The following is a 144,179-nucleotide window of genomic DNA, read 5'->3' as shown; positions in this document are numbered from 1 at the left end:
AGATGTAAATCTGAGCTGCACATTTGTTCAAGAGCATTTTATATCTTGATGTGTGTAAACAGGATACACTTGCATGCCAAGCCATCATATTTGTTTGTCATGGTGCAGGTCATTGGCACAAAGTTGCACTCGCCATACATTTAATATGCTTCCCCCTAAATAGATCCACATCAGTTTGGCAAAGAGTTTGTTTTGCTGTAAGGTTTCTCGTCACATCTCAGGAAGTACAGAGAATGGGCGAGTGGGTGTGCCAGGATGGGGCGGTGGGGGAGGAGGCGGCGATTTACGATGTGCTTTCCACTTATTATGTCTACTTAAGATACTTGAATGAGGTGTCCCTACACCAGCATCAAAGAGCCATATTTTATTTTAAAACATTTCTACACGATTCCATGTAGGATATCATTGTACTCTTTGTCCTGGAGTAGAGGCATGGGTCAGGAATATGCAGTTTGTCCAATATAAGAGGAAAACAAGTACATATACTTTTAAAAATTTCTCATGCAACCATAAATTGGCAGCAGCTGGCAACAAACCCAGTCTGGGGAGGATCCATAGCTTGGTGGTAGAGCACACACTTTGCACATTAAGGTTCCAGGTTCAGTCCTTGACATCTCTAGAAAAACAGCAAAGCTTGGAACAGTTCCTGCGTATCCTGGAGCACTGCTGCCAGTAAATGTAGGCAGCACTTGGCTAGATCAATCAGCCCTGGAGAAAGTGCCTCCATACTTCTGACATCTACAGTCTGCTGCCTATGTCTACTACTAGTTCATAACACTGTGCAACACAAAAGCTGTTTATGTAGAATTTTTAATGTTTCTTATACAATTCAGAGGCGCTGATTCCAATGGTAATCTTAGTGTTTTTTTTTGTATCATCAAAACTTTTCTTAATTTATCCTAAATTTTGTGTTTTTATTAATTCTATAATCATGCATTATAATACACGTATCCAGGGTGACCAGATGTACTCTTTTTCCAGGACATGTTCTCTTTTTTAGCCTCGTGTCCTAGGAAAGAACTTTTCTCCTTTTTTCTCCTTTTTCTCGTGTCCTGTTCTCCTTTTGCCTGTGAGTGGGCCCCTCATGGCAGCACTTCTTGTAATTAATAAATTATAAGCAATAAATTATATGTAATATAGTTTTAAATTCAATAGGAAATATAGTGTTTAAATTAACCATATTAAATCAATATACCAGTGTTTTTAAGCTTTTATTTTGTCATGTCCATCCCATTTTTCTGGGATGTCTTACATTTTGGAGTACCTTGTCCTCTTTTGTGGTTATGACATCTGGTCACCTGCATGTATCTTACAACTGCATAGATTTTGGAGAAGCGTAACTGTTGATGCCGTGCCAAAGATAGTGGCATTTTTTAAATCCTCACACCAAGATTAATAAAGAAACATTGAAATAGTCAATTGTTCAAATTTTGTTACACAGTGTAATAATTAAGCCAGAATTTTCCCCCTGGTTCTAATGGGAATGAAAGATTAATGAGACTAATACAAACACTATATATTTTTTAAAAAAATATATATTACTTTCTGGTTTATATTCTGTTCAACTGATTAGCTATAGATCTGCTTTAATTGTCACTTGAGCATATTCCCTAAAGAAGAGTCCTGGCTTGATTAGCATCGACACAAACCAGCTGCTATTATCACATAAGCATAGAGAGAGTTGCTTATATCACAAGTGGGTGAATCCTGACGGGCTGCCCAATCCTGAGATCCGACTGAGGTTCGCAGACTGAGGTCTGCGCGGGGCTGTGCCGCGGACCTCAGGATTGGGCTCTAACACCACTGAAACAAATGGGGCAAATTACTTGCTGTGACTAATTTAAATACCATTTATTTCAGTGTTGCCTGTTTGGAATTCATGTTCATTCAAGACATTCACACTTTAATGGCTTGCCAAATTTTGTTTGTTTGCTTATGAGTTGGTGCCATCCCTTTTGTAAAGGGACCTCTGGGCAGGAGGTCTGGTCTAGAGGGTTGAGCCTCCATTTGTCTGAAGATAACATCCGCAGGTCGCCAGTTCGAGGCCACCGGCACCGTGCGACCTTGAAGCAGCTGACAAGCTGAGCCGAGCTATTCCATCTGCTCTGAGCGTGGGAGGATGGAGGCCAGAATGTTTGACCAGATCAAGAAAGAAACATCTGAATGTTGTGGTTTCTTGAAAGCTAGAAACCTTCTTTCAAATTGTAAAAATCCCTACGGGGATTTAAATTGCTTACCTATGTAAACCGCCTTGAATAAAGTCTAAGGAGAAATCTGAGGACCAAGAAAGGCGGTATAGAAATACCTGTACTACTGTACTATTAAAGTGGCCAGGGCTGAAGACAGTGGTGGATTAGTTGAATCTATGTGTGATACAGCAAAACGGTTCTTGCATTCTTCATTCTTAGAAGGATTTAAGGTCTGCTTTCTAAAAACTCTTGACACAGTCTAGGTTCAGCTAACCAAGGGGCGACTGCATTACATAATGAACGAGCAGGTAGAGATGTGTTTACACGGTATTCTCCAAGAACGTTATTCTGTTAATGCCGCTACCTGTGACTGACCCCATTTTTGATTTGGCGGCAGCTTAAAGGCAGTGCAGTTCAGTACTCAAGTTCTAGAACCCTTACTTAACAAGCTTGGGAATCAGGTTCCACCTGAACTGGCACCTTAAATGATGTTTTGTGTGGAAACATCATTTGTTTTTGAAACCGTTAAAGAAGATGCAAAACCAAAGACCCAGACCCATTGCAACAAATCTTGCTCCATAAACAGCCATAGCCCTTTCCAAACAGTCCGCAAGCAGAGCAAATCATGCAATTGTCCTTCGTGAATCAAGAGTGACCATTTTGTCTCAGAGGAATGACATCCAAGCTTCTAGCAAAAATTTCACAAATCCTAAAAAATAAGCAACCATCGAATTACCTGTACATGGATCAGGTAAGCATTCTGCTCATATGACCTTTGACATGAAAGATGTGCATTCTTCTTTGCTGACAGCTGACCCTTTAAGTCCACAAGCCAGAAACTCAAGCTCTTTAAATAAACTTGTGAATGTGTTGCTATGCAACTTGTTGATGCAATCTGCAGTGTTTGCAGAGGGGTAGCCTTATCCACAATTTATGCAAGGGGTGGAATTGGCTACATTCCTCCAAAACATTAGAGTCATATGAAAAATGAGAAGGAGGGGCCAAGGAAGACCACCCTACATGTGGGCACCACACAGAATATTCCATGTGGTTCATTCCTCTCCTCCAGAAATAGGCAGAGTTACTATTTTTCACACAGACAATGCTAAAACTCATGCCATGGCTGAACTGATTAGGGAGGTCTAGGATTCTGCATGGAAAAGGAAATCCCAATCTTGCATTTGATAACACTTCAGTGATGATTGTCGTGGAGAGTGTGGACAGGGAGCAAGTTTTCTCTCTCTTGGGTAATATGACATCTCAGGGTCACCAAATTGGTTGGCAATAGCCACGATTGTTCCAGCTTTGGCTGTAGGCAGGGAGTGGGGATTCTTTTGGGATCTGAGGAAGAAGCAAGTCTAGTCCAAAGTTCTCATAAAAGAACTTTATGTGTCTAAAATTTAAGAGCATCAGCTTACAGGAGCACCTCCAGGCATCCAGAGGCATCTCCAAGCATAAATGTACATTTCCAAGCATAAAACTTACACGGGCATCTCCAGGCATAGGAGAGTGTTTCAGGTGACACAGCCTATTAGTGTCCATCAGCAATGCCTGGGTACAAGGGGCTAAGCTAATCACAAGATTATATAGGCTAGCTGTTTACTTCAGCTGATTTCTTAGAAAACCAGTGCTAATTAGTGAGAAATAGACTAATTGACAGCACTGTGAATATAAACGATTGCATGGGTTCTCATCACCTACAAGCATCTTATCAAACAGGTGCAGCAGATAATTGGCTGGGCTGATACAAGCAAGAGATCATTAGGAACTGTGAGTTTCTGGTGAAGGTACAACGTCAAAGTTGTTAACTGTGGTGGAGGTCATTTGATTTTAGCTCAACTTCTTAGGAAAATCAGCCTGTGAGAGAGCTGACAGTTCCCTAAAGATGGGGAGACACACAAAGATGGTTGCTGGCCATTGCAATGAAAATAGAAAATGCTTCTTTATACAATGCATAACTAAACTGATGGAATTCACGATTGCAACTTGTGGTGATGACCACCAACAAGTCTCTTGCACCGGCCCAAGAAGGTCGCAAACATGCCTCTAGAGGTGGGCAAGTCTGAAGAGACCCTTGAGGCTGCTGTGGCTTACCTGGGAGTAAGGAGAAGAGTTTCCCCTTACCTCTGGCTGAGCCACTTTGGGCCCCTATCTTGCACTGGATACTGTTCTAGTGCAAGACAGGATTGCGCTGTTAGTCCCTAATGGAAGACTGAGTGTTTCAGATAAAACCTTTTGGGTTTCCTGATTGCGTGAAGTTGAATTCATGCAAGACACCTACACCTAAAAGGAGGCGTGACTATACTTATCTTTCTATACAGTGCCACATGTCCCCATGCCTCTTTGCCTTTTCTTTTTGCTGGAAACAGAAATGTCCCAGTGAACCCTTAATTTAACAGACCTTGATTTAATAAACTCGAGAAACAATTGACATTTTCTGCTTCATTAAAAGTTTTGTGCATGCATGTCTCCGCTGACTTTAATGCATTCAGATTTAGTTTTTGGACTTAAGGGAGTTAAGCTTTTGAACTTAACTAAGACTTTTGGACTTAACAGGACCCTTTCACCTCATTGGTCTATTAAATTGACCAATGTTTATCTAATCACTGTATATCTAATACCTGGAGCTCTTGAAGGAGAGCCTTTGTCTAGAACAACTGTTCTTGACACAGCATAGATAGGAAGCTTGATATGCCATTCATTGAAATCAACATACAGAGACAACCATCCATCAACAGAGCAAGTAGTTATGCATCTATGACTTGTTGCTCGACAAGCTAGAAATATGGCTTCTCTGCCCTTCTGAGTGCTAACTGTTTTTGTCACACTGATTTTGAAGCAATTCTTTTTTACTTCAGTGGGACGAAGTCCCAGGGAAGGGTTGTGAGGATTCCTGGGAAAATAGCAACATTGCTGTATCTTGGGGAACCTCCAAGAATGACATGCTGGGAAGGTTTGCCTGGAATATTTGGGTTTTTGTTGTGTGTAAGGCTGAAGGAATTGTTCTTGTGTATGTGGGGGAGTGGAATTTGAATTTCTTATGTGCTATGGGAGCCGTCCGACCTCCATTGTGTGCGTGTTCCAATTATCCAGATTAGACTAACGACAGAGGTAGAGTGTGGGAAAAGATGAATTTGACCTATGCTGTTATGTGATTTATGGGTAAATCACATAACAGACAAAAAGCTTTTTTGTCTCTCGGTATGAATTAAGACAAATGAAGTCTGTGTTCAGCCTTGAGAAGACAATAGGGGAATGAAATTTAAACATGCTGGTGCCCCGGCCTCTAAATCGCTTCAGAAAGCCCTCAATACTTGAGCACCAGCAGCTTGGCTATCTCAGCCTTTTTGCTTCACACTTCTGTAGTTTTATGTAACAGCCTTCTTTGGGGCTGATACTTGAGTGAAATGAATGCAACATCCTTTTCTCCTAGTGCCCTGGAAGCTAGAAAGCACCCAAGCATTTGGTACTTCGACCCTGCAGGAGCAATTTAAAAAATTCACATGTTTGCATTGAGTGTGGAGATGTAGAAGTTGATTGAACCATATCAGGGGTGTCCAAACTTTTTAGCAGGAGGGCCACATCATCTCTCTGACACCGTGTCGTGGCCAAATTCATTTACATTTCAAATTTGAATAAATTTACATAAATGAATATATTAGAGATGGAACTTGTATGAATGAATGAAGGTCTTGCAATAGCTCAAGGCCTATAAAAGTCCTTGCACAAGGCAAGACTAGCCTTTCCTTCACTGCCACTGCTGCATCACAGACGTGAAACAGCAAGCAGTGGAGGGAACCCTTGTCCCACAGCTCATGCGAGAGGTCAAACAGTCATCTTCACACTGAGAGTAGTTGCGTCAGGCCAGCATGGGCTCCAGCAAGTCTCCGGAGGGCCAGATGCTCATTGGAGACTGGGGGCTCCCTGCGGGCCGGATTGTGAGTCCCTGAGGGCCGCAAGTGGCCCCCGGGCCGGGTTTTGGGCACCTCTGAACCATATTATTAAGCGATTTTAGAATACAGTCCATATACAGTATTCATTTTCATGGTCTAATGCCTTTTTTACAGAACACTCTGAGTGGCAAATTATTTGCTTTGGGCCTTATGCTCAGCCTTCTTTTGTTGCTGTTTTTATGCCTAAGGTTGATTTAATATTATTATTATTATTATTAGCCCAATTAGCAGTCTTTTTTTGTTTTAAGTATTTATAATACTCCCACTTTTCTTTTCAATTTAACATTATTTTTAATCTTGATTTCTGTGCATTCATTTTTTCTTTCTTTTCAAAGTGATGCATCTTAGATTGCATACCTGAACGCTCTGAGCCTGGTCTCTTCCAGCTATTTAGAGTGTGGAGTTATCTCAGCACTTAATAAATAATAAATATTGTGATGCTATTCATAGCATCTTTCTCGTTCAAATTTCAAAAATCCATATTTCTGGAGAAAGGAAGGTATTTTTCTGAGCCTCATACTTCAATCTCTGTGCACTCGTTACTGAATAATACATCTGACTCCATCTCAGCTTGTGTTCAGACAGCAGCTTCTCCCTGTCAACTAGAGGAAAAGGTATCAACTGGTTTTAGGGTTTCATTAGCATTATGGTTGCTGATCTGAAAGTGAGCACACACTTGGGTCCTATTGTTGGATCCCAGGCTGCTCTTTGGGCAAGCAGTGGTGACCACAAGCACCCATGAGGCTGACAGCAGGCATCAGGTAAGTTGGAGACTCTTGAAGCATCTTTTGATTCTTTGCTCTTATAAGAAGAGACCTGCTGAATTGATCCAATGGTCCAGCTACTCCAGCATTCTCTTTGCAACTGTGGTCAGAGAGTTGGCCTCTAGGAAGCTCCCCTCCCTGCCTGAAGGCAGCATCCTTCCCCCCTAACTGTATCTGTTATTCAAGGGCAAACTGCCTCTGAACATGAAGGTTTGGTTTACCTTTCATGGCAAATAGTGTAGATCATGAAATTCTCCATTAATTTGTCTGATCTTTAAAAACAAAACCCAAGCTAATTGCCATCCCCAAATCTTAAGGCAGTAAATTCCATTATTCTCTTCAACAACACTTCCAATATACTTCCTCTTGCCTTGAACAAAGCATTCATTTCCTCCAAAAGGTTATTTCTTCATTTTCCCTGCAGTGTTTTTTTGGTTCTCTCCAGGTATTTGCTCCCAATTTATCTTCTTTCTTTCACTAGACTAGCCAGAGGTCACTGACTTAACAGAGACTTAACAGACTCTATGGGTCACATAGATTTTCAAGGTGGAAACAGACCCGGCCAAGAAGCAGTCACCTCAGTCAAAGAACTGGAGAGGGGTGTCCATCACTGTCCACCTAGTTGCCTTCATGGCTCCTCCATTTTCTTTCAACATCTGGATTTGAAAGAGAAGGGGGGACAGAGAGGAAAAGGAAATGTAGAGAGGAGGAGAGTCCTGAGCTAGAACATTGGAGAGTGGGAGGAACAGAGGCTGGTTCATCATCGGGAAAGAGGGCAGCATCTTACATGCCATTTTAGGTATAAGGAAGACTCTGTGAAAAGCATGGTACCAATCGGATGAAAAGTGGAAAGCATCTACCGGCAAAGCAGTGCTTTGCAAACAGAATTTCTTCCTAGGCTTTACTATGCTAAGACAAAATTTCTTCCACACAGCAATAGTTTGATCACAAGACACAGAGGTGTCAATGAACAACTATCACGAAGCTTTCTGGAAAAGCACAAGCAGAAATGAGCAAGATAATGAAGGGGGAATGCCGTGATGCCTATATAACCATGCCTGTATGTTCACACATATCTCAAATATCAAGGTACTAAATCAGACAGGTTTCAAAGTCAGATTGCATAGCACAGAAATCAAATTGTGTGGCTTTTAGTGAATTCAGAGAAGTAGAATTTCTTATAATGCATGGATGGAAGGCACAGCTGGTGTCATCTATCGTTGCTGAAAGGGTAACAAGATACCAATTTAATAGGATAATGATTTTCCCAGAGCAAAACAAACAGGAACTCAGATTGTATTTTTACAAACAGAGGTCCACATGAGACTTTGCAAACAAGCCTACATTGGCAAGATGACCGTAATTACATTGCATTGTCATTTTGGATAGAACGCGTTCAGCAAAGCTGTCAAAATGCAAAAGAACCGCCTTTAGTGCAAAGATGGGATTAAACTAAAGTTCATTTTCTGATGCCAGAGAAAGCAAGTATAAAACACTCTAGAGAGGCAATCTTGAATTATGTCCAAAAGTCTCCTAGGTGAAGTAGGCATATTGAGACCAGCTCTATTAAAATCATTGTTTTGCCTTTGACATAATTCCTGGCAAAGTGGATGGTGCTCACTGTTTGTGTTCCAAACACTCAGATTGCAAGGAGGGACTCTGACTCATAGGTATTGATGAAGCCTTCCTTTGTCCAAATCTCTTGGCAGCATCTGTCACACGCTTAGTGCAAGTGGGAAGGTCACTTACAGGCCCAGCAGTTCGGGCAGGTTCACACGTACACATTCATCAGTGCAACATCATGGGGGGGGGGGAATGAAAACATACACACCTGAAGGAGACATCATGGTTCTAACATTACAGATAGAATTTGCATATAATGTCAAACATACAACTTTTCCATTGAGCCCATTCACCCATGTATTCCTCTGCTGCTCCACTGTCAAGGGATGGGGTCACCAAGCAATGTACACACATGTAAATGAGCGCACAGTGTTCAACATTCTTTTTCTTGACATAGAAAATGAAAGACACACAGATTGTCTACCTCCCATACAGGTAGATTTTTAAAAAAGCAATATAAAATATATGTTGAAATTGCACATGATCACTTAGTATATATATTCTGCAGCTGGAAAAGTCAAAGCTTGACTTCTGCTATGAGACACGAGATGCTGTTCTGCTCCTTTTTTGTTCGTGGTTAACCCAGGGATGTGCCAATCCACTGCGGTGAGACTCAGGTCTAGCCCTGCCCCACCCTCTTTGACTCAATTCATGCACAAGTCTTAATGGGCACCCTTTGGGACTTTGTGGGAGGCTTTCTGGGACTTCACCCACATTTGAGTCAGGGTCTTTTTGGTTAACGAGTCAGGTGCAGCTTCGCAGAATAAACAGAGCTGCTGGCAGTGTGTGTGTATGTATGTGCACACGAGAGAGAGAGAGAGAGAGAGAGAGAGAGAGAGTTTTCATTTAACACGCCCCTGATGTACTTGTCGTAAGAGGCAACTAAACAGCCACCAGGTGGATGGGACTCGTCAGCCTGGGAAGGCAGCTCATCTGAGACAAGGAAAACTGATCCCAAACCTCCACTTCCTTGTGGCTACATCCAATTATGGAAAAGGCTTCAGGAGTCAACCTTGAGGCAAAATCTGGAGCCGGAGTTCCTGAGGCAGTTCATGGCTGAACACAGTCACGTTCTGGCAACTCCTGCGACGCCGCTGGAACCAACCGTATTGGCCTCTGCCTTTCCATTGGACCATTTCAGCGACGTGGAGAGGGGGGATTTGCTGCATGGGTAACAGCCTATCCTCCATACCTACTTTACCCAGGCTTCACGCACTGGAGAGGACACTGTTCCAGAACCACCATTCAGAGCGTGACACCATAGTCTTCCGAGACTGAAGGATGCCAACAAGATGTCCTCATCCCATCTGTAAACAAAAGCTCTGCTGTTTGAGTGAGTGCAGCAGTGCAGAAAGTACCAATCAATTTCTTTTGAACCCCAGCAACAAGCCCAACCACCCCTTTCACATCACAACTCCTGATTCTGCCCTCAGAAGGGGTACCGAGCAGAGTATCGCACATGGACCAACAGGGAGGGAGGAAGCGTCCCAGCATGGCAAGGTGGGAGGGGGACACGTATCATAAGCGAGGGGACAGAAGCAGCGGGTGGGTAGGACTGTTGCCTGCAGCAGCCAGGAGCAAACAACACAGAGACACCAAGCAGAGTTTCCGAGTCTCCACTTGTTCCGGAGAAAAACTCCCAAGCCTCAACTCCCGGTTTCAAAACATATGTGACATGAGTTCAGGAAAACGCATGTTTTGAGACCGAAGTTAGAGTCTTTCCAATTGAATAGCCCATCCCTAGTTATCCCCCATCCTTTTAGCAAAGACTTTCTCTTCCCTGTGCTCTGGTGACTTGAGAGTCACTCAGGTCTTCCAAGCTGCACAGAGCTGAAGACAGACAGCCTCCCACAAGCACCTCCCACAACCTGCAAGAAGCAAGGGAGGCCTTTCCTGCAGTGGGAGCATCCAGGTAATTATGCCACTCCAGCTCTGTAATTATTGTTACTCTTTCACTAGACCAGCATAACTAAACTGATGCCTAATTGAGCCTTGCCTCAGAAGCAGGTTGAGCAGTGCAGAAGTTCCACTTCTGTGATATGAAGAGGTTGCCTGTTTCATCCTTTCACAGTTCAACAGGTCACAATGGCTGATTTTCATTTCATATCATTCCACTTCCATAGAATTTTGCATTACAGACACCCCATTCCCACAAGGTCTCATACGTTTGACATTTTCTGACTCTTTTTGCTAAACACTGTGGACTATGAATTCTCATGTCTTAGGGTCAAACTACACGGTCCATTAAGTGCCTGCTATTTAGCGCCATGCTTATTTTTTCTGTGCAAAATAACAGACATGGTGGGATTAGTGATCTGTCTTGAGCCTGCAGTGAACGGAAGGGGCTTAAGCCCTCTGCCTTGCCATTATCCCATTGTCCCAATTCCCCCCCCCCCAGCTTTTGACCTGGGAGAAAAAGCAAAGGTCAATTCAAACCACCAATTATCATGTCACAATGTGACAAATATAGCCCCTTGAATGGGGGGCAAAAGCTTTATCCACTCTGAGCCCAGAATCATAGGTGAGCCAGTAATAAACCTGACATGAGAAACCATTTCAGGTGACCACTTCACCATGCATTCAGAAAGCACAGAGATCAAATAGGGATCTACCATCTTGGTGATGTGTGTTGCTGTTTCTGCCTTTCATTCAGCTGCAATGAAATACCGAGCAAGAAAGAACCTAACTTTCCAACCGCCTTTCTGCTTTTATTTTCAGTGTGCTGTGACCCCAGTACTCCTGGTCCAGAGACACTGCTTGCTCAGCACTGGAATGATTGCGCTAAGATTATATTATGCTGGCCATGCTATATACCCAGCATGTGCACTTGGGAATCCTTTGGCCAGTATTCAAGTAACAGGGTTTTCTCTTGTGCCATCAATCATTGAGTTGGTTTCAGATGAAAAGGCAAGTACACTGGATTTTATTGCACTGCAAGAGTCTCAGTCCATTGCTTAGGAGAGGTGTAGAGAAGGAAATGTGAATTTTGCAATAATTAATGCTCCTTAAAAGCTTCAGGTGCCCTTTTTGGTGAAGGTGTGACCTCAATCACTCCTGCTCAGCTACAGGTATCCAGAAAGCAGGCTGTGTGCCCTGCTGTGAGCAATGACATTTTAGGCTAGAGACAGACCATGGTTTTAAGAGAGGCAACAGTCCAGCTGCCATGTGTGGTTCTGGTGGAAGAGAAAAGAGGGGTGATGGACAGGCGAGGGTGCCCAATCAGCTGGCACATGCCAGACCCAGCAGGAGGATTGGCTGGGATCTCCCTAAATCCATCTGCATGACAACTACCTCCCACCCCAACCAGGGGAACTGACACCAGACAAATGCAAGTCTCCTTTCAGGCTGCTACCCCCAGCTACAGCAATGGCAGTGAAGGAAGACTTTCACGTGACTACTGCCTCTTTCTTAGTTGGCTTTTCTAGCTACACTGGCATCATCAGTGGTGCCCATTCAGGAAAGCTACCCAGGCAGTGGACAGACACTCCTTCATTGCCACCTTTTATATTTAAAAGGTACACAGACCATGAGTTATTATGTCTGCTGTTGCTTCCTGCTCCTCACGGTTTCCTTGTAAACAGTGGGCCTTTGTTGGGCCTTTGTTACTGAGTGATGGTAGGAAGCAGCTGATGGTAAAGCTGATGTAAATGCAGTGGCGTCACTAGGGCTGGCGTCACCCAGTGGGGGATGCCTGCGCATCACCCCCCCATGCAGTGGGTGGGGCAACACCCCAGGTGATGGGCGTGGTGATGTACCATCACTCCGCCCCCACTGGTTTTTTGGTTGTACCTTTTGATAGAACAAAGATAGAACACATGCTACATGAAATTATGCATTGATTGATATATAACATGATGGTATTATTCTTCCAAAGTGTGATTTTAGTCACGAGTGGTGTCACACACACCCCAGGGTGTCAACCTACTAACACCTTATTGCAGCAGTTCTCAAACTTTTGGCACTGGGACCCACTTTTTAGAATGACAATCTGTCAAAGACCCACCAGAAGTGATGTCATGTTGGAAGTGACATCATCAGGCAAATTAAAATAAATCAGTATAAATAATTAAAATAAAACAAATAATTAAATAAGCAGAAGCCAGCCCTGTTCCACCAAGTGAATTTCCTCTGTAGCCTGCCTGCAATAAGGTTTTCAGTCCCAGCCAGTGCCCAGTTCAATGGAAGAACTTCTGTTTCAACCAGATCACTGTCAGGATCCACCTGGCTTTGCAAGTCTCAATAAAGTTCACCTTATCAGTTGAAGCCTCTGTTTCGATCCTTTTTAGTGGAGGGGGGAGAGGCTGCCTTCTGGAGCATTTGTTGAGCTCCAGTTCCATCGGATCAGGACCATTCTGGTGGCTTCACATTCCCCTTTGCCTGGCCTGACCATCAGCCAAGGCACGTTTGCTTACTCACGAGTAAACGCAACAGTGAGGCTTAGTTTTGCTTTCCATAGGGCTCAATACATTCGTCTGCTTGGAGAGAGGGACTTCCTTCTCAGGTATTTTTGGGGGCTACATTCATTGGATAAGGACCATTCTGGAGTCGTTGGATTCCTCTCAGCCTGCCCTTTCCGATGGACTAAGGCACGTTCACCTACTTGTGAGTAAACACGCGACATGGCTCAGTTTCACTTTCCATAGGTCTCCATGCATTTTTTGTTCTCCGGTTTTTTGGCCATAACTTTTGATAGAAAGGAGATATTTCACTCTAGATTTTTGCATTTTGCTGGAAATTCTACATCCAACAGTACATAACATGACAGTATTACTCCTAACCACCACGATTTTAGCGTGTCACACACCCCACCCCACACATCACCCAGTGCGGCCACTGGGTAAATGTCCCCACAGGCCCTGGCATATTTGCTAATGTTAGGGTGCAGTAGACCCTTTCTGCCTTAGGGCCAGGTGTGACCAGGTATAGGTGTGAGCTCTTGTGGGGACCCAGCTCATGCTCCACTGTGCCCACCTGTGGAGTTATCTGGATAATGGGATGAGTATACACACTACTCTATAGTGGTACTGTTGCAAGGTTGAAGAAAGCAACTCAAGAAATCTTGGTACTCAGGAGTGAAGGTTTGCAGGCTTTTATTTCATTGCAAGCAATGGGCATCTCACGGGACTAGTGTCCAAAGCATGAGAGCAATTTCCCAATGTTAACTGGATCCTTTATACCATTCTGGGTTCTTTGTTTGAAATCTAGACTTCTCATTCGCTGAAGGTTTGACATCATAGACGGGGATAACTCTTAATAGGCTAAAGATAACCTTAGAGACACCTCATAGGTGAGTTTCAAGTTACAGGTTTCCAAAAAAGGTGAAATTAAGCAATTAAACATATTGAATTACAAAGTTTTCAAGAACCAGCAGGGGGTGCTATAATATCGTTTTATCCAGTATTGACCCAGTGCTGACCCTTACTCACATCCATCAATCCAATTAGGACTTCCTTGACAGGTCTCCCTACCATCCTCATTAAAAGGATGACACAATGTACTTTGACTGGTACCATTATCTTTATCTGCATACCTTTCTCTTATGCTAATGCTTTTGACTGTTCTTAATACCTTCCTAAAATCAAGCAAACTTTTGGTTCCTTAAGACTACTTCTATGGCTAATTCTATATAACTGTTGTGACCCTTTTACCTTGGGTACAGTTTGGCATCAAGGGATCACTTGGTTTCCATATGTATATAAAGCTATAAGTGAGCACTAGCAGGTAGGCATAGTGAGGTCCTTAGCAAGACGTGTACTTCTGCCAAGTAGAGGCTTATCTCTTTGTTGCTGAGCTTCTTTATCTCTCTACATTCCAGAGTGTTTACAGGCTTTAGTAGCTTCTGTGAGACTAACAATTTTGCTTTAAATGAAATCAAACAGCTTTTTACTATTCTGTGTGTTGCTATGCTTTAGCAGTGTGGCTTTTAAAATGATTCTTTCTTTGCTTATACTTATACTGGGCTATCCAGTGACTTTACAGTCTAGGGTCAAGGGTCACCGTGCCTCAGTACCTGGCTGCAGGAGACCTTGGGACACAACGCTGCATTGGGCCTCCATCAGACATTAGGTCCCTGTACCTCTTCATCTTACCAGAGAGAGGTGATGGAGTGATGGCTGCTCTTCCCACCCTCCCCTCTGGCCAATGAAAGCAACCTCTAGAGCAGAGGTGCCCAAACTCTGGCCCTGGGGCCACTTGCGGCCCTCAAGGACAACCAATCTGGCCCACTGGGAGCCCCCAGTCTCCAATGAGCTCTGGCCCTCTGGAGACTTGCTGGAGCCCATGCTGGCCCGACACAACGGCTCTCAGTGTAATGGCCAATTGTTCGGCCTCTTGCGTGAGCTGTGGGACGAGGGCTCCCTCCACTGCTTGCTGTTTCATGTGTGTGATGCAGCAGTGGCAGCAAAGAAAAGGCCGGCCCTGCTTTGTGCAAGGCCTTTAATAGGCTATGAGCTATTGCAAGACCTTCATTCATTCCTATAAGTTCCATCTATAATGTATTCATTTATGTAAATTAATTCAAATTTGAAATGTAAATTAACTTTTTTTCCTGGTCCCCAACACAGTGTCAGAGAGATGATGTGGCCCTCCTGCCAAAAAGTTTGGACACCTCTGCTCTAGAGACTCTCAGATGAAATGAAGAGACACTCCCATTGACAGATGGGATGCTGAGCTCCACAGTGGTACAGGTCTCTTAGGGCGCAGTCCTAACTTGCGCTGGAAACAGGCAGGCCAGCGGGCCTGTGCTGCATCCAGCGCAAGTTTGGGGCCAAAACAGCACAGCCTGAGGCAAGGGGAAACTTTTCCTCTTACCCCATTTCACACTGCAGTGGCCTCAATGGGTCTACTCAGATCTGTGCCACCTGACAAGGTGATGCAGTTCCAAGCAGGCCAGGGGCCACTCCGCACTGCCCGGGTACAGGGCTAGGATCCTGCCCTCCCCTCGCCCTGAAACACCTCCCTCCCACCACCTCCCCATGCCCCCCCAGACCCAAGTTGGCCAAGCGCAGCTGACACAATTCACCTTCTCCCCGGGGGCCCACATTAGCATGGAGATGCTGACGCATCTCCATGCGCCAGCCTATCTCCCCTCAGAGTGGTGCAAAAGTGCTTTACAGCACTTTTGTAGGCTGATGCAAGGGACTTGCATCATCCCAAGTGCCTCTCCTAACTAACTTTCCAGCACCAAAGAAAGGCAACAAACATTCCCTTACCTTGAAGAGGCCTTGGTGACTGCCCCCCCAACTGCAGGATGCAGCACATGCCCCTTTGGCACAGCTAAGCCAGTGCTAGAAAGTTGGTTAGGATTTGGGCCTTAGTTGACTTGTGATAATGCTGCCCTCAATATTGTGGGGTTCTGATTCAATCTAGCCAGGTGGGCCTTGGCCAGTGCCCAAACTGGATGAGCCCTGATGTGACTATCAAAAGGACCACTTTCCTGTTATTGACCATGTTTGACTCTCTGAAAAAACTGTCTTCAGACTAGTCACTTTGCAAATTACATTAAATATAGGATGGCCCTTGCAAACATTAGGGAAGTCAAAGACAACCTTTAGCTGACCTGTTTCAGTGCTTACCATTGTTTTATATATGTGAATGCAATATCCTCAGACAATGCTGCAATTTGCCCCGAACCCAGCAGAAACATGAAGGAACCACCTGAGGCAAAAGAAGCCTGCCATTTTAAAGATTTCTCCAACCCAACCATTGGCTAAGCTGCAGGCATCTCATGGAATGTTCATTAACATTCTGGTGGCTAAAATGACTGCAAAAATGGTTAGCAACAGTGTGCATTTGTGGGAAGAGGTGAAACAAGATGCATTATTATTATTATTATTATTATTATATCCCACCTTTCTCCCCACAGGGACCCAAGGCGGCTTACAACAATGGTTAAAAACATTAATTAAAAACACAATTTAAAAACAAGATAAAAACATATTGGGAAACACATCTTAAAAACAGCAGTCAGATAAAAGTTTAAAAGAGCACAGAGCAGCAGGACTCTCTAGGGCTGAGAATATCTATTATCTAGGGCTGAGAATAGGTATGTGCACATGAATGCTGTGTGTGTGAGTGGTTCATGTCTATGAACACACGTGTGTGATTGGTGAGTGTTTGAGATGGGCACAAGATGTGCACATAAAGATGGAAGAGGGGAGAAGGAAAGGAAAGATTTACAAAAAGGCTCTTACAATACATCTCTAAGTTTTCATGCATCTCTTTGTGGAAAATATAACAATGCACAAAACGGCCTATAAATTTTTGCAAAGCACAAGCTTATATGAACAGATCTATTGTTTAAAATTCTAATGCAGCCCTTCTCAAGACCTTGGGGCAGGTAAGAATGCTAACTCCTCAATAAATAAATCTATACGATACCCATTAAAATTTTAAATATTAAAGTACTATATTGCATTCAAATTACTCTTATATTTGCTTAACTCAAGGCATAAATGCCAGCAGTTTAACAAAAGTCATACAGTGCTTCCAAAAGATTTAGTGTTTGTCAAATCCTCAGGAGAAGGGGGTGTTCAACAGGCAAGGGACGGTGAGTATCTTTCGTGCCTTCATATTACAAAATTAGATTTTCTTTAACCACAAGGGAGGGTTTTTTGAAATTGTTGTAAAAATAGGAAACATAAGGGGACAAGCAACCTCAGAGTTATGTAAGGCCTAAGCCAATTCTAGAATTTAAAAGCAAGCCTTCAGAGCTATGGCACTTCTGTGAATCTTAGGGCATAATCCTAACCAGGTCTACTCAGAAGTAAGTCTTATTGTGTTCAGTGGTACTTAATCCCAGGAAAGTGAGGTTAGGATTGCAGCCTTAGGCTCATGCATGAAAAAGCATGGATACTGTAAATTAGGGCAGATTATTAAGGCCAACAGTGCCAAGACAAAATGTGATTGAATAGAGATTATGTTGTAAAAGTATGCAATAAGTGATACTGGTAGAATATGTGTACTGCTTATATGGTGTAGAATGGTGATTCTCCAACTTTTAGTACTGGGACCCACTTTTCAGAATGAGAATCTGTCAGGATCCACCAGAAGTGATTGCATGACCAGAAGTGACAACTTCAAGCAGGAAAATTTTTTAACAATCCTAGACTGCAATCCTACCCACACTTACTCAGGAGTAACTCCCACTTACTATCATTGTTAAAAGCATATACATAGTAGCCTGTTAAAAGTACAGATGTGTAACATTTCCCCAAATGCACTCACATACCAGGGTAGCATCAAGTCTAATATATTAAAAAGAAACTACTGAAATGAATGGGGGCCACCTGAAATTGGCTCGCAGCCCATCTAGTGGGTTCTGACCCACAGTTTGAGAAACACTGGTAGAAGTTAAGGTGGGCACCTTAACAATTTCCTTGCTTTTTTGTGCAAGAGTGAGACTGAAAGTGCCTTAACTCTTCTCTTAAGTTCTTTAGATTCTAGAATGTTCTTGTTCTTTAAAAAGGACATTCACTGAATTTCATGAGCCCCCTCGGCGGTAGTAGACAGCAAAACTGAACTTCACTTTGGTCCTATAATAGCATTTGAACTGTGCAAATCAGGTATTGAAAGCACTTCATATATATTACAAAACTTTGTCCACCTCATAGTAGGCCTTTCTAAAATTGTTATCCCCATATTTTCTCTGTTCTAATTGTCTTACAGTTTCCCAGTCAGGGCTGGCATCAAGGGTTGCCTGGTTGGGTGCTGACTACCTGGCTGGGTTGACCCTGAACCCTCAGTACCAATAGCAACGGAAGCACCCAGTACACCATCGAGCTGGATCATCTATTTGGCCAATGTAAGCAGTTGGCTCAGGGAGGCAGCATTGGGCATGCCACTTCAGGTATCAAGCAGTCTTGGGCCAGCCCACATAGGGGGTGGGAGGGCACCATGAAAGGGCCCAGTGCAGGGCTTTGCCTCATGACTCCCAGCAACCTGGCACCAATATTGTCTTCAATGGTTCCAGACATGTCGTAGACATGCAGCAGAGCCCATTATTGCCAGATGTATATTGCCTCCAAAGGGAGGCGCTTAAACTGAGACGGAGTGGTGTGCAACAACCCTGGAACATAGTCCGCTGTTTTCAAAATGAAATTATGAGTCATCAGCAATTCAGGTGTCAGAGAGTTTAAAACAGTAAGAATATAAAAAAAACAACAACACCCTCTTGGACTTGATAGGAATTCCTTGCCAGATATTCCATGACCTCTGATCAGAGGCCTGAACTCTTGAGCAAGAGGGAAATCTGATGCTAGTGGAATTCTTGCCTGCTCTCTAGTTGCAACTGAAACACATATACACAATTCCTCTGCCTGGGTGAAGGTGCAGAGCGAGATTCTGCTGGAGCAAGAACTGTGCATGGCAGAGAGGGACAGTGATTCCTCCCCCCCCCCAAGACTGCACTCGAGGGACAGAGTGGATGAGATGGCTGCGAAAAAAATCAGGACACACTCAGTAGTCAGGGGCTGGAGTAGCTGGAAACAAAGACAAGGGGTTGGGGGAGGGGCCAACAAAGCTTTATTTTTGAAAACCTGATCTGCTTAGCAATATTTTAATAAGGGTCCCCAAAACAGTCTTCACAGGTGTGGTTAATGTGGTCCACATCAGCAACAGCTGTGTACACATAACGCACAAGTGGAAGACCTTCCATTCCAAAACCTTTATTGGCATAAGCAAAAATTAAATAAAACATTAAAATACAGTACAGGAAAATAATCAAGACAATGGCTGTGCTACCAAGAAAAGATCACAACGAAACAGAGATACATCAGGTTAAAGGTTTTAACTTAGCAACTGCAGTGGAAGACCTATTGGCAGACATCAGTGGCGTCAGTGAACACAACATTGAGCAATGTGCACCAGGATCCATGCACTTTGGCCTGGATCCGGACGCTTCTGCTAGTAGAATGGCAGATCGCAGGTGGAGCACTTGGAATAGGATTGGGCTATAAGTCCAGTTAAAATGAATGTGATTTTAGTAATTCATGACTAAATCCCATTCCTTTGTCATGACTCACTTTCTTTGGATACAATCCATTAAGCATCCAAAGGCTGGGTCCAGTTCAAATAGACACACACACCTTTCAGCATTTCCAACCCTGCCCCCTCTCCCAGTGCTCAGGCATGGACTTTGTTATGTAGAGAATCCTTTAGTTGCTGGATCTGAATCTAAACGTTAAGAGTTGCTTCTTCATTCCTAGATGGAGTTTGCACAAATTAGTATAGCCCTTGCTGACACCACCAGTACAAAGAGAAAGCATAATCCAAATTCCTTGGGCAACAGAAAGTGTATGTTTTGAATAGACACCCTAGTTGTGCAAGACACAGAATTTTTGCAGAGTGAATCTGCGGCACAGAGGGGAATGCGTTCTTCGAAATGCAAGTGATTTTGTTAAGGGGTCCAGTGAGAGATGTTGAGAAGACCTGCAGCCACCGCTGGGTTAATTGACTGGAATAGTGTGCAAATGGGACCATAGGACATCATAAAGAACCATCCAATAGCCCAGCAAAGAGGCAAAAGGCACATTCCATGGCCTGCTTGGCTCTCAATATCTGCTCTGCCAACTTTGGCTAAGTGACCCCTTGGAGGGACATTGCCACAAATTACTAAATGAGCACAAAGTTCAGGCAGTACAAAAGCCTCTTTTCCATTGCCAGAAAGGGTTATACAATAACAGTGTTCTTACAGCAGCAAGTCTGGCCAGTTCTGGGATTCTGAGAAGCCAACAAAATCCCTGGAAAAGAGCAAACTGGAGATGTTTTATAAAGTTGCCCCAACAAGGCTGTTTTTCTAGATTCTCCCTATGGAGACAGATGCAGGCCATTGCCCCTTGAAATGTCACATTTGCCTTTATTCCGTGGTGTTGCTAGGTGGGTGCGGGGGGGCGCGGGCCGTACCGGATGACGTGCCCTGGGGGGTGACATGCCCTGGGGGGTGATGTGCTAAAATTGTGCCTTTACGAGCTACCGCGTCATGCCATACAATGTTGGATGCAGAATGACTAGTGGAACACAATGCAAATAAACCCCGTCGAGATAGCTCCTTTCCTTCAAAAGTTATGGCCAAAAACTGGAAGGAAAAAATGCATGGAGCCCTGTGGAAAGTGAAAGTGAGCCGTTCTCGCATTTACTCATGAGTAGGTGCACTTGCCATAGTACATCGGGAAGGGCAGGCTGAGAGGACTCCAACAACACCTGAATGGTCCTGATCCAAAGAATGCAGCCCCCTATTCAGGAGGCCTTCTGGTCCCTATTCAGCCCTGTGGAAAGCAAGCGAAACCACGTGGGTGTGTTTATTCGTGAGTAGGCACACTTGCCTTACTCCGTGCAGGGCAGGCTGAGAGGACTCCAACAACATCAGAATGGTCCTGATCCAATGAATGCAGCCCCAAAAACACCTGAGGAGGAGGTCCCTCCCCCCCCAGCTGTGAGTTTATGGAGCCCTATGGGAAGCAAAGCAGCCTCACATAGTGTTTACTCGCAAGTAGGAAGACATGCCTTGGCTGGTGGTCAGGCCAGGCAAAGAATGTGAGGACACCAGAAGGGTCCCGATCCGATGGGACTGGAGTGCAACAAAAGCCCCAGAAGGCAGCCTCCCCCCCCCCACTAGAAAGGACCAACAAAGAGGCTTGAACTGGTAAGGGGAAAGTTTTCTATTTTGCACTTGCAAAGTTTCCCTCACAGCCCAATCCTACCCACACTTTCCTGGGAGTAAGCCCAACTGACTCTAATGGGACTTACTTCTGAGTAGACATGCATAGGCTTGGGCTCTGAGGCTGGACTCCTATCCCCACTTTCCTGGGAGTAAGCTCCATTGACTTTAGTGGGACTTACTTCTGAGTAGACAGGCATAGGATTGGGCTCTCAGACTTGTAAAACCTGGTGGGTCTTTGTACTGATGTGCTTGAAATAGAAGGACTTTCAATTGGGCACTGGGAGGGCTGAAGATCTCACTGATTCTTTGGGGGGGGGTTATTGCAGGCAGACTACAAAGGAAACTCACTTGGTGGAACTGGACTGGCTCCCGCTTATTTAATTATTTCTTTTATTTTAATTTGCTTGATGATGTCACTTCTGGCCATGACATCACTTCCAATGGGTCCTGGACAGACTGTCATTCTAAAAAGTGGGTCCCAGTGCTAAAAGTATGAGAACTGCTGCAATAAGGTGTTAGTAAGTTGACACGGGTGTGTGTGTGTGACTCCACAAGTTTTCAAAATCACTAAAGTCAGAATTTGGAGAAATAATACCATCATGTTATAATCAATGCTTAATTTCATACAGAATGCAATGAAACAAACCACATTGAAATATCTGTGTTCTATCAAAAGGTACTGCCAAGAAACCAGTGGGGGTGGGGCAATGGTACATCACCATGCCCACCACCTGGGATGTTGCCCCACCCACTGCATGGGGTGACGTGAATCCTAGTGACGCCACTGCCTGTATTGAACCCTCCAGTGAATTCCACAAGTGATGGGAAAGCTCTGCTTCAGCTTCCAGGTGGATTGAAGTCAATGCACCTATGTGAGGCTGGCAAAGGGATGTCATGTTTATCTTATTTTTCACCATCTGAACCAAGGTCACATCTGAGGTCATTTCTAGATGCTGCTTTCTCCTGTTTACAGCAGCCAACCAGTTTCAAATTGGATGCGAGGGCAAAAATACTTATTCAAAGAGGTCGTGGTTAGCATGGCTGGAGGTGGGGCCATATTGACTTCTTGAATGTTAGGGTTTTTGCTCCTTCCTGCCCCCTGCCCATCCACTAGTGGCCAGCAGTTCCCATTGCTCAGAATGTGCTGATTCAGAGTAATGATGATTTCTGTTGTATACTTACATCTTGCTGAACTTCTGTTAGTGGCGGACCAGGGTCTCTGTGGCCAATCAGTACAGTATTGGCAACCTTCAGTCTCGAAAGACTATGGTATCGCGCTCTGAAAGGTGGTTCTGGCACAGCGTCTATTGTGGCTGAAAAGGCCAATCCGGGAGTGACAATCCCTTCCACACCGGGAGCAAGTGCAGTCTGTCCCTGGTCTGTCTTGCTTCCAAAACACTGCAGCTGATATATTTTGAAAACTGTTTGGGCTAGCCCTGTATAGTCTTGTGCTAGCCCTGTATAGTCTTAGACTTTACTGGGCAGCACACTGCTTCTCCCTGACACTCTGTTATTGTTGCAAATGGCTTTGGAACTTCCCTCAGTTTCTGTGTAACTGAACTAAACATGTGAGAAGTTTTACCTGTGGATGACAGTAAAAATTTAATGCATCCTCTCCAACATCTCTGTATAAATACCAGCAGGTGAAGCAAAGTTACTTCCATTCCACTGGAGAAAAACAATAAATAAACCATTTTGGAGGGCAAAGTGCCCCAATTTAGATACTGATCTGATTAGCTCAGAGTTGCACCAAGTGCCTCAGCACTGCTTGCTGGATGTGCTGCCTTTGGCTTAAGTTGTAACACTCTTAGTCGAAGTCAACAGGAAAAGTAGGGGGCTAATTTATCCGGAACAGGGCTATGGCCATGTCTAAAATTAAACGGGAAGGTTGCTGTTTCCTCACATCTTAATCCTTCCTGTTATAAGACTGATTTGTACCCAGCAAAGAACTCTCTTAAACTGTTTCCAGGAGTAGCAGCATTCCATGAGAATAGGTGGAGACATACTCTTACATAACAATGTTTGGGTTTCAAGTTCTCCTGTTTCTCAGTTGTCTCTTCCTAAGCAAAGTCAGCTGTACCTTTCTTATCCTTGGGTGAGCCATTGCTTTGCCACCTTAGCTGGGGCGATTGACAATCCAATAGATCAGTTTGACAATTATGTATTAAAAATATTTATAGACTGTCTTTTTTAAAGAGGTACTCATTGTGGCTAGCAATGATTAAAACAGAAGAAAGATCTCATTAAAAACACACCACAACAGCAATAAACCCTGCAAATGCCCAAATTTAGCAAAGTTGCAATTGGAGAAAATAGGGGAAAGCAGAGTGGAATAGCCGAGTCTTCAGGCACCCCTGCAGAGAAGGGGCCAATTGCAATTCAAGGGGAGAGAATGGGAAAGTCACAAGTGAACAGACTCTGGTGATCCCTGAGCAGTGCAGAAGAAGCAGCAGCAACCCCCAAACATGAACGTTTGTGAGGTGTTTGAAGTATGGTGGAGTCTCAGCAGAGGTTTTCTGCAGACTTGAATCAGCCTCTGAAAGGCAGGAGATGGTTTCGATGCACACACAGGGCTGCTTAGAGAAAGAGGACAAAAAAGGGCTGAAATGCAGTCTGGAAATTCAAAATCTAGAAAGAAACTTAGTCAAGTCTGCAGTGCTAGCTTGAAAGTCACAAAATTCTTCCAAGGCAGAGATTCAGGGGGGAAAACAAAACAAAATACAGAGCCACAAAGTGAACTTGATATTCCCAGAGCAGGAGATAAATTTAGAGTGATGCAGTAGCTCAGGGCAACTGGAGCCACATTTGACTGTTACTGCCTATAGAAGGGCATTTAACCCCTCATAAGTAAACCCTGTCATCTGGGGATAAATAAACATCCTTCTCTGTTCAGAGGTCTCTCTCTTTTGCAGCCAACTAGAGCATTCTCCACTTCCTTGGAGACGAGTGTCATTTCCCATTCACCTGGCTCAGCTGAGATTTTTGGATGGCTTTTTAGTCAATGGCAAATCACCTCTTTGGCACCTATCCATGTCGTATCAGGGCATCGGACCAAAAAGTCACTCCACGTGCCTTTACATCAACATCTGTGTCTGAAATAAAGGGGAAAAATGTAAGTATTGTAGTTGGGAAAGGCAAAAAGTTTTGTGCCTCTTACAGAAAAGGGCTTTCCCCCCCTTCACTTTCCCAATAGTCACAAGTGAACTGACCAGGAATCATATCAAGTGTCTCAAAAAATGTGCACACATTTTAATGAGCTTTAATGCATACATACTTTATTGTAGAAAACCTGCAACATCTAAGGGAAGCAGTTGAAGAGATGTATGGAACCATCCCAGCACATCCATTGGTGGATGTCTTCAAATCCCTGAGTCAATAGAGTCAGTAGTATATAGATGTCACTGGGGAACATTTTGATCCCTTGATGGAATTCAGTGGTTTTCAACCTTTTTTGTGTCATGACCCCAAAAAACAAATAAATAAAATATGAGACTGAGGACCTGCCACCAATCCTGCCTCCTCCCAACTCTCACCAGCATCGTGGCTGCGCAGAGGCCTTTAGCTTCGTGATGATATCATTGCCTGGCATCAGTTCAGGAAAAGCCACTGTCAGTGTTTGATCAAGGGAGAAAGGAGAGGTGGGAAGATTTAAGGTCGGAAAAGACAGGACGGGGAGAGAGAGGCAGGAGAAAGGGGGTGAGAGAGGAGGAAGAAAAGCAGAGTAAAGGAGCAGAGAGGAGAAAGACACAACTTGAAGTGATGGGGTGGAAGGAGGGAGGAGCAGCCCCAAGAGGGGAAAGGAGATGAAGAAAGGCCATAGAAGAAGTGGAGCACTGAAGAAGCTCTGGGGGAAGAGGGAGGGGCTTGGACCCAAAGAGTCTCCAGAATAGTCATTTTCAGTATTTTTCATCTCAAGGCACACTGACAAGCCGTAAAAATTGTCAAGGCACACCATGTTGCTGGCACAGGGATCACATCCCCCAATGGCCCTATTAGAAAATGACATTCCCCTCTCCCCTTTCACCTACCAGCCAACCATAATACTCCCAACTCTAAGAGGCTCTGAATGGATGAATAACCAATGCTAGAAGAAGGTATCTGCAGGTTCACAACTGCCCTTTTACTGGAGGACTGATATATGAACTTTCCCCCACCTCGCAAGCCACACCCAGGTGTGGCTATGATTGTTATCAAGCCACTTTGAGGAGCATCCGCCAGATCTGTCCATAGTTTGCTACTCTACTAGGGTGGGAACCTCTTGCTCACTGAAGAAATGCTTATGCTAATCCCCTTTAATATTGACCTGCCCCCATGGGATGTCCTCAAGGGTACAGGTACCACTATGTGGATCTTCCTACAAACCAGGTTGAGTCCCCTTTGCTTTTACCATATTTACTTTTCACCTTTTCCCATATTAGGATCTTCAGGAATCTTTGGCCTCTTTCTGATAGTAATCCTAAAATTGAGGAAGGGAAGTGTCAGTTGTGAAATTTTGTAATGAGAAAAACAAACAAACAAAAATGCTGTCTTGAAGCACTGGTCACCCTCCATGCATGTTTAACAGCCTTCTGGATGTCTTTGGTCATGCCTCTCCTCTGTCAAAAAAAAAAAAAAAAAAGGTGACAGAATAATAAAGACATGACAAAGCATGTACACAGTGCCTCTCCTCCACTACAGAGCAACTTAAGCCAACACTTAGAGTGAATGGCATGACTGAGGCTTGGCATCTCCCTTTTAAGAAATTAAATGCTACCCTCTTCTTCCCTGGCAACATTTTGAGCTTGCAATCCAAACATGTGTGTTGAAACTTTCAGATGACATCAGAAGGACTATTTGCTTCAATGTGAACCTGCCTGGCTTTTACACTCAGGTTCAAAAGCCCTAGAGCGCCCCTGCAATTAGAGGTTGAATGGGTGATGACCAGGGCCAGGACCTTTTTTGTGCCCCACTTGTGGAACACCATCCCCTGGGGTGCTAAAACAAGATGAACCATACTTTGAGCATCAGGTTAAAGCAACTGTATTTGCTCATGCTTTTCATGATTATTAATCTTTATTATAGGCACTCTGTTATACATATTGCTTTCTATAGCATATACACACATACATATTACACACACACGCGCGCGCACACGTCTTGATATATCAAGATCTGGAAATGGAAGAACCTCAGTGTAAGAGACTGAGCTGTGCGTTTCCCAGTCTGAATTCTTGCCTCCTCTGTGAACTCACCAGGTTACCTTGGGCAAGCCACTCCTCGGCCTCCGCTTCCCAGCTACACTACTACTTTTACAGGCTAATGCAGGAACTCCATGAAGCTCATATGCATGGGATGGTTTGAGCATTCCAAACATTCTATACATGTGCTTAATATGTGATATGGTAGGTTTTACTGCATAGCTCAAAGGCTCTGGCTTGCTTTGGACATATGCAGTCAGTCTCTCACCACCAGGGCCTTTTCACAGCATTCCGGCAAGGAAAAAAATGCAGCTCTGTAAAATGGTTTTGACAACAGTGCTATGGAAATAAGAAATTAAATGGACTTTTGGTCATGAAGTAATCAAATTGTCCCTATCTGCCAGTGTTTCTCCTTCCTCTAATACTGTTGCAACGATTCTGTGTTTTTTTTCTCCCTCCCCTCCCTCGCTACATAAGAAACACTGGCACTGGCTGTCATAGATGCTGCCAACCTGGCTAGAACAGTAACATTGGTAGTGACACCAACTTGGTGCCAAATAGGCCAAGTCTCATGGGAGGCATTGTCCTTTCAATCCTGTGGGTCCTCTTAAGGGGTTTCTGGGAGGAATCCAAGGTTAGGGGACTGAACTAAATAAGCCGGAAGAATTCAGGGTAGCAGAGATACTACAGGAAGAATCCAACATCCTTTATTCTCAGCTGAAGGAAAGGAGGCAAATACATTTTTGAAGCAAAATAATATTTTATTTTCTCCGTAAACTGTTTTGTGAACTTTTGTTGAAAAGCAGTACATAATAATAAATGCTAGCTAAGGTTTGCTATGTCATCTTTGGTAATAGCACTTAGGTTCTGCAGTTAGTGTCAAGTCTGCAGAGACAAAAAGGCTTTGCAGTATACATTTCAGATGTGTAGGTAGATATACCCGTTATCTTGGGCGAGATTACTGTGCTCTGTGCATGTTCTGAACAGCTTTCCACACTGGACCTCTGACACATCAAGTCTCAGGATCTGAAGTGCAGCATAGCCTCATGCAAGTGCTTCCATTAGCATGGTGGAGAGTTTTTTCCCCCCTTTGAACAAGCTAACATACACTCTTTTAGAAGCTCTCAATTTCTACAGCAGTTAACCACTGAGCTTGAGATTGAACAGGCTGAAAACTCCCAGGCTTCCAGAATTTGTTGCAAGCTTCTTTGGACCATGTCTGTTTCAGATTCCTTGGTTCTATTTAAGACCCACATTAGTTTTATCATCTTCTGTCTCTTGATGTCTCAACTCATGCGCGCATCTGTGCCTGTAAAGAAAATGTTCATCATGCATCTTGCATGCACAAGGTACAAAATGCAGTTTACCTCTAAAGCATTTTGTTCATGTCAGGGAAAATAGTGTCTTCCTGCATATTACCACAGATCCTTGCCAGAAAAACCTACTCTGTGCAATGCCCTGGCATTTGAGGTATAAAAGAAAAAGGGAAGAGAGCTGCAAGGAATTGGCAGCTCACAGCTAGGCACAGCTCAGACATCGGTAGGCTACAAAAGCTGCTTTTCTGAAGCTGTCTATTGTTTCCCAAAAGAGCTAGAGATTCATTGACTGACAAATTTATTCCAAGGGCAGAAAGACTGAATGAAGGCAGCTTTGCTCATACAAATGTTTTCTCTTTTCTCCCACCTCATCTGCAGGCTTAAACACCAGTTTAAAGCATTTAAATGAGTTTGTTTTTTGCTGCAGGTTTCAGACACAGCTCAATACATTTGGGGGCACTTTTGCAGATGCCTAAAAGTACAGATGATTTATACAGATTTTTCTCAACTGAAAGTGTATTTGCAAATGATAAAGCTGTACTCTCAACTCAGAAACACTACAAGATAATGCTGCCATCTGGTGTTCATGTTGCAGTACTACTTCAGCTTGCCATGTTTCCTACCCATTTCATTGAATGGCATATTAGGGATGCCACAGTAGTTGGCAACCTTCAGTCTTGAAAGACTATGGTATCGGGCCCCGAATGGTGGTTCTGGAACAGCGTCTAGTGTGGCTGAAAAGGCCGATTCGGGAGTGACAATCCCTTTCACACTGGGAGCAAGTGCAGTCTGTCCCTGGTCTGTCTCCCTGGCTATGGGCCTTCCTTCTTTGCCTCTTTGCCTCAGTCTGTTGGCCAAGTGTCTCTCCAAACTGGAAGAGGCCATGCTGCACAGCCAAGCGGGCTGCTCAGAGGCCAGGGTTTCCCACCTGTTGAGGTCCATTCCTAAGGCCTTCAGATCCCTCTTGCAGATGTCCTTGTATCGCAGCTGTGGTCTACCTGTAGGGCGCTTTCCATAGAGGAGATCCTTTGGAATCCGGCCATCATCCATTCTCACGACATGACCGAGCCAATGCAGGCGTCTGTTTCAGCAATGCATACATGCTAAGGATTCCAGCTCGTTCCAGGACTCTGTTGTTTGGAACTTTGTCCTGCCAGGTGATGTAGAGGATGCATTGGAGGCAGCGCATGTGGAAAGCGTTCTGTTTCCTCTCCTGTTGTGAGTGAAGAGTCCATGACTCGCTGCAGTACAGAAGTGTACTCAGGACACAAGCTCTGTAAACCTGGATCTTGGTATGTTCCGTCAGCTTCTTGTTGGACCAGACTCTCTTTGTGGTCTGGAAAATGTGGTAGCTGCTTTACCGATGCGTTTGTTTAGCTCAGTATCGAGAGAAAGAGTGTTGGAGATTGTTGAGCCAAGGTGCACAAAGTCATGGATAACCTCCAGTTCATGGGCAGAGATTGTAATGCAGGGAGGTGAGTCCATATCCTGAACCATGACCTGTGTTTTCTTAAGGCTGATCGTCAGTCCAAAATCTTGGCAGGCCTTGCTAAAACGAATCATGAGCTGCTGGAGATCTTTGGAAGCATGGGTAGTGACAGCTGCATAGTCGGAAAAGAGGAAGTCAGGCAGACATTTCAGCTGGGATGCCACAAATTCCCTTTGAAAAACTATATAGAGTTTATGTCTGCACAGTAGAATTTCTGAATCCAAGTCACTGTATTTAAGCTAATGGCACAGTTAACTTTAATGACTGTACCTGACTGAAGCCAACATCTAACCAGATGCTGCTGGTGTGATTGAAGAGACCATGAACATAAGAACCACCCCGCTGGATCAGGCCATAGGCCTATCTAGTCCAGCTTCCTGTATCTCACAGTGGCCTACCAAATGCCCCAAAGGAGCACACAAGACAGCAAGAGACCAGTATCCTGGTGCCCATGAAGAACCACCATGAGTAATTCTGGAATACAGCTTAAGATCTATGGTTTGTAGGAGCCCTGGCTGCTGAAATATAGTTTTATATAAAAGATTAAAGAGCCATTGGCTCATTTTATTTCAGTTTCCAATACAGAAGTGTTCTTTAGAACAGTGCTACTCAAAGCCTGAAGTTCATATTTTAAAGATAATTTATATGCCATTCAATCTAAGATTATCACCATGCAAGCAGTGATTCCCCACATCACACCCTCTGCAAATTTAAAAAGCACCACCTCAGAAAGAAAGGGTCTTGACCAATTCATTCTCTACTGTGCTCATTTTCTACTTGCAGGGAGTTGGGTTTTGTTTTGCTTTTTCAAATGCAGGAGAACATTCAAAAATGCAATTTCCCTTCTTGCAGCAAGAAGTGATAGTTTGTTCTCCCTCTTCAAGAGTGGTATTCAAACTGGGGCGTTGTGACGCCCCAGCCTGTGGGACCTGGCCTCTGCCCCCTTAAGGGGCGGGGGCAGTCAGGAGACAGGGGGAAGACAGCAGTGCAATCCACAGGATCGCATTGCTCAGGGGTGCTGCAGCGGCTTCTGCAGGGCTCCCCAGGTCAGGAAAAGTGAAAGCGGAGCGATTGCGCCCTGCTCCACAAAACCGGAAGCAGAGCACAATCGCTCCGCTTTCCCTTCTGACAGGGCTGCAGGGACTGGGGTGCACCCTCCAGTCCCTGCAGCAGCCGTCCCTGTGTGCCGGGAGCCCTGGGCTAGCACCTGCAGGGCTCCCCAGGTCAGGGAAAGGGAGAGTGGGAAGATCACGCTCCGCTTCCGCTTTTGCGGAGGCAGAGCAGATTGCTCTATATTCTGCGAGATTACCACTATATTCTGTACCATACCTATGGCAGCAATCCTCTGCTCTCTCCCTCTTTTCATCAGATTCAAGCAAGTCACTAAGAGATGCTGAATTGGGAGTCTGGGATCCGCAGCCAGGAGAAGGATGGACAATAAATGGAATCTCAATCTGGTGAGGATGGAACTGTTAATAGATGGGTCGAGTGAGGTGGTATTACTCACAATATCTTAGGTACATGGTTGCTCTCCCCTAAACTATCTGGTTCAGAGTCTGGGCATACTGCCAGATCCAATATTGGGCCCCCAGTGACATGCAACAACCATGTCAGTTAAGTCTGGTGCACCAGCTGCAATGCCATATGGACAGAGACAATAGCGGTCCATGCTCATTGGACTTATTTCTGAAGTGCCTACTTAATGGTAATAGTTTTATCAATTACTCAGCATAAGCAGGAAAAAGCAATCTCTAGATTATGGATAAAACATACTGCAAAAATACCAATATTAAAAAATGTTTTTTTACTATGACGTTTCCTATCATAAGTTTCCTATTATTAAGAATGCAATTTTCAAGCTAACCCTTATTAAAATCCTCCACAGATAAGAGGAAGGCCTCAATTCTGTGGTTGTTCCCTGAACCTTTGGAGTTGTTGGTTCTGTACAGTTCAGCTTTGCCCTGAGTTTCACTCAGTAAGTTTAAGAACACATAGTTTCCTTGCCTACAATATCTACATTTTGTTTCACTCATGGCAACATACTGTGGTGGATGTCATCATAGCACACTGAAAAATGTAATAAACTTCAACGTGGCATGATCACCCCTGCTTCTTCCCTCAGTTGCCTAGTGGTTTGCAAGCCAACTATCTTGCTCCCGTTACCAAAGTGAGAAGCTGAATGCAAAGTCACACTATCAAAATGGTGCACATAAGTCAAGCTTGCTGTTAGACACATACACTAAACAGGTGTTTATACAGCCAAGTTAACTTTTATAATTGTATAGTTTAAGTTTGAAGCTAAAAGCAATGAACATAAAGGTAAAATCGCAAATGATTTTATCTATGGATAAGTGAATCTAGGCTTCAATATGTTACATCACAACATTGTTTATTATGTGACTTTTTACAATACAAACAAAAAATACAGAAATGCAGTATATGAATACAGCTAAATGCAAAATGGTGACTTTTCTCAAGAGGCCATGATTCTCATTTCTAGTAGAAGACAGACTGCACACAGGTAGAAACGGGCTGGTAGTTAACTCCACATTTTTTTCCTAGAAATGACCTATAAACGCAATTTCCTTCTACTTACCATAAAATGTAAAAAGGAAGTTAAAGGAAAAGTCTTATTCACTGGTTTCTACTGTATGAAAGAAACTACATTCTATTTAGCAGGGCCAATATATGGAAAAATATCTAAATTATATGTTATTACAAAAATGAAGCAGTAATGAAATTCTTCTGGCTAAAGTAGTTACTAAAATGAGGATAGCATACATTTAAGAATCCAAAACAAAAAAAGAATTGTTATAAAAAGCTTTTAGGTGCACCATAAGCCTATAAATTTGTCTTTCCATGTGTATCTTTAAAACAATGGAAGTGTCAAAAATAGGGTCAACTGTGTTAGACTAATTACATTATTATATATGCTGCACTGAATGGAATTTTTATAATAGAAGCATAGTTCATATTATGTTATGGCAATGTATCCTTATGGAAAATCTTCCCGAGTCCTTGTATATTAGAATATCCTGTAAACAAATCAAACCACCAGAACATGATTGTACAACAGTAAAATGTTATTTTGCATTAAAATGACTTCTGTTTTTAAAAAGGGTACTTGGAGCTGCTTTGTTTTCCTAAGTATACAACACCCTAGACAATTCAAGGCATCTCAAGTGCCATCAAAATTAACAAAAAAAAATTGTCATGCTGTTAAATCCATAGATATGGATACAACTGGTGCAAGATTGGTCAAACTGATCCAACACACACTGATGTCCAGGCTGAAACATTGGCAACTAATATATAACTGGTGGTCGGTAAGTATATTTAAAATATCTTCCCTTTCTTCTTGTTCTTTTCCAAGGTTCTGTAAAATAAGAAAATAAATGAATCAGAAGCTTATTAGCTTGCAGTGTAGGCACAGTACAATAATTTTAATCTAGCTCACTTCTGTCAAAGTGAGAGACTGTCTTTTTTGGTAGTGAGAAAGATCAATTAAGAGATGTTTTGGCTCTCAGCTCACAAATCCAAATGTGAGCAATATAGCTGTGAACCAAAGGTGCAATGGCCATATTTCAGGATAATGGTTCATAGAACTAACAACTGTTTGCTATAATATATTTTGCTGTGGGAAAGCATATAGATTTTAACTTGGGAAACTTGAGGAGTTCACTACTATCATTACCATCACCTGCTGGTGAACATTTACATTGTACAAATACTCTGCTGCAGTACAGAAATAAGTCATCTGGACATTGCCCTGCAGCATGTAACTGTCTGCAAACACTAGGCAGACAGGAATGAGGAAAATAAAAGGAAAGAAAAATGGGGATCAAGGCAGCAGTGGAGAAAGTCTGCTGGTAGAGGTGGTCTGACAAATACTGCATTAGGAATGTCAGTCTTGTGAACAGGGAGTGGACTCTGTTTCTGGTGCATGGGACAGAGGGCAAGTGGAATGGGCGGCTCTTTTTGTTGAAATAAACACCATCACCGCCAAGCAATATCTACCTCAAACCACATACAGATTTTCAGTAAGTCATAGCATCATTTGAAAAAACTACAGCAAGACCCCTCCCCCCCAATTACCTGGAAGAATTCTGTTGTTCCAAAATACGCTGCTGAGCTTCCCAGTTTGCCTTTTCATCCTCAAACTGGCGGCGTTTTTCCTCCAATTCTTTGTGCTGTGCCTCCAAATTCTTCTTCATTTGCTCATGACGCCGCTGGAGCTAAGGAATAAGAAAGCAGATTATTATTATATGGCCAGCCACATTTCACCTGTGTTGAGGACACACTATGTTGTCAAGAGATGTTCAAAAGTAATTGTGTGTTTCTGCACTATTTCCTTTAGTTGCTCTACCAATGTTCATGTAGTACAAGAGAAACTTGATTACCCTGTTTTGTAGATTATCTTCTGAATTTCTTACAAAAAGCAGATACTTGTATCTGACAAATACATTAGAACATCATCTCAAGTACACTTAACAGTGTTAAGCACAACTCAGACCTTGGATTTGGTACTCCTTCATTCTAACTGTTCCCTCTTCTTGGCCAAGTCTGACCTCGAAACCGGTTTTTCTAGTTTCACTACTCTAGCCAATCTGTGTAGAATGCTTCTCTAGAGCAGGGAATCTGTTACATAAAAAGCAAGATGCTGAACTAGTCAGAAAAGTTTGCAGTCATTTTGTTTTATGCACAGTTGTTCCATGCGTTCCAAGTCCCTGGAAAAGGGTAAACTAATTTATAATCAAGCCAATAAATAACTGTTAATGAATTCTGTCTAATTTGATTACTCCAACCAAATATCAAGTTCCTCAGAGTATAAACCTAGGTGGATAGTTTCTCAAAGATCAAGGCACTGCTTATATAAGCAGCACAAAAACAAATCCAAAGAGTGTCAATATGACTGATCTACACAAGAAGCATTAGACAGAAGAATGTGAAACTATACACATTTATTTTGGGGCAAAAATAGTTGCAAATCCCTGTCCTTTAAGTTAACCAACCAATTCATGAAACTAAAACTAGTACAAATGTTATTTTTTAAAATACTGCTAAAGGTTCCACCTCTTACAAGTCACTGTTCAATGCAAAGCCCTCTTATAACAGTCCTATACAGATACATTCAGAGACCTATTGAGTTTAATGGGACTTCCAGCCAAGTGTGCACAGGATTAAAGCCTAAAAATACCAAAAGAAACTGAATTTTCCCAATAAGGAAGCCTTTAAGAAACATTAAAATGTCTGGTATGAAAATGAAAGTCAGTATTTGAATGAGAGATGCATGTTACAAAGTCAAGCTTGACCCCGCCTATCAAGAGAGAATGATGCAACTAATTCTACATGCATCAAGGAGCTTTGGACTTGTGCTCCACAAAAACAGCAGTCTATTAGACCGAATGGCAAGCCCTTCTTGATTGCAAACACAATTGCTCATATGGCATAGGGTCTGCTATTTATTCAATTCAAACTATTTTCAAAAAACCCAAAGCGGTTTGTAAAAAATAAATCTAAATCAAAACAAAGATTTTTTGCATTAATTATAAACATTAAAACACACAAATTGCAAAATCAGGAAGATCTTACATTTTAAGCTTCTTCCTAAAAACCAAGAGACACACAAGTCTAAGATACTACTAGAAATGCTAAGGAAGTGGTCTTTGCATGTACAAACATTAAACTTTGAATTCGAAGTCCTTCAGTGTCTCTCTCATCAACCTAACATAACTAAAGCTTAGCATGGTGATCCATTCAAAATCAGTATTGTCAAATTATGGATGAACTCAGATCAACCACACAATCCATGGGCTCTTGTTTTTCAAGGTGGTACTAAGTGAATTTTAACTTATGGTAGATCATGTTTTACCTCCTGATCTAGATAGTGCATTTCTGAAAGTTACGAACTCATCTTGGTTTCATAGATAATCATAATTTGACCCATACATTAGGACACATAATACCTTGCATAGTCAAGATACTAACCCACAGTCAAGATATGAACCCAATTTAAAAAACCTGTTGTAAAGTTAAAACTATGACCAAGGAATCCCCACAACCTAAAAGGTTACTGGAAAAGAAGCTTACAGTTGATCAGCACAACAGGCACACAGGAATGGGGACATTGATTTATTCACATGTACTGAATTCACTACTAATTCTGTAGTGAGTAAGGGGTGGACAAACATTCAACTTTAAGGATCCTGGACCTTTAACAATTGTGTAAGAGAATTTCAGCAGGTGCAACTTGTCATCTCTGAGATGACAAACTGCACCTGCTGATATTCCCTCTTCTATACAATTGTTAAAGGTCCAGATTCCCTAAAGTTAAAAGTCTGCCCACCCCAGTTTAGATAACTAATTGAATACTGTTTTGCAGTACAGATATTTGCAATATTTGCTTTGTCCAAATAGCAAAGGACATGTCCCTTATCAGTTTTCTGCCACAACTATACTTACTTCAGCTTCAGAGTCCTTCAGTTTCTGAACTTTTTCTTTGACCTTCATTTCAAATACTTGCTCCATTTCCATCTCCATTTTCTTCATCTTTGCCACATGCTCTCTTCGTTCTTCTTCCATTTGTGCCAGAGGACTCCTGCCACAAATCAGAATAGATGGTGGGTTATTCAGTGGAAAAACTCTTTTGAATGGTCAGGAAAGAGACAAAAATCAAGAGACACTGAAAGGAAGCAAGCAACATTGGACAGTGAGGTACAGTTAAGTGGTGCCTGACAAATAAGTGATGAGGGATCAAATGCTTTCCCACCATATTAATGTCCTTTTGAAGCTAATGTGAACATCTGGTTTACATGATAAAACCATGTTGCATGGAATGTGTGTCTGTTCTAGCTGCAACGGTGCAATTTCTAGGAAAAGGCACATAGTGAAAGAAAAACCACACAAAGGTAGTGAGCTTTTAATGTCACAGGTGCACATGTAATGGACAATCTTGGATGACATTATGAATTAACCTGTTAAAGTTTTAGATATGTAACATCCTTTTTCAGTGAGGGATATGTGATCTAATAGTCCTGATTTATATTATTACAATTCTATTTTATTAGGATTCACTATTTTCCCCCCTTTGGTATCTGTATTATATTGTGATGTTGAATACTGCCATGTTGGCTGAGTTGATGCTATGGCTCAGAGAGGTTAGCTGCTCAAAGGACAGAAGGTTAACACTCCAACTTCAGTGAGAGAAATTTTGTCATTTTGTCTAGGATTAAAATCTCATATAGAGGTAGGCTGAAAACTGGGAAAGACTCCTGGAACATAAGGAAGCTAATGGATAGAAAGCTGAAGAAGTGCAGAGTAGGTAATAGAGAAAGGACCATCTACAGTAAGAGTTAGTAACCATTATCAGGAGCTAACCTAAAGATTGGCAATTATGCACTACTGGTAGGAAGGAAGTGGTCACACAAGGAAGGGCTGGGAAATGTGGGCCAGGAAACCAAATGGGCACAGCATTGCTAGGTCTAAAGCAGCCATTTTCAACCACTGTACCATGGCACACTAGTGTGCCTTGAGTGGTCCACAGGTGTGCCACAGGAATTTGGGGGAAGATCATTTATTAGTAGGGCCAATGGGGATGTGAGCCCCCCACTGGCAGTATGGTGTGCCTTGTCAGTTGCCAAAAACCTGATGTCAGTGTGTCACAAGATGAAAAAGGTTGAAAATCACTGGTCTAAAGCCTAGAATCCTGGTAAGGGCATCCTGCCCATTGTGGCTTCTACTGTTACTGCAGCACTGTGATCTACCAATCCTAAGGGGACAAGAAGCAAGAGTGGAAAGTGGTAATGGAGGTTCACTGATTTAAACTTACTAGCTATTCTTGAATCTCAGGCTCTTAGCAGAATAAATTATACTACAAAGAATACTTAGAAAAATTTAGTTACATTCGCGTATCTTCAAGGCAGCCTTTATTAGGCTCAAGGGATAGCTGTTGTTAGTGGGGGGGGGGGGAAATTGGCAAACTCCCAGTGGGTATGGAAGTGTAAGTGCCAATAGCTCCAACTATATGCTACCAATTCATAACTCTGTACTGATTTGTAGTATCCGATGAATTAAATTCAGCCACAAGTCACATCATTTTGTTCTTCTAGTTAATGAATTCACACTACACACCAACACTAAACACTTGAAGCTAACTTACAGATCAGAACATGCTACAATCCAGTCACTTCTAAATTATTTAAGGAAAAACACAAGGTTGTGCCCAACAATACAAGTGCACTGTAGATATGTTTAATCCTACTTGCCTGGATATTCATGCAACACAAAAAGAAGGGAAGAAATGGTCAGTGAACAAATGGCACCTAACTTTTGCTTTACCACCTAGAAACATGCTAAACTGCCATCACAATAATTTTGCTAAAAGTTGTTATTACTGTAGAACCTCAGGAAGTATGACCCTGTTTTCAAAATGGTGCCAACATGAAGGAAATGTCTCCCTATCATTAGTGCTCTTTCACAAGCAGTAGCCAGGAAAGTGCTTGTGCCGCTTCCACAATCATATTGAGACAGTAAGCAGCAGTGACTGTGCTGCTAGGAAGCACCAGAGTTTTGCAGCAATTCCATATATCAGCTTGAACACCAGCAATTCCCCACCCCGACATGTTTGTGGAGACATCCTCTGGAAGAGGCAGCACCATTTTGTAATGGCTCACAGAAAAGCTACTCCATTGGGAAAGGCTCCAAGTAATGTTATTCATCTGGTCAGTATGGATCACTGAACAAGAGATCCATTTCATCAAGAGAGAAAGAAGAAATATGTTATGTCAAAAGTCTCAATGAAATGGCAGACTGAGTTTAGACAGTTAGAAGACAGTAGAACTGGGTGAGAAAATGGGTAAGAAAGGAAAAAAGAACTTTCAAGAGCATAATCATTTCAAGGAAGCTGTTGCCAGTTCATAGGTCTGAGGTTCTGCTGTAATAGTAGTTAAGGCAAACCCATGCTTAGTTGAGAGATTTTTTTGCCTCTAGTAAGCAAACACACTAACGAGAGATGGCCTTACTGAAAAGATTTTTTACATGGGAAAAAATGTACAGGGAAGATATGCAACCTTTACTATGACTATCTGCAAGGATATTTTAAGAAAATTGAGGAGAGCATCCCCTTCATAGACCATTGGTCTATTTGCTATTATCAGAACCCAGCAAGTGTTTCAACCAACTGAATTTTTTGTATGCATGTATATTTCTCGTGTTTAACACGTGTACATACACACGCACACTAAATCTAGACCATTTCCACTGTATGCAAATACACAGAATCCCACCAATGAGACCAGCAATGTTAGTCTTTCTTCAACACTGTTATTTCTCCCGTGGAAAAAACAAAATACAAGTACATACTACAGAACTTAAAAACTATTCTAGTGTTATGTTTCAGAGAGAACTGTTGACCTGGATCTGGTAAAGAGATTCTGACTCTTATATTGTGGAACAAAAGCACAAAGGCATGGACTGTACTCTGCTTGAGCACTTCATCTCCCAGAGCATAGTACTGGTGCCCAGAAAGAATGGTGTTTAACCTGGTGGTCAAAGACACCACATGCAGTACCTCAATTCAATCATTCCCCGCCCCGCCCCCCCACACAAGGGGGAGAGGATGCATGTATGCAGCCAACACTCATACCAGAGCTGACAGTTCTCTCTGGAATGCAACATCTGAGTAAATAAGCCTCCACAAGTCATGTATGTGATTGTGCAACTTCGTATCTATATTTTTGCATTCTTTACCAGCACTATAACTTGGCGATTCTAGTGCTTTCAAATGCTCTAATAACCATCTGCAACTTTAGAGGCAAGGAAAAAGAAGTCACCAAGTTCTTGAGGAGCATTTCATACGTAATCAGCTTGTAATTACTGTACTGAAAGCCAGCAACTGATCGAATTTTGCATTCGAGAACAGCTAAAATGACCTCCTACACTCATTGTGCATGAACGTACGCTGTGTGTCACTAAAAATATTTAATGTTAGAGAAGTTTTAGAATAAAAAGCATTAAAGCAAAGCAAATGTAAGAGCTGAAAATAAAATTTTAAAAATTACACTCAACATGGAAAGCCTTATTTGGTTTAAGCCTTTTGTCTTAAGTCTTTCGAAAAATTTAAATGACCACTTACATGCCTTCAACTGTGTCAAATCTAAAAAACAAAAAATACAGATGCTTAGCATGCTAAAACAAAACCACAAAAATAAAAAACAATAATCAAAAAAGCAAATCATTGTGGATTTGAAGCTATTTAAGGCTTGTGTGCTCCCTGGAAGCAAAATTTCCACTGTAAAATGACAAGTTGTTAGTTAAAGCTAGTTAAGTTTTGTTTTCAGTATTTAGTCAGTCAAGTGCTCTATACACTTAATGAAGATCTTATGCGCAAAAAAGCATTCCAGAATAATTTACCTGTATTGGTATGCAAGGAATAACGCATGCTTTCTAAACCAAATTTAAATATTTTAGTGACATTCACTTAACTATTTCTCCAAACAAGTATCAATCAGTTCATGGCCGTAATGAGGCTAAAAGCAAGTATATTCAAAATGAAATAAATGATTCACAGAACCACCATTAAAATGATCAGCAGAGGTCTCAAGAGGCTTTTCTGGAAAATACTATATTTAAGCTCACATGATCACATGGCAACTATTAGGTTCGCTCTCTATTTCATAGATTCATTCAACTTTAAAACCAGTCAACCTACAATTATTCTTTCAAAATTCTTGAACAAAAGAAGTGATTCTGGATCTCCACAAGAATGAGTGTAACAAAAACAAGTTGGAAGCCACCTAAACTAGATCACCATAAAAATACTTACAATTGGTTACCTTGTGTTCCTTTATCAGGATTTAGTTTTCTACCACAAATCAGTTTCAACAGATGCCACCTAGTGCACACAAGCTGAATCACTGAAATAGTGTCTGGGAAGTTATACTACTCTGCTCAAAGCTGTATGAGCAGGGTAGAATTTCAGGGAGATGCCCTTACACTGATGCGACACAGGTAGCTACATCACTGCCCTGTGATAAGAGGAATGATGAGAGTATGGAAGAGCAGAGCTCAGCTATGAATCTTGAGTAAGGATCAGGACTATCTCTTGTACTAGCACACATGCTTAGCACAGAAAGCATAAAAGTGTATTTTTAGCTTATGTCCCATCAGCTCAGGACTACTTACAACATTGTAAACAGCTCTGGACTGCTTAAAACATTTTACAACTCGTGGCTCTCTAGAACTCAAGAACAGTAGAAGGGTTCAAGTCTGATAAAGAACTGTGGGGGGGGGGGAGTGTTCCTCTCTCCCATTTGCTTCATCAAAAGCTAGCTTCCATTTACATATCAGAAAAGACTCTCCAGCCTGATAACAGACACAAAGTTTGCCAGCACCACTGGTATTGAAAATTTAATATCAAGCAGCAGACACACATCTGAGGCTCTAGTAACAGGCCATACAAATGGGAGCCCAAGAATCCTGTCCTGTGCTTCCTATACAGTTGCTAGAGGAGTTATCTGAAAGATGACCTGCGCAGTTGCTATGTTCCATTTTAATTTCATATTAGTTATGCCGAGTTCCCAATTGAGGCAAACATAGCCAATATGCTATGCTTACTGCATGTGGAAACACAGCACTGGTCTTCTTACTGGTACCATAGAATTGATCAGTTTAACATTCTTAATACCTGAAGACCACCTTTTGAAGTGTGTTTATTGGGTGATGCTGCAAACACACTGAAACACACACACCCCAGGAGATGTGGGAGGCCAGAACTGTGTTCATATCCTTTTCCCATATTTCGTCTCAGATGTCTGAACTCACCTGGCTTTCTCAAGTCTGATCTAAAGTCAAACTAGACATTTGCAGTTTGGTCCTCAAAAAGGTTTTATAGCATGCCAAATCAAGATTTTGACCAGTATATATTGTCTGAGAAATCAAAGTTTACTTTAGAGGAGGTTACTGTTAGCTACAAAGACTATTCTAACTGTGACTGCAGTAGCCACTACTTAAAACAACCAAAAGCTCTCTATAGCTCATGTTCTGATCGGAGGTATATTTGGGAAAAGACGACGTGAAATAGAATGCTCCTCTTAACGCAAGTATTTCAGCTAGTTAAAGAGCAGAGGACTCTACCACTGTGTCCAGAAGTTAGCGAGAAGATGCAGGTCAGCAGAAGCATTGTTCAGGCTTCTTGCTCCAAAATATGAAGTGGTTTCCTGAATTCTGCAAGAAAGGGTCTGCTAAAGGAGACTCTGCTAAATGATAGCTGAGCAGAGCTTGCTCCATATACTAATTTCCTTTCTGTAAGCTCATGAATGTGATTTTAATATACAACCTATATGATGACTCATGTGCTGAAGATAAATGGAGCTCATCCTAGACAAATGGAAAACTGTGCACTGTCTCCTATATAATGTTACCCCCTGAATAAGTCGATCATGCTTTAATTATCATCATCTTAACATCAGTCTGCCTGCATGCACAATGGAACACCAAGCCAAAACTGCCTAGGTTCCCATCATTTGCTAAAATCCTAACAATTAATATTAATTTGGATTACTTTTCCTATCAAGAGTCAACGGTTGGCCACTGTTCAGAGACACTTTGTAGTTCTAAAAACAAAGTAACCACCAATTTCACAAAAAAATTCACGTAAATAAATACCTGCTTTTGGAGTCAACGTTAATTATGCTATAAGGATACTTTGTGGAATATGTAAAATACAAAGGGATAAAGGATGTTATTTTACTACGGAACTGTGACAAATTTGTAAAAAGCCTAAAATCAAGGATAAATTACATTCTAGTTACCAGCTAGATTCTCAATTACTTTTCCCAAAGCAATTGACATAAAGGCAACCTTCTAAATAGCTACCATTGTAGTGCTTCTTCTGCCCCTGCCCCCCGCTCACATCTTCAAATAAAGTGTGTATCAATGCAAGACGGTTGCAAACAATTCAGCTGTATGCCTTCTCCCCATTAGGTGTCGCAGCTTCCAGCTCCTCAGCAATAACGTTTTATGGAGCTCTGTTTGTACCCTGCATTGCTCTACATTTCCCATGGAGCAATCTGAACCAGCCACAGTCAGAGAACACACATTGAACTGTTGTGTGGTATTTCCTCCTGTTGTCTGCCAAATAGTAAGATGGAATGCCATGCAATTTTGTGGTAGACAATGAAGGAGACACTCCAGAACATGGAACAGACTCCAAAGGAAAGTAAATGATGAAAATTAAATGGACCTCTTTTGTAGGCTTGCCCCTTTTGAAATCCCCTTTTGAAATCCGTGCTTTTAAGAGGCTGAAACTGGGAAGCCATTTTGAATCATACAGGAGTAATTGCAACTGAAGCCAAAATGAATATACAGAACATGCACAAGATAGTAATCCTAAATTAGCAAAGACTATATAAAACTACAATGCAAAGTAAAAGCAAAGTAATTTCCTATACCATAGACCAGGGGTGTCCAAACTTTTTGGCAGGAGGGCCACATCATCTCTCTGACACTGTGTTGGGGGCCGGGGAAAAAAGAATTAATTTACATTTCAAATGTGAATAAATTTACATAAATTAATATATTAGAGATGGAACTTATATGAATGAATGAAGGTCTTGCAATAGCTCAAGGCCTATAAAAGGCCTTGCACAAAGCAAGGCTGGTCTTTCCTTTGCTACCACTGCTGCATCACAAATGTGAAACAGCAAGTAGTGGACGGAGCCCTCATCCCACAGCTCATGTACATAAGAACATAAGAACAGCCCCACTGGATCAGGCCATAGGCCCATCTAGTCCAGCTTCCTGTATCTCACGGCGGCCCACCAAATGCCCCAAGGAGCACACCAGATAACAAGAGACCTCATCCTGGTGCCCTCCCCTGCATCTGGCATAACCCATTTCTAAAATCAGGAGGTTGCGCATACACATCATGGCTTGTACCCCATAATGGATTTTTCCTCCAGAAACTTGTCCAATCCCCTTTTAAAGGCGTCCAGGCCAGACGCCATCACCACATCCTGTGGCAAGGAGTTCCACAGACCAACCACACGCTGAGTAAAGAAATATTTTCTTTTGTCTGTTCTAACTCTCCCAACACTCCATTTTAGTGGATGTCCCCTGGTTCTGGTGTTATGTGAGAGTGTAAAGAGCATGTGAGAGGTTGAACAGTCACCTTCATGCTGTAAGCACTCGCGTTGGGCAAGCATGGGCTCCAGCAAGTCTCTGGAGGGCCAGAGTCTCACTGGAGACTGGGGGCTCCCCGCAGGCCACATTGCGAGTCCCCGAGGGCCGCAAGTGGCCCCCGGGCAAGGGTTTGGGCACCCCTGCCATAGACTAATGGTTCTCAAACATTTTAGCACTGGGCTCACTTTTTAAAATGACTCCTTTAAATTGGGACCCACCTTGCTTTATGAGACTTAAATAAAAATATTGCCTTTTAAGATCACCTTTATTTATTGATTTGCCCCCCTCCCAAAAAATCCCTCAATACATTTATCATAATAAAGCAGCCCTAATGAATAGCCTCAAGTCTGGAGGAGCTTAAATACGTGACCCAGCCTTCACCTGTATCCCACTACCAGTCACTGACTAACTTGGGCCAGTGGCAGACCTAGCGCTGGGTGAACAGGACAAATGCCCAAGAGACTGAGCCCTTGAGACGCTAAGACCGTGCGAGAAGCCTTACTGAGGCTCCCTACATGATCAGGAGCTGCACTTCTAGTTTCCGAAAACAGTTTAAGACCACAGGGAAGCCTCAGAACGCTTCCCCGGTTGATCTTAGCATTGTGCAAGGCACTATCACACTTGGTGAGTGTGGGGGGGGGGCAGCATTGTGTTATTTTCCAGTGCTAAGACACCCTGTCATTGCCACTGATGTTAGTATGCTATTGATGCTGTTTGGGAGCACAGAACACTATTCTTAATGATGATCAATATTCAAATTATAGGTTTCCAGTACAATCTTGTAGGTAATGGTATACCCAATACTACTATAAAGTTAACTCCTAAAACTGAACCTAGGACGAAAGCAGTGGTTTCCAAACTGTGAGCCATGGCTCACCGGTGAGTGGCAGAAACCAGTCAGGGGAGCCATGGAATCCTTGAAAAAAACCTGCCACACTATACAATGTATAAGATTGTAACCCTAATAGGGAGCTGTGGGAGACCCAGTAGGTCAAGGGAGCTACTGGTCAAAAAAATTTGGGAACCACTGGACTGTGGTAAGATTCAGGAACCAAGACTCACTGAACACTTCAGAGGAATAGGAAAGAACAGAAGTGATAAAGTTCATTCAGTAGTAAAGTTAGTGATATTTGTGGAGGTTGGACAGGCTCATTTTGTTTGCTAGTGTTCTACTTCTTATCTTGATCCACCTTGTTTGCAGGTGCAAAGCCTCTACTGTTGTAAGAAGTCCAGACTATACTACCCCAAATAACCAAAGATTATTTAACTTTTATGTTGACCTGAAAGTTGGGGGGGGGGGGACAGGACGGGACACGAGTTGTAAAGAGGATTACAGATTGCAGTTATTTTTTCGTATCTCCTCTTCAGTCTGCACATGCATGGTAGTCAGATATTGCTGGAGAGAACACATGTTTTTCTGAACCTCAAATAGTGACTTTGGTATGGTTATCTTTCGAGTAAGATACTAGAGTACTAGAAAGGAATTATCCTTCAAGTCTAGTTACTTTCAAGTCTAGGCTGCAGTGACCAGCCATGTCACACTGAAATGTCATACTTTTGCCAAATTAACCCAATGAAACGCAGCTGACATGTCTAACTCATAGAAATTATAGTCTATAAACCCAACTGAATCACCTCTATATATTATACTGAATCATTCCCTGCCAAAACAAAATTTATTAATGTCTTCTGTGCACTTTAATCTTGATAACAAGATGGGAAGAATTTATATATAATGGTTCATTAGGCAGATGAACTGTTACGTGAAAATCCTCTTTTTCCTTTTAAGTTGTGATTTTTTATATCTGGTTATGTTTCAAAAACATCATGCAGGCCGCATCTCCCCCAGCACATGTTTCCAAAGGCCCTGGTCAAGCCACAAGCACATGAATTACACAACCCCCATTTCCTTGCAGGTCAATGTATACATTGCATTGTTTCTATGCAAAGTGTCTCCTAATCCAGTCAAACCTCAACACACAGGACAATCAAGTCAAGTCAAGTTCATGGTAATCACATCCCCATCCCCCAGTCAAGGAATCTGGAAGAGTAAATTGTTTTCTCAATCACTGTAAATCGTTGCTTATTGTTGTCTATTGTGTAAGTTCTCCTAGCTAGCAAGCCATTAAGCTACATCCTGACTCCAAAGTCCAGTGGCAACAGGAAGCAAGCTACCCCCCTCCTCCAGGGTCAGCATGGCTGATAGCTGACTTCCGATCATCCTTTTCTGGCATGCTCCATGTGTCCCAGTGTGTGCAGTGAGCATGCGCATCCAGGAGGCCACATCCGGGTCATTTCAGGTCAGCAAAAACCCTTAAAAGAGAAAGGCTGCCATGTGCGCTCTCTCTCTCTGGCTGCCCCCCAAGGCACAGGTCCTCCATAGGACTCTTCCACCCCCCCCAACTGCTTCCCAGGACAGGTAACTATATCTTGCGCCTGGAATCTTTTCCCTTCTCCCCCACCTATTTCTCCCATTCTCTCCCCATCTTAGTTAGCAACTGGGTTATGCAGACCAGGGACCCCTAAAATCCTTCCCTACAACCTAACCTTTTCTGATTCCTTCTCGGATGCACCAAATACACAGCACATGCAACCACCATAAAGCTAGGTACACTAGACACAAGTACTAGAAACCTATACTTATCAATTCTCCATGTGCATTATGTTTACCTATATGTTTTATAATAAAAATATAATCGTTGATTGAAAGTTATCTTTCTCCCAGTCTCCTCTTTAAGCTAAACAATGGATTTTCTCTGCATTACGCTGTTTTGTTATCCAGCCTGAGACCCTTAAAACATAACAGCCCTTTTTGGTAACAGAACAGAATGAAATCTTCAATGAAAAATTAGTTCATTCAACAGAGATCACTAAAACCTATTGAACAGGATTGTTTTACAGCATTTTATTTAAAAATGAAGATGATACTGTACTCAAGGCCAAGTGTTCTACAACAAAGGAGACACCAAAGCCTTTCTCCATTTACTACTCAATCTTTCTTTTCTAGTAGAAGGTATCTGGAGTAAGACCACTAAGACAAATATGTTATGGGAAATGGTGGTCCTGGGATAAGTTAGTTCCAGGATGTTTAGGGCTTTACAGGTCCAGAATCTTAAATTGGACATAGAAGTAAACAGGAAGCCAATAAAATTACAATTAAAAGTTGTGTATTATTATTATTAACAGTATTTATATACCGCTTTTCAACTCAAAGTTCACAAAGCGGTTTACAGAGAAAAATCAAATAACTAAATGGCTCCCTGTCCCAAAAGGGCTCACAATCTAAAAAGATGCAAAAGAACACCAGCAGACAGCCACTAGAACAGACAGTGCTGGGGTGAGGTGGGCCAGTTACTCTCCCCCTGCTAAAAAAAGGAGCACCCACTTGAAAAAGTGCCTCTTACTCAGTTAGCAGGGGTACATTTCCAGCGTGCTATGCCTATTAGACCGACAACTGCATTCTGGGCCAGCTTTCAAACACTCTCCAAGGGTGGCTTCAACACATACAAGCTAGACAATAATTAGATCTGCAATAATAACTGAGGCTCAGCTGTAGTTGATAGAGTACTCTTGGTCATTATAGATATATTCAGGCAGAAGAACCTTGGGTTACAAACTAGGTCAAAATCACTATAACAATGTAAAGGTTAAGATTATACAGGAAGCAACATCATCTTCCATTGTGCTGGATTCAGCCTCAGACAATTCATACTCATTTAGTACAATGGTTTTGCTCTCTTGACACTGGGTTAAAACCAAGACAGATGTTGGTTCAGATAAAAAATAGCAAAAAAATAGTAAAGCAACAATTTGGGCAAACACAACACATTTACAGACGGTTCTTAGAGATAGAATAAAAGAGACAAGACACTGTAATGCACCACAGAATAGGCCAAGTGCTGAAGAAAAGCTGGAAAATCAATTAATGCCAGTATAATACATTGTCCAATTAATGCGAGTATCATACTTTCCATACATTCCCTGCCCAGTTCTGTAGATGCACAATGATATCAGAAGCCATCGCGGACTAATATGATCAATAGGTCAACATTCTTCCATTATTATTTGCTAGGTGAATAAAACTGTCTCAGTCCCAAAACCAGGGGAGAAGCTAGACTGGAAAATGTTCAAGAACTCACGTGTGCTTAAGACAGTACAGTGCCTTTACTATAAAGAAACATTGATACCTAAAAACTACCAAAAGAGGGTGAACAGGAGCACCTTTTGCTGAAGGAAAGTGTACCCCAACCCACTGTTGTAAGTGATTTAGTTCATGTGACTTTTGGATGTTGGAGAGTAGACAGGCACTCCTCATGACAAAGAACAACTGACCTGAGGTATCAGATATGGCCTGCTGACAAATACCATCTGGCCCTTGTGTTGGTAGGACAGATAGAGGAGCAAGTATGATGTAATATTCTGCAAACCCTGCCCGGCAGATTCAAAGTTCTTCTCAGGTATACAAGCCAGATGCGAAAAACTTAACCTGCACAATTGTCAAAATAACTTGATGTCAAACGCCATATCCCTCTAGTAAGTTTGTATATGAAATTCTGTATACAGATGTAACTATTTTGTATATAGTATTTTGTAAAAACAGGTTTAAGCTGGAATGTTGCATGCCTGGCCTACCTTCCAGACTGACAAGAAGGTGGAATGGCAGTTTGATTCTTTGGCAGACTTATACTCTTCCTACTGGACTTTGGAATCTAACACCCACAAAACAATTACATTTCAGATGCAGTTTTAAGAGTCCACAATTTAAATCTTACATAGGCATATGGGTAATGTGAAGTACATCAAATTTCAACATATTCAAATAACTATTTGCTGCTTGGTTGTATGCAACTTTTTAAGAAGAACATGATAGTAATGCAACTAACAAAATAAATTTAACACACATCTATGCTGATCAATCCTTTAAACAGTTAATTGTAGGATATATAATCCAACACTGTTCCATAAACCTGTGGAGAGAAAAAAAACTGTAGCACTCATGCTACCACTTACTTTGTTAACTGCCCTTTGTTTTTATTGTTGTCAACTCCATTGTATGTAACAGCAGCCAATTTTCTGCTTCGATAGTTCTCATAATGGACATTATTAGTGACGTCCTTCAGGTCTTGCATATGAGTTCTATTTAAAAAGAGGGGTTGTCAGCATCATTTTCCTCTTTGAACAATTAAATGTCAATCAAAAACAGTTTTAATAAGCAAGATGCCCAACATACAGCTTTAAATGTTTCAACTCTTGCATATGTGACTTTACTATTTACTGTAGTAAATAGCTAGTAAATTGTAGTACTATTTACCGTATTTATATGAAGATTCCAAAAATATTTGAAGGTTCTGAAATATCCTTATATCCAATGAGCTGGATAGCTTTATTTTGCAGAGGCGCCAAGATCTGTAGCTCTGCTGTCTCTTTTCAAGTTAATTATGCATACAGTTTGTGTCTTGGAATATGAAGGTATTCTATTCCCAGAACTCAAGGGATGCTGAAAACCCTGTTAAATGAAGTCAACTGAAAAACCAATGTACCTTTATGCGTTTTAAAAATTGCTTTGCCTACCCATGTAATGCTGAAGAGCAGCAGCAGATAGGCAATCAACAGCTTAGTTTAAGTTCACTCCAAGGTGAACTCCCTTCCTCCCCCCCCAGCACATGAAAGAATACAAAGTGGAGGTGATAATCATATCCGATTTGCATTCTTTTACACAAGTTGGAGGGGAAGGGAGGGGTCACTTGTCTTCCAGTAAACTGAAACAAAGCTGTTCTAAGCCCCTGAAGAGAGTTTGATTGCCTGTCTGCCACCACTCTCCTTCATTACACAGGTAAGCAAGGCTGAGTAAAGTTTTTCCTTTAATTTAAAGGGCCCTTCTCATCATACTGAGATAAAACTATGGGTGAAAAAATCTGTGGATTATTAGGTTATACCTGTATTTCCCAGATTTTCAGTTTGATCCTAAGCACATTTAATAGAAGACCACAATGTTTTCTTTCACAGAAAGTTTCCTTCATGCATCAAGGTAATTATATTTAGAAGGAGAATTGAAAACTATGATTTATTATTTGGAGTATAACATGTCTCAGGTCTTCAAATCAAAGTTCTGAAAATCCAATTTTTCTGGCCACCAATGGCCATACCAATTTCAAAACATCCAAAAGTTTTGAATAGCAACTTCCACAAATTACCAGAAGTAGCCTCCTACAATTATACAGAGCTTTGTTCTAGTAAAGTTTAATCATTCCACTACAATAGACTGGTTTCTATTCTACTAAATTTCAAGAAAGGAATGAGATGAGAGCTGGTGTAGCACAGCAGCTAAGAACACAAGCTTCCATGATTCAAATCTTGTCTTTCACCAAATCACTGGATGGTCTTGGACAAGTCAACCCCTTCCTAGGTATGATAAGGGGATGATAGTTACCTTATGGGATTGCTGTAAGAATACAAAAAGTATGTGTGAAGCACCCTCTCAGAAAGAGCAACATGAATGCTAAGTATTATGAGTAGATAATTAGCCATATTCATATTGATGGCCTAGTAGGTGGCTAAGTAGTATTCCAACATGCTCTTGCAGTTTTAAAGATGCTCATCATGTCATTGCAGAAGACTGGTTACAACAGCTACAATAACTATTTCTACTTTCATGGTAAAACAAACAGTATGCCATGAAACCAATTCTATAAATATTTTAATGTCACCTAATCATAAAGAAGGAAAGACCTCCAATATCTGGAACTAGAGTGTAACATTCTTTCCACTTAACTGCAAAGCTTTCTCCTTCCTATTTAACAAAAAAAAATCACTTTAAAAAAATCAATGTTGCACACTATTTGCTTACCTTATCAACATGTTCCTTAGAATTGTGAAGTCGCAATGTTCACCATTTTCAACTGTAGGAGGAAAAATGTAACATTTTTAGAAAGGCAAGAGATACCAATCAGAACATGGGGTGAGGAAGACATGTAAGCCAGCCTTCCATTTGTCATCAGTGCTACTAGCCTTGATAAAAGGAAGGAAAGGGTTGGAGACATAGCATGATAGCATTGTGAATTTTTTATTTTAACACACACATCTTTATCACTGTAAAAATGACTATCTATCTGAGTGACTATTGGCTGTCTTGAGCATGCAAAAGAAAAAGAAAATATAGCAGATATGTTCACCAAGAAGTCCACAGCACATTATAAAACTAGGGTAAATTCACACACCCATTTTTGTGGTCTCTAAATAATTTATCTTCAGTAACTTTGTGGTGACTTGCAAATTCCAACAAAGTGGCATGAATAGTTCAGCACAGATCTCCATGCTAACAATGCTCAATGAAAGCTTGGACAAAGTAATTCTAAAGTTTAGAAGAACATAATTTCTTGACAAATTTATAATTGAAGCAGAGGGCCCTAATAGTCCACTAGATCCCAGGCAAGTTATTTCTCCAGTGTACCAACTCTACATTTAAGGAATGCAACTGCTTGAAATTATTATATAAAGTATAAGAGTGTGGGCTTTATCTCCAAGATAAAGTTCTATTTTATTTCCACAAATGATCTGGTGAGGTTCTGATCGCAGCATTGACCATAACCATAACAATAACAACAACAACAACAATAACATTAACAGGTATTTAGATACTGCCTTTCTTGGTCGTCAGATTTCTCCTCAGACTTTAATTCAAGGTGGTTTACATAGGCAGGCTGTTCTAAATCCCCGTAAGGATTTTTACAATTGAAGAAAGGTTCTATCTTTCAAGAACCACAACATGGTTCTTTCAGATGGATCTTTCTGATCCGGTATCACATTCTGGCCTCCAGCTTCCTCCCACACAAGCTGACAAGCAGCTCCTTCATCTCTCATATGGAGGGCAGCCAAGACGCTTCTTCGCTCATGCCAAAGAGCAGGTGGAATAACTCAGCTCGGCTTGTCAGCTGCTTCAAGGTCTCACCATTCACGGTGCTGGTGGCCTTGAACTGGCGACCTTCGGATGTTATCTTCAGGCAAACAGAGGCTCTACCCTCTAGACCAGACCTCCTGCCCAGGAGGAGTAGTGCTGAACTTTAGAATACCACTACTGCTCTTCATACTACCTCAGATGATGCTTTGTAGGATAGGAGGGTCAAAACCCTTGCACCTATGTTGAAGTCTGCTTCCGCACCCACTGTCCTTTCATTCCATAGAATCTAAAATAGCTTCTCTGTTTAGGTAGGGAAGTCAGTACTGTAAGAACTTTAATAGTAAGAGGCTTGATATGTTACACAAAATTTGGAGTGTTTATTTTTCATAAGTTATGATAGAAGATCATTTTTTGAAAGGATCATAACGACCCAAAAATTGATTGATCAAGTTAAATGGTTCAAAAAAGTTAAATTTAAATGGTGATCAGAGCAATGAGAATTTCACTGAAATCTTCCAAACTGCCTCTCTAGGAAAATCCCATCATGCACATACCACATAAAATCCATTCACATTTTCATTATGTTGGGGGTGGAGTAATGGTTTGTAAGCTGGTCTTAAGAACTGGAAGATCCAGGTTGAAATCCTTACTCAGCCATGAAGCTTCCTGGGTGATCGGGGCCAGTCATACTCTCTCATCCTCACCTATCTCACAGGGTTGTTGTGAGGAAACAAGGAGGGAAAGGACCCTGAGCTTCTTGAATGAAGGGCACTATAAAAATGTGAAAAATTAGACTGTTCTATGGGGTTGTAACTATTCAGTTATATATGTCTGTCTACTCAAGTTGTGGTGTTTGAATACTGTATATAACATTAATCTTGCATTAGTAGATGATGCTCAGGCATGTATTAGAACAAAATTTTGATTGACATTAGCAATACAAGAAGACTATTTCCTGACCGATAACAGAGGAAGCAGTTTGGTTAACCAAAGTTATTCTTTTTCAACGGTAATTAACTGGAAACTATTTTCCAACTTGAGTGAGGCATGAGAAGCTGCTTAAACTAGTTTTTAAAACAGGCTATTGTAACAACCTAGATTATTCATTCATCAGAATGACAAGAATTCTGAAAAGATAAGAATTTATAATTGCATTTACTCTGTGCATTTTTGAACTAAACTAAACTGAATTACTGAAATTAAGAGCCTAGCAAACTGACAGTCTGTATAATGCAACTGTCTTAATACTTTTCCTATGTTATTGAAACATTTTGAAGAGAGGCATTTGGCCTGTTATTGATGTAGCAAATTTAGCTAGAACAGGGTGAACAGATTTTAAAGAATCTGAATAGCCAATAGAAAAGAATTAAGATTTGGTGTGCACTTTTCAGGCTACAATGGAAGTTGAACATGGAAACGCTTGTGTGTTTTGTTCTCAGATATCCAACTATAGTATCTTCTCTACTATACCTTAATGTGCAACATGAACACATCAGTAATCTTCGTCAACAGATGGAGTGCACTCCTTTTACATAAATTTTTATATTGTTTTCTGAAGTTTGCTTGTGACTTTCATTGCACTGTACCAGCTACAAGTCTAACATATGACAGATGGAAATTCTAGCCCATTCCTTAACTCTAAGCAACAACGCTGAGAAGCTAAACTAATCTCACCCTTCCTGGTCTGTCTGCTACAATAGCCTTGGTGACAAAATGGTAATGAGATGGCACAAAGACTGGGTCTTTCACCCATCCACTGTCCATTACTGAGACCACTGCAGTGGGTAGGGCAAGAAGCATTTCCCAAAACTTTGTCCTACAAACTTTACAGCCTTTAGCTCCTAGAAAAGGTAATGATGTTCCCTTGCTTCTCCAGCCACCAGTACATTAGGGATGAAGGAGTGGAGGGAGAAGAGGGGAAATGCTCTGCATTACCTCCTTTCTTGAATCTGGATCCTCACCACCAATTTTGAAACCACTAGTTAGAATGCATTTACAGGGGGAAAAAAAAAACTGCTCCAGATGATGCATTTCAAAACATGATAATACTCTGGTACTTTTAAGCTCAATTATGCACTTGTTAAATACACATTCAGTGCACTTACCTTCTGCAACGCCCCAAGGGTACTGCCTTCCTCTAACTCTCTTGCCATTGACTTCAATGATAGTATTGCTACCGACTACAGCAAGAGGCAAACGATCCTATAAGACAGGAGAGTACACCTTTTTTGTATAAGCTACTAACTGAAGTTTCTGAAAAATTTATTAGTCCAATGATACTTGATGAATTTTTGAAGATCACTTCTCTTCAGATACTTGTCCCTTAGGCTCCTGTCCCAAAGCTCCCTTAGCTTTGAAAAGAGTGCACCTTAACTTCCCAATTTCTAGGGACACATTTGACTCTCACTACAGGGATTCTGACAAAGGGAGATCAATTCAGCAACCAGAGTGTAGTAATCATTCTCTCTCCAAGTACTTCTGTATGGGCTACGGCCATATACAGTAGACATCTAGCTTCATATTGGAGCAGGGGTGCCGAAACCCTGGCCCGGGGGGGCACTTGTGGCCCTCAGAGGCTCCCAATCTGGCCCATGGGGAGCCCCCAGTCTCCAATGAGCCTCTGGCCCTCCGGAGACTTGCTGGAGCCCATGCTGGCCTGACACAACTGCTCTCAGTGTGAGGACAACTGTTTGACCTCTCGCCTGAGCTGTGGGATTTTGGCTTCCTCCACTACTTGCTGTTTCACGTCTGTGATGCAGCAATGGCAGCAAAGGAAAGGCTGGCCTTGCTTCGTGCCTTGAGCTACTGCAAGACCTTCATTCATTCATATAAGTTCTATCTCTAATATATTCAATTATGTAAATTTATTCAAATTTAAATGTAAATTCTTTTTTCCTGGCCCCCGTCACAGTGTCAGAGAGATGATGTGGCCCTCTTGCCAAAATGTTTGGACACCCCTGTATTGGAGCAATGACCACTTAGTTCTGATATTTGGTTTAAGTTCTTTGTACAATGATATCTGTCCCTGACATTTCCTCCTTTACCTAGGTGTGGCCTGAGCCCAAGGGCCACTTGAGAAAGGGTGCAAATGCTGCTCTACCTGCTGCTAGTCCACACTGCCTAGTTTGATATACCATCATTCAAATTCAGCATATCAGCCACAAGGGGGTGCCTTAGCCTCTCATCAGTACTTAAAATTAAAGAGCTTAAGTACTCAAAAACATTCATACATAGAAAAGGAATTGCAAAGGATTTAGTACTTTAAATATATTATACCTCATTAAGTTATGCGGCAATGTTTTAGACTAAATTCATACACAAGTTAGCACTTGATACCAGAAATCAAGTATGACAAATGTTTTCATATTCAGATTTAACTGATGTTTCATGTGTTGTATCATCATGCCTATGCCTTATGTCCCTTTATTTTCCACAACAACAACTACACAGCCACATAAATTTGTTGCAGAAATTGTGGCGACTTTAAAAAGGGATCAGACAAATTCATGGAGAACAGGTGCAAAAATGGATACTAGTCATGACTATGTGCTTCCTTGAAATCCAGCAGCAATCTCTCTCTGAATCAGTTGGGGGGAGCAACGGTGGGAGAAAAGTATGCCTTTCTCTCCTGCTTGTTGGCTTCCTAGAGGCAGCTGGTGGGCCACTGTGGGATGTTGGAATAGATGGGCCTCTGGCCTGATCCAGTTGGGCTTTTGTGTTCACAGCACAACTGCCATGGTTTCACGTTTGTAGTTGTACTGTTAGTGGGCTATACTGAAGTCTGACCTAACAGTCCCATCACTCCCAATCATACATGGAGAACTGGTGATAGATGTGTTACCCCAGTGTGTGTTACTAGTGATAGATGATGTACTTTGATCACTGCTTTTAAAATATTCAGATATAAAAAAATGTAAACCACCATTTCATAGTAGAAAACTAATTCTCCATTCAAAGTTATATTTTTCTATGCACTGCTTTTACATTTAAGGAACAATACAAAAGGAATTGAAAATGTCATTAAAATCTACATTCATCATTGCAGCCCTTGCTTAAAAACTTTCCTTGTCTACCTATTCCAAAATTTATTAGCAGTGAAGTTCTCGTCCCTATTGTAACAGTGCCTGATTCAAAGACAATACTTTTCCTTCAGAGAAGACTGCTGCTTAATGCAGCAGTTTCTGTAAGTGCTTTATTGTGCATGTGAATTTTCAAAGACTTCTCCAGTGGCTTTAATGGAGTATAGTGTTCTACTCAGGCATCCCTTTGTGCAGGAGTTCTCTCCAAAGTGAATGAGAAAGCACTGCCTGGAGTTCTATGTGCACAAAGTGTCAACAGCACTCTATTTGACAGGCAACTTACTGAACAATATATTTTGTACCTTTATCTTTTTGACCAGCTTATTTTCTTCTTCATCGTCTGTTTCTGGGAATTCATATATTTTAATTTTGTGCTCTTGGATTTCTTTCATTATCTGAAAATTAAGATATTGTTAACAGAACCCAACAGTGATTGAACATAATTTCAAAGCAGGTTGTTTCCTTCCTGCTTTCACCATACACAGACTATCAGTTGATGCTTGGAAGCAGAGAACCACAATGCTACATAAGATTAAGAACGTAATTTCTCCATTTCTCCATTCCAGATTTACCAAGAAAAGTAAAAGTAGATTTACTTTTGAAATCTACATAATAGAGTCCTAAATCATTTCCAGGAAAAATTGCACTTTTCAATATTGTTTCCTCACTAAAACAATCTTCAGAATTCAGCAAACCTCTTCCTCTGCCCTCTTGAGCTGTCAGCTTAGCAACAGTTGCTGTCACAGTATCTTAGAAACACTGGACTTGTTTCAACTCAAGTACAAAACTATTCGAGAAGTTACTTAAAAGCAGCAACTCCTTTTATGCAATACTATTTTCATGTTTTCAATATTAACATGGGAAGCATGTGTTTAAAATTACCAGTATTTTCAATACCTTACCTTCTGCTTTGACATGTTAGTTTGGTTTCATAGCAGGCACTATTACTGCCACTCTTTAGGTCTGGAATTAAAAGTGCAAACTGCATTTTGGGATGTGGAAGGAGGGGAGCGTGCAGTTCCATTTTGTGTCCATGAAGGGCATTTGACTAATGCTGACACTCTAAATACTCTCTAGTATGTTCCACTTAACAGACTACTCTAGGTAAATATGCTAAGGATTATGCTGTGAATTATCCTTTAGGTTTCCAACCTTTACTACAACCTTACCTCTGGAAACCACCACAAATCAAGTGCAAATAATTTTTCAACCACAATTACATTCCAAGTATACCACTCACTGAAAAGTAAACATTAAACCAGTGATTAAATATTACTATTGGCAAAAAACAGAAGTCTGACAATCTTAAACTTTAATGGCACCTCTCAAAATCTGGCAATCTTTCAAAACATGTTTTAGATTGATAATGTGACATTTTTCTAGTTGGTAATTAAGAGCACTCATTTTTAACTTACATGAAGAGAAGTAACATTCTCATTGTCAAGATAAGATCAGAGAACACATTTCCCTTGTCAGGAGTTGTATTACACCTCTTGTACTTTTTGTCCTCAGGGAAGACGAGAGCTCACCACCACCAAAAACATATGTTCCTGAAGAGCTATAAATTATTTCTCTTGCTTAAAACTACAACTCCAGGATTTAATCCTCAAAGTTCAGTAGCATGCAGAAATACACACACAACTTTCCATTCACCTGTTTTTTAAACTGTTGGCATTCTTCAGGTGTAAGCGTGTCTGCTTTGGCAATAAGAGGGATGATATTCACTTTTTCATGCAGGCGCTTCATAAACTCAATATCCAAAGGTTTAAGTCTAAAATGTAAAAGTATTGTGATTCAAATATTTCTTCCAAATAAAACTGCTAACAAAAATGCATTTAGAATTTCATGTTGTACCAGAAGGCACATGTGCACCAAACACATGTCACTGCGATGGTCCTTGTAAGAGCTAAGACAGTTTAAAAAACCAATCAGCAGTAACTGACCAGAAAGCAAGAGGGAACAACACTTAACTATCTGAAAGCAGTCTGCAATGTCGTGGCAAGTTATGTATGAGATATGTGCAAAAACTCCCAAACATGCTCAAAATGCCTTTGGGATCTCAATTGCAGGTGCAACAATATTGATGACAAAACCAAGCCTTTTTTGTGTGGCATTATGCTGTAAATCGTAACAGTGTTATTGTAACCTTACAGTGTTACAATAACACTGTAAGGCTGCAATCTTATCCTTACTTTCATGGGAGTAAGCCCCATTGACTATTATAGGACTTTGAGTAGACATGCATAGGAATGGGCTCCAAGACAAATATGTTTCATGGTCTTACTTGGGTTCAATGTCTGGACATTTTTGGACCAATTAACTTAAGGAAAAAGGGCTTCTCTTGCATGCAAATCAATTAGTTTTAGAAAACAGAAACAACCAAGTACCAGAAAGGCATATGAAACCCACCATTGCGCTGGCACAGCTTTTAATCAGAGTCTATTTACAGAGTACAGGCAAACCATCTCTTGCATACATGTAAAATCTTAGTACAACTTAAATATTAGCATCTCCGGAAGCATATTTTCCAGTTCTACTGTGTTCCAAAAGAACGTTGCACTAACTGGAAATAGCAGCTACTATTTCCAAGGGACATTTAAAACTACAGCATTGGCTGTACATTGGCTACAGCTAAAGTACAAATCCTAGAGTGGTTTGGGGATGGACTTCTAAAGGGCTTCCCTTTCTCACTGTATAATAATGCAGCTGCTGTAAGTTATACAAGTATGTATCAGAACCATGTCCCAAGCTAAAGGGACAGTAAAAGTTAAAAATTTAATTTTTAAGAGACCCAAATCAGAAATCCTAAGACAATCTGTATGCTCACGTCAAAAGGCATTCCACATGTTCTGTTTACTTCCAAATAGAGCATCCAAAGCCCTGCTCAAATCCTCAAGATATGCAACTGAGTTTCATCATTTGCTTTTGGACAACACTGGATGGAGGCCATCTGTCCACTAACTATTTATGCAGGGTCAGAAGCTTTTGTTAATAGGCTGCTGGTGGACAAAAGAGAAGCTAATTCATGTTAAAAAAAATTTTAAACATGTACATGCAACAGAAAACATCAGCGAGTAATTAGCACTTTGGGGTACAGTTTTAATGCAAGTTCTGCATATATGAGTTACAGATCTACATGAAGTAGCCTTCAACCTGCTCATTTATTGTGAAAGAAAAAGTCCAGAAAGCAGCTCATTTCCCTTCTTCATACTTCCTCTAATGCTCTTGAAGGAACAGGCGATTCTCTACTGAGAGAGCTCCCAGCAGCTCACTTGAAACAGGAAACTAGGATAAGGAAAACTCTTCTAAGTACTCCCCTTTTCCCTCCACTACAGTGTCTTGGGGATCCTTTCCATTTCCATGCTTAAGCCAGCATTTTTGAAGAGGCTTCATATCTCACCTTGACCAAATAAACCCTTATATAGGACTGGAGACACAGCTGAAAGTATGTTCAGGACTTTTGATTCTGCCTCCAACCAAGCATTTGAAAAAATTAGAATTCTGAGCCCAATTCAAACAGGCACCCAGAATTACAACTGCAGTCCTACGAAAATGCAGTCCCCATCTGGACTGCAGCTTTTTGTTCTTTGTACAGCTCCTTTTCTTGGTAGACCTGGGCACCAGGATGCTCTGGGAAGTCACATCTGTTATTCAGCATCCCAAAAGGCTTAGTGACAGGATGGTCAGGCAGATATGACTGCCTGGAGCATCCTGGTGCCCAGGTCTACCAAGAACAGGAGCTGCGTGGAGGCGGAACAAAATGATCCACACAGCGGGCAGACAGATCCGCCTGAACCCCAGATCCAGCCCAAGGGCCAGGTTTCAAGCAGCCCTGGTCTAATACACTTGTGTGTTCAAAAGGGCAAGTCCTCACTTTAAAATAAGATAAATATAAAAAACAAGACAAAGGGAAATTAAATGGCCTATAAAAATGTCAAGCATGTCAGGAAATTTTCTATATTAAATCTAAACCATTGCCATATTAAACTTGAGGTTAAGAAAAATAGAAAAGTCTTATTTAACAAAGTATAAATATTCATAATCTGTATGTGATTAAGCTATAATCTACTACAAGCTATAATCTACTACTGTTCTTTTTAAAAAGGGACAACTTCCAGTTAACCATTTGCCTGTATAGTCCTGGATTCACCAAGCATTGGCCTTCTTCAAACTCTGATCCTGATTCAGACCCTGGTTTAATTCAGACCCTGGTTTGGGAACTAGAAGCAAGATGGTTGACTACAGCTGAGTAGTCAATTCAGATGAGGCTTAGGAGGCTCTAAGGTCTAGAAATCTGTTATGAACCACTGATATAGATGAGGTTTATGAATTAAATAATCATTTTGGACTCCAAAAGTCACAACTAGGTCTAACCAAGATTTTTGAGCATGTGGTGTTAGCAATATTGAGATAAACATAGAAAGCTGGACTAAAAAAGAATGAAGCAATTTCCCCCATCAGTACTTCAGTGACCCCTCATGCGATCTTTACAGGCGCTGGTGTCTGAAAAGTTTAAATTAAACTTTGAGGCTATGTTTGGTTTAAACAAGGTGTATAAAATTCAAGTATGAAAGAGCAACACAAACGAGTACTTAAAATCTGACATGTGTATACTGGACTTTAGTAACCCATCTATTCAATCTGTGATAAACAATTTAACTATCATGTCTTTCATTGCCAATAACCATTGCCAGAAGATTTAGATAGTAATTTATCTATGATATTTCATCTATAACTAAAGATTTTTTTCCCCTCAACACAGACATTCTCACACTACCCAAATGTTAACACAACTAACACTGGATGTGAAATACTGAATCTCTAGTTTCCAAGTTCCAGGATGAAATGCAATGTAATGCCCCACCACCACCAAATAAGTCCTATTTCTGCCCAAGGTTGCATATACACAACAGAGACCAAATACTTGTGGGTTGGGCAGAAATGGATTAAGTCAGAGGTGAGTCAAAAGGGCAGGGGAAAAAAACTTCCGTATCTCTTACAATCCCGAGGTTTACATTGTTTCCTTCCTTTAATAAAAGGAGAATGAATTTATTTTTGGATAACTTGGGCACGTATCAAGTAAGTTACACCCAAGCAGATATAAGAACTACGCTATGCATTAGGAAGAGAGTATGCAATTTCCATTTCTTGCTACTCTGATTTAACGCAAGGTATCGCTGCTAGTGTTTCACAAAAAAACTAAGCCACACAGGAGATTAAACCCAATTTGCAACCCCTATGCTGAGACAAATTTGATCTAGTAGGTTGGATATCTAGGTTTTGAGTAGTTTTACTGATCAGAGAGGATCTTTTCCAGTGGCCGTTGTTGGTGTCTCGTCAATATATATATATATATTTTTAAGGCTGTGGGCCCTTTAGGAACAGGGAACCATTTATTGATTTATTTTACCATGTAAACCATTTTGAGACAAAAAGTAGAGTAAATAATAATAATACAAATCTCCTCCAACCACCACCTTTTTCTTTTGTCAAGGTTTCCCATTGTTCGATTTTGAGTTAGCCATGCTGGGAGCTTTGCTGGCTGACAAAAAAAAGGTACAAATGCTTTAAATAAAGAAATAAAGTTACAATTTCTACTGACCCATGTCCTGAAGGAGCAATGAAGTATAAGCAACACTGCACCCTGTTGTCTGGCATCTGTCGTCTGTTCACACGTGACTCTGCATTGAGATAATCTTCAAACTTACTGTCAATGTAGTCAATAACTGGCTGCCAGCTGGAATATGCAACAGCAAATTTTTAAGATCAGTCATTTTACAACTATTTTACTGCATCAAAGCAAGTTCTTCAGCATTATATGTTACCTGCACTTAAAAGGATTGTTTAGCCCCACAACAATTTGCCATCCCATGAGAATATCTAAGGAAGCCCTGTCATCTTGGGCAGTGCAGTTGGCAGAGGCTTGCATCAGGATAGTTTCTGCTAAGAATCCTAGCCTGCGGAACTTCCTCCCACAGAGATGCAGATGTTCACCCCCCCACTGATGTTTGCAGATGTTTAATTACTTTGTTTCAACAAGCCTTTCACTTATTTACTGTTGATCTGTTATGCTGTCCTGGACACTTTAGTTTGGCTCTGGATATTGAATCTGGCTGAGTTGGGGTTTTATTTATGAGCTGGCTTTGCTGTCTGAAGGCATCTTGTTATATTGTCTGTTTGGCTCTCTTTTTTTACTGTACTCTTTTTTACCCTTTTTGGGTTTTTCCATGCAGACAGAAAAACTATATCCTTCCTTTTTAAAAAATACTGATATAGTGTTTATAAGCATGATTAGTGGGGAATAAATGTTATTTTCATTTTTAAAACTTTAATTTTTCATGTGCAACTACTACTTTCAGAACTGTAGATAACGAGATTAAAGATCAGAAATGGCATTCAGTTTGTTTATTCATGCATGCAGTCAACAGGTGGAATTCATACAAAGGCATCTAATCTGTCACTCTCCTGTGGGCTGCACAGAAACTACCCCCAGGTGAACAGCCAAGTAGTTAAGATTACCAGCTTCTATCATCACACATATTGCTTTTCCTCACACTTTAACATAGGTGCTGCTAGACTGAAGAAAACATAATAATTTTAATTGCTGAATAGTGTTCATTCTCTCCTACCACCAAGACTTTAAAGTCATGACTCTTCCAAGTCATGAGTGAAAAAGCTGTGCTTTATTCCTTTCAGTAGAAATGTTAACAGCAGCAACTGTAATAAAAGTGGTCATGTGCACAGCTGAGACTAAAAGGTCAGACATGAGCAGTGGTGGTAGGAAGTTGCACCCAGTGGTGCAAATGGAGGGGAGAAAACATACGATATTTCTCCTAAAGTTAAAGTTATGGGGCAATTCAGAGTGAATTCTACATTCTAAAGGAGTTCTACATTCTAAATTCTACATTCTAAAGGAGTGACCTTGCTACCTCCAGCAACTGTTAGTAAGGCAGCAGATTGTTCACTAAACAATCTTCATAGAATAATCCATTGTAACTGTATTAATAAAATATTGAGATAACATGTAAATGTCCTTTATAGACTGTTGGACAACACTGAGCACATAAATAATTGTCGTCAGATTTTTGGCATTTTGTGCAGTGAACAGCCAAGCACTGTTTACTTCCTAGTTAATCAGAGAAAAACTGCGGATATTTTAACCACATTTGTAAAGCGATAGTTCTCCAGTGGTTCCAGGGCAACACAATATCTAGCATCTGGGAAGCTCCTCCCTCCTGGGCAGGCAGGGTCAGATGATCCAAGTCTTGCTGGAGAACCCCTCTCCCCAGGTTCTCCTGACTAACCTTGTAGATAGGAAACAGGGTCACCAACTTGCTCCAAGCACACTGACACCATTTTCCTTTCCCACTGCAGACTAAGCTTCAAGTGCCTGGATTGGCACCACTCTCCATGGGAGAGCTCTGACTTACCATGCTCAATGTGGTGAACCGACGACCAGAAGACCTCAGAAGTGTGGGTAAGACAAACATGTGCCACAAAGTGCAGGCAATTTTTTTTCCTCCTGCATGCAATGGGAAGGCTAGCAGTTGTGCCATAGCACCAGGTGGTGGCTGCAAAAAATGCCAGTGTGCATCATCTCCCCACCCCATGCGCAGGTGGCAAATGAACAGAGGCCAGGAGTAGAGACTATCTAAGGTAAACTCCATGTTCCACAAAACAGAGAAGATTGTATTACCATCATTCTGTCCCAGTTCTATGCACTGCATGGAGTAGGAATGGGACACTTTGAATGTCCATAAGGCTTCTACCTGACACATGCCAAACCAGATACATGCCAAACCAAACTATAGGTCAGAGGCCATGTTTCTCATACAAGTAGTCCATGATGGGGTCCAGAATGTCTCCCTCTACCATCTCCAGATGAACCAGTGAGGGTACTGCAGCAGCCTGCAAGACCCACTGGGGGTTGGTGGTGGCCCCTCAAGGGACACTGGTTCATTCACAATAAGGTGCAGCCACTTCCACTGCATAACAGACATCACTTGCCCTTGAAACTGTGTGTGTGGCCAACTACAATGCAAACCACACTTTTACAAAGCATTACAAAGTCAATGCATACAGCTCTGCTGCCTTTGGCAGGCATGTCTTGCATGGGGTGGCCACAGATGCCTCAGGGAAATCCATTCCCTTAATGGGGGCACTGCTTAGGTATATCCCAGATGCTAGAGACTGAGCCAACCAGCAACCACTTGAGAATGGAGAAATTTGAACATCTGAATTCCCCTTCTCTGGTGGCTCTCAGGTGAGTCAATTCACCCACTCACACAAAAGAAAAAAGGGGAATAGGGAAAGCAGAGAGAACAGGAGACCTGCCCAGGAGGTATGGCTCTGTTTGTAACATTACACTAACCACTGGAAGAACACCCCTCTGTGTGTATACATTTCCTAAGCAGGTTCTGGTTATGCAGTTGGTATCAAACTGGGCCCACCATAGTGACAGTTGATCTTCAAGCAACATTTCAGATACAGAGAGGGGTTGACTGAGAAGCCCTTCCCCCACCCATCAAGGCTATGATCTTCTAAACCCTGCCTGCCCAGGAGAGAGGAGCTTCTTAGATGCCAGAGACAGAGTCACCCTGGAACCACAGAGATGTAGAATTCACAGATAAGTGCAAGCTTCCCAAAATTAAACACATTATGTTCAGCCAATAAAACAGTGGTGGCAAAAGATATAAAAAGCAGAATTAAGTTCTACTTTAAAGAAATGCAAATGTTCTGATTTAATCCAATATCTTCCAACCCGTAATGCTAGAATTTGCTTACCAATTGCTATTATCCACTGCATCGCCAAATCCTGGTGTGTCAACTATTGTTAGTAGCAGCTGAACGCCACCTTCCTTAATTAGAACTTTAGACTGTTCAACCTGAAAAAATGTTAAAAACATAAAAATGGTATTCCTGTAAATAAAAACCACCCCAGAAAGTGACACATTCTAAATAAAGTCAAGTAATTATAGTTCTTTAGAAAGGGATACAAATTGTGTTTATATTAATGACTCTTAACAAACACATTCTGCCCAAGGTTTGTGTTTATATATATTACATACACACGCATACAAACCAACCCTCAACTAATTTGCATACTGAGCTTCTATTAGTCACAGGGAGAAGCACAGACCTATGTCTCAACCCCTTAACAGTAAAAAGCTATTCACTTTTCATCCATTTCTTCTGAAATTGCACTAAGCATTACTTAAAGTTTTAGTGCCTATCTTAATTTGTACATATTCCAGAAACTTGCTTTCTCGAATTAGGGCAACTCTCACAGCTAGAATTTCAAAGGAATAGCTGAACAAGCTCTCTAACACTTAGGGGTAGGACTACAGTTCCCTGAAAAACTTCATAGCAAACAATGTTAGAAAAAAACATTTTTAAATACTTATACAGGTCCAACCTATATAAACGAATTTTTTATACACGAATTTGACTCAACAATGGCCACTGCAAATGAGAAGGAATGTGCTGATCCCTGGAGAAGGGGGGAAATGCATTCCTTTACAATCAGTTTAAAAAACTGAACAGTTCTTTAACAATAGCTTGTTAATGAGAGGGGGGGCAATTGGCTGACAATCCATCAATCCTTCTCTTTCCAGGTGACCCTCTCCCTTACCCCTGAGCATGTGAAAGAAAGGTGATCACTTTGTATTGGTGAAGGGAGGGGCTGATTGATGGATTGTCTTCTTAATGACTCTTATCTTACATCACAAAGGTCAACAAGGCTGTTTTTAAATCACAGGAGCAAAGAAACTTTTTTAAAAAGTTGATTTGCTACAGTTTTTTGCCATCCATGTGAGTGCTTGGAACGGAACCCATGGGAATAATGAGGCTCAACCTGTACATTTGCACACTAGGTATGTCTTTTCCCATAAACTAAAAGCAGTCATTCGGTTTTCAAATCCTTCTAATAGCACAATCCTATGGATGTATACTCAGTAGTAATGCCCATTGAGTTCAATGGAATTTACTCACAAATAAGTGTGTAAAGGATGATAGCCCATGTTGAGTTAGAACTATACAACTCTCCCCCTTCTTCATTCTCACAGTATAAGCACTCCTCCCAAATTCCTGGGAGGGCAAAACAGACTTTGCCCTAAAGACATGAAGCAAGCTATTCTGGGGAAGTTTTGAATTAAGAATCTTCTCACACAGAGGCCCTGAACCAGCAGTCTTTTTTATGCTCCAGAACAGACAAACAGCAAGGCTTTTACAAATTCTTTTCTGCAGCTCTTATCCATGTCTGCACAGCTTACATTGGAAACTGCTATTTGAATTCCCTAAGAATGAAGTATGTGGTGTGGGAGTGTGTACTTGTGCCATTTTTCCAGCAACTTAAGCAGCGCTACAGCTCCCAGGGATCTTCCCATGGGTCTATCCAGACTGGAACTAGAAAAGAGGAAAGGAAAGAAAGAACAAAAGAACAGATTTCAACATGCCAAGTCTTGTGGCCTTGCCTTGTCTGTTCAGCTGAGTGACAGAGGTAGTTTCAAATGGGATGTGACTCTCATGAGGTGAGATCAAGCAAAAACTAAATGGAACTATCCCTAATTATATACTATATTTGCAATTAAGGAATGCAGTTGATCATGCTAGGCGATTTTGCCATGAGGCTAACTCCTTTTGAATCAATCTATGAGAATGAAATGGAAAGGTCTGTTTGAGATAGTATTTATTTGCTTCAGATAAGGGGGAAGGTAATAGCTTTAAAGCAGGATGAGACAAGGTTTTAGTACTTCATTATATCCTGTTCCTGCTGGCATCCTTCAGTCTCGAAAGACTATGGTATCGCGCTCTGAATAGTGGTTCTGGAACAGAGTGTCCTCTCCAGTGCGCGAATCCTGGGTAGATATGGAGGATAGACTGTTACCCATGCAGCAAATCCCCCCCACATCGCTGAAATGGTCCAATGGAAAGGCAGAAGGCAATACGGTTGGTTCCAGCGGTGTCGCAGGAGTTGCCAGAACATGACTGTTCAGCCATGAACTGCCTCAGGGACTCCGGCTCTGGATTTTGCCTCGAGACTCCTGAAGCCTTTTCCATAAGGCTTGGATGTAGCCACAAGGCAGTGGAGGTTTGGGATCAGAGTTTTCCTTCTCTCAGATGAGCTGCCTTCCCAGGCTAAAGAGTCCCATCTACCCGGTGACTGTTTAGTTGCCTCTTACAACAAGTACAGCCAAACTGAGGGCCTATTCTTATCCCCAGCCCCCAGGGGATTGAAAGTAGTAGGGAGGGTATATTCTACTGCATTTTTTCTTGTTTGTGCTTTTGCACTTTTTTTGTAAATAAAGAAGATTCCTAAAAATCTGATCATATTCTCGGCTTACTATTTATCCAGGAGCAGTAAATTCTTTACTACAACCAAACTCCTCTCAGAAACGCAAGGAATGCTCATTTGTTACGTACTTAAGGTCAAACCATAATTACTTTTTACACATGGTTTAACACATTGCGTCTGCTGACAACCGTCCTGCAGAGCTGTTCCGTGTGGTGCGGGGCCTCCTCCATCAGGCCCCCCCAGAAGACCAGGAGGAATACACGGTCAGCCGCTGTGACGTGTTTGCGCAACATTTTGCAGATAAAATCGATCGTATTCGTCACAACTTGGATGTCACATTGACAGTGTCTGACGATGTCCCCTTGGCAACTGCTTGTCCTGTGTTGTGGGATTCTTTTCAGCTTGTACAGCCTGAGGATGTGGACAGACTCCTTTGGAGTGTGAGGCCATCTACCTGCCAGCTCGACCCTTGCCCAGCTTGGTTGATAAGAGCTGCCCGGGGTGGGCTGGCTGAGAGGACAGGGAGGGTGGTCAACTCTTCCTTGATGGAGGGGACGTTACCACTCGCTTTAAAACGGGCGGTGGTTCGCCCCCTCCTGAAGAAGCCCTCCCTGGATTCCACTGTGTTGGATAACTACCGGCCAGTCTCCAACATCCCGTTTCTGGGCAAGGTAATTGAGCGGGTGGTGGCGTCCCAACTCCAGAGGGTCTTGGATGAAGCGGATTATCTGGATCCTTTTCAATCTGGCTTCAGGCCGGGCTTTGGGACGGAAACCGCCTTGGTCGCCTTGGTGGATGACCTACTCCGGGGACTGGACAAGGGGAGTGCGTCCCTGTTGGTCCTGCTGGACCTCTCAGCGGCTTTCGATACCATCGACCATGGTATCCTTCTGGGCCGATTGGCCGAGTTGGGAGCTGGAGGCACTGTTTTGCGGTGGTTCCGCTCCTACTTGGAGAGTCAGTCCCAGATGGTGGTGCTGGCGGATGCCTGTTCGACACCCTGGCCCTTGAGATGCGGGGTGCCACAGGGCTCAATTCTGTCCCCCATGCTATTTAACATCTACATGAAACCGCTGGGAGAGGTCATCCGGGGGTTTGGAGTGGGGTGCCATCAATATGCTGATGACACCCAGCTCTATCTCTCCTTTCCTCCAGACTCCAGGGTGGCGGTTGAGGGCCTGGAGCGCTGTCTGGAGGCAGTGAGGATCTGGATGGGGGCTAACAAGCTGAAATTAAATCCGGATAAGACAGAGGCTCTCCTGGTTCGGAAATCCTCGATGCAGGTGCTGGACTATCGGCTTGCGCTGAATGGGGTTGCACTCCCTCTGAAGGAGCAGGTCCGCAGCTTGGGGGTCCACCTGGACTCACAGCTGCTCCTGGATTCCCAGGTGGCGGCTGTGGCAAGGAGGGCCTTCGCTCAGCTTTGGCTGGTGCGCCAGCTGCGGCCGTACTTGGATCGTGCAGACCTGGCCACGGTGATCCATGCCTCGGTGACATCGAGATTACTGTAACACGCTCTATGTGGGGCTGCCCTTGAAGATGGTTCGGAAACTGCAATTAGTGCAGAATGTGGTGGCCCGCGTGGTTACTGGAGGTAGACGGTTCGACTCTGTCAGTCCGCTTCTCCAGCGGCTGCACTGGCTGCCCATTCGTTTCCGGGCCCAATTCAAGGTGCTGGTATTGACCTTTAAAGCCTTATACTGCTCTGGACCAGGGTATCTTAGAGACCGCCTGCTCCCGTACAATCCGGCTCGCCCTCTCAGGTCATCAGAGAAGGCCTTTTTACAAGTGCCGCCGCCTAGGGAGGTACGTGGGGCGGCTGCAAGAAATAGGGCCTTCTCAGTAGTGGCACCAACGCTATGGAACTCCCTTCCCCTTGACTTAAGAATGGCTCCCTCTCTTGAGACCTTTCGGCAAGGCCTGAAGACCCTTCTGTTTAAACAGGCCTTCTGAGTTCTCGGCCTTTTAACATCTTTTTAAGATCTTTTAATATTTTTTACAGGCCTGATTCTTTTATGACTTGCTGCTGCTCTATGCTCTTTTTACCTATTTTTTTTACTCTGACTGCTGTTTTTTATGATGTGTTAATATGTTTTTATTTGTTTTTAAATTGTTTTTAATATGTTGTAAGCCGCCTTGAGTCCCTTCGGGGAGAAAGGCGGGGTAAAAATAAAGTTGTTATTATTATTATTATTATTTGATATTGCTATTTTCTTTCTTTTTTTTTAAATAGCACATATGGGGGTGCACAAACTGAACTGGCACTGCAGTGGGACTTGGAAGTTTTAACACTGCCCCACCACACCACAGTTCTAATCCAGATTGCATGCCCCGTCTGTGTTATTAACATCAAAAGAATTTCCACTGACACCAAGGTTATATATACTGTATAAGTTACAGTAGGTTAAAATCATTACAAAGGCAGGCCATTGTTTCTCAACCAGTGGTACAGGTACCATTGGTGGTACTTGAGGTGGTGTCCGATGATACTCACAGGGCTGTTGTCCAGCAATGAGACCAGAAACCCAACACAAACAGAGGTAGGAACCTCGGCTCAGTGGACAACTCCAAAGCATGCTTTTCTAAGCTTGAAAGAGCCCTCCCTTGGGAGCTTTGTACTTGGGGGGGAAAAAAATCATACACTAGAGATGATCTTTTACTGCTCTTCGAAAAGTTTTAAAATCTTTTTTGGAAACTTCTAGCCTATGAGACAGTGTTTAGTCCATGAAATATTCACAGCTAGAGTCACCTGTAATGGATGGATTTTTGAAGTACTCCTTTGTACAGTTAGCACAACTATGCCAGTGTTAAGTATTGTAAGTATAACATCATAAATCATGATGTTATGTCAGGAGAAAGAGATCTTTCGTGATTATCTTAACACAGTATCCAGTCTAAAAGTTCAAATGAGAGTTCATCACCAAGAACATTCCTCTTGGTCAGTTTAGCTTTTTCCTTTATTAACTTTAAGGAATTTGGGTTAGCCATACATGGTCAAATTCTCAGAAAGCAGCACCATCTGGAAAAGATCCAGAAAACAACTTTAAACTAGTGTCAATCTCTGTTAGGAGCTCAAATGAATCTTATCTTTTTTAGAAGTATTCCCAAGGGATTCCAGGAAATAAATTAGCTCCAATCCTGGAATTTAAAAACGTTCCTTAGTAAATCTATTCCAAATGGTTATTTTCCCATGCACGGCACTTCAGAAGGTCATAAGATCAAGTTCACTACATTAGGCCAGAATCTGGAAAATTTAAGTTTTCCTGCTTGCTCATTGATTCCAGAATACAGTCTGACTCTTTTTAAAAATATTTCAAATGGCTATTTCACTGGACATGGTTTACACAGACTTGTGTTTTGTTGCCTGCTGTGAAGTCAATTCCACACACATTTAGGAATTTGAATAGTCTTAAACCTCCTCCCTCAAGCAAATCTAGTTTAGCGTTATGAAATAAGAGCTTCTACATATAAGACTTGCCTCAACCTGGAAAAAAGCCGCAAGCTTCAAGCACTCTTCACATTTATATAAGAGAAGGGGTTTTCAAACTGGGGCGTCGTGACGCCCCAGCCTGAGGGCCCTGGCCTTTGCCCCCTTAAGGGGCAGGGGCAGCGTGGAGGCAGGGAGGAGGCAAGGATGCTATCTCCAGCATCACGCTCAGGGGCTGCAGGGGCTTGACTGGATTTACCAGAGCCTCCCGCAGCCTCCCGGGGATGCAGGGAGCCCTGCACAACCCTCTACAGGGCTCCCTGAAGCTTTAGAAGTGAAAGTGGAGCGACCAACGCTCCACTTCCGGTTTTATGGAGGCGGAGCACAATTGCTCCACTTTCGCTTTCGAAGCTTCGGGGAGCCCTGCAGAGGGTCGCACAGGGCTCCCCACAACCCTGGGAGGCTGCAGGAAGCTCTGGTAAATACAGCCAATCCCCTGCAGCCCCCTGCCTTTCCCCACAGGGACTTTGAAAACCTCTCTAACTCCCAGTTTGAAAACTGCTTCTTAAGAGGTTTACTCTTTTCAATTAAACTTCTGCCCATAAGTGGATATTACAGTAACAAAGCTAAAATGCCTATTTTCTTTCAACCACCAGCACAACTCTAACACAGACAGTGTAACATCTGGACTTATTAGGATTTCCAAATAAACTGAATACTGCATAAAACGTAAAAAGTACTCCTGTAATTCCCCATACCAGATACAGAAAATGGTTTAAAGACTACAGTTAGACCGGGCTAGGTGAAAACAAACTGTGTGCTTGCAGGCATACTGTGAACAGGACTGAATGTGGGGGTTTTGACAGTCGATTGAACTCTACTCCCTTCACTCCGGTAAAGGCACGTTAAAAAACCCCACATTTAAATCCCACTTTACTACCTAACACAAGGGTACCCAAGGTGGTTAACAGCAAAGAAAACCAAAACCTCAACAACAATGTACAGCGTGCAAATCAAATCCCAATTGCCTCTGCCCATCTGGCTACTTCAAGTATCAGCTGGACAGTCTATTTGCTGGTAGATTTGTTCCAACCTTTATGTGACTTGGTATGTTAATCTGCTCAGCCATTTGGTCAGTTCAAAACTCCTTTAAAAAGTCCTTAAACTGTTTAACACACACTTTAAGAACACTAACAAACAAGGTTATTCCTCTGGAAACAACAATTGTTCAAAGAGGGAGAGACACTGGCTTTGACATACACATGGGCTAGCCAACTGGCACTGTGCAAGTCTGGTTTCTGCCCGAAACCTGAAGACAGGTTCCCTAGTGTCTAGTCTTGATGAGAAGACTGAACATGTATATAAAAAGAGGAAGAGAATACACTTTCATAGCAAGTTCACTTACAAGGTCTTTACTAGTTAGAACTACCACTGATCAATAGCCTATTTACCATTTTAGCTGGAAAATGCCCTCCTAATCACAAAAAATACTCTGGCTTAGACATCTGACAACATTGTTATGTTGTCAAATGGCTGCACAATGAACCATCTTCAGGGTTTTAGTAGTTTCTCTTTTCTGAGAGCCTTGATCTAATGCAATCAAGTGCTGGGCTTGGGAAAGCTACTGTCTCTGCCCAGTTCCTCAACTTCAAAAGTCATAAGAACATAAGAACAGCCCCACTGGATCAGGCCATAGGCCTATCTAGTCCAGCTTCCTGTATCTCACAGCGGCCCACCAAATGCCCCAGGGAACACACCAGATAACAAGAGACCTCATCCTGGTGCCCTCCCTTGCATCTGGCATTCTGACATAACCCATTTCTAAAAAGGAGGTTGCGCATACACATCATGGCTTGTACCCCGTAATGGATTTTTCCTCCAGAAACTTGTCCAATCCCCTTTTAAAGGCGTCTAGGCTAGACGCCAGCACCACATCCTGTGGCAAGGAGTTCCACAGACCGACCACACGCTGAGTAAAGAAATATTTTCTTTTGTCTGTCCTAACCCGCCCAACACTCAATTTTAGTGGATGTCCCCTGGTTCTGGTATTATGTGAGAGTATAAAGAGCATCTCCCTTTTTACGGAGTGAGGACACTCCCTTGTCCTCAGTGAGGACATTTTAAAAAACAAAGCTCCTTATCAGCTAACATCAGTTGCAAACACAAAGATAAAACAAGGCATTAGAGAAACACTCCAGTTGTGAAACAGCAGCAGTACCACAAGCATATGAGTCTTCTCTAACAGGCAAACGACAACACACAGACAGTCCTTCAACTTACATAATTTTGACTATATGCAAGTGCTTGGGCTGCCTTTGTTGGGAGGAGCAAGAAGAACCACCCATGCTCACCACTCACCATTCTGTAAACAAAGCAGGAAACGCAGAGCATGCTGGGATTAGTCCCAGAATTTCCTCATTTATCTGAAGTGCTTGTGCAGATAAAGGGAGCCTACAGTATCTCTTGGGGCAAAGGTACCTGGCAAGTGGAGGAAGCTTCTCTTGTCTCTGTTCCAACTGGACCCACCTTATCATGCAGCTCCTTTCTAACTCATTGCAAACCCTTCCATGAAGCTTTGTGTATGCAGAAAGAGATCCAACTTATGTACAAGTCAACCCATAAAAGGGTGTCTAGAATGGAATCTTTAAGCTGGAGTGTGCCTGTAGTCAGCATTCTCTCTAAGCTGCACAGCTTGAATCAGAGTCCCATGCACAGTGTCCAACACAGCTCCAGAGCTTGTTGATGACATCGCCAAGCACTCCAGAGTTGCCCATGCGCAGCTCCTGCTCTGCTCAGTCCCTGTGAAAGTTATAAGACCAGTGCCTGCAGAACCAACTGCCTGGTAGGATAGTGCTATTTATAGACCAGCACATCATATAAGTAATTTTTTCCCATTCATACCTGTACGGTCTTTTTAATTCTATGTGAAGGTCCTGGATACTCTGGAGAATACAAGTCTGTCAGGAATAATGAATTGATTAGTGTTGATTTTCCCAGTCCAGATTCACCTGTGAAAAAAGGAGAAAACAAATGTTTAGTGACCAATTTGGAAAGGGCACCAGGTCAATTTTTTTAACAAACTTATGTGCTCTACAACTTCTTGCACAACAAAAAGATTATGCCCTACTTCCTAGTTGCAGAAACACATGAAGTTTTTACCTGTTCCCTCCACCATGTTCCCATTCAAACTTCCTCAAAAAGAAACAAGTTATGTTTTCATGTTTTTTTGCCAAAGAATGCAAGTGATTTTTTTATGCCTTTAAAAGGCATTATGAAGATGGGGAAGCCACAGAGGGCACTCATAATGCCTTTTAAAGGCATAAAAAAATCACTTGCGTTTTTTGGCAAAACCAGAAGTAGCTTTTTTTGCCTAAACGGCCATTTTAAGCCCCGCAGAAACCATGGGCAGATGTGCGGGGCCTCTGCGGGACTCAGAAGAGCCTCTCAAGAGTCCAGGGCACGGGGGAGGTGTCCCCAGCATCCACGGTTTCACATATCTGTGGGTTGGGATGGGTGGTGGGATACTGGGGCACACCTGAACTATCAGAGTGGCATGAACCAGTTCATATGCTGTTCCAGCATGTAGGTTTTACACATGGTGGGGGCCAGGTCCCCTATTCACATTGGAGATTGTACACACGGCAGAAGGTGGTGTACTATCCTGAGGCTCACTCCCACACCCTACTGTGTGTAAAGCATACATGCTGGACTACAGTATACAACCTTACTACAAATTGAGTATCCCTTATCCAAAATGCTTGGGACCAGAATTGTTTTGGATTTTTCAGATTTTGGAATATTTGCATATATACAATGAGGCATCCTGGGAGTGGGACGGGTCTAAACCCGAAATTCAATTATGTTTTATATATAGTGCAACTGAAAGGGGTTCGGTGGGTCTTTTTCCCTTTGAGATGCTTAATAAACTGACTGTTGTGCAGCTGCATTTTGACTGTGACCTGTCACAAGAGGGTCAGTGTGGAATTTCCATTGATGTTGGTGCTCAAAAAGTTTTGAATTTTGGACCATTTTGGATTAGGGATGGTCAACCTGTATTAGAAACCAATATAATACATTACCATCTATGATGTATAATTATAAAAACCATGTACACTGTTGACTGGATTGTCACTGTGCTATTTTCATTTAGAGCTAAATGAAGACCCAATCCTATCCAACTTTCCAACTGGTGCAATCGCAATGCAGCCCCAAGGTAAGGGAACAAATGTTCCCATCCCTTGAAGAAGCCTCTGTGACTGCCTCCCCACCACAGGATGCAGTGATGGATCCGTCCCATTGGAATGGCTGCACCAGCACTGGAAAATTGGATAGGATTGGGCCCTGAGGCATCTTCTTTATTTGTTAGAATTCTCCAACCCCCCCCCCCCCATAAATTGTGCAACACCAGAGTAACTGGAAGGGACCAAACCATTAAATCCTGCTGCTGGAGTTGTGTCTGGTTTACAAAACAGAGTGCATTGCTCAAACCACTAACATACACTTATATATGCAAACACTGAGAGAGAGACATGTTATATGAATATGCTTAGCAAAAGGTGGTTTACAACAAGATAGCCTCTTCAGAGGTAGAAAAGCAGGCTATAAACATCTGGATACATATGCTCTATTTCTCATCGTGACACAATAACTATACACTAAGTTGTTTTGACTCATATCTGGTTGATATTAGAATGCCTTTTTTTGCAGAATCATTTGTTAATATTTTGCATGTTATCCTCAATTAAAAATTAACAGCTAAAACATTAAGCCCTTGTCCTCAACACTGGTAAAAGTCAAAAATTGGGCTCTCTTATTGATACTAAAGCAGAAGACAGTGTACTGCTAGTCAGTGTCACCACCATGCAAAATAGGTAGATTGTTGCAGGGAAACCAAACTATTTGAACTTAAAATTGACACACAATCCAGTGATGGTACACATGCAACCAATGATGACATGCTTTCATTGAGAACTAGGTGGAGTTCTCTTCTCCCAAGCTGTTGCCTCCCCTGTTAAAGACAATGTTTAAAGATGTGAATAGCCATGTGAATGGGTCCCTTTCAGGGAGAAGGTCGGGATACAAATAAAGTTTGTTACTATTACTATTACTATTACTATTACTATTACTATTAGTAGTAGTAATAGTAGTAGTAATCCTAGCAAAGAACATTGCCAAATGATTTTTTTTTTTTGCTAAAATCTTTCCAAGGTACGTTTCATCAAAATTAGCAAGTTGGTGTTTGAAAGCAGGAAGGCACGAAGTATTCTGTTATAAAGGTCTTAATATGGAAATACGAACCAGTCAAGTCCCCCCCCCCCCAGAAAACAAAGTAACTCATTTCTAAATAGGCAGACATCCAGTATTGTATGCAAAGATGAACCCTCGTTAGAATTCTTTACCAAGTGTTTACAAAACAAAATAATTAGTTGCTGGACACCTTTCAGTGTAAGTCGCCTGCAGAATTTTGTTCACAGAAATTTTACATACTACAGTAATGGGCATTCTTAGTGCTTCATTAGAAAAAGGGACAGTTGTAAACTTTAAAATCAACACTCTTGTTATGGTCCACTGAAACATAAAGCATCCACCATACTGCAGAAAAGCTATTGAATAAAACAATATTTAGACAGAATTTGAGGTAGCTTTTTGGAGCAACAGCAATGTTAAAATTATGCTGCACTCCTTGGAGTGCACATATGAATGACAAGAAGTGGAGTGCACACAGTAACTTTCACAGATACATATTTTTGTAACAAATTTACTCATCTGATTTAACATTTTATTTTGGTAAATAAAATATACTCCAAGTTTCAAAACAAGCTGCACCACCCAAAATTTGCTCTTTACCCACAAGCCACATTCCAATCCCTCCCTTTGGCAGGGGACAGAATGAGTGGGCTTATAGGAAGGAAACATTAAGTTTAGGAAAACTGGGATCTCAGTGTAGCAACAACATACATATCTTAAAACACAAGAATGGAAAAATCCAACATACAAACCTGTGACACATGAAGGGTATGGGGATGCAATCAGATATAACAGGTATGTGCTACTCAACCTGGCTGTCTATAATTCCCACTGTTTGTTAACTCCTTCACGCAGTTCTTTAAAATACTATCATGAAGACATTATAAAATCCCACCCACTTTAATCACATGAAAAAGTTTTAATGGAAGGGAGGGGGAACTCCTATAAAAAACTCTCTCTTCTCTACTATGTGCTCCTTTACTAACCATCTGCCACCACTGCCACTGTAACATTAGAAACCTTTCCCTTGGTAATCTAGAAATATGCAGGCATGAGAAATCACAGAATCCAAAACTAAACTGAAGTAACAAACTGCTTTACAGGTCCAACCTTGTTATACACAGATTTTTTATACAACTCATTTGACTCAGCATGAATGGCCACTGCAAATGAGAAGGAATGTGCTGATCCCTGGAGAAGGGGAAAAATGCATCCTTTTAAAATCATAGTTTAAACAACTGCTTTTTACTGTTGTACAGAGATAGTCATGCAAGTGATTACAGGTATAACCTAATTATCCAGATTTTTCCTTCTCAATGTGATGCGAGTAAATCAGGGGTGTCAAACATAAGGCCCGGGGGCTGAATACGGCCCGCAGAAGCTTTTTATCTGGCCCTCAGGCTCTCAGCTGCTGAGCAATGCTGAGGTGACACTGCTGAAAAGGTGACCCACATGATAATTGGGTTCTCCCATATCTTGAAATATGATAAAGATTTGTGTATTTTCTCTCCTGTCATTAGCAGCTAATGAGTTCCTACATAAGAACAGAATGTTTATTTCTGGTTTTGACCTGTTTAATGACATCACTTCCTGTGTAATGACATCACCTCTGGCCCTCAGTGGGCATCATGAAAGCCATTCGGCGCTCTGTATGATATGAGTTTGACACCCCTGCTTTAAATTAAAGGAAAATAGTCCTTTAACAATAGCCTCATTAATGAGGGAGAGGGCAGCCAGCAGACTATCCATCCAACATTCTCTCTCCAGGCACAAGACAAACCCCTCCCTTCCCCCTGAGCATGTGAAGGAGGGCAAAATGGCAGTGATTATCACTTCTGCTCTTTCCCCCCACCTGGTTCCTGGTGAAGGGAGAGATTGCTGCCTCCTAGTGAAGCCTAACCCTCTGGAGAGAGACTGATTGCCTCTGTGTGCATTTCAAAAGGTCAGCAAAGCTGTTTTTAAATCACAGAGCAAAGGGAATTTGTTTTTTAAATTGATTTACTTTAGTGCATTTTTTGCGAGAGTGAGACTCAGCCTGTAATTATAAACAGGTTGCTTTATTTTCTTAGATGTTCTGGGACTTGGAAGGCTACTGGAATACCAGCTCTCAAAATGATTCACCCCTGCTCAATTCTTTAAACCAGCATTTTCCAAACTGTGGGTTGAGACCCATTAGGTGGGTTGCAAGTCAATTTCAGGTGGGTCCCCATTCATTTCAAGTTGCATTTTATTTTTAATCTATTATATTGATGCTACCATGATATGCAACTGCATTTGGGAAAATGTTACAGATCTGTACTTTTTACAGGCTAATAAGTATATGCTTTTAACAATGATAGTCAGTAGGCTTACTCCTGGATAACTAGATAGGATTGCAGCCTTTGGAATGTTTGGGGAATTTTTTTTAAACAGATCAACAGCAGCTTTGGAGTGTTAGGATGGTTCTTTTAAATAAATTTTTAAACTTTTGTAAACTTTTAATTAATTGATTTGATTTTGTCATGTGAGGGGGTGTTAATTTTCCTGCTTGCTTCTGGCCATGACATAACTTCCAGGTTAATGACATAACTGTTAATAATAATAATAATTTCCAGTGGGTTCCAACACAGTGTCATTCTAAAAAGTGGGTCCCAGTGCTAAAGTTTGAGAACCACTGATTTAAATAATCAAGATAGGAAGCGGTAATGGACTATCGTTCCCATCTCAATCATACTTGCATACAGAAGGCCTTTCCCTGGAAAGCAGGCTAGGTCCACATTCTGGGCAAGTTCAGGATGCTGGAAGCTCCTTCTGAAGTCTCCTCTCAGGGACTTGTATCAAAGGCCTCAGGACCATTGGTTCCCACTAAGCTGCACAGCTATGCAGCTCTAAACTGAGGACCATGCGGCTCGGAGCCTACAAACCTATTTGTAAAAACACTGTCCTGTATATATCTCATTCACAGATATATGAAATAGATTGTTCACAGGATACTGCAGGAACTTAGAATCCACAAACACTTCACTTCTGGCTTCCAATTATACATTTCAGTTAAAAATTTACAAATGCCTCAATTTACTCATTAGTACTTCCACTGACCCCAGGCAACATCTCCCAATAGGTACACACTGTCAGTTTGCTCCAGTTTTGTTGTTTCATGTTGAAAGAACAATGTCAGTTACTTCAAACTCTGGAAGTTAAATGACACAGAAAATCAATTAGAACACAGTGGAAAATGGTTGAGGGCTACACTGATGTAGATGAAAGGGAAACACTAGATTATTGTTAAAAATAGAATCAATAAACCTACAATAACCTTGCCAAACATTAACCACAGTCTCTACAATACAAGGAATTTCCCAATAGGAGTTCATATTACATAGAAGCAATAAGAGAAGCTTGAGTGACTCGTGTATATCTCCTTTTGTGATAATTTTTACCTGGTAAAAGATCCATAAATTTAAAGTCCATCTGGTCTTAAAATTCCAAGCAATAAAAAGGACTATGACTTTTTGAATACTTTGTATGCCAGTAACCCTGACCAAGAAACCAAGATTTAACAACAGATGCCAGGCCTGAGGAGGGATACCAAAAACTTACTAGGTTACTGCAGCAAGAGGTGGCATGATTGAGCTACTGCCCCAGTCAGCACCCAGAAGAAAGGCAGGGTCAGCAGCCTGAAAGGAGAACACTGTGTACATGAGGTGCTGATCAAAGGAAAGCCAGAAAAAGGTGAGTGCTGAGTGCTTCTTGACTTCATAAGCTCCGAGTTACCACCAACAGTTGAGGCAATCACCTGAGTAACCAATGTAGACCTAAGGAGGACAACCTGCAGAGGTTTGAAGTGAAACATATTGACTTGACAAGACAATTGACCTGATCGTGCAGGAGAACGCACCTTCTTCACAACTTTGGTCATAAAGATTTAGGCAATCCAAAACCTGGCATAATGGTTAGGTGTTTGACTGGGAAGATCTAGGCTCAAATCCCCACCCAGACGCAAAACTCATTGCAACACTCAAGTCCTGCACTCTCAGCCTACTTTATTTCACAAGGTTTTCATGAGGATGTGATGCTTGGGAGAGGAGGAGAACTATGTACACTACTTCAGCTCCATGGAGAAGAGTAGATTAAAAGTATATCTAATCTTCACTACAGGCACTGCCCCTTCAATTTTACTACCTGAGTAACAGATCAAGTAATAGTAACTACAGATTAGTCGCACTTTTCACTTTCTCTTCTTTTCACATTTACCCTCCACATAATCACTGCAGTTAGCCTTGAACATTTCCCACCAGCATTGCATACTGCACATAGTCGAACTGCCTGAAAAATGCTTAGAAGCCAATAGAGCAGTGTTATCCTCAAGCTGAACAAATGCTGAATACTGCACCTCTTCAGCTGTAAAGATTCTTACTCCGGCCTCACTTGAGAAGCAGCAGGATACATAAAACTCATCTCAATGCTTCCCCCATTTAAAATATGGCCTATTCCTGAAAGCATTTCTTTCCTGTTCTTCCCCTGGAGAAATCTCCGTTGTCCTTTTTGTTGCTGTTAACTGGATCCATTTCCTTGATATGGATAAACCTGATTGGTCTTCCAGAAGCAGAATCAAACTCTTACAGAATCTTGACCTCTGAAGATTCTTGGCAGCAACAGGTACAAATTCTCAAAGACAACCTGTGTTTCAATATGCCAATTAGTGTAAACTAAGTTCATGCTATACAGAAGCTCTAAACAGGTTTTCAACAGTCATATCCAAATTGGTAACACACTTTCCTTTAGATTTCCCTTAATTATGGAGCAAGCCTAACTACACTATGATTACAGAATTACTCCTTGAGCAAGCTATGGTACTAGACAACTTTTAACTTCCGGAACTCTGAGAAAAGTATCATACCAGATTCTCTACTTTTCAACAACAACATCTGAATTAGTGTTTGGATTTAAAACTTATCAAGAGGCAAGTCTATTCTGGACCAAGAGTATGTACTGCAGAGTGAGACAAGTTGTACAAAATGAAAACTGAGATACAATCCATGATCCTGCATTAGGTCTTCATCAGCTTAGTCATAATTTAGTCACACCAAGATCAATAAACTTAGTTAAAACTGGGATACAACCTTGTATCATTTGTCAGTTCTATCAGAAAGATTTTGGCCTTAACATTATTTTTGCTTCTGTCATCTGTCACGTGCATAAATAAGTTTTATTTACTAAATCTGAAATTTACCAGGACAAACATTGTTTGGTCATGTGTACAAGTTGAGGTACTTAACTGCTTTATTTTAGTTATTGCATTTGGTATTACATAAAACCAGGTGGGATTAGCTGTCCTAATGAGAACCAATGATCACATTTTTTCCTCCACTGCATTTGGGAAAAGGGTGTTTTTAGCAAGTACTGTATAGCAATTCAATTAGCAGTTGTGGTTACAGCATAGCTATTATCCAATTTCAGTAGATGAAAGGACACTTCCAGCCACTCCTACTTCACAGATGCACACTAGTGACAATTGTGCTTAGACCATTTTAGAGTTGGAGAAATTTACCATTCATTTAACTTCAGTTGCACTAATGACTCTGATGACTTTGCAGACATTTTCTATCTGTCCTGAGAATTTCTCCCTTTATCATTTGTAGAAGTGGGTGAAAATGTTTCTTTTTTTATAGATGTTGGTGTTTTTCAAAGTTAGAAGTGCAGGAAGCAGTGTTTTTATTCCAAGGAGCATTTTTACACATTATAATTATAAATTATAATTGATTTAAGTGTACTAGTTAAGTGATATAGGTGGCATAGTGTCAGCACATGCAGCCACATGTATGCAGAGTATTAGATTATGTAGAAAAGTTAGAAGGGTTTTTTTTTGTAGATTTAGGGGTTTTCTTTTAACAAAAATGAGAAGTTAGAAAGCAGTGTTAAGCATTTTATTTCATTTCATTTCACTTTTTTCACAGAAAAAATCCACTTCTAGTACCTTGTAATTAGCTTGTAATACTATTAGAAAAATCATCACTATTTACAGTAAGAGAAACTAAAGGTAGGCATTTATCAATTACTGTCATTAAAAAGATTTGTCATCCTGTCATTTATTATGCAAGATGGATGCCATCTATCCAACAAAGTCTTTTCCTCCTCAGCTCAATACTGCAAGACTAGGAGGACAACTTTATTGATATTTATACCACCAAATGCATAATTAATCCAGAAGTCACAAGGTGTTTGCATTTAGGAATAGTAATATACAAACATCATGTGCACCAAGCCACATGTGAAGTCAGGATTCTCAGGACAAGACAGAATTCTCTGCAGAATCAACATTTCTTGTTGGAAAAGGAGGAGAGTGACAAAAATGATTAATGGGCTGGGGTACCTCCCTTATGAGGGAAAGCTACAGTCTAGAACAGGGGTGTCCAAAGTTTTTGGCAGGAAGGCCACATCATCTCTGAAACTGTTTTGGGAGCCAGGGGAAAAAAGAATTAATTTACATTTAAAATTTGAATAAATTTACATACGTTTACATAAATTAATATATTAAAGATGAACTTACATGAATGAACGAAGGTCTTGCAATAGCTCAAGGCCTATAAAAGACCTTGTACAAAGCAAGGCTGGCCTTTCCTTTGCTGCTGCTGCTACTACATCACAGACATGAAACAGCAAGCAGTGGAGGGAGCCCTTATCCCATAGCAATCACGAGAGGCCAAACAATTCCATCAGGCCAGTGCGGGCTCCAGCAAGTCCCTGGAGGGCCAGTTGCTCATTGGAGACTGGGGGCTCCCTGAGGGCTGCATTGGGAGTCCCTGAGGGCCGCAAGTGGCCCCAAGACCGGGATTTGGGCACCCCTGTTCTAGAACACTGGCCCGTGGGCCACTTGCAGCCCTCAGGGACTCCCAATCCAGTCCGTGGGGAGACCCCAGTCTCCAATGAGCCTCTGACCCTCCAGAGAATTGCTAGAGCCTGCGCTGGCCCGACAACTGCTCTCAGTGTGAGGGTGAACTGTTCAACTTCTTGCGTGAGCTGTGGGACGAGGGCTCCCTCCACTGCTTGCTGTTTCACATCTGTGATTCAGCAGCAGAGGCCGGCCTTGCTTTGTGTAAGCCCCTTAATAGGCCTTGAGCTACTGCAAGACCTTCATTCTTGCAATATCGTTCCATCTCTAATATATTCATTTACGTAAATTTATTCAAATTTGAAATGTAATTTAATTTGCTTTTTTCCCCAGTCCCTGACACAGTGTCAGAGATGGTGTGGCCCTCCTGTCAAAACGTTTGGACACTCCTGGTGTAGAAGTAAGGTGCCCGAGGGGGGACCTGACTGAGAGACAAAATTATGCAAAATTCTTTTCCCTCTCACACAACACCAGAACCAGGGGACATCCACTAAAATTGACCAGCAAGAAATTTAGAACAGACAAAAGGAAATTTCCTCACTCAGCATGTTATTGATCTTGCCATAGGATGCTGGGATGGTACCTGGCCTAGGTGCCTTGGAAAAGGATTAGACAGATTTATGGAGGAAAAGTTCATCATAGTTACTTGTGTTATGACTATCCCACATGCTGCCCCCTCTGCTGTAACAGGTAACCATGTGGTTGTAAGAGTCTCCAACTTCCAGATGGTAACCAATCTGGATCTGAATAAACCCAATGGTTGGTAGGCAACCTTCAGTCTCGAAACACTATGGTATAAGCCTACAGGACCTGGTATTCCCAGGCCGTCTCCCACCCAAGTACTAACCAGGCCTGACTCTGCTTAGCTTCCGAGATCAGACGAGATTGGGCATCTGCAAGGTAACAGTTGCTAAGTGAACCCAAATCTTCCAACATCAGTAATGGAAGGGTAATTTTCATACAATGACTTAAGCACATAATATTAAGAAGGTACAGAACAACAATATGGCATAGAAACACTGACAGCATAAAACACTTAAAAAACGAATAAGAAAACGCTAGTTCTCATCTAGTAGGCCTTTCTCCCCAATACAACCTAAGTAACAACTATCAAGAGACTCAACAGAACCCAGGAAAGCTCAGCTTCTCCCTGACTAGCTAGGGAAGATTTTATAAGTAACATCACTCACTCCTCCCTTCTTCCCCATTTAGCCTCACAGATGCTTTTAAGTTCCCAGTTATAGGCTCAATCACCCCAGGTCAAGAAAGAAGAAATCTTACAGTTGATATTTAAACAGCCCTAATTCTTATTTTTCCATGACAATTGTACACAACCTTCAGGTTTCAGAGATAGCTGTCTCTGAAATGTCAGATACAAGGGAGCAGCAATGATACCAGTAACTTTTTGTCTTTGGGGCTGCCAGAGGCTTCTGGTGGGCCACTGTGAGAAATAGGAAGATGGACTAGAATGGCTCTTGGACTGATCCAGCAAGGATCTTCTTATGTTGTTAGAAACTTCAGCTGCAGCGGTAACTCCGCTCCTCAAATTTAAAATCCATCTGTAAAATGTTTTATGTATACATGTAAAGCTGCAGCATATGAATGAAATATATATTGCCAAATATGTTTGCCAAGCTAGGACTGGGTGCAGTTCTGTTGTATATGCTTGTTGGCCAAATGCGTTTGACCTTACACATTGTCCTTATGTTCATCATGGGGGTTAACAGAGAAACTCAAATTAGCAGGCAGTACAAATCGGAATATACATTGTGTTGTCTTAAGAAGTCAGCTTGCAAGCCAGTAGACATTAAATGCTCAAATGTAAGTCTTGTAAAATTTCACCTCTACCTCAATGGCTGTATTCAGACAGTTCTCCAAACCACAGGGACACACCCAGAGTAACTTAATCCCGACTAAATGCCACTGAAATCTGACACAACTATTTGCCTCATTGACTTAATGGTGCTTAATCTGAATTCACTTTCTTAGGATACAATCCATAGTTTGTAGAACCATGAACAATATACGAGAAGAACAGAGCATACATGAACCTTCCAACCAAGAATCTGGCATGTCTCAATCCTTTTGAAGATGGACCATCTTTCTGAATTAGTTCAGGTTTCATTTGTTTTAACAGTCCCCATTCATTCCACAGACAAGTTTGCAGAGATTTTCATACACAGTTAGGCAAAAACTCTTGTTGGTAGAAGATAGAACCTTTGAGTTCTAATCCTCTAATTTCAGTGTTATATCACCTGACCCCTCTAAAACCACACTTGGAGAACTTTATTAGAACAAGAAAGCAGCTCACTCTTCTTTCTAAATCAGGCAGATGAGGCAGTAGGGATTCAATATTTCTATCAAATTCAATGTGAATCAATAATGGTTTACTTTCGGGGCACTCAATTCATCCAGCTCTTGGACAGTGGCAGTACCGGGAGGAAGAGAACAGCTCCCTCTCAGGACGCTATTCCTCCTTGAAATACCATATAAGTACTCTATTCATGTTACTTAGTCTAACAAGATTCCCATTGTACAGTCGGGAGCCACTGCTTTAACTTAAGACATATCACATGTTCAGGTTATACATATCTGTACACAGGAGAGCCTGGGTATTCAATAAAAGGTGACAAGAATTCAGCATTTGGTACAAACAATGCAGGAAGTCAGTGTTAAAATTTAAAAATATCAAATAAAACCCAAACCAACAGAAAGCATTTCAAACAACTGGGCCAGGCTTTTAATTCACAGTATGAAGCCAATTTTTAAAAGCTTCTTCTAAAAAAAAACAAAAACACCAGAAGAATTTGGTTCTACAACTAGAGGGAGCAACAATATATAGCTTTTCCCAGGTACCAATACAGAACACATTGTATTGCCCTATTACAAGTTTCTCTTGTACTTTTTAGCCAAGGTCTGTTAAAAATGCTTGAGACAGAAAAATAGGACTCTGTAACCTCAACCAAAGAACCCTGAAGAGGAAAGCCAAGTAGTACTAACCCAGCTCCTGAATGAATGTAAATTAACAACTTTTTTTCAAAAGAGAATTGCAGCCATTGAGGCAGCTAATGATGAGAGCAGTAAAATTGGCAGAGATGAGGAAATTCCTGGCAATTCTGCCCTCAACATTACATGCATCTCTTATGCATGGACAAATGCCAGTGAGATCAACAAAGAAACAAATCCATGAATACAATAAAATTGGCCTTAAACTACTCATTAGTAGTAAACAAGTTATCAAGGTTTACTAAACTCTCGTTATCAAGGTTTACAGCAAGGTATGTGCAGCAGAAGGTCAAAAAAGTCATAAATATTCACCACTTTGAACAAATGGGAGCTAGCATTTGTCAGTGCTTTCCAATAGCGCAAGTACTTGAAATACTTGCTCATGTCAACAACAATAATGTCATCTTTGGTCTTTAAAATCCTTCAGGGCACTTGAGTACTTGCTCAAGTAATGAATGACAGCCAGCACCATTTGAGTACAAATTGTAATATTGTTTACAGTTTACCAAAAGTGAAAACAGAGAAAAGAGCAGAGCTCATGTTTTATGTGGTCAACATTACATTTACCTTGTGGTCATGTAAAACTGGGAAGTTAAGAAGAAAGGTTTATGATCTCAAGTCCTGTAATTATGTATAAAGTGTCTACAATGACATGGAACGAATCCAATGCTTTCCTTTTATACTTTCAACTTAAATTTCTCATTAACTGCTTTCATGGCTGTATCTTTAGAAGGCTCCAAAGTACAGGTGTGCTCACATATCTGCAGGAATTATGTTTTGAAACCCCCCCCCCATGGTTAAGTGAAACCACGGATATGTGTGAGTGCCTGCCCGCCTCTCTGGAGGCAAGGGGAGCTCTTCTCCCCTCACCCTCTGGAGGGTCCTCTGTCCCTTTGCCAGGCTCAGAGTGAACCCAAGAGCTTACAAAACGTTTCACAGAGAAACTGGAAGTGATATTTAAGTTCTAGGGCTCAGAGGACCCTGTGAAAGCTAGGGGAGCAGAGCTCCCCTCACCTCTGGAAAGGATGGGGGGGGGCCATGGACCTGACCTGTGGATATCTGAATCCATGGATACAGGGGGGGCCCCTGTACTGCATTTTAAACTTTAAAAAGCACTATTTTACATAAGGTAAAATGCCTCCATTAAGTTTCTTACAAATGAACCAGAAGTCACTATGAACTCTTCTAAATCAATCAACTCAATCCTCTTCAGTGCATACCAAACCTGTCTTTTAGAATTGGCTTTTTTCTGTCCACAACAGAGCAGTTTCACAAGAGTATTCAGAAGAAACAAGAGTCTCTCTTTCCTACTTTGTGGTATTAAAGTAGCATGGGAGTCCCGAATCTATTCTTTGTTTGGAGTATCTCCAAGTTTCTACTCTTAGTCCATAAGAACAGGATATATCCCTTTAAATAAAGGGGGTGTTCCCTGGTATCAGTTTCAAAAAAGTTATAGACCTATTTCGTTGTTAAGTAAGATATTTACTGATACTTTAGCAAATAAAATGAAGACACTACAAAATTTTATACATGAAGATCTATGAGATTTTCTACTGAAAAGACACTTGAGTGACTATGTTACAATAGTACTAAATCTGTATTATGACAAAAGGATAGAGAAACAAGTAGCACTGATATTTTTAGATTTTGAGAAGGTGTTTGACAATCCGGACTGGAGTTCTCTGATCAAAGTTTTAGAAGAGATAAACTTTGAAGAGAACTTTATTAAATGGATAAAATCAATTTATATTGTCAAAGGTTTTTGAGATTCAAAAGGGAAGGATGTCCTTTAGCACCACTGTTTATACTTGTCCTGGAAGTTGTGTGTAGAGACAAACAAGATGAAAGAATACAGAGTGGAAGGATTAAGAAAGTCTCTGATAAACCATTTAAGAACATAAGAACAGCCCCACTGGATCAGGCCATAGGCCCAACTAGTCCAGTTTCCTGTATCCCACAGCGGCCCGACCAAATGCCCCAGAGAGCACACCAGATAACAAGAGACCTGCATCCTGTTGCCCTCCCTTGCATCTGGCATAGCCCATTTCTAAAATCAGGAGATTGCACATACACATCATGCCTTGTAACCCGTAATGGATTTTTCCTCCAGAAACTTGTCCAATCCCCTTTTAAAGGCACCCAGGCCAGATGCCATCACTACATCCTGTGGCAAGGAGTTCCACAGACCAACCACACGCTGAGTAAAGAAATATTTTCTTTTGTCTGTCCTAACTCTCCCAACACTCAATTTTAGTGGATGTTCCCTGGGTCTGGTGTTATGTGAGAGTGCAAAGAGCATCTCTATCCACTTTATCCTTCCCATGCATAATTTTGTATGTCTCAATCATGTCGCCCTAAGGCATCTCTTTTCTAGGTTGAAGAGGCCCAAACGCTGTAGCCTTTCCTCATAAAGAAGGTGCCCCAGCCCAGCAATCGTATTAGTTGCCCTCTTTTGCACCTTTTCCATTTCCACTATATCTTTTTTGAGATGCGGCGACCAGAACTGGACACAATAATCCAGGTGTGGCCTTACCATAGATTTGTACAACAGCATTATATTAGCTGTTTTTTTCTCAATACCTTTTCTAATGATCCCAAGCATAGAATTGGCCTTCTTCACTGCTGCCGCACATTGGGTCGACACTTTCATCGACCTTCCACTACCACCCCAAGATCTCTCTCCTGATCTGTCACAGACAGCTCAGAACCCATTAGCCTATACGTTAAGTTTTGATTTTTTTGTCCTAATGTGCATGACTTTACACTTACTTACATTGAAACGCATCTGCCATTTTGCTGCCCATTCTGCCAGTTCGGAGAGATCCTTCTGGAGCTCCTCACAATCACTTCTGGTCTTCACCATTCAGAAAAGTTTGGTGTCGTCTGCAAACTTAGTCACCTCACAGCTCAACTCTGTCTCTAGGTCATTTATGAAGAGGTTGAACAGCACCGGACCCTGACAGATCCTTGGGGTAAACGGCTTTTCACCTCTCCATTGTGAAAATTGCCCATTGACACCCAGTTTTCCTGGTTTTCAACCAGGTCTCAATCCTGCCCTCTAATTCCCTGACTGTGGAGTTTTTTCAGTAGCCTTTGGTGAGGGACCATGTCAAAAACCTTCTGAAAGTCCAGATATACACTGCTCAAAACAAAGGGAACACTTAAACAACACATCCGAGATCTGAATGAACGAAATATGCCTATTAAATACTTTGTTCCTGACATAGTTGAATGTGCTGACAACAAAATCACACAACAATCATCAATGGAAATCACATTTATCAACCCATGGAGGTCTGGGTTTGGTGTCATACTCAAAATTGAAGTGGAAAAACACACTACAGGCTGATCCAACTTCGATGTAATGTCCATAAAGCAAGTCAAAATGAGGCTCAGTAGTGTGTGTGGCCTCCACGTGCCTGTATGACCCCCCTACAACGCCTGGGCATGCTCCTGATGAGATGGCGGATAGTCTCCTGAGGGATCGCCTCCCAGACCTGGACTAAAGCATCCGCCAACTCCTGGACAGTCTGTGGTGCAACGTGGCACTGGTGGATGGAGTGAGACACGATGACCCAGATGTGCTCAATTGGATTCAGGTCTGGGGAACGGGCAGGCCAGTCCATAGCATCAATGCCTTCATCTTGCAGGAACTGCTGACACACTCCAGCCACATGAGGTCTAGCACTGTCCTGCATTAGGAGGAACCCAGGGCCAACTGCGCCAGCATATGGTCTCACAAGGGGTCTGAGGATCTCATCTCGGTACCTAATGGCAGTCAGGCTACCTCTGGTGAGCACATGGAGGGCTGTGCGGCCCCCCAAAGAAATGCCACCCCACACCATTACTGACCCACTGCCAAACCGGTCATGCTGGAGGATGTTGCAGGCAGCAGAATGTTCTCCCTGCCGTCTCCAGACTCTGTCACGTCTGTCACATGTGCTCAGTGTGAACCTGCTTTCATCTGTGAAGAGCACAGGGCGCCAGTGGCGAGGATGCCAATCTTGGTGTTCTCTGGCAAATGCCAAACGTCCTGCATGGTGTCGGGCTGTCAGTACAACCCCCACCTGTGGACATCGGGCCCTCATACCACCCTCATGGAGTCTGTTTCTGACCATTTGAGCAGACACATGCACATTTGTGGCCTGCTGGAGGTCATTTTGCAGGGCTCTGGCAGTGCTCCTCCTGTTCCTCCTGGCACGAAGGCGGAGGTAGCGGTCCTGATGCTGGGTTGTTGCCCTCCTACGGCCTCCTCCACGTCTCCTGGTGTACTGGCCTGTCTCCTGGTAACGCCTCCATGCTCTGGACACTACACTACACTGACAGACACAGCAAACCTTCTTGCCACAGCTCGCATTGATGTGCTATCCTGGATGAGCTGCACTACCTGAGCCACTTGTGTGGATTGCAGACTCCGCCTTATGCTACCACTAGAGAGACAGCACCACCAGCATTCAAAGGTCACCCAAACATCAGCCAGAAAGCATAGGGACTGCGAAGTGGTCTGTGGTCACCACCTGCAGAACCACTCCTTTATTGGGGGTGTCTTGTTACTTGCCTATGATTTCCACCTGTTGTCTACTCCATTTGTGCAACAGCATGTGAACTTGATTGTCAATCGGTGTGGCTTCCTAGGTGGACAGTTTGATTTCACAGAAGTGTGATTGACTTGGAGTGACATTGTGTTGTTTAAGTGTTCCCTTTATTGTTTTGAGCAGTGTATAATGTCCACGGGTTCTCCTGCATCCACATGCCTGTTGACCTTTTCAAAGAATTCTAAAAGGTTTGTGAGGCAAGACTTACCCTTACAGAAGCCATGCTGATTCTCCCTCAGCAAGGCTTGTTCGTCTATGTGTTTTGAAATTCTATCTTTGATGAGGCATTCCACCATCTTACCCGGTATAGATGTTAGGCTGACTGGCCTATAGTTTCCTGGGTCTCCCCTCTTTCCCTTTTTAAAGATCCCTTTTTAAAAAATCAATAAAAGTACATGGGCTTGAAGAGGAAGAAATATTGGAAAAACTAGAATCAAAGAACAGAAAATTTCTAAGATTTATAAGAAGTTGCTGAAATTTGAAACTGATGATGAACATGTTAAAAAACGTATAATTCACTGGGCAAATGTGTAGAAAAGCACAATGCGCAAAACAGCAGTACAAATCCTGACAGAAAGTATGCATTTGACGCAGCCATTTCTTCACCTGAAAGAAATGTGAATGTAATATTTGGTGCCAACAGGCTAAGAACACATTTTCAGCACATGGCCCCTACAGATAGGAAGCACTTGCAAACACTTCCTAATAAGATATGCCAGATGAAAGTCTTAGTTCCAAGACAAGCCAAGCCAACAGACCAAAAACTTGGCACTTTTGATAGGAAAAAAGAATGACCAAGAGCGCCAATAAAGCAATGTAATTAGGGATAGGAATGTTATATGGCACACAACTGGTCAGCTTTTTCCCCCAATTCCGCCCCTTGAAGAATTTCTGGAGAAGAAAAAAAACCAGTGATGCCACAGCCAACAAATCTGGAAATGGGAGCACGGAGAGCCTGCCTTGAGGCCACTAGAAGGCAGAACAGAAATAGAAGTCAAAGATTGTAAAGTTGTTAATACAATGTGACAGCAACGAGATAAATTACTAATGTAAGGTAATGTTATAGGTTCTCAAATGAATACACATTCTGGTTGTAGTAAAACCAGAATGCTGTATACAGAATAAAAAATACTGTATACTCTTCCCTTTATCAGTACATTCACTACGCAGTATTTTTTAAAAACACAAATCAGGATGTTTTCAACAAATGCATACCTTGATGTTGGAAGAGTCATTAGAAAATGCTTTTGATTTCTTCTGCCTTGCCTCTGATCATGTGCATTATGCTATACTTTACCTATTCTTTTTAATAAACACTATTCTATATTTTACACAAATACTGGCTTAAAGACAAGACCTATGAGCCAACTAGCCAATGCTATGAGTTCTCTAGGAGCATGAGACAGTATAAGCAGATGAACAAGTCCAGCAAGGACAGTTGGCACCTTTTTCCTCCAGCAAAGGTTCTTGACTAGAGGAAAGGCTTCAGGAACAGCACCAAGTCCATCTCAGGTGTCAGCATATCTATACCTAGGGACCAGGCTGGAGTGTGGCAATGGTAACTGCATCAGGGTACCATGCTATGCCTCAGTCTCCTCTTGAGAAACACATGTGAAGTGTGACACACAACCTCCATGCCTATCTCCCCAAACCACATTTCATAAAATGGAAAGACATAGAACCACAAGGCACCCTGTCAATAGGAACATTTATGATTTGTTTTATCCAAAGAGATTGTACATTGTCATTTGAATGGTAATTTTTAAAAAACATGCAGGGTAGAACACAACTTACCTACTACCATGAGTGTAAATTCAAACCCTCTCTTCACAGATTTTCTATAAACTTGATTGGGGAGATTTGCAAACCCCACATATCCTTCAAGATTCTTCTGTTGCTGAAAAAAGAAATGTGCAGTCAGAACACCTATTTTCTAGTATAATTATGATTTTATATTTTGTTATGAATACTTAACTACTAGTTTAGGTTCAAAAGTATAAAATACTGCCTTACTATTACTATGACAACACCAACCCCCCTCTCTCTCTGGAAAAGCTTCAATTAAGCATTTGTAACCCACTCTGTCAAAAAGTTCCCACAGTTTACATAAAACCAAACAATGGAAAATCATTACAACAGAAAAGGTGGGGGTGGTAGAGAAGATAGGCTTCACTGGCTTGTCTCACAGGGCAGTTTGATGGCCAGTGAAGGGGGAGGGAGCCAGTCAGCTTGAAATGAGTTATATTCAGCTCCATTGCTTTTGAAGATTTGGAATACACAATGCCTGCAAATACTGGACTTCTACTGGTATAGAATCAGACTTGTGATTCAGCAGATGCTGAATGATCTCAGAAGCAAGCAGCACTTAGAGTTGTAACGTAACTTCCTGGCCAAAAACCATACTTTCCGAGAGTGAATGCTATCATTGGCAATCGGCACAGGATTTCAGCCATCTGTAAAAAGTTTGTGGCTCAGTCACTGACTGAGCTTTCCAAATGCTTCAAAAAAAGCCAAAACAGTTGCCCAGAGTCAGGTGATTGGCTGCAACTATTTACTTTGAGCCAGCTCTCATTTTGGGGAGAGCTAGGGAAGCCTCAGCTGCGTGGTTAAAAACAGTGGGTGGAACAGCATGGTTATGGCTTGCTACTAGCCATTTAAACTTATTCTAGCTTGTCATCTTGAGCATCTCAGACCATTCTCAAAGCTTAGCTTACTACCATTTCCTTGAATCATTTAGTGCTCTGTAAGCCTTTATAATGACAGCTCAAGACTATAATGTTTAATAATTGCTGTACCCATGACAGAAATCAATTGGATCAGACTTTTCAGACAATGAAAAAGCTACCTTACTCTATCATCAACAGCAAGCTTCTATCTCCATGTAACAGAAAGTAAGGGTAGCCTAGCTGTGAACACTTCTGTTTGCCTTCAACACAAGAGGAACATTTCCAAATCAGTGCTCAAGAGAAGAGCATAACTTTCAAAGAATGAGGCAAAAGCAAAAAAAGGATTGTGTACTGGCAGGACTTGTAGGGGTGATGGTGTTATAGCCTTGCTGGTGTTTAACTATAAGGCATGCTTTTAAATGGCCATTTATCTGATCATTAAATTGTAACAAGTACGAGGGTCGCCCAGAAAGTAATGCACCACATTTTTTTTCTCAGCCTACAGTAATGGTACGAATGCGAAACTTTAGATATACATTATTTGAATTCTCAGGAGTGCGCTCACAAATTTTTGGTTTCTTCAGACAGATAGCATAGCTGCAGCAGTGTTTTGAAATGGTGTCTGTAAGTGATGTACATTACAAGCAGCGTGTCGTCATTGAATTTCTCACTGCGGAGAAAGAAACTGTTGGGAACATTCACAAACGTTTGTGTACAGTTTATGGAGAATCTGCAGTCGACAGAAATAAGGTTAGTCGCTGGGCACAGAGGGTGAGACCATTAGAAGGCGGTTCAGCAGAGCTCCAAGATTTGCAGCGTTCGGGGTGGCCATCCACGGCTGTCACACCTGACAAGATGCAGCTTGCTGATGTGCTCATTCACGAGGACCGACGCATAACGACTAGGCAGTTGGCGCTGAAGCTGTCAATCAGCAAAGGAAGTGTGGATGCAATCATCCGTGCTCTTGATTACTCAAAAGTGTGTGCACAATGGGTTCCGCGCTGTCTTACGGTGGACCACAAATCTCTCAGAAAAAACATTTCTTCTGAGTTGCTGAAACGTTTTGAAGATGAGGGGGAAGCGTTCTTGTCCAGGATTGTGACAGGTGATGAAACCTGGGTTCACCATTTTGAGCCCGAAACAAAAACAACAGTCGATGGAATGGCGTCATCCTCAATCTCCACATAAGAAAAAATTCAAAGCAACTGCTTCCGCCAGTAAGGTCATGATCACTGTGTTTTGGGACTGTGAGGGCGTTATACTCATTGATGTGATGCCAAGAGGCAGCACCATTAATTCTGAGGCTTATGTGAAGACATTAACCAAACTCAAGAAGCGCTTCCAGCGACTTCAGTGCCATAACAACCCAGGTGAATGTTTGATTCAACATGATAACGCGCGGCCTCACACAAGTTTGAGGACTTCGGAACACATCACTAAACAGGGTTGGACTGTGTTACCCCATCCACCCTACAGCCCTGACCTAGCTCCCTCAGACTTCCACTTGTTTGGGCCATTAAAGGTTGAAATTCGCAGAAGACATTTTGAGGATGACGAAGAGGTGATTCGCACAGTGCAGCAATGGCTTCGTGACCAGAACAAGGAGTGGTACCGACAGGGCATACATGCCCTTGTGTCTCGCTGGAGGAAGGCCATAGAACTGGACGGAGATTACGTGGAAAAATAGGGAGTGTAGAAGAAACATCATTCTTTCTTGTGTGTAAGTTTCATTGTGTTCAATAAATAATTGTTGAAGAAAAAAAATCTGGTGCATTACTTTCTGGGCGACCCTCATATAAATTTCCTCCCAAGAAATCAGGCAGGAAAAGTATGCAAAACAGAAACATGATGTTTCTCTCATTCAAACCATCACTGTGCTGCCATAAGTTACCTATGTAGGACAGTGTAAGTTTTGTCGGCTAGACTTAAGCAAAGCCATTTTAAAGGTCCCCAACACTTTACTGTGTACAAGAACTTACAGCAGTCTTAAAGCATGTTTACTCCAAGTTAGTCTCACAGACTTACACCTTAATTCTAACTTTCCAGTATGCATGCAGCCGCGCCAACAGGCACACATGGCATCCTGCGGTGGGCTGTAGCCACAGAGGCCTCCTCAAGGTAAGGAAATGTTTGTTCCCTTACCCTGGGGCTGCATCAGTGCTGAAAAGTTGGCTAGGATTGGGCTGTTAGAAAGAATTACTACGTTTGCTTAGGATGGCAACTGCTGCTTCTAAAGGCTTTTTAAACTTTCACAAAAATAGGGGGAGTAATAACACTCACAACCCCACCAATATTAGCCATAGAGTATCAACCAACACTCCTACATTGGAATTCAACATACCACTCATAACAGAAGCATACATATTTGGGGCAGGCTAGACAGATAAAAACTGCTATTTTCATAGAAACAGAAGTGTTGTGAAAATAAATATGCCAGTTACAGAATAGTGACTGCTAGAACAAGTATTTGATCCCCTACAACAGCTTGTCATGTATTGTGCAAGGGAAAACACACAACATTTTGGGGATCTGGATTTTTAAAAACATTTTATAAAATACTTACAGCTACTTTGTAAACAACATGTTTCCATCATTTCAATAGTCCAGATATAGATAGGACAGAGCCAAAAGTCACAGCAGCGACAAATTCCAGAAATTCAGCAGAGCCAAGAAGATGCAGGATGTCAAAAAAGAACGGAGAAGAGAAAAAGAGAGTTACTTACATTTGTTCATGCTACACAATTAGATAGATTTTAACTCTATAGTACCATATCTAGTACCTGTATTGGTACAAAATCTGCATTTATGCACCATTCTAGATATGCTGCAAGATTATTACAAACAGGAAAGTGTTACTTGTGACACAACCCTTCACATTCACTCATCAGAAACTTACACATTACAAAAGGATAAATGAGACAGTGTCATATAATTAGCAAAATAGTGGCTGCAACTAAATGGTTCCCTTCCTTCAGAGGAAGAACACCTTTGGATACTGCCCACTGTAGTATTTTTCTCTACTTGCCACCAAGCCAAAAATTTTCTTTTTGAAAAATATTATATGTACTAGTATTTAACATTCATACAGCACTTCCTGAGCATACTAAGCACTTCACATGTATCACACTGATGTCTCATAAGGCCTCATAAGGAACGGACTCATAAGGAAAGTTTTTCTATTCCTGTATTGCAGCTGAGGACCTGATATGGAAAGGCTGTGACTTGCATAATGACAACAACCAGGCAAAATTCAAACCAGGAAGTTCCTATCTCCAGTTCAGATTTGGCCACTTCAGTACAACAGGTCTCTTACATAGGCTGCTTTTCAGCCAAAAAGGTCCTCAAAACAACTCACAGAGAAGTAAAAAGAAAACACTGTTCAATTTCAAAACAAATCAAAAAATAGTATTTGACACAAGTCAGTAAAGGAATCCTTTTAGATCATCGGTGCCCAAACCTCAGCCCAGGGGCCACTTGCAGCCCTTAGGGACTCCCAAACCGGCCTGCAGGGAGCCCCCAGTCTCCAAGGAGCCTCTGGCCCTCCAGGTAATTGCTGGAGACCGCACTGGCCCGACGGAGCTGCTCTCAGTGTGAAGGTGACTGCTCAACGTCTTGCGTGAGCTGCAGGTCGAGGGATCCCTCCACCACTTGCTGTTTCATGTGTGTGATGCAGCAGTGGCAGTGAAGGAAAGGCTGACCTTGCTTTGTGCAAGGACCTTTATAGGCCTTGAGTTATTGTAAGACCTTCATTCATTCATATAAGTTCCATCTCTAGTATATTCTTTTATGTAAATTAATTCAAATTTGAAATGTAAATTAACTTTTTTTCCTGGCCCCTGACACAGTGACAGAGAGATGATGTGGCCCTCCTGCCAAAAAGTTTGGACACCCCTGTTTTAGATCATATCCAGTAACCAAAATAAGCAAGGTCAAAGACAATCAGGATAAGAAACAATCTCCTATCATCTTCTGTGATGCTCCAGATCAGAGACTCTCAAACTTTTCCGTCTATAAAGCCCTTCACACTCCCAGATGCAGTTCTGAGGAGTCTATCTGGAAACAATCAGTACAGAATGTGGCAGCTTATGTAGTCATAGAGACTCAACAGTTTGCCTTGGTTGAGCTGCTGCTCCTACAGCTACAGTTTGTTTCTGGGGTTGGTGAAATGATTCAAGGGCTGGTGATGATCTTTAAAGCCGCTTTGGCTCCAGGACAGAATACCTGAAGGACTACCTTTTACCATATAAGACACATGCTCCATAAGTTACATTCCCTCTAAGGCAGTGGTTCTCAAACTTCCCAGGAGATTTACTCCCAGGGTACGTCTCTGTGGGGGTGGGGGGGGGCTATTTTTCAACAAACGATATGTGCTCCCAGGGTCCAGGGGGTGTGGGGAGCTCTGCGGAGCACTTGCAGGGCTCTCCGCGGCTTTTAAACAGTAAAAGTTCCAAGCGCAATGAAACAGGAAATTCCACTTCCAGTTTAATCGTGCTTGGAACTTTCACTGTTTAAAAGCCGCAGAGAGCCCTGCAAGCGCTCTGCAGGGCTCCCCACGCCCCCTGGGCGCACATATGGTTTGTTGAAAAATAGCTCCCCTTCCCCTGCAGGGGCACGATCCTAGGGATCACTTTGCTACTTCCCCCCTACCCCCACCCCTTAAAGGGAACGGGGCATCTTTACACAAGCTGGTGGGTCGCGACCCACCAGTTTGAGAACCACTGCTCTAAGAAAATGTGATCTAACACATGGCCCACAAGACCCTTTTTAGCAGCCCACAAGAGCCTCGCCACAGTCCCCCACCTCCTCCTGCTTCAGCAGCTTTTTAATCTTCCTGCTGCACCTTTCTGGCTTCTTCTTTAGGAGAAGGAGAAGCCAAAAAGATGTAGCAGGAAAATCAAAGAGCCCCACCGCATTCACTGTCACTTGTCAGCACAGGCACTGGACCACCCTGCTCTAACAGGTCATCACTGGTGCATGGACCCTTTCTGCACATTATTGTAACTGCATTGCAATGCTATCTCTAGACTCTCAGCGATATCATCTGCCATTACTAAATTTAAGGGAATTCTACCTTTTCCTGAAGTAAAGGTTTCTCTGACCTTTTATTCCCTTGTGTACAGTTGATCTAAAACAGGGGTGTCCAAAGTTTTTGGCAGGAGGGCCACATAGTCTCTCTGACACTGTGTCAGGGGCCGCGGAAAAAAAAGAATTTACATTTAAAATTTGAATAAATTTATATAAGTTTACCTAAATGAATATATTATAATAATAATAATAATAATAATAATAATAAAACTTTATTTTTATCCCGCCCTTCTCCCTAACGGGACCCAGGGCGGCTAACAACATATTAAAAAAGCAATAGAATTTAAAAACATTAATACAAACAGATAAAAACATTTAAAAACACACTACAGGGCCATAAAAACAGTAGTCAGATTAAAAGAGTAAAAGAGCAGATCACCGAGGAATCAAGCCTGTAAAACTAAAAGATGTATAAAAAAGTTAAGAAGGCCAGAAATCAGAAGGCTTGTTTAGACAACAGTGTTTTCAGGCCTCGCCGAAAGCTCTCAAGAGAGGGAACCATTCTCAAGTCAAGGGGAAGGGAGTTCCATAATGTTGGTGCCACTACCGAGAAGGCCCTATTTCTTGCAGCCACCCCCCAGACCTCCTTGGGTGGCGGCACTTGCAAAAAGGCCTTCTCTGATGACCTGAGATGGCGAGCCGGATTGTACGGGAGTAGGCGATCTCTAAGATATCCTGGCCCAGAGCAGTATAGGGCTTTAAAGGTCAAAAACCAGCACCTTGAATTGGGCCCGGAAACGAATGGGCAGCCAATGCAGCCCCCGGAGAAGCGGGCTGACAGAGTCAAACCGCCTGGCTCTGGTGACCACACGGGCCGCCGCATTCTGTACTAATTGTAGTTTCCGAACCGTCTTCAGGGGCAGCCCCACATAGAGCGCGTTACAGTAATCTAACCTCGATGTCACCGTGGCATGGATCACCGTGGCCAGGTCTGCACGATCCAAGTACGGTCGCACCAGCCGAAGCTGAGCAAAGGCCCCCCTAGCCACAGCCGCCACCTGGGAATCCAGGAGCAGCTGCGAATCCAGGAGGACCCCCAAGCTGCGAACCTGCTCCTTCAGAGGGAGTGCAACCCCATTCAGAGTAAGTCGATAATCCAGCACCTGCATCGAGGATTTCCGAACCAGGAGAGCCTCTGTCTTATCCGGATTTAATTTCAACTTGTTAGCCCCCATCCAGATCCTCACTGCTTCCAGACAGCACTCCAGGCCCTCAACCGCCACCTTGGAGTCTGGAGGAAAGGAGAGATAGCTGGGTGTCATCAGCATATTGATGACACCTCACTCCAAACCCCAGCGGGAGATGACCTCTCCCAGCGGTTTCATGTAGATATTAAATAGCATGGGGGACAGAATTGAACCCTGCGGCACCCCACACCTCAAGGGCCAGGGTGTCGAACAGGCATCCCCCAGCACCACCATCTGGGACCGACCCTCCAAGTAGGAGCGGAACCACCGCAAAACAGTGCCTCCAACTCCCAACTCGGCCAATCGGCCCAGAAGGATACCATGGTCGATGGTATCGAAAGCCGCCGAGAGGTCCAGCAGGACCAACAGGGACGCACTCCCCCTGTCCAGTCCCCGGCGTAGGTCATCCACCAAGGCGACCAAGGCAGTTTCCGTCCCAAAGCCCGGTCTGAAACCAGATTGAAAAGGATCCAGATAATCCGCTTCATCCAAGACCCTCTGGAGTTGGGCCGCCACCACCCGCTCAATTACCTTGCCCAGAAACGGGATGTTGGAGACTGGCCGATAGTTATTCAACACAGTGGAATCCAGGGAGGGCTTCTTCAGGAGGGGGCGAACCACTGCCCGCTTCAAGGCGAGCGGCAATGTCCCCTCCATCAAAGAAGATGAACTTATATGAATGAATGAAGGTCTTGCAATAGCTCAAGGCCTATAAAAGGCCTTGCACAAAGCAAGCCTGGCCTTTCCTTTGCTGCTGCTACTGCATCACAGATGTGAAACAGCAAGCAGTGGAGGGAGCTCTCATCCCACAGCTAACGTGAGAGGTCAAACGGTCGCCCTCACTCTGAGAGCAGTTGCGTCAGGCCAGTGTGGGCTCCAACGAAGCTCTAGAGGGCCAGAGGCTCATTGGAGACTGGGGGCTCCCTGAGGGCCGCATTGAGAGGCCTCAAGGGCCGCAAGTGGCCCCAGGGCCAGGGTTTGGGCACCTCTGATCTAAAAGAACATCTTGGCATAGTTGAGCCTCTATATCTGAAATTAGACAGACAAGGTAGCAAGATATCCCTCTTACCACTCTACTACCTGACCAGTCATTTATTAGTACCTAACAGATGCAGGCCACAAGCAGAGGGCAAAAGATGATAGGTCCTAGCCACCAAAAAATGTAGAACATTTTGCAGTGGGAAATCAACAGCAAAAAAGGGTAAGTGTGAGTAAATGCAATTACATGCTTATACTTTGTTTTAGATGGGGTGAGCAATAAGAAATAAGTTGTGTGTTCTCTGTTGGAAGCCTTCAGCCTTTTTAGAATTGTGACCCACACTTCACTGCAACCTACAATACGGCATCCACTTTTAATAGTTATCCAATACAATAAGGCACAGTTTCTCCAACTGTGGGTCATGACCTGATGTCAGATGGGTTGCAAAAAGCTCTGAGGCACCTCTTGGAAAAAGCATTTCCCTGGCTGGAACAGCTTGATACTGTAAGCCAGTGTTTCTCAATATTTGTCCTCCGCCATAGCACTTCACATAGTTCACTTTTTCAAAGTACCACCGGAATTAACTGGTGTTTTTTATGATGTGTTAATATGTTTTTACTTGTTTTTAAATTATGTTTTTAATCTGTTGTAAGCCGCCTTGAGTCCCTTCGGGGAGAAAGGCGGGGTAAAAATAAAGTTGTTGTTATTAATTATTATTATTATTAGTAGTAGTAGTAGTAGTAGTAGTAGTAGTATTATGATAACATCATTATCTGTTATTTCTGGGTTGTTAGGCCAGATACAACATAACACCAGTAAGGGGTTGAGGGTGGACAGGAGGACTTTTTCGAGCGCAGAAAAGCATGCTTTTCTGTTTGTTGGGTCATGTTCCTGGTCTTGCTGCCAGGCTGCAGGGGTCTAGGGATCCTGCAAGTATCACCAGACACCACCTCAAGTACCACTGGTGGTACCAGTACCACCAGTTGAGAAACACTGCTGTAAGCTCCTCCTAGGAGCAAAAGATCAGTAGGTGCAGGTGCACGAGAGTGAGATTGCACTTGCTTAATGCCTTGGTGAGAGTGCTGCAGCAGCAGAGAGTGCTGCATTCGACCATGGAGGAAAGCACGTTTCTTGATTTTGTGGTGGGCTGTGTGCGCTCCCTCATCATTGTAGGGGATGGCAGGGACCAAGGAGCAGTGTGCTCAAGCAAGCTCCTTCGTCATTACCAACAGGTGGGGGCGTCTATGATGACCAATGTTGTTTTCCAGCAGGTTTCCTTTCTCTCTGGAAGCATGGTAATAATGAAGGAAGCACCACCACCACCACCACCCCTCCCAGCCACAAAGTGGGATTGAGCAGCTACAATCCTATGCAGGTCTACTCAGAAGCCCCACTGGGTCCAGTGGGACTTACTCCCAAGTAAGTATGAACAAGTGGATCACAGTGGTAAACAGGTGAATCAGAGATACAAATTACTGGTCAAGAAAATACTTGTGTATGCATGAATCACATGTGTTTTCTGATCAAATAAGGTTGTTTCACTGGTCAATTGAACTTCAGTTTGGAAACTAGACACAGCATTCTTTAAAAGGTATAGGAATCTAGCAGGAGGTTTGGCCAGGCTTGAGAGTGCTGTTACCATTCTGGAGTAATTAACCACCTTTTGTTCCCATTTTATGTGTGTAACTCTCAGACTCTCCTTTGTACACCCCATCTTGATGTTTAGTATCCCAGAACATTAATGCTTTCAGACTTTTAAATTAAGTCAGGAAAGTGAGTCTATATGTTCTTCACATTCAAACTGCTTTTGTGAGTTTTCCATGAGGGGCTGAGGGTTCTCCCTGATGACTGAACCTGTTTCCCAGTAGGTCCCTGCTCTGAGGAGCTTGTAAATAATTGCCACAGCAGAGGCAGAGGAGTGGAAGAGGCAGGGGACTTCCTGTGTATCCCAGCAGCATTTGCTATCCAAAAGGGGTGAGAGCTTCCCACTGAGGGTTTGCCTTTTTGAGAACAATAAACCTCCTGACAGCTATTTAAAATCAACCTCAATCATAAAAAATGAAGTTTGAGAGAACAGAAAAAATAGGAATCCTCTACAAGAGTCGGATCCATGGTGTCCCAAACCACAGAAGGACTAGAAAACAAAAATCCTAATAGGAAGCCAAGTTCCCACTCTGGTTTCTAAAATTCAGCTTGTGGTAATTTCATACATGTCAACATTTGCCAGAGATAAGTCTGCACGTGTTATACTGATGATTAAGACTATCTGAAAGTGATACATCAATCACTATTATGTTTTGAGAAACATCTCTAGGAATAGTCATGGCTCTCTTCAAATATCTGAGAGGTGGTCCTTGTTGTAATGAGTTGCTCAGATATAGTACAGTGGACCCACCTTATCCTTGGGCTCGACATCCATGGATGCCAAACCCTGGACTTAGAGAGTCTCTTGGACATGACCAGAAGTGGCTTCTAGTCATGTCCATGAAGTATTCTGAGGCTGGAGAAGATCCACCTGTGGACCTTTCCTGGGCTCAGAAGGCCTCCCAGACACAACTGGAAGCCACTAACAGTTTCCATCTGCAACTTCTGACTGCACCTAGGAAGTCTGAGGCCAAGGCCGGAAAAGATATGCGACCTACTCCATGGACCTTCCCCAGCCTTAGAACACTTCCTGGATGTGACCAGAAATAATAGACACAAGCTAGTAGTGGCTTCCAGTTGCATCCAGAAGGTTGGCCTGACCTCCAGACAGCCCGACACTGCCTCCAGGTCAGGGGTGTCAAACTCATTTCATACAAAGGGCTGAAGTTAGCATTCAAGGCTCCAGCTGAGGGCCAGAAGTGATGTCATTAAGCAGAAAGTGACATTATTAAGCAGTTAATGGCCAGAAATCAGACCCTTTTCTCATATAGAAACTCATTAATTGCAAATGACAGAACAAACCACGCAAATCTTGATCATATTTCAAGATTTGGGAAAACCCAATTTTCATGTGGGCTGGCATTTCAGCTGTAACACCTCAGCAACTGAGAGCCTGAGGGCCGGATAAAAAGCTTCCAGGGGCCACATCTGGCCCCTGGGCCTTATGTTTGACACCCCTGCTCCAGGTGAATCTCTGCATAGCCGTGACCCTGGTTCCCCACAGATTTTGTTATCCACAGATTTCATTTTTTGTAGATGACTGTGGAAACAATCCCTATGGATACCGAGGGCCCATTATAGTGGAAGATAAACAAGTCTTGAACAAAGAAGTGAAATAAGAATACAAATTTAGGATTGTTGCTTATAACAAGTTTTTACCTTCTTCCCTAGACAATTTACAATTCAGGAAACTGATTCCCCAAGACAAACTTATGACTGCAACCTAAATGTCTTTCTCATGAAATGCAGGCCATTGTGAAACAGTGAGGAAATTAACATGTTTATTGATTGCTGTCAAACTTTATGCTATACATACAACTTTACTAAACCAATTATAATTTAACATAGTAGGTACCCTTTGGGGAAAGAGCCCATCTTTTCATTTATTTTGCTATGTGAACCACCTTATGAATGTTGTTGAAAGGAGTTTTATTAAAAATATTTATAAGACTGCCACAGAATTTGTCCTGAGAGAAATCTAAAAACACACTTGAGGACCACTTTGCAGATTTGTTCATTTTACAATTGTTAGAACATAAGCTCTCAGTATTTTCAGGAGGTCTGAAATCAGGGTATCGGTTTCAGGGCAGGAGGTCTGGTGTAGAAGGTAGAACCTCTGTCAGCCAGAAAGTAACATCAGAAGGTTGCCAGTTCGAGAACACCGGCAGCTCCCTGAACGACTGAAAATGGCGAGACCTTGAAGCAGCTGACAAGCCCAGCTGAGTGACTCCACCTGCTCTTGGTGTGAGTAAGTGAGTAAGCTGCTCTTGGCAGCTATTGGCTGCCCTCCATGTGAGAGATGGAGCTGCTTGCCAGCCTGCGTGGGAGAACTGGAGGCCAGAAGTGAGACCAAACTAGGAAGATCCATTCTGAAATGTTGTTGGTTCTTGGAAGACAGAACCTCTATGATTGTAAAAATCCCCTAGAGAGACTTAAAAACACCTGCCTATGTAAACTGCCTTGAATAAAGTCAGAGGAGTAATCCGATGACCAGAAAGGCAGTATATAAATACGTAGTTATTATTATTATTATTATTTTGCCTGATATGGTACCAACACACAGTCCTCCATTGTTTGAACTATAGGAAGTTCTGGGTGTTTTTACTTGATTAAAGTCAGTGACCTCAACTTTGTTTTGCCAACAGAACAGTGATGAATGCAGAAACCATTTAAACATATTGCAGGCCATATTTATCTAGAACTACTGTTCAGAAAGATTCATTTTGATGCTGAAATAGTATATTAGAATTGTGATATACAGGTTGAGCCTCATTATTTGCGTGGGTTCCTTCCAAGCTCTCACATGGATGGCAAAAAATGCACTATAGCAAATCAATTTAAAAAACAAAGTTTCTCTGCTCTGGTGACTAAAAACAGCCTTAATTACCTTTGTGATGTAAGGTAAGAGTCATTAAGAAGAGAATTCAACAATGAGTCATCTGCTTCACTCAGCCCCTCCCTTCACCTATGCAAAGTGATCACCTTTCTTTCACGTGCTCAGGGGGAAGGGAGGGGTCCCCTGGAGAGGGAAGGATTGATGGATTGTCAGCCAGCTGCCCTCTCTCTCTCTCATTAAGGAGGCTATTGTTAAAGAACTGTTCACTTTTTAAACTGATTTTAAAGGGGTGCATTTTTCCCCTTCTCCAGGGATCAGCACATTCCTTCTCATTTGCAGTGGCCATTCGTGTTGATTCAAATCCGTGTATAAAAAATCCGTGTATAACAAAGCTGGACCTGTACTTTAAAAGGCTGTTGTACAGAAGTGTACCCTATGCTCTGCAGGTTTCCACAATCATTTTCCAGGTAGTGGAGAAGTTAGATAACACTCTTTGATGGAGCTAACCACAAATTTGGTCCATTTCCCCTTACAACTTATATTTGCCACAAGCTCAAGAAAGCACTCACTGGATACACATTTTACCATGTGCATGAAAGTCTATGAATGTTTTCAACTAGAATACTTGGGACAAAAGTCCACACATCCTTGCACCAAACAGGCTGGATTTGCAAAACTGTTTCTCCACTTGTGCTATTATGTGACTTTCTGTTTAAAGACATCATGGTGTGTTGCTTGCAAATGCATAATGGGCCCACAATCACAAAACCACTAAACTGAGATAGACATCAGCAACAAGCCCTCAAAATGAGGAAAATGGATTACATAAAAGAAAATCAGTCAAGTTGCTAACATCTCTCCCTTGTCATCTGGGTGACAAATAACAGCCAACAATTTTAAAAATCCATTAAACTCTGCAACTGGAAATAAGAAAATTTGGCTTGTACAAAAATGCTATTTTCTTGTCCAAAGCCAAGTGCAACTTTTCCCAGTGTTTGAAAAAGCAGAGTGAAAGCTAACAAAGTGGTCTACCTTTGACAGTCCTAGAACACTCCTTTTGTAAGGGACACGTAGTGAAGTATCCATAAATTATTTTGAGCATAGTTATATAGGGCACTGCAATCTACTCATTCTCTGTGTGTGTGTGTGTGAGAGAGAGAGAGAGAGAAATACAAGAAGCATAAATACCAAGGGGAGAAATCTTCAATCAAGAGTGTATTCTTCAATAAAGAGTAGAAAGATACTACTGAGTTGTACAATGAGGACAAGAACTAGGTTACAAAGTACAGCCTATTATCAGCAGCAAGTCCTGTCCACAATAATAAATACTATTGCATCATGCTGTGGTGTGGCCCAGACCTTCAGCCAGGCGCCAGGGAATGGCTAAATCCCTTTCATTCCCAGAAAGGTTTATGATGGGATATGAAACCTATTTGAATACAAATGAGCTACAATTCTCTTTTCCAAGGAGAGTCTTGATGCCAATCAACACTTGGGACAATTAAGTCACTAGATGAATAATGCCAAAACACTCAGCACATTGTGCCAACATGGGTTTCAACTAAACTAGCCTATAAATAGCCCATTTTCCAATGCTATTAGGCCTGGAAAACTCCAAATCCAAGAAGCTCATTTAACAACGTTTCTGAGATTTCTTCAATTCTATTAACCATCATTCTGAATCTACAGAAAAATTCTCTCTTAAAGAGGAGGGTAGTGAAAATGAAAAAAGGACAAAAAGCCAGCAAGACAACCACTGTCACCTCCACTTGCAGGTGCCTCTTTGAGCTTGAACTGTGTCCTCCTTCCCTCACAGTGAACAATGTCATAGGGTGTGGTGTCCAAACTTTTTGGCAGGAGGGTCATATCTCTGACTCTGGGGGGGGGGCGGAAAAAATTAACATTTAAAATTTGAATTTACATAAGTGAATAAGTCAGGGATGGAACTTGATGCACTTGGGACAATCAAGGATATGCTTTTAGCAAACATACAGACCAAGCCAGAAATGGGGAGGGGGGGAGGTTTAAATAATGCCCAGCTCACTTTGGGTAGTTGGGACCAGTGTGGGCTCCAGCAAGTTACTGGCAGGCCAGAGGCTCGTTGAGACTGGGGGCTCCCTGTGGGTTGGGTTGGGAGTCCCCAAGGGCTGCAAATGGCCCACAGGTCAGGGTTTGGGCACCCCTGTCCTGGGGAAGAAGAGAAAAGTTGCAAGCAAGGCACAGTCCCCTGCCTCCATAATCTTTTTCTGTTTTGATTTCCAATGAATGGTTTTATGTAAGCTACCCTGGGGGTCTTGTCTGAACAATGGGGTACAAATGCTTTAGTAATCTAAACAGACAAGATTCTTTACAACTGCATTTAGACTACAAATCAGCAACTTCAAATTCAACTCCCACAATGCCAACCCAGGAAGTAAAAATATATGGAGAGTGTTACAATGTGCCTTTCAAGGAAAGACTGGAGCCTTGAGCCATTCTTCTCAAAATAGCACTCCAATATGCTAGTTTCTAGTCAGATGACTTGGCTTCATAAACCATTAGCTGTGCTTAAATCAGCAGGAAGGAAATTAAAACACCTATCAAAATTACTTGTTGCTAATTGTTTAAATTTACACTATTCATAACCTGCTTTTCAGTACCATTTAATAGGTTCCCCCCATCTTCAATTTTCTCCCCAATAAAAGCTTGGAAAATATGTTCCAGCATAACTTTTTATTGTATTAATATCAAAAGCTTAGATGCAAAGGTGCTTTTCTGTTCATGGAGGACCTCTTTCACTCATGCAGGGTTGTTTCTGACCTAGCAGCAGAGCGCTGCACAAGAAAGTCTAGATCCACCCACTCTAATCTAGGAAAATTGACCCATCTATGATAGACTTTGCACAAATACTTCAAGGCTTTCTGGCAGTTAATATGCTACAGCATTTCACTTTATTATTCATCATGCTTCTTGTACTGCAATGACTGTGATACATTGTTATGCTGCACTGCAAGATTATCTTCAGTTAGAACTGCAAGGTATCTTCTGCAAGTACAAGAGTATTAACACAATTTCTTCTCCTGCTGACAAGTCTTTGAACCCAAGGCAAAATCTGAAAATCCAAGGAATTAAATTAATTTTCATTCACATTTTCTGCTAGCATAGCACGTACTGAGGTAAAACCAAATACTGAGGTAAAACCAAATAAACTGGATTTCATTTGTCTCATTATGTGTACTAAACTTTAACAATTCCTGCTCTTGCATGGTTCAGACACCAGAAGATTGGTGATTTGAACTGTGAAGCACTGATCTATAGTATAGTCACAATTTCTATGCTTTTCCATGTAATATGAAAGTTATTTTTTTAAATATCCATCCAAGAACAGGAAGTAGTGAGCTCAATACAGTGGTGCCTCGCAAGACGAAATTAATTCGTTCCGCAAGTCGTTTCATATTGCGAAAATTTCGTCTTGCGAAGCGCGGTTTCCCATAGGAATGCATTAAAATTTAATTAATGCGTTCCTATGGGCAAAAAAAGTCAGAACAAAGTCAAATTTGGTTTACAAAGTGTTTATTAAGTGCTCTTTAAAGGCATACATACTGTACACAGGATTTCAAAAATTTCAAGCACAAAACTTCAACTTTTTAATTTTAAAAATTTGTCTTGTGATGCAAGGCCATAGAAAAAATTCGTCTTGTAAGTCACCAGAAAAAATCGCAAAAACACTTTCATCTTGCGAGTTTTTCGGTGTGTGAGGCATTCATTATGCGAGGCACCACTGTATATGAGTGGAAGACAAATACTGAATATAGCAATACATCAGTAACCTATCAAGTGTTCAAAAATGCGTAGATCAATAATTTTCTGTTTAAACCTTTCTTCAACTTTATACTCAGATGTTCAACAGGACAGGTAAGTGCCAGAACATAGCTGAAGCTGCTCAGCAACCTGAGAGAAAGCTAATTACTGCAGCTATTAAACATCCTATCAAATATAAGCCTTCAACACTTCTACTCATCAAAAGTAGCCTCTCGGAATACTTGCAGCTCAAAAATGATCCTTTTCCTTTAAACAACTTACTCTTGTTGTTCTCTCAAAGATTACTTGCTCTCAAAGATTACTAAAGCTTCAGAAGCTTGGGAATGGAACCCATATTCTGAAAATTACTAGCAGGAGGAATGCAATTCGAATAACCTAATAGGTCAAGTAATTTCTCTTTATCAAACGAATGCAATTTACATATTAGTTGAAACCAAGAATGCTCAGTTCACTGATTTTGTATCAGGAAAACTGCTAGACCAGGGTGTCAAACGTAAGGCCCATGGAAGCAATTTATTCGCCACCTCATTTATAATTGGACCCTTCCAGCGTGATAATCGGACACACATGAAAAAGACTGGCACATTCTCTTCTATCAGTTGCAACTAATCAGGTTCTAAGTGAGAACAAAGTGTTTATTTCTGGCCATCTGCTTAATGATGTCACTTCTAGTCCTCAGCAGGTACCAAGAACACTAATTTCACAGCCTTCTGTATGAAATGAGTTTGACACCCCTGTGTCACACCTATAAGCTCCATGATGGAGTCCTACATTTTATTTATGCCAACATCAAACTCCTATAAAACATTTGATACTTACTTAATGCTTGACATTAATGAGTAGTGTTTAACAGATTGTTATTGTTGCAGCCTTTTTTTGCAAAGACTTTCCTCTGGGATACTAACACCAATCAATATACTGCTCTCATCAACTGCCTTGTAAGGAACTGCAGGATAGTCTCACTGCATGGAGCATATATGGGTGGGAAACTGGAGTAGTTTCTCCAGTTATATATACCTGCAATATGGAGAGCAACTACAAACTCACCATTAACGTAGGCCAACACCAATTCCTGGGTATATTTGGCGTGCTGATTCCAAAATGCTATCTGTTTTGCCCTATCACATCTAGTTTTGGAGACACAGCATAAGGTCTGTAAGTCTGTAAGGCAGACTGGGATTTATATCAGAAGACTACAGATGATATAATTTTAAACCAGCTTATATTCAAGGAAGTAATTAGTTGGAAAAATAAGGCTGTGATACTATATGCTTTCATGGGGGCAAGGCCCAATGAATACAATGGGACTTACTTCTGAGTAGACATGTATAGGGTTGCACTTTAAGATTCCTAACTAGACATGGAAACTAGACAACACTGAAAATAGATGCTGGCTCCTACTAATTGTCTTTTGTAATCAGAACAAACAAGCATTTAGATCACGGGTGCTCAATAAGTCAATCCCGATCTACCAGTCGATCACCTGCCAAATGAGTGGATCGAAGGCTTCTCTCCTGTCCACGCATTCTTGGGAGTGAGCCCTGCCCTGGGAGTGAGTAGTCTACTGGGGCTGACTCGTGAGTAGTCCTGGAGAGGAGCCGCTGGCAGGCTTCTCTCCTGTCCACGCATCCCTGGGAGTGAGTCCCGTTGACTCTCCTGGGGATGACTTACCTTTCCCCTGTTTTTGCACTGGTATGTATGGAGATCTGCCCCCCCCAACTTCCATCTGTTGGTTCTGTGTGCAAGGGGTTTTGCACTGGTCTTGCTGTGATGCCTATATAGAGATCTTCCCTCCCCCACACCTTTCCCTTGTTTTTGCACTGGTCTGTATAGAGATCTGCTCCCCCCCCCCCACTTGTATTGGAATCGAGGAAGATCTGGTGGGGAGGTAGATGTGGTGTCAGCAGTGGCCCCTTTAAGGGTAAGGCCTGGGCATCCAGCAGAGTGTGCTGCACAGCTGCAGCCACTTGAAGGCAATAGGGCCCTCAGGGATATAAGAGCACCTGAGGCAGGAAGGGCTCCACTTATTTACATGAGTCAGCCTTTTCCTACATGAAGACCTTTAAGTCCAAGTTAATCAGTTCCACCATGACTGATGAAAATTTGGAAGTGTGCTTGAAGCTGGCTGTCAGCAGCTACTGTCCGGGCTATGCATACTTGGCTGATTCACTTCAGTGCAAGTCATCAAAGTAAACTCAAGTAATTACAAAAAATGTTTATAGTTAATTACGTTGTGTTGTGCAATATTTGCTCATTCGGTTATGCAAGGTACACCAACATACATTGTACACATAAATGTTATATGTTATGATGTTACCCCTGGGGGCTGGGGATAAGAATAGGCCCTCAGTTTGGCTGTACTTGTCATAAGAGGCGACTAAACAGCCACCGGGTAGGTGGAACCCGTCAGTCTGGGAAGGCAGCTCATCTGAGAGAAGGAAAACTCTGATCCCAAACCTCCACTGCCTTGTGGCTACATCCAGTTATGGAAAAGGCTTCAGGAGTCAACCTCGAGGCAAAATCCGGAGCCGGAGTCCCTGAGGCAGTTCATGGCTGAACACAGTCATGTTCTGGCAACTCCTGCAATGCCACTGGAACCAACCGTATTGGCCTCTGCCTTTCCACTGGACCATTTCAGCGACGTGGAGAGGGGGGATTTGCTGCATGGGTAACAGCCTATCCTCCATACCTACTTTACCCAGGCTTCGCGCTCTGGAGAGGACACTCTGTTCCAGAACCACCATTCAGAGCATGACACCATAGTCTTTCGAGACTGAAGGATGCCAACAACATGATAGCACGAACATTGTAAAAAACTCTGGTAGATCTCCAGGCCTTGCTGGGTTTCAAAGTAGCTCTCGAGCCAAAAAAATGTGAGCACCCCTGGTCTACAAGATAATATAGAACCATAGTCCAGAATGAATATCCTTAGCAATAAAGCTTCGGTTACAAAATTTACAGCTTTAACACAATTCAAATGCAGAATCTGTTCACTTATATGCAGTGGAGGACAGAAAAAAAGAATTAAATAGCTCCCTGTCCCTAAGGGGACTCTCAAGCTAAGTTGCATATATGGCAACAACTGAAGAAGAGGAGAGAAGTGGAAGCAAGGATAAAGTGAAGAATAAGTTAGGTTCATATAGCTAAGCCTAATTACAATATGATGTAAGGGCTAGATCATTGCTCCTAATAAGAAGAGACTTCATGGAGATGCCCTTCTTTCTTCACCAACAACTGTGGAGGCTCTGGTTGCTCTTGTCTCACAATCCTATATAAGCACATGTGGCTCAATGGCAGTTAGATTGCTTTATGAAGCAGCTCCTGCAAAGCTGCAATACTGTACATTAAATTATGCACCTACCATTTAATTTTTATAGTGCAGTTTATCATGTGGAATGACGCAGTCATAACCCTTCCAAACCACATTAATATTAGGAGTGGAAGAAATCAACTAAAGTAGCAGTTTTCAAACTTTTCAGTCTCCAGAACCCTATATGAGTCTCAAAAGAGCCTTGCTGGTGCACGTGTCAAGTCCTGGGGAGCCCCAGAGCACTGGCACATATGCAGAGTGGCAGAATGCCAAGTAGGTGGTGGCCTCATGGAGCCCCTGAAGGGGTCTCAGGGAGATCCAGGGCTCCTAGGAGTACACTCTGAGAAATGCTGAATGGGCTGGATAGACACAATATCAGATACTCCAAGACTACCTGAATCATTATCAAGTACCTATATCAATGTTACCTTTTCTTTAAACAAAAATTAAATATGAAGAGATAAAACATGATCCCAGTATATAGCATTTAGAAAGATGCACCAAAAAGCTCCTTAAGTTTAGATACATCATTTACACTGAAAAATCAAATGAAACTAAATGGTTGCTCATCCTAAAGTCAGGATTCTCCATTGTACCCTCTTTTAAAAGATTAATGCATAATAAAATATAGTTTGCATCATCTCCTGCACCCCAAAAGGACAAAGGTTCACTATCCAACAGCTGTTATTTATACAACACAGGATTAATTCAGAGTGATAGCACACATCTTATCTGCTATTTCCTCAAGACGGATTGCCTTCTGCTATTTCTCAAGGCACAACAATATCCAACTCTGATCCGATATAGACTGTACCATAAACGACACTTGGTAGAACAGGTTAAAAAAGGAAATGTTAAATTTAGTCTCCACCTGAAACGTGCAATTGAGTTAGAGATCTCAATCTCACTTCAGGGGTAGAGGAGGGAGAAAGCACTTCTGCATCTCACTTTTACTCTTGTCCACCTACCCTACTCAGTGAGAAGGCAGAACATAGCACTGTCAGGGGGCACTATTCCCAAATGGCATCCCCTGCTGCAACACAGCTATGCTCATTTTGCCCATCAAGTAACTGCTGGTAAAGGCAGGAATACAGCATGAAACAGTATTGGAGCTGTATATTCCCGCTTTAGTACCCTGTTTCCCTGAAAATAAGACCTACTCCGAAAATAAGACCTAGTTTTGATCAGGGTCGGGGGGCGGAAGGGGTCCTTGGGCGGGGCGGGTGGACAACGTGACCGGGAATGCTGCATTCCTGTGCGCGCCACCTAGAAAGCGCCTGCTGTGCTACCTTGGGCAGAGGACGCTGAAGAGGAGCAGTGGGAAGCAGTAAGCGGGGCAACCTTGACTACTGGGCTCTGAGGCTCTCCACACTTTCCAGGGAGTAAGTCCCATTAACTATAATGGGACTGACTTCTGAGTAGACGGGCAGGCAGGCATCCTCCTGGGCACTGAGGGGACACCCTCTCCACACCTTCCAGGGAGTAAGTCCCATAAGTCCTATAAAGGGACTGACTTCTGAAAAAATAAGACCTACCCTGAAAATAAGACCTAGTGTGTTTTTTTGAGCCCCCCCCCCCCCCAAAAAAAAGACAGTGTTTTATTTTCGGGGAAACATAGTATGTGTTCTCTCTTCTTTCTCAATCTCCACATTACTGGACATTCTGCTTCCAACAGCATGAGAATAAATCCTGCTCACAAGCAACAAGACACCTTTAAGTCCCAGATGATAATGTCCAATGTAAAAGAACACCTGCTCTTCCACTCAACTAGTTAAAATAGGCAGGCATTTGCTGGCCTCTACAGCCCAACTAGAAATTCCTAACATGAATTAATATGGAGTATATATGGTGAATGCCTTGCAATGGTATAAGGCTGTTCTAGCAACTCCAAGTGCCCTTCAAACCATGAGTGCCCAAAACTCTGATTTGAGAAAAAGACTTAAGTGGTCAGTTCTTGGCAATAGCCAAAATACAGCATAGCTGTTGGACACAGAGATATAGAAACACTACGTCAGCGCAGGCATACTTAGTGCAGCAAAACACAAGCAGTAAAATGAATGGAAGCATTCTTGAAGTCTCAGATGTGGTAAACAGTTTGTGATATGAATCTGTGTAGCCATTTTATGTTGTGCCTAGTAACACTGCTATTTAGTTTCTTAATAGAAGTAAATCTGATAAGACAATGGTTCTCACTCATTTAGCGCCGGGACCCACTTTTTAGAATGAAAATCTGTTAGGACCCACCAGAAGTGATGTAGGAGTAAGTTCCATTTACTAACATTGTTTAAAGAATATACATAGTAGCTACTATCTCTGGCTGAACTTGAGCAAAATACTGCAGATCTCCTGAAAACACTCTGTGAAAGCATTGTATAAGACAAGGACTTACCATTGCAACATATATTTAAATGCAGTTCTACTTGTATAAGGGAAACATCTAACTATATTGAACTGAACAAAATATTTAAACCCTTCTATTTTTGTTGTCCTCTACAACTGCAATCCTAAACTCACTAGGAAGCAAGTTATGTTACATATTTGATAGGTAGAAAAGACATTAACACCAAGGCATTAATAGAAAATCATGTATCAAATTTACTAGAAGGATCAAGTTATTATTATTAACAGTATTTATATACCGCTTTTCAACTAAAAGTTCACAAAGCGGTTTACAGAGAAAAATCAAATAATCAAATAAATGGCTCCTTGTCCCAAAAGGGCTCACAATCTAAAAAAATGCAAATGAATACCAGCAGACAGCCACTAGAAAAGACAGTGCTGGGGTGAGGTGGGCCAGTTACTCTCCCCCTTTAGTTTATGATGCCCCAGGTGAAGGCAATAATTATAATGGTTCATAATTCAAATATCAAATCCCAGAAGCTAATGTTCACCCATACATAGGCTCAGCAAAGAAGTTATAGTTCTGTAGCTTTTGGTGAGCATTATACTGGTACAATCGTTCACTGCTATACTAGTTACACCTTCAAATTTTCTATTTCTAGTCTAACGTATGAGTAATTGCCAGTTAGTTTTCAGGCATGATTAAACCCATTTCTGCCCAGCCCACAGGTGTACTCATTTGATCCCTGTTGCGTATATGCAACATTGGGCAGAAAAGGTTTAAAGGTGCTAATTATTTTTAAAGCCCTGAACAACAGAGGACCAAGATATCTGAAGCTGTGAACCTGCCCATCCCATATGATCTTCCAGGAAAGCCCTTTTGTGGGTTCCTGTGCCTTCTGAGTCTTGTTTGGCTACCACTCACAAGAGGGCCTTTTCAGTAGTGATTCATGCTAAATAAATTCCCTTTCCTGGTAGATATGGTTGGCATCTTTGCCAGTTTTCCAGGAGCAATTGAAAGCCTGTCCATTTCAACAAGCATCCATCAACTTGCTAAGGTTTTGCTCTTTGTTAATGTGGCTTATTTTTCTCTGCCTTTATTATTTTGTTGCTGCAATACAATTTGTTGCATTTTATTATATTTGTGACAGTGTCACTGTAGCACAAAAGAAAGACAGGGCGTATGTTTAGGTGTGTGCTTTTTGTTAAAAACACATAATATAAAATACTGCCTTTTTGGTGTTAAAATACCCAAATAAAAACTCAAATACCACATTTTGGTGTTTAAGATATTTTCCAGAAATTAAAATAGATTACTTTCCCAGTTAGAAATACTGTGGCTGCATCTGCTGTAACTATATCACGGTGATACCCAAACTGTGAGCCATGGCTCTCCAGGGAGCCACAGAAGCCAGACAGGGGAGCCACGGAATATTTGCGAAAAACCACTGCTCTATACAACCTATACGATTGTAGCCCTAAGGGTGAGCCACAGCCAATGGCCCAGTAGGTCAAGGGAGCCGCCAGTCAAAATAGTTTGGGAACCACGGCTATATCACCCAAACAGTACATTTCTAAAGCAATTAAAATTTATAATTATAATTTATTAAAATATGTCCTTGGAATAAAAACCCATACCACCACAATTTGCTATTTTAAACAAGACATTTTTGAAAAAACCACCAAAAAAACCACACCTTTACATATGTTTAAAAATAAATACAGGTACCTACTGGTTTAAGGAGCAGCCATCGGGAGATAAAACATACATGTCTCAAGCCACTGTCTTCCCATTAAGGCAGTGCTTCCCAACATTTTTCAGCTGGAGGCTCCCTTGTTCTACTGGGCCATTGTCTGCGGCTCCCTGTTAAGGCTACAATCCTTAAAGAGCTACACAGTATAGGGCAGTGGGTTTTTCGCAAGCATTGCATGGCTCCCCTGGCTGCCCAGAAAGCCACAGTTCACATTTTGGGAATCAGTGCATTAAGAGCTCTGGCTTGGCCCACCTGACTCAAATTTTGTCTAACTCAAAGTTCAATATTCCTGTAGCTTAGGTTCTCTTGACCAGAAGTTATTACAGCTATGGCATATGCTGCTTCCAGCCAATTCAGAAACCTAGAATGCCAGAGGGCTTTTGTAACATTCTCCTGAGCCCAAGTCTGAGAAAAAGCAGAGGTTACGATACAAAACCAGTACACAGGAATCTACTGTGCTCTCAAATATTTAGGCCAGCAGTTTTCAACCAGTGTGCCACAACTGGTCCACACGTGAGCCGCAGGAGTTGGGGGGAAGGTCATTTATTAATGGAGGCAGGAGGTCTGGTCTAGAGCAGGGGTGTCCAAACATTTTGTCAGGAGGGCCACATCATCTCTCTGACACTGTGTCGGGGGGCCAGGAAAAAAAGGAATTAATTTACATTTAAAATTTGAATAAATTTACATAAAAGAATTTATTAGAGATTGAACTTATATGAATGAATGAAGGTCTCACAGTACCTTAAGGCCTATAAAAGGCCTTGCACAAAGCAAGGCCGGCCTTTCCTTTGCTGCCACTGCTGCATCACAGATGTGAAACAGCAAGTAGTGGACAAAGCCCTTGTCCCATAGCTCAGGTGAGAGTTCGAACAGTCATCATGCTGAGAGCAGTTGCATCGGGCCAGCACAGGCTCCAGCGAGGGCCAGAGGCCCACTGGAGACTGGGGGCTCCCTGAGGGTCGGATTGGGAGCCCCCAAGGGCCGCAAGTGGCCCCCGGGCCGGGGTTTGGGCACCCCTGGTCTAGAGGGTAGAGCCTCCATCAGCCCGAAGATAACATCAGAAGGTCGCCAGTTCGAGAACACAGGCAGCTCTCTGAACGGCTGAGAATGGTGAAGCAGCTGACAAGCCCAGCTGAGTGATTCCACCTGCTCTTGGTGTGAGCAAGAAGCGTCTTGGCTGCCCTCCATGTGAGAGATGGAGCTGCATGTCAGCCTGCATGGGAGAACTGGAGGCCAGAAGTGAGACCAAACTAGGAAGATCCATTCTGAAATGTTGTTGGTTCTTGAAAGACAGAACCTCTATGATTGTAAAAATCCCCTTGAGGGATTTAAAAACGCCAGCCTATGTAAACTGCCTTGAATGAAGTCAGCGGAGTAAGCTGATGACCAGAAAGGCAGTATATAAATACCTAGTTATTTTTATGATTTTTATTATTATTAATAGGGCCATTGAGAGATGTGAGCCCTCAGCCAGTAGTGTGATGCCTTGTCAACTATCAAAAACCTAATGGAGTGCCTTCACAATTTTAGTGCCATGTCAGTGTGCCATGAAATGAAAAAGGTTGAAAATCCCTGATTTAGGCAGTCAAAACTGTCAACCTGATCCCAGAAGACAACATCCCCTCAAAATCTCATACCTTTTGGTACCCCTGTCTGCTACTTATATCAATAAAAGTATACTTTTGTGAAGACTAATTCAAAGACCAGAGTCTGAGATAACCATACTTCAAATTAAAGTCAGCTGAAAAACATCCAACTAGATGCTTAGGACTAGCAAGTTTATACGATATGGAGCAATTCAGGTCACAACTTAGCAGAAACCAAGTCCAATTCAGAAAAAAGCAAAAAATATTACTTTAATTACAACAAGCTCAGACTTTTCACACAAAAGTTAACAGATACTACAGTACCTGCAGCAGAAGAGTTAAAGAGGGGTCGGTGTCATGGAGGAAACTTTAAAGTCCAGAGGAGTTAGAAGTTACTATTTGCTCTGGTCCAACTGTAATGTACACTGACCTGCAAGGTTGCATCAACATGAGCATCTTGAATTTAAGTATTTGGCAAAACTATAGTCAGAATTAAAAACCACTAGAACATCATAGGACATTTTCAAATGAGCCAGGTTATTTGACTTTGTGGGCAAATTGTAAAAAAAAAAGAAAAAAAGGATGTGGTCTTAAAGTACGCTTTAAAGCTCAGCTGCATTTTACATATCCACTCAGCCTGCAAGCCACCTTGAGCAGTCTTAAGCACATCATTCTGCAAGACATGCAAACTAAGAAATTTAGGATTTGGTTTGGTTTGATAGTCCAATAAACTGGTGTTTGGGAATAGTTCTGAATAAGGTTAAGTAAACCAAAGCTTAATCAAGACAGAGATACTGTTTAGGGGGTTTCAGCTATTTAGGAATAACTTCAGCTCATTTTAAATCCTTAAAAATCAAGATCCACATTTTGAATCCTTAAAAAACCCAAACCTGGGATGTTCTTAGATCAAGCATTACTTCTGGGTGATCAGATTACAGTGATGGCTAGAAACTCCTCTCACCAGCCTCAGCTGATACAGATGTTCTTTCCTTGAGAAGCTGAACCCAACCACAGCCTTTCATGTTCTAGCCACCAGCACGTTCTTTTACTGTAACATGCCGTATATGGTGCTGCCTTTAAAGTGCATTCAGAAGTTTCAACTGGTTAGCCAGATCCAATGGTTAGCCAGAACATGCAACTCTGATAACATACCATCTGCCCTTATTTCCAATGTGTTTTGGGGCTCAATTCAAAGTGCTAGTTTTGCCTTTAAACTCCTGAAAAGTAACTAGAAAAGGAACTAGAGTATCTTAAGAGTAACCTCCAGTTATATGACACTGCCTGACCTTTAAATAATATATTGAGACCCTGCTGTCTCTCCCTTCCACCCTAGAGAGAGATACAGCAGATGGGCATAAGGAACAGAGCCTCCTTTGTGGTCAAGCTATTGAAAACACTGTGCCCAAGGAAGTTTGCCTAATCACATTGCTGCTCATCTTTCATTATGTGACTGAGATTTCTCTTCCAGTAGGCAATTTTAGGTGTTGCTCACTGAAGGTGGGTTTTATTGTTGTCACTGTGTTTTGCTTTAAAGAATTTTAAATTGGAATTTTAGTTGTACTGTTACTTAATAAAATTTGATATGATACTCAGCCACATCAAAATTATTTTCATACAGAAAGGCAGGTTAAAAATATAATATACAATGTCTACATTTAGATGTACATCTACTGTAGATGAATGTCTACATTTAAGTTATGCAATTATATTATGTGCAATTATATTATGTGCATACCTTGGGCAAGAAGGCATCATTTAAAGTGAGAGTTCTCTAATATTTAGCAGAAAATAGCAATTATGCCCATTTATTCCAATATAATGTCTCTTCCAAAGACTGTTTAGGGGCATTGCAAGGCCCTTTGAAAGACGAAACCTTCACTACTTTTGCTGCACACACAAATTTATGAACATTTTGTTGAGACACAAGAAGTGCATACATACTCCAAGAACCCAATTCTATCCCCTGCCTGCCCAGATCATGCAGCATGCTATGGGCTGAGGGGGACCAGACGGTCCTGGAGAAGTAAAAAACTTTACCTCTCCTTAGGCCGCCTGATCTCAGAGGGGTCTCCTCAGACTGATACCAGTTCATTTTCTAGCATATGTCCAAGGAGACTCCTGGGGGTGAGATTAGGATCTTAGTGTGCATGGCTGCTGCCAAGTTCCTCCCCCTTCTGGTCTGCTTCCCACCCCATCACCAATCTACCTGCTTCAGCAGAGTCTCAGCAGGCCAATGTTACCTCTACACAGCTTCTGGGAATTCATGCTGGCAACTATGGCCTGCTGAACAGCAGAGAAGCATTCATGCCATCAGCCCAGGACAAGTGAGGGTAGATGACAAGATCCTCCTCCACCATTAGGCTCAGATAGAACTGATCAATGTACTGCGTTCTACAAGCCCTAGCCAAATTTTTACAATACCAACAGTGGGACTGTATTAGCACAGAGGTGTAGTTAACTGCTACAACTAATTATCTACCAATAGTAGCAATACAGTTATATCTTTGACCCAGTTACGATAACACTCTTCTCTCCTGGTTGGAAAAGATGTTTCAGCACTACAACAGCTGCACCTACTGGCTCTTTAAAGCCCAGAGAAGCAACCACAACACTACTATTGCGATCCTTCCAATACACGAGTCCATGCTTCTGATGTTTTGAAAACCAGCATTGACAAGAAAGAGCACTCACTCATTGACCAAAGCGCAGAAGGTAAGCAAGGTTTTTCAGGCATCATCAACATGCTTTGGATGCTTAGACACAGAGGAACCTCAGAACAGACTAACTCCGTGTTTCTCAAACTGTGGGTCGGGATCCACTAGGTGAGTTGCGAGCCAATGTCATTTATTCAATTTATTTTATTTCAATCCCCATTTATTTCAATATTTTATTTTTAATATATTAGACTTGATGCTACCATGGTATTTGACTGTATTTGGTTAGATGTCACAAATATATATGTTTAACAGGCTAATATGTAGATACTTTCAACAATGATAGTAAATGGGACTTACTCCTGAGTAAGTGTGGGTAGGATTGCAGCCTAGGATTGTTAAAAATATTCCTGCTTGATGATGTCACTTCTGGTCATGACATCACTTCCAGTGGGTCCTGGCAGATTCTCATTCTAAAAAGTGGGTTCAGGTATTAACGTGTGAGAACCACTGGACTAGCTTATCCATAATTTGCCTACTTCTCAAAACTATCCTGTTATAAGGCTGGATTCCCATGAACAGTAGCCTTACCTCATGTAAAATTTGGTAGCATGCCAAAGCAATCACACCATCATACACCTTTTTTTATCTTCTGTTTGAGCTCAATTGGTTCAATCGGTTCAATCAACTGTCACAGCCAGAAATATTCAGATCCTGACGCATCAGGAACTTCACAGAAGCAGAAAGAACTGGCTCAGTCATCTGGGGTGGCTCAACTAACAATGCTTCTCCTTGGAAAACGGAACATGCTTATATGCCCTAAATAAACTGATGGTGTGCACTGAAAATTGCATATATTTCAAATCATTTTAAAGGACATCCTTTACTACATGATTTCTTTATACTTCTATAAAACATAATGGATATGCCCATTAGGTTGCTACTGATAGTCATATTCTCATTTCACTATTCTAGCAGGAAAGATTCAATGCCCAACACTTGTATACAACAACTGACAGCCACATCAAGGGGTTTTACAGTCCAACCTGTATTTATGAGTTTCAATAATTCTTCAATGAACACACCAAGTACTGCAAAAAAATGTGACACTCCATCAAGCAGAGTTTAAACCTACATGAGTAGGTATTAGGCATAAATTGCCAAGTGCCAGTTCAACCAGAAATTTGACATGATCCTCCAAAGGATATGGACTCAGCAGGATAGTCTGACAATTGCTCTTATTTAAACACTGGGTTTTTAAGAACACTACAGATGTAAGACTGTACAGAGCTTGATGTCTCAAACTGAGATTTTGGGCACTCTTCATATATTGCTTATATGCACAAACACCAAGAAATATCTGTGTATGCTTTGGAACATAATGTACTGAAATTGTGTATTATACTGTTACTTTACTGTGAGGAGTGAACAAAAGTCACACTTGTGTTTAAATTGTTCAGCTAGCTTTACTAAAAGCCATTCAGCTTTACTAAAAGCCATTCAGCTTGCTAACATGAGCTGCTTTGTAATCAATCTTGCACCTATGTTATTTGGAGTCAATTGCATCCTTAGCACTCAACTTTGAGGGCAAAGCACCAAGCTGAAGAACAGATACTGAAGAAATCTCATTTCTCATAATATGCATCAAGAGAACACATGCTAACAGATATAAATATCACAATACTGCAGCCAGGCACCACAGAATTCAAGTGATTAAATATTGAAGTTATAGTCTGACACCATCCACAGAATACTTTTCTATGCCTTAAATTTTTAGCTGCCAACATCTTAAAGACCTGGTTAGGTAACTAGCATTATTGGAGTAATTTACTCCAGACCTGGTTAGGTAACTAGCATTATTGGAGTAATTTACTCCAGTAATTTACTCCATTACATAAATTTACTCTAAGGAGTAATTTACTCAATCAGGAATCCCCAACACCCAGAGAATCCCACTATTTATTCTCCCCTCCCTCTCATTATTCTCAACAATTAGACTAAGATGGAATATTGATGTACAGTGCAACCCTATCCATGTTTACTTGAGAGTACTTGTGTTCAATGTATCTCACTTGCATGTAAGTGTGCAAACAACTGCAGCTTTAAAATACATTTTCTGCAATTCTATGCAAATTTAAATGGGAGTAAATATCACTTGACTCAACAACTTACAGCTCAAACCTATGTTTATTCAGAAATCCAATTATACTTAATGGGGTTTACTCCCAGGAAAGTGCATAGGATTTCAGTCTTTTACATAAATATGCATAGAATCAGGCTTTTCATCCATTGAAATTTAGGGAATGTAGGAAGTACCAGTGCACTCAACTGTGGCCACAATCTTTCAGAGGCCACCTCTACAAGAAAAGGAGCAACTGTGAAGACTTAAATTCAGCTTTTTCAAAGACTATTAATACTCATCTATAAACCAAATTCACAGTTTCAATATGACTGTCCAAAGCTGTGGCAACATATAAAGCTTACTCTACAATCAATAAATAAGCGTGAAGTTTGATATAATGAAACAAATCTGTCCTATTAGTTGGGATCTGAATTTTTCAGACATATTCCATAGTTCTTTAAAAAGACACTTAACACAACACATCTAAAAAGCATCCTGTATAAAGCAACTACCTCTGAAGGAAAATGAAGTTAGTCACATTTTCAAACATGTAATACTGTATGTACATCCACACATACAATGCTACAATATATTACACAGGCATCTTCAGGGTGGGACTAAACACCACAAGGAAAGTCACATTCTCACTCTTGAATACATTTAGAATTTAAGAGCTTCCTTCGAAAAAACCTCTGTCAAACTGTGGCTCTATCCATAGGAGTCCAAGGCAACTAGGAACAGTGAGCCCAAGCCTATGCATGTCTCCTCAGAAGTGAGCCCCACTATAATCAATGGAGCTTACTCCCAGGAAAGCATGGACAGGATGGCAGCCAGTGTGTCCAGTCTCCCCAGTCGGCCAAATATACCTTCCATTTCCTCCATTCCTCTTTCCTGTGCTGAGGCTTTTCGGTCCCTCCCGCTTGTCTCCTGCATATTTTCAAGGCTGTTTCAATTCCCCTAGCAAATTCCATCCATCCCAAATTTGGGTGGGGGGGGGGGGTAGAAGCGGAAGGCAAAATGGGGGAAGGGGGGAGAGCTGGGGAGAAAGGGAAGCCAGCATGGAGAGCCTGTCTGTCTGTCTATGCTGTGTGTCTCACACACACACCCCAAATCAGAGGAGCGAGAAGCAGCCCTCTGTAGAAGCAGGAAATGGGGAGTGTGTCTGTGCGCGCGCTGCAAGGCTGCAGCCAGCATTTCTCGCAGCAAGGAGGATGAAAGAGTCTCAGTGAGGCTGGAGCTGAAGACGCTGCGGGGAGGGGGGGAGCTGGACGGTGGCGTAGCCGTAAGGGGGCAACGCACTCAATCTGGGGGGAGCCTCAGCGCGGCGTGCAAGCGGCCCTTCCCCTTCGGAGCCATACCCGGAGGGAGGAGTGTACGCTCCCCCCGCTGGGTATGGCTCCGAAGGGGAAGCCCGCTTGCACGCCGCGCTGAGGTCCCCCCCCGAATTAGTCCTCCACCCCCCTCCGGCTACGCCACCGGAGCTGGCACAGCCCTGAGAAAGGAGGCGAGGCGAACACTCGCCGCCAGAGAGGACCAGCCTCGACCGGGGAGCAAGACGAAGTTCGGGATGGGGCGGGAGCTGCTGAGGCGGTCAAGGGCGCTGCCCCGGAGGGCTCCAGCCTCCACTTCCCCAGACAAGGGGGCTCCCCCTCTCCGGGAACAGCTGTGTCGGGCGTGAGGCGAGAGGCGCGCGCAGCCCTCGGTAGGAGGCGCGGGTGCCGTTACAGCTCCCCTCACGGACAGGCGCGGGGGGAGGGGGCGCCCCTCCCCAACTGTCACAGCCCCCTCGCGGCCGGCACCTCCACTCGCTCCTTCCCCCACCCCCACGGACGGCGGGAGGTGCCCGGGATGGAGACTCACCCATGGCGCTGGCTGCTGCGGCGGCTGTTGCTGCTGACGGTCCTCCCCCTCAGCCGTGGCGGCACGGAGCGCGCTGCCCACTCCCTCCCCTGCTGGCGACGCTACCGCTCCGCCACTCCCGCCTCCGCCCTTCCGATTCTCCAAACCGCCTGCGCCCGCTTCTCCGCGTAGCCACCGAGCGGTCAGGCGACGCCTACGCACACGTACTAACGAGAGGCCGGGAGGGCGCACTCCGCTCACTCCCAGTCCGCAGCCTCTTCCAGCCCTCGCTTCAGGTCTCACGAGAACTTCTTCCTCTTCTCGTTCCACCCCCGCCCTTTCAAATTTTGCCCGCCGCCGCCTGCCTTCCTCGAAGCGGCGAGCGTAGAGCCGCCATTTTTATTGAGGGCAAGTCCCCCTCCCCGTCAGATGCAGGCAGCGCCTGTACCACAGAAGACAAGGCAGTACTGGGGTGGCGGCCCCCCGCCGCACAGGTGCTGCTCTAAGTCGTCGTTTCTTGACGGCTTCACCGCGGGGCGCAAGAAACGGAAGGCGTTTTGCCCGAATCAAAGATGGAGGTTGAGGCGACTGCGCCAGAATGACTGCGCTGAGGCCTGCTATTCTCGAAGGGAGTAGCCTTGCGGGCGTCTCAGAGCCTGCGGCAGCCGCTTACGTAAACAGCGTGCGAGCAGGGCTCGGCAGAAGCGCGGCGAGGCTGCCGGTGCTGCTCAGTCAGCGGGGGGTGAACTGGAGCCCTGGGAGGGGGGAGCCGCTGTCAGGCGGGGATGGTGGAGGGAAAGCCTTGTGTGCAGGGCGGGACCCACACAGCCTCCCTCTTCTCGTGCCGGGGCTGTGATGCGCTCACCTCCTGCAGCCCGCGGCGAGAGCACCCGCTCCAGCCCTTCCGCAGCCCGCACACGACATTCGTGCTGCAGGAGGCAGTGGTAAAGGAAGGGTGGCTCCGCCAGGGGCCTGAGGTGGGTAGGAAGGCAGAGCCTCTTCACAAAGTGCCAAGTGGGGAGGCAGGTGAGGCAGAGCCTCCCTGCCGGAGTCCTTCGAAATGTGCCAAGTGGGGAGCCTAGGTGAGGCAGAGCCTCCCCGCCAGAGTCCTTCAAAAAGTACTGCCGCCATGTGATGCACACTGTGGGTTTTGAGTGCTTGCACACCTCACATGGTATTGGTGCTCTTCGAATGACTCCGGTGGGGAGGATCTTCCTCAAATGCCTCTCCACCCACTGCACAATCCCTGGGCTCCACACAGGGTGTGTTTCCATGCTGGATTAAATGTGATGTGTCAATTTGTTTGTGTCAGATCTATAGCCTCATTTATCATAATCTGATGTCATTTCTACCCTCTCTAGAATTCTCCGAGTATGAAAAAGTGACACAGAAGAACCCTCCTGTCAGGGATTCCAACCTATCTGAACATTTGAATGATTTAAACTTCAGCCCTTTTTAAAAAAAAATGTGATCATTCACTCCTCTTGATTTAGCGGTAACCCTTCACGGATGTGTCCAAATTTAATTTAACCTGGCAGCGTCAAAAAAAAAAAAAAAAGGAAGAAGTTCAATAGACAGCACATCATTTCTGACTTTTCTCCCAAACACATCTGGATTAAAAAAAAAATTTTTTAAAATATTTCCCCCCCCCAACGATATAAAAAAAAAGTCCTTTTAAGTCTTAACCGAAATTAACTGCTCTAAAGCAGTTAAGGGCCCAATCCTTTCCAACTTTCCAATACTGGTGCAGCTGCAATGCATCCCCAAGGTAAGGGAACAAACGTTCATATTCCTTTAGGATGCCTCTGGGACTGTCCCTCTACCATAGGTTGCAGTGCATGCCCCACTGGCACAGCTGCGCCAGCCCTGGAAAACTGGATAGGATTGGTCCCTGAGTAAGATGTGAAATCAGGATGTTGTCATTTATTTCATTATAAAAACAGATTTCTTGCATTGAATAACCTGTGGCTGGATGTTCTTTTCTGGCTTGGTGTGCAGGTTGTTCATTGTGATTGATTTGTGGAATGTCAAGGATCTATTCTGTCATTGGTCATACTCCTGCAACCTCATCAGTGGGCTGGTTGATGGTAAACTAGGATCTTGCAAGCTTGATCAGAAATGGAAGGAAAAAAACAAACTCATTCAGTTACAAATGTTGACAAGGGAACTTTTGACCTATTAAAGAGACTTCTGAAATCACAATAAAAAATGTTGTGGCCTTTGGGAGGTGCAACTAGTGTCCTAAATAGCAAAATGATGACCTCAAAGTTAATCATGTTTCCTTGTTTTTGGTTGTGGTACTGACATCAGTAGAAATAGAATTTCATGAATAAAAAAGCATACACATAAACTATAATACAGTAGGCTTAACGCCGGGGGGCGGGGGAGGGAAACTTTATCTTTTAATTTTTAATCCATCCTAAAGATTCAGATTGGCAAGGCTTTAAGACTGCAGTTTGGTGTGTACTTACTTGGGAATGCCCCATTGAACTTGCTTCAAAGCAAACTCACATATGATCAGAATGCATCAATACATGAAATATGTGTATTATAATTTAAACATGAAAAGTGTTTTGAAACCCAGCCCAACTTAGCCCCAGCCAGCAAAAGCAGGCTCAGACATAAAGGTCTTATTAACTATTCAGAACCTTTTGTGCAGTTGGCACTACCACTGCTGGAGGCTCCTAGCAGTAATTTCCACCCATGATGTTATCCTCCAAATGGGCCAATTTGTTACTGAGGTCCAATGTATACTTACTTGGCATGTTTACAATCTGACCATGTAGTCAGACCCAAGGCAATGAAAGAACTTTTCTGAAAGCTTTTTTTCAGCTTTTCTGAGAAAAGCCTTCTGATGAAAAGTTATCAGAATTTTTAAAATGTCAATTAAATTAAAGCATCAACATAGCTTGCATTGAGCAATTGCAATAGAAAAAAAACACCAAATCCTCTTGTTTTGTAGTGTGTTTACAGTATTGCATTGGTATACATTCATTGCTTCAATTATCTAAAGAAAGAGGCTTTGATAGATTATGACCCAATGATGCAATCTTCGTGAGAGGCACCCATATACACTTATTGTCCTAAGTTGAAAGAGGGCATTTTGTTTAGTTGTTGTGGCGTAGTAGTGGCAGATCGCTCTCTCTCTCTCTCTCTCTCTCTCTCTCTCTCTCTCTCTCTCTCATGGGACAAACTGTTTAATCTTTGGAATTCCCAAGCATAGGAATAATAAAAAGTCAAATTAGACTTTAGAGATACAGTATAAATGTCACATTTTAAATTGTTTTCTTCCTGGTGTATAGCCTGCTGTTTGGTTAATATGCAGACATTATACTTATCTACAACAGCATTGAGATAGCATCAGAAATTCAGCAACAAACTGTTGGTGCAAAATATTTATTGAGAAAATGTATATACCACCCTTCCAACCCTGCCGTGGCCACCATTCTGGCTTACAACAATATTTAGAATCAGATAACACTATGTTATAATGTAGAATGATGTTTGATTCAAACATATTTAAGTAAAATATAAAATGAATATTTAAACAACATACAGTGCATGGTTTAAATAGTGTACATATTTATTTAAAGTTTTAAAATAATTTGTAAACATTTTTAACATAAGTACATATAATAATTCTATTATTATTAAATAATACTCAGTCTAAGATGGTGTAGTGGTTATGGTGTTGGACCAAATCCCCACTTAGCCTTGAAGCTGCCTGGGTGACCTTGGGCCAGTCATTATCTCTCAGCCTAACCTACCTTACAGGGTTGTTGTGAGGACAAAAAGGAGGGAGGGACCCATGTAAACCACCCTGAGCTCCTTGGAGGAAAGGAGTTGTAAATAAATAAATTAAATTAATATAGATCTTAATGCTAGCTGTTAAAAAGACAATATCATAAGCAGAAGGCTAGTGGAAATAAAAAGGTCTTTATTCGCTGTTTAAAATTCACCAGAGAGGGAGCCATCCATACTTCCTGGAGGAAAGAGTTCCATAATTTAGGTGCCGCCAGTGAAAAGGCTCTGCCTGTTGTTCTCACCAGTCATGCTTCATTAAAGGGCCAGACCCAAAGCAAGGCCGCAGATGTAGAACAAAGAGTACAGGCAGGTACATAAGGGTAGTTTGGAAACAATCTATTAAGGAGAACCACTGATTAAATTTTGAATTTTATTGTTTAAGACACATTTTGATGGTTTAGCCCTTGGGAATCTGGCACACATGTACAGGAAATGTGCAATATTATTAAATAACATGGTAAATCCTGTGATAATCCCAAAAGATAATTATTGATAGAGCAAAATCTATACAATTGAACAGTGAGGCTTGGGTGACATCGTGATCCCAAAAAAAATCAATGTGATGAGATGGAACAAACACACAAATAGGACCCAAAGAAGTCTTGTACAGAATTGAAAATATTAGCTCATATATTATTTACATAACTGGGACTTAGAACTCTCTCTATATATATATCATGAGTCATGCGTTGAATGAATTGACTGGGCATTCCCACTTGCATCGAAAGACCCCAGTAGGTCTCCTACGAACATCGCAATGTAAATCTGTCCAGTCAAAACATGGTCAGCTCTTTATATCTCTCTAGAACTTTCTTGCTAGATCAGGGTGAATGTTTCTCCAGCAAGGAGCGTTAAGAGTATGATTTTTCTACTTCAGTGGTTCTGAAGCGAAGGTTTCTGTCCTCTATGCTGTTTATGAGAGCTCAGTCAATTTAGCTGGATGCATTGTGATAAGACTAGGCTAATGGACATGACACTTTATTTTCTATCACTTGAACAGATCTGCTCTACTTTCTGACAGTATCTTTGAAGTAAGCTCTGGCACCAGCAGTTCTTGGAAATGCAAGATGAAGCCTGAACAGCAAACTGATTTATAGGGTGGGAAATAAGCAATATTTTGAAACATTTTTAAAGGAAACTCTGTTTTCTTACATTTTTATCAATGAGGTGAAGTATGGTAACAAGTAAAGGGAAATTGTGATTGTCACCATGACCATTAGCTGTTTATTCATAGTGAGCCATCACACTGAAGTCAATGGGCCTATGTGCTTGCAGGCAGAACTAAACATACAATGACTGATGTTATTAAGCTTGAGTTTAAATGGTGCGGAACCCTTCTACACTGTGTAGGCTCCTGGGCTAAATCCAGCCTCTGAAGGATGCCAACTCCCCTTCTGCCCCGCTGCCAACCTAGAGGGGAAAAAAGGGTGTGCAGAGAGTGGAGTAATAGAACTTGTTTGCAGGCTGATGGGTGGGGTGTGAGTCAGGACCCAAGTATTGGTGGGGGAAAAGGGGATACTTTTCCTGGGCCTGGAGACCTGGGAAGGGGCCTTGGATTGGGCTGCTGCAAGCATATTATCATGTGAGGGAAAAATTGAGGGTAAATTGTATACTTGTATATAGTGAGGTGAGACATGATTAGACATAAAATTATGCATGGGATGAAGGAAGTAGATAGAAGTTCTTTTCTCTCGCACTCCAGAACCAGGGGCCATCCACTAAATTGATTATCAGAAGAGTGTCAGACAAATGGAAATATTTCTTTACCCAACATGTAGTTAATCTGTGGAGCTCCATGCCACACTTTGTGGTGCTGACACCTTGCCTAGATGCCATAAAAAGAGGATTAGACAGGTTTATGGAGGAGAAGTCCATCACAGGTTACAAGGCATGATGCTTCTATACAACCTCTGGGTTTTAGAGGTAGCGTATTTCTGAATGCCAAATTCAAGGGAGTGGCAACAGGATTCAAGTGTCTTGTGCTGCTGCAATTCAGTGATTTGCGCTCTATCTCTCTCTCTCGCACACAGACCTTTTACAGGATACTCTGGGATTTGTAGTTTGAGAGACACACAGGTTTTCTTTACTACCCATTGTAATAAGGTTTCTCAAGAATTATAGATACCAAAATTCCTTGGTCTTCGCCAGCATTTCCTTTGCCCAGGAAGGAAGAGCCAACAAGCAGTGAAATTCGCAAACTCCATAATGATCAGGGGTGTTGAAATCCCAGGAATGATAGAAGCCAGTGCTGTTTTGGAGATTTACAAGCCCAGAGCATATGCAAGTAAAGGCACAATCCTGACCTGGAATTGGGCCGGCACAAGTCCCTTGTGCCAGCCCAGGAGGGTCGCAAACGTACTGTAAAGTATGTTTGCATCTCCTCGTGAGTCGGCTGGGCCAGCACACAGATACGTGCCGACCCGCGGAGGCTGACTGCAACCTCTGCACTGACTCAGAGAGAGAACCAAGGCTCTGGGGTGGGCAGGGAGGAGGCGTTCTGGAGTGGGGGACGAGCGGAGAACGGTCCCGGGGGTGGGCGGGAGGTGGGTTGGGACCCAGCTCTTATGCTGGATCCCAACCCCTGTTCCCAAGCAGTGCGGAGTGGCTTTAAGCCGCTCTGCTCTTCTCAGATTTAAGTCACTTCAGGAGGTGACACAAATCCAAGGAGACCCATTGAGGCCGCAGTGGCTTACCCAGGGGTAAGGGGAAGAGTTTCCCCTTACCTCCAACTAAGCCATTTTGGGGCCCTATCTTGCACTGGATACAGAGCAGGTCTCCTGGCCTGCCTGTTCCAGTGCAAGATAGGATTGCACGGTAAATGAGATACAGTCCAATCCTGAGCTGCCCTGAGCTTCCGGACCCGGCGGCTCCGCAGAGGGCTGCCACCGGATCCAGCGCCTTCCGCGTTAAAATGGGAGGCTCCTCTGGAGAAGGGGACATTCGTCCCCTTCCCCTGAGTAAGGGAAGCAGCCCTGCAAAGGGGCTACTCACTTTAGCAGCTACCAAAAAGTCAGCGCTAAAGTAAATGCGCTTGTGTAGGGCAAGCAGCCCTACACGAGCGCCTAGGATCCTGTGGAGCTCAGCTCGGCGGATCCACCTCTCCCCCTCCCCCAGACACACCTCCCCCACGCCTCCAGCCATGCCTCCCCCCTCCCCGGAACGCCTCCCCCATGCCCCCGGCCACGCCCCACGCCTCCCGTTCCACAGCCTTACAGCATGTTTGTGACTGAGGTTCGCAGCGCGGAGCCATGCTGCGGACCTCAGGATTGGGCTCACAGATCTTTAATCTCCCAAGTACATAGAAAAACTTATTCTAGAAACCTAGAAAAAGGAACAATGTCTAAAGAGGGGCGTCAAACATAAGGCCCAGGGGCCGGATGCAGTCCACAGAATCTTTTTATCTGAGCCTCGGGCTCTCAGCTGCTGAGCAGTGCTGAGTTGTCACTACTGAAAGGGTGGCCCACATGATAATTAGGTTCTCCCATGTCTTGAAATATGATCAAGATTTGTGTATTTTCTCTTCTGTCATTTGCAGCTAATGAGTTCCTACTCGAGAACAGAGTACATTTCTGGTTTTCACCTGCTTAATGTCATCACTTCCTGCCTAATGACATCAATTCTGGCCCTCAGCAGGCATCATTAATGCTATTTGGCCCACTGTATGAAATGAAATAGTCTAAAGACTTTGTCATCCATAACATGTGATCAGTGGCATAACTATGTCATTTGACATCCGGGGCCCATACACCACAATTTTTGTCACCCCCATTCAACAAAATTATTTATTTATCTATTTATCTAATTAATTGATTGCCTAATATTTTTCAGATTTCTATACCACTCTTTCAATAAGGAGTCCAGTGTGGTGTGCATGGTTCCTCCTCTTCTTTTGTCCTCACGACAACCCTGTGAGGTTGGTGATGTTGAGAGATAGTAATAGTCATGACACAAAATAAATGCAGTGGATATTTCCCCACAAGCAATGGATGAACGTCAGTGCCATACCCTGCTGTCGCTCCCCTGCACATAGTAGTCATTGACATACTATCCTTACATCTGGAGGTTCAATGCAGCCATCATGGTTAATTACCACTGATAGACTATAGTCCACCATGAATGCTTATCCACCTTAAAAGTAATCTAAACCAGTATACAACACCTAACCTTCCCACCAGTGGCATCACTAAGGTTAGTGTCATCCCCATTAACTTTATTTTTTTACTATAGAGCAGTACAGTTACCCAACCAATCAGTAACAAAACAAAACAAAATACAGTGGCCAACTTGATAACATTCACACAACTGAATAGGAGTTTGAGTATTAGCTCTGATACATGGAAAAGGGAGCTGACTCATAACAACATCTTATTGGTTCCATACTGTGTCATAAAACACCTTATTAGCTCTCAGAACACTCAACTTATTGGTCATTTTTTAGTTAAGGAAATTCATTTTTTGTGACGTAAGGCAGTTGCAATTTTCTTTTTTGGTTATTTGGCTTTAGCTTTTGATAGAACACAGATATTTCATTCCAGTTTTTTCATTGTCTTCTGCTGTAAATTACACATCAAATGGTATGTAGCATGTTGGTATCCTACAAACCGTGATTTTAGCAATTTTGGTCACTAGTGGTGCCCCAAGGGCGGCACACTGGGTGGTCCGCCCCCCACTAGCTATGCCACTGTATGTGATTGATATACGTACGTACAGGTAGTTGCAAACCTAAGGAGATTAAACAAAGAGAACTACAAGAAGCAAAAGGACACCAATCAAGCCTCCAGTTTTTCAAACAGATAGTCTTTTGTGGACGTGGAGCAAGGAGAACTTGGAGCATCTATCAAGTTTGTACCAGGTTGAGAAATTACTTCAGAACACTGGTAGTGATTATGCTACCATCCCTCATTTGCTTCTCAAAATGGTCCTCCAGGAACTATTGTTACTGACCAGTGCAATAGTGCCCCATAGCTATATGTGAAGAAGTCCTTGAGGGGAAGCTTTTAATCAAAGGAAATTCTTCCAGCCTTGGGATGATTTTAGTAAGTTCTTGGTCACAGGAACACGCTTGAACCTATAAGGGAGTAAACTCACCTAGGTACATTAAATAATTAAATGCCAGTTCATGTAGAAACAAAGTGACAGAACTTTACAGTTTAGTTCTCACCAAAAAATATTGTCATTTTCGGGGCAACACCATTAGAATCTGCCAGACTGCAACAGGGTTAAATCACTTTGCTAATGTTCAGAATTGCCAGATGACTGAAAAATATGTCTGTTCAATTTAATGTCTTGTGTGGAAGAACTTGCTAATGATGTCATGTTGCATAAATGCTTGATTTTGCAAAAACCACACTGTTTAACATACTGGAGCCTAATGTCTTGTGACGGGAGAGTAGCATCTTTTAGAGCTTGCACACCTGAGAAAATACTATATATATATGTCTGTATCCAAAATGCTGCACAGTTGTGCTTAGAACACAAGGTACAGGTACAACAATCATACTGATTGTGTAATCCTTCTCTGATGCCACATTTATGACCTCATTTAAATGCTTTTGCTTACGAGAATACCTTCTCTGTACAAAAGCATTCCAGCCTGTCTTCTTATGTATCCTGTTTGCACATGGTCTTCCACTCTGACACCACCCAATCCATTTCCTTTTAAACTCCCTCCCTTCCCACACTTCAAATGGCCCAGCTGCATTCTTTCATGCTGTGGCTCTCTTGGGAGTTCCTCACAGCTCACAACAGATTTGCTTTATTCTGCACACAGTAACTTTTAGAATCTGCATCTTTCATGTTTCTATATTTTTACACACACAACACAGAGAGAGAGAGAGAGAGAGAGAGAGAGAGAGAGTCCCTGTAGGGCAGCAATTGAGGCTTTCCTCCCAGGGCAGCAGTGGCGGGGGGGGGGGATCCAGACCAGGTGAGTCCAAAATGCCAACACAAAGAAAAGACTGCCTAACCTCACTGGCTTTGCTTCCTCCAGTCAGCTTTGGCAGGTCGGGCTGCTAATTTGTCACATATGCAGTGGCGTTCCCAGAGGGGGGAATGGTAAGTTTTTCAGGCGCCTTGTAGAGTCCCTTGTAAGTGTTCCCTCGCCCTCGCCCTCAGAGCCTTTCAGGGTGATGAGAGCCCAGAATGGCTCAGAAAGTGAGGGGGCGGAGCAACTTATATGGGTCATGGAGGCGCCTGAAAAACTTACCGTTTTGCCCCCCTCCAGGAATGCCACTGCAAATATGACCTTGTTTCCCAGCTTTTTTCTTTTTTCTCCTCCAGCAGTTAGCTTAAAAAGGTTAATCTTAGGCCATTTTTCGATTGCTGTTTACATCTGCCCCAGGACCAGATTTTCCTCCCACTTTTTTAAGGATTAGCAATTTTGTGGCATCACCAGGCCCCACTCCAGAAATTTTAGGTTTTTGCATTAATCCAACCTGGCAACCCTAAGTACAGCGAGAGGATTGTCCTCTTCCTCCAATGTTCAGATTCCTGTGGTGATTCTTGTCCTTCACTGCCTTACAGCACAATCCTATCCTTCTCTAATCAGAAACCCATTAAGCTCCGCAGGACTTAATCCCAGGCAAATGTGTATAGATTTTCAGCCATATTGTAGCAAAAGATCATGTTTGTTTTTAATTAGAACTACAGCCTCTGTTTTTTTCATATACTTTTAAAAGAGGGTTGTTTGTTTTGTTCATCCTTTAAACTTTCATTCACCGACAGTGCCGCTGCACTGACTTTACTAATGGCAAACACAACCCTTCAAAAGCAGCCCAGTCATTGATTGGCAGTGGCTTTGCCAGTTGTCAGTCTGATTTGTCATTGGTTCAGTGTTAAGGGCCCTAGTTTCACTCTGAACTCCACACAAGCATGAAGAGTTACTCATGCAGAGCTCATCACAGTATCCTAAACAGTATATGCTTCTGTGGCTGTTCAGCCCTCAGGGCAACGGCCTATATTTTAATTTACACGGAGAATGGTGGAGGCTGGTGCTGGCTTAAGGCTACTGCTGTAGTGGAAGTAGAAGCATGCTGAGTAGAGCTGGATATCCTTTTTCATCAATTTTCTCCCCTTTTCATTCTATCCAGGGTGTATCTTTGGAACAAATCCATACCAGGGCCAGTCCGTCTAGCTCCTGAGCCAGCATACCAGATGCTCCCTCCCTCAGTAGCTGGTGATATGCCAGCCTCTGCTCTCCCCTCTCTCAGGATTAGAAAAGGGACTGAATGAAAGATGAAGTGTGTTTCCAATGCTCTTGCCCTCCACTCTCTCCTCCTTCACACTTCCTCTTCTGATCAACTCCCTCTTCCTTTTCCAGTCAAGGGAGCGGGAGGAGGAGTGGGAGTGAGTGGGTGTACAGAGGTGGATACTCTTTGCCAATATGCTCCCTGAAGTGACTGCCTCCGAACCCAATCCTATTCAACGTTCTAGCACCGATGCAGCTGCAATGCAGCCTTGAGATAAGGGACCAAACATTCCCTTACCTTGAGGAGTCCTCTGTGTCCCCCCACCACACTATGCAGTGCACACCCCATAGGCACAACTTGATCAGTGATAGAAAGTTAGATTGGATTAGGACCTAACTTGGCCTTATGTATGGGTTGAACCTGGATCCTAATAACATGGATCTCAGTGTATTAAATCAGATTACTGAAAACTATCATTAGCTTCGTGTGAAAAAATTCTTTAATGGCTCAGGTCATCCACATTTCCTCCAGGACTGAGACTAACACAGAAAGGTTACACAATAAGTACTTGCAGTACTCTCATACACATGTAAGTTGGGTCAAGGGATGACAGTAAAGGCCAGCCCATGTAAGCAATTGCCCCCCACAGATCCAGTTACATCCATGAAAGCTGATGGATGAAACTTTGAGCACAATCCGAACCAGATCTACTCAGAAGTAAGTCATATTTTGTTCAATGGGGCTTACTCTTAGGAAAGTGTGGTTAGGATTGCAGCCTTTGTTGCTGTAAGTCAGGAATATTGTCATATGCCATTTCTCCACTGTAGGCATGGACGACCCAACCATGAGGCAACCTGATGAAGTTTGCATTAGTAGTGGCCCCCAGCCATCCACCACTGATCCAAATCACAGCAGGTTGCCTCATGGCTGGGCCAGTCATGCCTGCAGTGACCTTGTCCCAAGCTCCATCATGTGGTTTTCCCAAACCCGGAAATGTGGGGCGTCCAGTTTTCTTTAAAGGGACTATGTGAACAAAGCAGAGCTCCTTTGTTCACAGGGCCTCTTTACATAAAACCAGAAATCCTGCACTTCAGGGTTTGCAGAAACCATGCAATAGTGCATAATAAGGGGTTTTCTTTATTCAGCAAGTCACAGCCAGAGCCTACATTGTACCTGGGCCTGGGGTCAAAAAGGGGGCCAAGGACCCAAAGAGACCCAAGAAGAGAGGGCCCATGAGCTAAATTCATATTTGAAGGGAGAAGGGAAGGAGCGTAATAGAAATGTTGTACTCCCTGATAAAATTCTTCTAAGTGGTTCTGGTGGCAGCAGCAGATCCAAGGCTGCACTGGGTGGTGTCCTTGGTTGTGCCACTCCTGTCTTTAGGTGCAGTGCTGCCATTATTTATGAAAAGGAAAGTAGAATTTGTTTGAATGGGATTTTGTACAAAATAACTAGGGGCAGGAGTGTAGATTTGGTTTTCATTTTTAATCCCAGGTGGATTTGCAGGGCAGATTATAGCATACTGCCTTACTCCAGCCTTCCATTTACAGCAGGCTTTCAGCCCACCATTGCCACCCAAAGTGGACTTTGCATGCCCATATACAAAATGCATACTGTATATACATATACATATGTATACGTATGTATACGTATACATATGTACTCGTATATGTATGCACATATGTATATACATATGTAAAATGTGCACATGCATGCACATTTTTTGGCACTTGTCCCTTTAAGGAATATGTGAGCCATAGCAGGACCCCCCCCCCTAGAAAATGCATACAAAAAATATATTGTGAAACCTCTGCTTTTCTTGAGAATCAGATGAGTAACACTGTGCCACTCTATCAACTGATCTGCCGACGGCATCCCAGCCTAACTACACAAATACATCTTTATCTGCAAAAACACTATCCCATCCATATTATTCCCCTAGTATCCTTGTATCCCATTCACAAATCCCTAGGCTTGTCTTTCTGCTTTTTTTTTTTTTTTAGAACATTCAAGTTGAAGAAAGATTCTGTATTGTGTGTACCTTTCAATTAGTTCAATCATTATTTTTGAATGGAAAATCAACAGTAAGCTCTCTCTCTGTGGTAATCAGATAATTGTGGAGTATAGGCTAGGGGAGGTAGGGTTGCCTGATGCAACAAATCACTAAGATTACTCTTAAATAGACTGGGCAATCCAACCAAATGGAACTCTCAAAATGCCCTCCATATTGTATGTAATGTACAGAAAACAATGCAGTAATTATTTAACGTCCTCTTTTGCCACAGGCATTCAGGATTTTTGAAACAGGCAGATTTTTACAAAATAAGCACAGTAATTTAAACGAGACCACATGTGGATCAAGTAGCTGTTGATGTTTATCAGCTGGGCTCCTGGATGTTGCAGGGTGTAATCTTGGGTTTTGTTCCAAATGCTTAGCTCGATTTCACAATCACCAAGCAGCAAATGTTTATCTTAGGCTGGGGAAATCAGTAGCATGAAGGCAATCAGACATTGTTCTGGCTGCTGATATTCTTGCATACCTAGCCTGGCAGGCAGCTGGCCCAAGGTTTCCTTCTTCTGATTTATTTCATAGATATTTGATTTGAACAAGAGGTCAAATTTCAGATGGTTACATTTTTCTCATATGATCTGTTCCAAGGCCCTGGTTTAAAATTAGCCTCCATTGCTCTTGCGGATAGAGCAATGGCTCTGGGAGATTTTTCAATAGGTTGTTGAAGCTGAATTTGGAGACAGGTCTGGTAAAATGATATAGAACAATTTGGCATTTTTAATAGGGGGAGATGCATCAGGGCTGGCCCCTCCTGCTGCCTGAGGCAGGATGCCAAACGCTGCCCCCCTTTGCCCACCAGTAATGGGCCAGCCCATCTATGAGGGCAACTGAAGCAGTTGCTTCAAGCAGTAGATTTTTAGGGGGCACTCATTTCAGTCCACCTACATGCCTCCGTTTCACAAATATGTGCCCCCACCTGATGCCACCTATGCAAGCACCCCAAAAGCATGAAAAGAGAACTGAAAATTGAAAAAAGTGGGTAGACATGGCTCACCAGTATTCATATCCAGGGCAAAGTTCAAGGAAGCAGCTGTGACCTTTGTGTAACAACAATTTTTCATACAATGAAATCTATTTGAGATTGTGAATATTTGGGTCAAGGATTTGTCTGTTAATTAATTTTATGTAAACCATCATCTGCACAGATAGTGCAACAATAAAATAATAATAAATCTGTGATAGATCCTTATTACCTTACTTTCAATGTTCTATAAGTATTCGCTATGAAATGCCTTATCCTGCCATTGTTCCCTCCAAGCTGTTAACTGTTCTTTCTGGTATTGATCTTTTGTCCCCTTATCATTCAGTATGCCTGTTTTTCTAACGTCTTCCAGCACTTCTGCCTGGCTTTCCCTGAAGTAATCCATTAGGCTTCTCATTTCTTGCTCAATTGTTTGGATTCTGTGCCCACCTTCTTGGCAAGTATAACCTCCTGATGTCGAAGCGTGGATGGAGTGAATGGTTTATCGTCACTTATAATCAGGGATGTGCTCAAGTCATTGAGCCTCACTTGTGAGTTGAATTGCAAGTCAGTGACCCCATGACTCAACTCACAAGTTGTAACATGCGCCTGTCATGACTCAACTCGTTAAAATTTTTGAGTTGCGATTCGAGACTCAAAATTTTTTGACAGTCAAGTCTAAGTGAAGCCCCTGCCTTCTGGTTCCTCCCCCCAGCCTCGTACAGCCCCCAAAAACCACAAAAGTCTTCCTCCTCCCCTCAACCCCTCCCAGTCCTTGTCTCTTGGAACCAACTTCCTTCCATCGCATCTGCTGCTGCCATCGGTCTGAAGGCTGGCTTCCTGATTTCCCATGAGTTGTTCGGCATAACGTGGAAGCAACAAAAAAATAAGCAAACACTCACACACACACACACACACAGAACTTAAGATAGGGACTCAAGTCATTCTGAGTCCAGACTCTTTTTTTGAGTCACTGGCTTTGAGTTGCAAGTCAGGATCAGTGATGGACCACGTGAGTAATCAAAAACAGCGTTTTTACGTGACTCAAGTCAGCCCGAGTCAAGTGTCCATCCCTGTTCATAATCTTGTGAGTTTTTCAGACCAATGCATCTAACTCAACTTGTGTCCAATCTATAATTCCTGCAGCGCAAACGGTTGACAATCACTGGTTTAGGGTGCAAACCTCAGAGGGGCACAGTACTCTTTGAGGGTTAGAGTTTTAGGGCGCAATCCTAACCAACTTTCTAGCACTGACATAGCTGTGCCAGTGTGGCATGCACTGCATCTCGCATTGGAGAGGCAGTCAAGGGGGCCTCCTCAAGGTAAGGCCATGTTTGTTACCTTACCTTGGGGCTGCACTGTGGTTAAGTCAGTGCTCGAAAGTTGGTTAGGATTGTGCCCTTATACTTCTTGCAGTTTAAATAAATTTAACACTTTCAAGTTTTGTCCTTTTCATTTTTTTCCTACATTTGTTTCTGAAAATTTAAATTGGCAATTTGGGGGGGGGGGGTAGGGCAAGTAGTTAGCCTTGCCTAGAACGCAAAATAGCCTGGTATTGGTCTTGGGTATACTGGCCTCTAATTGAGTTGTTTAGCACCCAGTTCTCTGCACTCCTAGTGAGTCTCAAATGTGCATTTATTGTAAGAATCAATTATTCTGTGGAAAAATGTCCAGTTGTGCATGCTCCAGTGCCACCTCTGCAACGTGGGGTGCCACTGCTCCAGCAATAGTTAGGAGGGCTTGTGGTGCTTGTCTCTGCCTTTGCACATTGAGCAAATAGTGGAATTCTTCTAGGCTCTCAGGAGGGTGTTTATTGCTTTCCCTGAATTTCCCTTTTAGTTTTTCAGAGTTTAGAGCAATAAGCTTCATTTTATAGATGACCTTTGGAATATGGTTGACTTCCACAGAAAAATGCTCCCCCACCAGCTTATGCAGAGCCAAGAGAGCATGTGCTGCATCCTATGGGGGGTGGTGTGGTGAAATATTTTTTACTTCCCTCCCAGTATGCCACTTGGCTACCAATAGATCCTCTCAGACCTATGCCAGCTATTTAGCTGGAATAAATCTGAGGAGCCTCAGGCTGCAATCCTAACCACACTTTCCTGAGCGTAAGCCCCATTGAACAAAATAGGATTTACTTCTGAGTAGATTTGGTTAGGCTTGTGCCCTTAGGGGGTGAGTCTGGGCTGGGAAAAGGCACCCTAGCATGCACTGCTACAAACAAACATGCCTGCCCCTCAGCCTGTGCAAATTTTCAGGGTTCTCCCCATTATGCATAAAATGAGAGGGTAGCATGTTCTGTACATGGCTTCCCGGGCACATGTGCAATTCGCCTTTGCATTTGCAGAGGCACATTGCAGATGTGCCCATTAATACACCAACCAGGGGGTGTCAGGCTGCCACTGTGATGCTGCCCTCAACCCCACATGCATTCATGATTGCTGCAGCCCCAGCCAAATGTCAGAAAGGGGCTCTTATTATGCTTAGTTTGATCCTCAAGACACGTTGAAGAGAAGGAGCCAGCGCACATGTTCAGATGCCTTTCTGGTATTTGCTAAAGGTTAGTTTGCATGGAACGGTCTCCCAGTTTGCATGGAACGGTCTCCCAGTTTACCACACGATTGGTAATGTTAGTAAAAAACCTAACTGCAAGATCACAACAACCCAGTAAACACAGCATAGGCTGGTCCACAGCCTTGTCAGTGAATCACCCACTGTTGCAAAGAAAAATTGGAGCAACTGCATACAAACTGGCATGTCAGTTATACAGCTGAGAAGCTAGCAACTATGGAGCAAACTAGCCTCCACAACAGATGCAGGTTATTGACTGGGATGTGAGAAACGTGGCTGCAATTGGGACAAGCCAATCATGAATGCTGACCTTCATTGTTTTAACCTAGAAAGAAGTGCTGCCTTGTATTTGCAATGCTTATGAGCCTTCAGTAGGAGATCTTACATGTATTACACCATAGCCAGTCAGTGTAGAAATGAGCTCAGGCCTGCCACAATAGACAACTGAGTTCTCATGTGGAATCAAATGGCTCAGTTCTGCATATTTAAGCTTCTTAGGGGTGCTATCCCACTCTCTGAATTGGAAAAGAAATGGGGGCGGGAGAGAAAAAGAAAATGTGGAGGGGCGAGTGCTGAGCTAGAACATTAGTGTGGGAGGAACAGCACCTGGCACAACATTGGATAAGGGGGGCAGCATTTGGCAGGGGATATTGGGCCAGTCCTGCATACAGAAACTCCTGACTTCTCCAGGTAGGCCTGGGAAAGACCCCCACCTGAAATTCTGGAGTGCCGCTGACAGTCAGTGCAGACCATACAGACCAAGATAGAACAATGGTCTGACTCAGAGATAGCTTCTACTGTCTTCTACTGGTGCAGTTTTCAGGTGTGATTTTTATCCTTCAATATTTTCTTTTCTTACCTGAAATGGGCACTCAGACTGCAGTGTTTGATGGGAAGCTGTCATGGGAGTGGAAGAACATCCTAATTCTTAGAGAATAATTTCACATCCAGGTTTCCCACATCCAGTTAAAACTCCCCCAAAACTACTTTGAAACGGTGAAAAGGAAATTAGTATCTTTCTCCTATGGGACTAAAAGAAGTGTGTGTGTGTGTTGAAGTGATTAGAGACAGAAAACCAGTGGAGAGGAAAGGGTTAAGATATCCCTTCTCCTTGTGGGTGTCACAGTAGGGATTGTGGCATTAGGCACTAACTTCTCTTCCCCTCTCCCTGATGCAAATGATCCTTACCATTAGGAATCTCTTCTGCAATTAAAAATTAAAGTCAGGGTATAAGATAATAATTGCCACTTTTTGTCTCAGGTAATGTAAGGGTTTTATGATGAATGGTAAATTGCAATTTGACACTTCCAACCCTTTGACAATTGGTGTCTGAGGTGAAATCTAGCTCAATTTACTGGCTTTGCAGATGGCTTTTGGAACGTCAGGGGTGTGTTGAGAGGGAAAGGGGACCATCAGATTATTTTACAAGATTGTAGGCACTCTGTTATGCTTGATCTGCTGATGTTATTCAAAGGGCATTCTGGCATGGAAGTATTGCTGGCTTCCAAGTTAGCACTTTTGTGCACAGCTGAAATCTCCTTTTCCTGAGAAGGTAAGATGATGACATGCCAGACAGCCCAACCTCAAAATATCATCTTGGATTGTGCAGATTGCCATGTTGTCTCCCCATCCTTCCCACAGCTGAATATGCACATTAGATCCCCAAATAGGTACCTACATGCTCTAAGGGCACAATCCGAACCAACTTTCCAGCACTGACATAGCTGTGCCAATGTGGTATGCACTGCATCCTGCAGTGGAGAGGCAGTCAAGGAGGCCTCCTCAAGGTGAGGGCATGTTTGTTCCCTTACCTTGGGTTTACATTGCAGCTAGGTCAGTGCTGGAAAGTTGGTCACCAGGGTACTTTTACATGTCTCCCCCACTTCTGACCATGTTCAGGAGGTGGACTGAGACACTTAGGGCGCAATCCTAACCCACTTTCCAGCACCAACATAAGGACAATGCAGCTCCGAGGTAAGGGAACAAACATTCCCTTACTTTGAGGAGGCCTCCGTGAGTGCCACCCAACTACAGGATGTGGCACACATCCCATTGGCACAGCTATGCCAGTGCTGGAAAGTTGGTTAGGATTTGGGCCTTAGGCATGTAGGGCATTATAGAAGGGAACACACTTTGTTTTTCAAACACCTTCAGTGACTGGGGGGGGGGTCCTGTGATACACCCCATTATAATCACCTGAAGGAAGAAGTTCTGTGATAGGGACATGGTTCTGCCCAGATGTCTAGAAAAGTAAAATAATAAGTGAACTGTTCCTTTCAGAAACACAGTCCTTATGCAGAAGGTGGAAGGGGATGAGAGGAGCAGAGAGAAGTCTGTTAGAAGGAGAGGTTCTGGTCTGGAGCATAACAGTGTGTCGTGGCTGGGCCATGGCAGCAACCACAAGAAAGTTGGCTGTTAGGACCAGGAAGCAAGCCTGGAGTCAGGACTGAACCCAGGAGTCAGAAACAAGGAATCAAGACAGAAGCCAAGGACAGAAACACATCAGAATTAAGAAGACCTTGTTGCTCAGGCAAGCCCCAGCCCACGCACATAGCTCTTTACAGTCTTGCTTCTTCCAGAGGGATCCAAATAAGCCAGTCCAGAACCTGAGAACCTTTTGTACCTGTGATAATATTCCAGGCTGGCAGTTTACCACAGGTGGCAGCCACCTACAGTATCCATGGAGTTCATCTCTAGCCCAAGTAGACCCTCACATAGTATTTCCTGGCTCACAACAAGTTACTCACCTGGTATATTTACCAGGAGTAAAAGCTACTTAATGTTCATACCAGTATATCTCATTACGAGTAGCACTAGAGTGATGGTTTCCTCCATTCTGGTTATTTGTAAATTGGACCCATAAGTAGAGGTGGGGTTTTGGGGAGGGGTTAAAAACTCAAAACAGAGCAAATTTTGGTGTTTAAGGTATTTTCCAGAAATTAAAATAGATTATTTTTCCAGTTAGAAATAATACTGTGGCTGCACCTGCTGACACTATTTCACCTACCTAGTACACTTTTAAAGCATTTAAAATTAATGAAAATGAGAATGTGGAATGATAACTTAGAATAAAAACACACACCGCTTTTTGCCTTTTTCACCATGAAATATGCAAAAAAAAAAAAATTCAAACCCCCTACGGAACCATGTTCAGGGCTCTTCTGATGTTATCTTAGTGACATGAGAACTGCTGCTGTTGCATGTCACCATCCCACTCCGCTCAACACCAGAAGCTTCAACACACATCGGAAGAAGCCCACAACATGGCTTCTTCTTACAGAAGCTCCTAGATTAGGTGATGCTAGCGTGGGAAAAATCTGCCTCCCTAGATTTTCCACATGAACTTGGGTTTCTGACATTACTGAAGCTGGGTGGCGAGGATGCATGTTGTGGCAGCATCAACACCACTAGGTAATGTTGGAAAAGAGCTCTTCTTCTCCCTGGATTCAAAAAGAAAGATAAATGAAAGAGGAGGTATGGAGGAAAGTGCTGCGCTAAATGCCACCAACTGAGGTGACAGTGCCACCAATCTGAGGTGACAACTTCAGTTGGTCTTGTGGATGGGCCAACCTCCTGAGACATTATCTTTTTTCTTCTCGGTACTCTTCTCTTGAACTACAGGGATATAAACTTGCCAGCCATCTCTCTGCACTCCTATTAATTGATTTACATACTGTATTCAGATTTTAGCACACACAGCACAAAGGAATGCTCATCCTAGGCTCAAGGCATCTCTGAGAAATAATTAAAATTATCAGTCTTGAGAACTTCAAATTATTGGTTCCTTCTTTGTTACAAATGTTATCCAGCATTGATCATTCAGGCCGCAATCCTAACCAATTTTCCAGTACTGACATAAGGGCAATGTAACTCCAAGGTAAGGGAACAAACATTGACTAACCTTGAGGAGGCTTCTGTGACTGCCCCCCAACCTCATGATGCAGCACATGCCCCACTGGCACAGCTATGCCAGTGCTGGAAAGTTGGTTAGGATTGCGCCCAAAGTGTGGCTACTTTCTG

General features: G+C 42.5%; 1 protein-coding gene across 2 annotated transcripts; it reads right to left on the bottom strand.

The window, feature by feature from the left end:
• Positions 1-31,537: 31,537 nt before the first annotated feature.
• Positions 31,538-91,649, bottom strand: SEPTIN7 (septin 7). Of its 2 annotated transcripts, XM_066626989.1 has the most exons (13): positions 91,557-91,649; positions 72,945-73,051; positions 64,108-64,208; positions 60,926-61,060; positions 56,977-57,094; positions 55,626-55,718; positions 53,350-53,446; positions 50,195-50,246; positions 48,358-48,483; positions 39,302-39,322; positions 35,632-35,767; positions 33,265-33,404; positions 31,538-32,545 (listed from the first exon to the last, which is right to left on the bottom strand). In XM_066626989.1, the coding sequence occupies exons 1-13, from the start codon at positions 91,564-91,566 to the stop codon at positions 32,506-32,508; spliced, it is 1,176 nt and encodes a 391-aa protein (XP_066483086.1). In that variant the 5' UTR covers positions 91,567-91,649; the 3' UTR covers positions 31,538-32,505. The 2 variants fall into 2 exon arrangements, with proteins under 2 accessions (XP_066483086.1, XP_066483087.1); XM_066626990.1 differs by lacking the exon at positions 39,302-39,322.
• Positions 91,650-144,179: the final 52,530 nt, after the last annotated feature.

Source organism: Tiliqua scincoides, chromosome 5 (genome assembly GCF_035046505.1).
Source record: "Tiliqua scincoides isolate rTilSci1 chromosome 5, rTilSci1.hap2, whole genome shotgun sequence".
In the NCBI taxonomy this organism is placed as follows: Eukaryota; Metazoa; Chordata; class Lepidosauria; order Squamata; family Scincidae; genus Tiliqua; species Tiliqua scincoides.
This window is presented reverse-complemented; position numbering and strand designations above follow the sequence as displayed.

Coding starts and splice junctions, on each gene's coding strand:
- SEPTIN7 (XM_066626989.1), bottom strand. Junction 53,447..55,625: donor AGCTGGTCAAAAAGATAAAG/GTACAAAATATA, acceptor CCTGTCTTATAG/GATCGTTTGCCTCTTGCTGT. Junction 33,405..35,631: donor TGAAGGACTCTGAAGCTGAA/GTAAGTATAGTT, acceptor CTTATTCCTTAG/CTCCAGCGGCGTCATGAGCA.